This window comes from Scardinius erythrophthalmus (assembly GCF_964197995.2).
Source record: "Scardinius erythrophthalmus genome assembly, chromosome: 4".
In the NCBI taxonomy this organism is placed as follows: domain Eukaryota; kingdom Metazoa; phylum Chordata; class Actinopteri; order Cypriniformes; family Leuciscidae; genus Scardinius; species Scardinius erythrophthalmus.
The window spans coordinates 11044116-11186676 of NC_138224.1; the positions used below are offsets into that span (position 1 = coordinate 11044116).

The following is a 142561-nucleotide window of genomic DNA, read 5'->3' on the forward strand; positions in this document are numbered from 1 at the left end:
AAATGGGAGAAATTGAAATAGATGATTGCAGAAATTTGGCAGTTGGATGGATGTTGGTTGAGAAAGGAAACAGTAATGTTTTATGACAAAAGATCATTTCTCCCTTCCTTTACTGAAGATGCTCAGGTTTCTTCTCTTAAAAAGCTGCTCAGTTCAGCTGTATTGATCCAGCACAGGTGAGAGGTTTTCTTGGCACGCCTCATAGATCCTCTCATTGTTGTCTGACTCTTTTGTAGCTCGCCAGGCCTTAAAAAGATTTGCTCAAAACCCCGGAGAGAGCAAAGGATGGCAACACAGAGAACGTGTTTCTTTCTGTTGCTTATCCTACAAATACAGAAAATCTTGGTTTCAATTGAATTAAATGAGTCTTTATTGCCTTTTTGGGTCTTTTTTATGAACTCAAATCTGATAAAAGCACACATCCAGGTATTTAGTTACTGTAGATGAATGCATTTGGGTAGCTGACGTCCTGTGGTGTGACATGCTGTACTCCATCCCATTTTGATAATTAATTATAATTATTATGCATGCTGCTTTATGAGCTCATATTGAGAGACTAAATGGAACACTTGTATTTTTAAAAACTCTTACACTGTTGAACCATTTAACATGAAGCGTTTGCGCACAAAAACTGATTTTGGACTGATTTTTGAGGCAGTATAACAGTCTAGTGATCTACAACAAAATAGCGTGAGCTTTGGTGATAACTAAGCAAATTTTTAATGACTACAATAGTAATTTCTCGTTAAAAATTAAATCAAAAGTGGAAAACGTTGACACATTTACATACAAACTGACCACCAACCACAACTTTCAGACGCCATCTTTATTTTTTTAGGTCAACTGTCATAGAATGGAAAGCACAGGATTGTGGGGCATCAAAGGCAATGAAGGATACATCTATGCTGCCTTCAAAAATCGATCATATAAAGGTATCTCAAGAGACAGGAAGTGAAACTAACATTGGATTCTGACATTTTTGGATTTTAACATTGGATTTTTAAGCTTTCGGACGCAGCCATTGACAAAAGTATATAAAAATGTTTATAACTATATGCTAAAATGTATACTTTCCTTTATGCATTTATACACATCAAATTTTGATATTGATTTAAAAGAGGACTGATTTAAATAATTGCACTTGGTATTTAGGTGCACATTGTTCAGCTTCGCTCCCCAATATTCTGAGTGCTGGATCTAATAAGCATGAAATGGCACGTGCCAATCAGCCATATGGAGTTTCCTTTCTTCAGAGTGTTTTTGGTGCAGTAAGTGAGACTCATTTAATAAACAAAATGGCTGGTCTTCCACTTTTTTCTCTCTCTGTGAAAAACTTTATGGAGGTGTGAGGTCTGAGTGCCCACTCCTGTTCCGACTGAGGAGCGCAGATGGCGCCCCTCTCATAGAAATCCTTTTGAAATCCCTTTGAAGCCATGAAAAAATGAAGAGCGAATGAAAATAAATTAAGAGATCCACTCAAGAAGATTGAACTGGCTGATTCAGACTTTACAGGATACAGAAGTGTGATCGCCAGACTTTTATTGCTGAAAGGAGACTGATGTTTGATAGTTCACATTGTGGCAGGTTATTGACTTATTTTATCTCATTGTTTGATATGCAATCAACATTTTAGCAGAGCACCGAAAATATTAACCCTTATGCTATTTTTTTCTGAACTAGAAGGAATTTAATTGAAATATGCCACTTTTTTCCTACAATAAATGAAGTGTTAAATCACTCCAAAAGTGCACAAACTGCAGGATGCATAATGCAAGAGTCAGACATGCACTTCTGTGATCAATAAAAGATTCATTTGAGGAAAGGATGTGAGTGTATAAGTAAACGCCCAGCCGCTCTATGTGCCGACTAATCAGATTATCTGACAGAAAGATGAACAGTCCTACATGGAGGTATTGATTCAGCTAATTAAACTCAATGAAAGTTCTGTTTGTGATTGGATTCATAACCAAAAGTCAGTCGATGCAAGCAGGTCTGCAAATGAGACTTGTTGCATTGGATCCAATGTATTAAACATAGGCCTACTTTGGCGCCATGTTACTTCGGCTCCAGACTGTTGTGCTAAGTGGAGTGTTCTTGAGTAACTTCTTGTGTTAGGAGTGAAGATGAGATCAGTGCATATATGTCTTGGAAAGCTTTTATTTTAATTAAAAAAATAAAAGAGGCTCCATAAGATGCAAGCTAATGGGCAGTCAAGAGGGTCCCATGTCACATATTAAAACTTTAACAGGATTTATTGAATTAAAGGTTGTCTAAGCGATGTCAGGCCAAAACATTTTTTGTTACATACAGCAAACATCTCCTCACTATCTGCTAGCTGCCTGTCCCCTGAACACACTGTAAAAAAACGCGGTCTCTGTAGACACCACAGGCTCCACAAACGGCAACAAAAACAAACTGTGCTCACCCGCACCCCGAAACATAACAAACAGAGCTCCAGCCAATAACCGACAAGAAGTGTTGAAGGGTGGGGTTTGCGCGTTTGCGGGGTTAGTGCGCGTGCACATGAGGTGGGTGTGTGGAGGAGAGAGATGAAGAGGGAAGTTTGAATTATGGCCGACACACGACCAAATAGACGACGTTCCGATGAACAGAACAACTTGCAAGAGGGACAAGGATAAGGAACGCGCGAAGTCCCGAATTTACATCGGAAAAACCTTTGAAATGTGGCGAGACCTCCGCCGGCAGAAGGGATTAGCTAGCAGCTACTATCCGACATTCAGTTGCTCTGTTTTTGCAGAACAGGTAAATCCACTTTTCTTTCTAAACTGACGTTCATGTTCGCCAAACCAACACAAGGATGTAATTAGCTAGATTTATGCAGTCAGCGTTAACTTTGGTGAATACAACATGTATGTTTCTAGCAGCGATCAATCTCTATTGTAAATGATCAAGCAAATTCACAGTAGGGCGACAATTTGTGTAAGTTAAGGGTTGTTTTCACCCACGGTTTGTCGTGAATTTGAATGTTCATTTATAAGCTATTGACAACTTTGACTAAATTGGTTTACAACGCCGCCGTTGTTTATGCTCACTGGGAAACGCGAAGCTAACGTTATCTTGCTATCATTGCGTCCTTGTATGGGAGCTATTTATAACCTCAGGTGGCAAAACGATTTTAAGATAATTTTTCTCTTTTTCTGCATTCTGTTGTGCAATATATAAAAGCATTTATCTAACTTGGCGACATTACACATTGAATGAAGTATCAGTAAAACTTAACTTTGTAGTGACTATTTTGACTTTCCTTTATGCCGGAAGGGAGGGGAGGAGACGGGATGAGGAGGAGGGAGGGTCTAGCCAGCCTCCGTTTTGTTTGACAATAATTCGAATGTCAACAAGAAGAAACGTCTCCCGGGATCGCTTAGACAACCTTTAACAATGCCTTTTATATTCCAGTTAAATTGAATGAATCACAAACATGTAGAATTTTTAATCAACTTTAAGGAAGTACAATTAGCGTTCCATTTGACTGTTTTAACCCTAAAATGCATGAATGTTTCGCCAATCATTATTACATATTCGGGTCTTTAGCGACCCAGAACTAAATTTACACAGATGGAACTCTACCAGTTGCGATAATATAAAACTCTCCTGAAATTAGAGTTACAATTACAGAAGAATAAAATAAAGCATTTTTTGTTACCTTTTGAAGCTTGGAAGGTTTCAGTTTGAGCAGATGTTTTATACCATCATCACTGTCCTCGTCAAAGGTCATTTCCCAGTCTCATATTCACAATTTCTAACATATTCTCAAAACTATCAATTTCAACATCTTTAAAATCAATATTTTGATCGCTGACAGCTTCTTCGCCAGATCCACCATCAAGTGACAGTGACACAATATTTGATTGCGTTCAGTACTTGCTCTGAAATAAGTCAGTGAGTCATTTCAAGTTTTGCTGATGATACTGCCTATTCTTTTGTTTTCTGCCTGTGGGAACTATAAGTGAAACGTCACTTCATCATTTGTGTATCTGACATTGCCACCTTGTGGAATAAAGGTGAACTGCACGTATTCAGTCATCAAAGAGACAACTTTTGTTGATCAGAAAAAGTATACTTACACTGTTACACACTTCGGGTCATTAGCGACCCTATGTAATTTAAAAAAATAATAATGGGAAAACAGGCTTTTTTTATATATATTTTATTTTCTCATTATATTGTTTATAATGAATTGATTGAGGAATACTAAGAAGGTTGATGTCTAACTTAAAAAATGAATGAGGAGGAGGGTAATGAATGATGTCCTGGAACACTAAAGATCCGAGATACACATTTAAGGGTTAAATGTAGTTTCTATATTTTTTAATGTTATCATGTTAACGCTTTGATAAATGTTATCATACACACATGGGGTATTTCCAGACACATTTGATGATATGAATATGAATAAATGTTTGAAATTTCTTCCTCGAAATTTTGTAATTAATCTATAGCCTATGTATTTCTTCATATTTACTAAATTACCTTTTATTTTATGGGCCATAATGGAAAAACACTTCATTTCCCAGAATGCTCTAATCATAGCCATAGTTCATGCAATAAGCTACACATGTGGTACTTGACCTTGTTGGTTATAATTGCAAAAATGGCTGCAAAAAGGGAAGCAAAACCCAGTGAAAAGAGAAGGATTTAGGGCACACTAAAACTCATGTGTGTTTTTGCACCTATAGTGGCCACCTGCTCCATCATGGTACTATAAATGGATAAAAAAAAGTGTATTCGAGGAGCGGCAGATCTTCCATCATACATATAGTTAGTATATAGGTACGTTTTCTGGAAAATCTGATTGTTTTAGTGGATCATGCTACAATCCCCTACCATTTGACAATCTGTGATAAACAGGTATTTTTCCACAATTACACCTATATTTTACAAACTGTTCATCTCTTTATCTAGCTTATAGAGTGACTGTGTTTCTATGTGCCGTATAGTTTATTTCTTATCAACTGAGAATCTGATAATGCCAGTCATGCTAGTAAATGAGCTTCATAATTGATACCTGCATTTTGTTCCAGCAAGATGTTGGTTCATCACTGGCTTAAGGCAAGATGTTGACTCTATTCCGTTGCTCATTTTATTATTAGATAATGCATTAAAAGCATGTAAGAGATTGTTTAACGTCGTAATCATTTTTATCTTTCATGACCTCAGGCTGTCAGAAATAAAAGGAGGTGCCTTTTAAACTGGTTGAACTAATGGTTGAGGCGTAGACTGTTATTGTATTCAACATTTTAACTTCCTATTAGAGTAAATTAGAAGAGGGTTTTTTTTCTCACTTTAACTGCCTACATGCAACAACAGCCTGTAGTGCACTGCAATAATGATGATGTACCGTTCATTAGAGTAAATGTCTTTTGAGAACAGCTGTTCACTCAAAACAATTCCAGGCCTGGGGATGTATGGAAGGTCCTTGAATTCTTCCACACTTTTTATCCATTTGTGTAAGTCTCGTTTCAGCTATTATAAATGCAAAATGTAATCATGCATCTGCATAGATCTAATCTCCAGGCTTTCTTTGACCTCAATACACTGAGTGTTTCTTTCTAAGAACCAGTGAGCTTGCTGCGAGTATTGCTCATGACTCGAAAGGGAGTAATTATTCAGAAAAAGTGCTATGGAAAGCAAAACTGGGCAAATATAGCAAGACCTACATACAGAGATTGAGAACTAGCGTATGTGTGTGCGTTTGCATAAATATTGGGAAGAGAGTTGCAGGGGTCTTGTGAACCATATGTTCCTTATTCTGAATGTGATGATATTCCACCACAACAGAATTATGCTTTGACTCCAGTGAGTTTTCACCTCTAATTTTCTAACGATTTCTCTTTGAATATAATAATTCAGCCTGTTCTCCTTATTCGAAAGTATTCATGTAAGCGGTTTCCTGCAGGTTTTTTGTTGTTTGGAGATATGCTGAAACTTTTATTTTACAGTAAAAAGAGTTATAGTATTTATGTATGCACAGCATTAGAAACGTCAATCTTTATGAACAATTTATATTGTTATATTATAAATATGCTTGTATTTGACTATTCTATAGTTATATTTCCTATAGTTGTTGTTGTTGTTATTATTATATTATGGTTCGTTTTTGTCCCAGCTTTTCTATTAAAATGAGATGATTAAGTAATGATTTCAGGCTTTGGTGAATGAATGAATCTTATGAAGACAATGGCTGAATTCAAAATAGTATAGGCTACTTTTACTATTTCTGTAAATAGTAATTTACTAAAATATAAATAGTAGGCTATGCTATTCTGAATTCTGCCATTTGTTTCATTCCTGGGTGAGTCTGTGCATGTGAGGACCTAACTGTTGCACAATGGTAAATATCACCCATAATTAACATATTTAATTAATTTGATTGATTAAATATATATTAAATGTTAGCACTAATATGAAAATGTAGGTGTTTCAGAATTTCTCCTTACAAATGAATCGCTGCTAAATTCCATTGAGACTATAAGAACTCTTCCAACAACCTGCAGTGTTGAACAGCAGACATTATTTTTCCTCTTTCCATTGTCTCTAGTGTTATCTGCCGTGGTCTTTTTGAAGTACTGGAGATGGAAGGGTTTATATATTGGATTCTGGGAAGCAATCTACACTGGTTTGTACTGCAGGCAGAGCTTGTTTAAAGAAAGTAATATATGAAAATGTTCTTGGCCAGATTCTCTAGTGGTATCTGAGATGATGGGGGCATCAATACCAAACATCAATCATCTTGAACTTACAAAGAAAGATTGCTACTAGTCAGCTGCGTAAGAAATGTAATATTATGCAAATGTTCCCAATGCTGAAGGCCCGACTTTACCTCAGCTTGAGTGTCTCTTTCGTCAAAACAACTTCATGCACTATCATGATTGATTAATCTTGCTCCGTATCTCGATATTCTCTAGACGGTGCATAGAATCTCCCGGGCGTCAGGACTGTCTAGTGTTCAGCATCTGTCAGGATCTGTATTCTCCTGGCTGTACCGACACATCCGGTGAAGGACAAATTAATTAGCTGCTGCAAATGCTAACAGAAGGCTTTGAAGGACACTTGCTCTACCTCAGGTGAAAGCACTTGCACAAATTCACATAGATTTCCCTTATCGTGTATCTCGTCCTCCCCTTAAGACTCTACCATGTGTCCACCTCGCAGAAGCCTGTGAAGTGTGTACTCAAAAAAAAAAAACGTCTGTTGCCGTTTCCCCAATTCAATTTTTCAAATAAAACCCCTGATTTGCAATAATATTAACCCGGCGAAGAGGATAAGAAAGATTAATTTAACATCATTACAAAGCTCATGATTTCAGCTGGTTGGAACAGAAACCAGCACGATCCGGTGCGGCCCGCTTTCACTTCCAACTGCAATTACAAATAATCAGTCCAATCAGTATGCTAATCTCTCGTGTTCAAACCGACGATTCATCAAAGTCGCTAATTCACCGGCTGTCTTGGGTCTTTTATTTTGCCCTCTTTTCTGCAAATGTGATAACCGGTTAACATTATCAGTGCCTTATCAGGCCCAGGCCAGAACAATGGTACCAGTCCAAGTCTGAATGAACTGAAAAGGTGGCGGAGAAGACAGCCTTTGTGATTTTTGTCACTACGTGGCTGATAAAGAGTGTCTGTGAGGAGAATGAACGGAGAGGCCTATCAATTATGGCTCAATTGTTTCCTATTCATGTATAATTTAATGAGTGGGGAGACGGCATAGTAGCGCGTAGTACGGAAACAAAGGCCTACACAGGCCTTTCAGAATTCGTATATCCCGTCACAAACGAACACAGAAAGCCCCTCAAAGTCTCATGTTATTGTTTGTGTGCTTGAGTCAATGGCATTGAGGAAAAAAAGATCTAAATACAAAGCTAAGCTAGCGCTAACCGCTAACTCAAGTGTTTTGAATGACAATTCATTATTCTTCGTGCGTACCTTTTTTTTTTTATGATTCAGGTTGTGGTTTTATCTGTTTTTAATCTGTCTTGTCTAAAATTTGATGAAGCTGTAGTTGCCAGTGCCGAATTATGATGAGTTTATCAGCATAAACACAAAGGAGGCGTAATTATTCTCATGCAGTGATTAAGGGCTAGATTTCCCTCAAGGTACAACGAATTATCTCACACACATTCACACATATTGCAACAATGAACGTAAACGGTAAGCCATCAAATGAATGATTGCTTGAGTCTAATTGGAGATGTTCATTTTGAGACAACATCAGAGGCGACATGGAGGAGGGCTTCATTGACACGGGTCTTCGCACAAATCAAAGCTTCAGATAAGGAAATGGACCATTTAGAAGTCATCCACCAGTGACAGATTTTCCTCGACGTTAGGGGAATGTGGTGACTCCTGCATTTTTTGCAATGCAAACGTGACAGTTTAATTACCTTTGCCTAACGTGAAGATGGAAAGGGTCCGAGTCTCTAAGAGCACGTGCACATTTTGCAGTGTTTTTTCTTTTTTTTCTTTTAAATGATCCTATGAATCACACAAATGCTCACCGTTTTGGCAAGCACAGCACTTTCGTAACCTCCCCATCGCTCACATAGATCCACAGCTGAAATCAGACATGATTAGACTTTGTGTTCATAACACCTTTCGCTTTACCGAGTTTAAATGATGTTGCTTTTACCAAAGTGCATTCAAGGTTTAATGGTTTGAAAACCATTTGGTAGTTTGATGTTTGGGAAAGTGATAGCGGTGTGATATGCTTCACTCTCAGAAAAATGATACAACAGCTGTCACTTTGGCAACACCCATCAATAAGGTACTAATATGCACCATTTAGGTACTAATATGCATTTCAGGTTATTATACATATTGGTACTAATATGCATCCTTGAGGGGTAAATAAGGTACACAAATGTACTTCTGAAAGGGTACTGCCCCAGGGACAGCTTGTGTACCATTTTTCTGAGAGTATTATACTCAGTGTAAATAATGTACCAAAAAATATCTTTTTTGATTTACTTTAACTTAGCAAGGACATGAACATCACATTTGTATCCGTTCATCACCCATTTACATGTTTAGTTTGAATTAAATATTTGACTTCTGATCTCGATTAGGATTTTCCTCCCTTTTCTTCTTCCATTCTCCCAGCCCCAACATGCAGTCAGTCACGAACTAAGTCACAAAAGCGAAAGTTATATAACCTGTCAGACCTAGTGTCTCTCAGCTCTAACTTGGATCAAAGTGTATCTGTCTCCCTGAAGATGTCCTTGGTATTTTCTTCTGCTCAGTATACCAGCCACAGCACCCATGACTATAGTATCCTGAAGGAATGGTCCTCTTTTTTTTCCCCAACAAAAAATAATTTCCATTAGTGTAGCATATACATGATGGGTTTGTTGCAGACTGTAATCACACACATGCTTCTCTTCATTGACATCCATGTTAAAAAAATGCTTTGAACTGCCTTTTGGGCAAGGACAGCTGACTGACATGTTTTGCCACTTTGAAGCCCACAGGTTGAGTTTCGCTTTCATTTCCTGAATGAGATTTCCTTGCATCTCACCCCGCAGACATCTGCATCCAGCTCATTGGCTTTCTTTATCAGGAAAAAGAGTTCAGACTGAATCGATACGGCACACAATGAAGTGGACTCCAGCGTAAATTGGCTCACTTGGGAGACAGAAGCGTCTCTTGCTCAAGATACAGTAAGAGAGAAGATCTTTATTCAGGTCACCATAAGCACATGCATTAATTCAGTAGCAGGGTGATGAATACTGATATTTTTGAGACATATTGCAGGAAACAGCTTAATCGTATTTCTTGTATTTTTCGTTTTGTTTAAGGTTGTTTTCCACTAAGAGATGCAAGTTGATTTGTCTTGTCTTTTATTTTATCTTGTTGCCTGTTGATTGTTGGTCATTTCTTCCACTGATTGGTGATTGTACACTCTCATTTAGTCTTTTTTTAAATGTTCAGTGGTCAACCTATAATGATTTTTCACTGAAAACTGTAAATGCTGATATTTATCAAATAATAAAAAATAAAATCTCCTGACTATTTATGACTCTAGATAACATTTCCACTTCAAATTTATATGGATGGATGGATGAATAAATAGACAGATATTTCAGTTCTTTCTCGATTTTTAATGACTTTATTAATGCTTCTGAAGTTATTCAGCCAAACTCTCCTCTAAAAGGTTTGCTGGTCTTCGAACCTTGTCAGGCTGGTCTGTTGGTGAGATTTAAAGGGGGGTTGTACTGTACTGATCTGGGCTCCCAAGAGCAAGTAAATGGGACAGACCTTTTGGGAAACCCATTGAAATTAATTTCTTGTCATTGTTGTATGAATAATACTATTAGACACAAGTGTAATGATTTCACATCCCACATATTTTTGTAGTTCTACCTGTTTACCAAACTGTTCTACCAAACTTTCAAAAGGGCCTCAAACCTCAAGATGACCTAGAATGATTTAAAATAAGACGAAATAATCATTAAAATTACAACAACAAAATAAAGTTGAATTCACCCCTTCAACAACTGATGTAGCCTAACTTTAAAAGTGTGATTTCTTTAGAAAAATAGACTTGAATATATATATTCCATATAATATAACATAGAACAATTATATATATTCTTTATAAAAATGTCCATGGAGTTATTACTTAACATGACTTTAACAATTCTATGTTCATATAATATTTTACAAGAAAAGCTCTAAAATATTTCAGGAAGAAACTGATCACGGATAAACATTCAGCTCCTAAAACAACTGGAATTATGAAATTTGATTATTTTAACAACAACAATAATAATATTCCTCTTTTACAGTTTTTCTCGATTGCTTGAACACTATAACCAGGCTTTTGAACTAAAATTTCAAAACCATAACGCCATTTATCAAAAAGCACACCCATTTCACTAAACTATAAACACTATTCCCTGTTTTGACACATGAGTCAGATTTGTTGAACTGTCACTGCAAAACTCTACACACAAATCCCTTCATTTCTCATTGCTTAGACCATGTTGTCATTTAGAAAGCACTAGCATTCAAAATTGTTCACTCAAGTCAGCACAGCTTCAGCTCAGTTAGCACACAATTACCCAAGTGGAAACACTTAGAGTCAAAATTTAAAACATATCAATCAGAACTTCAATAGATATATAAAAGGACCCAGATCAGTTTATTGCGTTTTGGAACAGTGGATCCAGAAAGACATGAAGGAAGAGGGATAAGAATGAGGAGGAGGAAGGGCAAGGACAAGAAGACAAGCAGTCTCAGATGAAATTCAAGCCACTCTAGTTGCCCATGTCTTTATCAATGGTATGACTATGAGGGAGGCTCGGCTACGAGTAAGGCCAAATTTGAGTCGCTTTACTGTCGCCTCGAGAACCTTCAGGGAGGTGTGGTGGCAAACAAAATTCTATCACTAAGAGACGAACATTTCCAATAGTCTTTGATGAGGTTTATTTTCTTGCAAGAAAAGGCCAGCAGTCGTACAGTCAGACAGTGTGGCTGCAGAGTGTGACAGTGAAGGGAGGGCATCCTTTCTCCTTTATAGTCTTGACTCCCAGAATGTTATCTTTCTAGGCAAATTATGTTATTTCAACCATATGTGGAACATTCTTAGACGTATCCATCATACTGTATCCTTGAGTGGAGGCCCTCCTGTTACGTCCCAACACTCTTTACCATTCCAATACAATTCGAATTCCATATTAGAATATGGTTTGTGTGTGCTCTTTTACTGTCATATGTTGGTCACACACATCTTACTGTAAGTAAATATAAAATAAAACAATTAGAGGAGATAGTAAAAAAAAAAGAGTAAAAAAAAAGAGAGAGTAAAACAGGAAAAAAAAAATTGTGTGTGTGTGTTTTCTGTGTATGAATAAAAATGTGCCAATGTATCCACTGGTTGTGTCTTTTGTGTTCATCATGTGAAAAGGTTTGTGATGGGGGGAACCACAAGCAACATAACTTACCAGTTTTGGAAATGTTGTTTTGAATTTATTGCACCAGTGTGTTAGACTACATTGTAGTGTGTGTGATTTTGAGGGCTTGTGTGTCCTGTCGGAGGGCAAAGTTTGTTTTTTCAGCAAGAGTGAATGGTTTTGAGTGTAGCGCTTCATTTTGACCTGAAAATATGATGTTTGGGGAATTGGGTGAGACGTTATGGATTTGTGTTTACAGTTTTGAGAATACGAGGCATAGTTTCAAGAAATGTGTTTAAGCAATCGAGAAAAACTGTAATTTACAGAAACTAAGTGTGGTAATAAGTTTTGAAAACAAGGGCTAGTGGTCTTTCAAATATTGTAATCAAAAAGGTTGAAGACCACTGATTTAGAATTAAATTAGTACTGCATTATCTGTTTTTCAGTATTTTCTTGTGGGAGGAAAAAAAGAAAGAAATTCATACAGGTTTGGGATGACTTTAGTGTAAGTAAATGTTTTCATTTCATTAAACTGTTTCTTTAAGACTATGACGCCAAAACAATGTTTAGCCTATAGCAAATATTGTGATAAATTCATAGCGTAATGTTGATATCAGTCATGAAATGTGTTTCCAAGCTTCACTGTGTGATTGTGGCTTTCCAATTTGAATACAAATGCATAAGCAAGTGAGAAAAGCAACCTGCTCGTTTATTTCTCTTTCTCTGTGGCCGTTTCCCAGACACCGCTTGCTCATTGATTAGATGCAGTATTGGCTGGTTTGCACGTCCTGCAGACTCGGACCCCTCCGAGTGGCCACACAATGGAGATGGTTCACGTGCCAGGTAATTGGCGTCTGTGGGGGACAGGTGCTCCCACAAAGCAGCAGGGCTCTCTGCCGAGACTCCTTTCACATGGCTGTAATTACCTAATTGAAAAACTCACTGGGGGGAAATAGGAGCGAGAGATAAGGTGTCTTTCACCAAACCAGAGGCTGCTTTTCTGTTGAGCAGAAGAAAAAAAACATCTATTTGTTGCCACTTGAGGTAAATATTGTCCAAGGGAGAAACTATGGGAAGGAAAGCAAAGATAGAGGATCCATTGTAAACGAGGGGCTGATTCAGACAGGCAGTGTTTGATGGAGGACACACAGATGAGACAATAGGCCAACAAATTTTATTTGTTTTAGCCTCTATGCCTCTCCTGTCCCTGAAATTAAGCGATTAAGAGTGAACATGGATGTAAATAGAATAATGCCACACTATGAAAGGAGACACCTATAAATGGAGTTTGTTTAGACTATTCAATAAATTAACTGGGTTGCATCATCTGTAATAACTCAACATATTAAAGTATTTATATATATATATATATATATATATATATATATATATATATATATATATATATATATATATATATATATATATATATAATGAAAATGCTTTACAATAAGGTCCCATTAGTTAAAGTTGGTTAGTGCATTACACTGTAAAAAATTTAACCGTGATTTTTACGGTAAAAAAACGCCAGCTGTGGTTGCCAGAACTTTACCGTCAAAAATACGGTAGCAACCCGTTATTGGTTTTACAGACTTAACTTAAAATTTACAGTAATAAACCATATTTTATTATCTGATATAATGTGAATTTACCATCCTATTGAAGTATTAATATCTGTTTTGTACCATAATACACTGATAACCACCAATCACAGCAGTGATGGTAGTCACATGATCAATCAAAGCTCATCACAGGCAGCTCTTCCACAAGAAAGTCAAATCTATAGAAGCTGCACAGTGTCATTCACACAAACGTTAAACACCATCACGGTAACACACATGAAATTTTAAAAATGCAATAAACATTAATTTAACAACATTAAATGTAACATAAAACCCTAATGTACATAACTGATTAGAAAAAAAAACAAAACAAAGAAAACTATGAAGAAACAGTTTTTTCAACAAAAATACATCAAATGTGAAGTGTCACACAGGGAATTGTGGGAATGTCAATTTACGGTTTTTCACTGTAAATTATACAATGAGTTGTTCTTTTTCACTTTCAAAAACTGTCAATTTAACAGTATTTTACAGTAAAATTACATTAAATGTACCATTAGATCTTTTTCTACCATTAGTTTTTCACTGTAGCGTTTTTACAGTCTTTTACCGTTAAAATTACGATCATTTTTTACAGTGTAACTAACATTAACTATCAATGGGCAACACAATTATTAGAGTATTTTTAATCTTTGTTAACATTAGTTGATTAAAAAAAAAACTTGTCAACTTGAACTAATAAAAAATGGGTAAGTATAAAAAATATTAAATGAAAAAGTAAAAATCTAAATGAATTAATACTGGTAGACTGGTAATATTTAAAAGTCTCCAAACTTTATCTTCCAGTGAGGCCTGTAATATTGAATGTGAATTGTGAATTGAAACTTGATGCAGATAAATCCTCACTCATTTTCTCTTTTAAATGTTGGAAAATAGACTCATAGTACCATCATCCAGGTTGTCATATACTGTACAAGAGGAAGACCACCGACAGACAGACCCTCATTATTGCTGTATCAAGTCTTGCCTTTGACCTGGACATCCTTGTAAATCAGCTCTTGTGCCTCAGGTGGTCCAGACATGGTTTATTTGTTGCTACATTGATCCATGAGATGTAACTATGTCTCATTGTGTCCTGTTAGTCTGTGAAGTCACCTCGACCTTCAAGCACAGGTTGCTGATGCTTCAAATGGTCTTTATGCAGGACTACTTCTGGATTAGAAATGAATCAGGTCTTCCTGTGTCATTGACATCTACTGCTTTAAGGTTTGCCAAGTAATGATATTTTAATCCATGATCCCATTATAGATTTTCCCAGGGGTTATTTCCTCCTTTCTTATACTCCAAGAATTTATCTTGAGGTGTGTTTTTAAATTCCCTCAAATGTTCACTTGTAAAAGTCTGTATCAAGCTGTTATATTATATATTGTTAGGAAGTTGTTCAGTATTTAGTGCTGTGTGATGTTATCACAGAACAAAGCCACTGTAATCATTCCAAGACACTATCTGTGTTTGTAAAAACCTGAATCAATGCTGCACCCTGGTGGAGGAAAGTTGTATTTAAAGAAAAAATCCAAAACATTTACAATTTTGATAGTATATTATATTTAGTCTCCATATGAAAAAAGTGCCCTTCATTAAGATCCAGTCGATTTTTTCCCTACACTTTAATGAATATGCTTTCACTCAAATTATAAATGCAAAATCTTATGAACTGTCCACTTAAGCATATTTTTAAAAATTAAATATATCCTTATGTAATTCTTCAGTGGAGAATATTGATAGTAAAAAAAGTCTAAATCTGATTAATGACATATATAGTTTTATTTCATATGAACATTATGTAAAATGAATATTTACATTTTCAAGTATTTTCCAATTAATGCTTTTACATCTTTCAGTACATTCAATAACACTCTTAAAGGAACAGTACATCCAAAAGCAGTAAAAAACAATCATAAAAGTGAGTTTTGTCTATAAAGTCTTCAGAAGTCATACAGTGTGAGGAACATCAATTTGCCTTATTTGTTCCTGGAAAGAAAGTTTGGAATGACATTTAGGTGAATAAATGATGTCAATCTCCCTTTTTGTTGACTGTCCCTTTAACCAGGATAAAAAAGTGAAATGACAATGGCAATTTGAATGGTTTAAATGCACATTTCATCATTCAGCACGTCCTACATCAGCTTCAAGGTTTCAAACTGAACGTTCACCACTAACATTGCACAGATACGACTGGAAAGGCGGTGACGTTCTTATCCAGTCTCCCAGAATACATTTCTGTCGTTATTCAGCTACAGTGACAGTATCCCATCTCAGCCACCAGGTGGAGTCCTTCTCTGGATCCTCTTTACATACTTTCCAAGTTCTCTGGTAAAGAAATAACTAACTTTCCCACAGTATGTGTGTGTGGTTTCATTCAGCGCCACTTCCAGCGGCAACAAGAATGATTTTACGAGATCCTCTCCAAATGTGTACTGCCAGAAAAAGTAAAGAGTGATTCATTAGCTTTGGAAAGACACGTTGGTTGGAACTCAGCAAAAGGTTTAGAAACTTCCGTTAATGTTAAACTCCTCTAAAATAATACAGTAACTCACATGTTTGAAAGCATCATACACAGCCTTGAAGGCAGGCTGTTTGTCGCTGTGAAACACTCCTCTGTTGCCGTGCAAAATGACAACACCCTCTTCTTCAGCCGGGATGCAGTTGCTGCCGTAGATACAATGGTCAGGACGATAGTTCCAGTGGCAAGGGAAGGTAAATACCATCTCTGGGTGAACAATACACATCTGTTACAGTGACTTGAAAGGTAATAAAGATACAAGAAATAGAAGAAATCCAGATAGACTTACCTGGATTGTAATGGAAGATGATATTAATCAGGTCTTGATCACCCCAGGTAATGTTAAGCTTGTATTTCTGCAATAAAGGCATGAGAAGCTCGTCCCAGTGCAGACCAACAGAGGTCATGTCATTCTGTCCATAAAGAGTAAAAAAAAAAAAAAAAAGAGTTAAGTATCTCTATCTAAAAGCCAAGAAAAAAAGAGACAGTTGGCGTCCTCTTCTGGACTTAAATGGAATTACACCATTTTATATATATATCTATATATACACACACACACACACACACACACACACACACATATATATATATCCCTTTAAGGCCCCCGGTTTCATAGACAGGGCTCAGATTAAGCCAGGATTAGACCTTAGTTTAATTAGGACATTTAAGTAGCTTTAATAAACATGCCTTAGAAGACGTCATTACTGGTGTGCATCTTGAGACAAAACAATGGCACTGACATATTTTAAGAGGAATTAAAGAGCATTAACTGAAACAGCAATCATGCATCTTAGTCTGGGACTAGGCTTGTCTGTGAAACCTGGGGTTATAATGTTACAAAAGTGTTTCTATAAAACATAAAATAAATAAAAAATGATTTTGATGAGCTTTCTATTCATGTTTTCTGAAAAGAATGTATCATGGTTTTCACAAAAATATTAAGCAGCACAACTGTTTTCAACACTGATAATAAAATGAAATGTTTCTTGAGCACCAAATCATCATATTAGAATGATTTCTGAATGATCATGTGACGCTGAAGACGGGAGTAGTGATGCTGAAAATTCTGCTTTGCCATCACATGAATAAATTACATTTTTAAATATATTCAAATAGAAACTGTTACTAAATTGTAATATTTTCACAATATTTCTGTTTTTACCACAAAAAAAAATCAAATAAATGCAGCCTGTGTGAGCACAAGAGAATTCTTTCAAAAATGTTTTTAAATAGCTTACCGACCCCAAACTTAAAATACATATCTTTATATTGATTTGTATTATTTATCTGTATTTTATATTGTTATATTAACTATTATATCATTTTGAATTATATTGTAAATATTTTTCCCCCTGTTTGCTGCCAGGAGTTTTAATATAGTAATATAGAATGTCACATGACATTTCCAGCTCACATGATTGGTTTGCCAATGAAGCAAAGATGGCGGCATCCAGGTTATGAAGTTCAGCATGTGTTCCTGCTATTGAGATGAATAGGATTAGCTCTCTTATCTCACCTTGAAATGTGTCTTTCGCATCCGGGTCAAATTCATCAGCATGACACCAGAGTTGATGCCAGTTCTTCCATAATACGGATGCCGGGAGAAGCGACTGTACCAGGCAATCCGTGGCTCCTCGTGCTCTGGTGCCATAGCTACTAACTGAGTGGAGTTAAAGAGCGCCAACATGTCCCAGATCAGCTCTACAGGCTGCAGGAAGAGGACATCGGTGTCCACATAGAGTAAGCAGTCCACCTCCCTCAGAATCATCTGTAGAGAATAGAAAGAAATTGCAAATAGTTTGTCAAACTGCAATGTTTTTGAGATCAAAAATACATTTTCTGTTCTCAGAAAAAAAGAGAGCACCACTTCAGAAAAGATTAATGCATATTTTATGATTTTTTCTTATAGAAGGAAAGGAGCACAACATTGTATCATTTTAAAGGTACACTTTGTAACTTTTTTTGTTCAAGATTAACGAAATTTAAATAGTATTTAAATAAATAAATCATCAATCCTTTTTCCAAACTTGTTTTTGTCTTACCCTGATTCACTATGGTAAGCCTATTATAAGTGTTTATAATTTAGACTGTTGGGATGGTTTTCATGGGAAATTGTGTACATGCGTCACTTGCAAATAGAGAAAAGTTGCTTAGGCTACTTTGATGCGAGTATGGTGTGGGAGTGGTATAGTTTAGTTATCACAACGAGCGAGACATGGATCACGTAAATCTCGAATCTCAAGGGAATCACCCGTTAAAAAAAAAAAAAACGCAGAACAGTGGAGAGCCTGCTGGGAAAAAAGAGAATGTGATAGAGCTCGCAATAAAACAAGAATCAACATCGGCTTAGCTTCTCGGAGATTGGAAGTGTCGTAAAAGTGAGATGTAATTTTTATTAACTCAACAGGGGAGTAATGTATTTTATTGAACAGATAAATTGCCATATGTAGCTCTCTAACCATTATATAATGTGAAGGGTCATTACATTATGGTTGTTGTAGCACTGTGCTGAAATTTATTTTCAAGGAAGTACCGCGTCTACATTATGTCTTCAGCTAGTCAGCTTGAGATCCTTTCCATCTAAACTGGTCTTTTAAGCTTAGAAGTGAATGTTTATGAGCAGTAGGATAACCATATTCCTCCGCACAGTCACCCAGATCCAAAGCACAACCAAAACAATGTTCTTCCGCAAAATGCATGCAGTTTTGTTTTTCAACCACTAGAGGATCAAAGTTATATAGTGCACCTGTAAATGATCATAAATGACAAAAAAAATCAAATCAGCTTTTGCTTAAAATATTTGAAACTAAACATGCTGTTTCAGTAACCAATCCTGCAGTAATTCTCACCGGTAAGAAGAGTCTCTGTGATGCACATGGCTTGAAAAGCTGACTCCACTCTTCATGGTTCTCATGGGGAAATGAAATGGGGTGAACAACATAGTAGGGTTGGGCGGTATTACGGTAATATCGGATACCGCGGGATCTTAAAATAGCACCGGTATCAGTTTCAATACCGTCATTACCGGCACTTATATAGCCTATAATATATATAATTTATTTATTGGCTAAAAAATGCTTATGTGTGGTTGCAGTTTGGCAATATTTCTGGTTCCAACCGAATGAGAAGGGAGAGGCGGTAAATACTGATGAGGCAATTTGTAAATTGTTCCATAAAAAGGTGACCGCGAGAGATGTAAACACCTCTAACCTAATGTCGCATCTCCGAAACTACCACCCACTCACTGCTGCCAGGATGCATTTTGTTCTCGAGTTCATTAAATAAGCGCGTTGTTTCGTATTGGTTAAAATATTATAATGTTATTTTTTCCATCTTTCTTGATTATGAAAAGTGAACAGCACAAATAAGATGGGATGCATCGGGAGTCAGACGATTTGACCACTTCAATAAATTTCGTTTTGTAAAAGGCCTCTTTAAAACGAATTTCGTTTTGTATAAATTCTATCTTAATTTTAATAAATTTTTCATCAACCAATTGCCTATATATTTAATATAATCATGACATGATGGGCGATGGCATGCCGCGGTCACTTTAACCGAAACTTGGAGATGGCGATCGTCAATTTCTTTAAACAAAACAATTCAAAACGAAAAGAAATATAGGGTAGCCTACTCTCTGATTAATCCATGATGTGCATTTCTCTCTATGGCGTTCACAGAGATGGCGATCGTCAATTTCTCAAAACGAAAAGACAAAGGCCACTCTGATTATTTAATCCATGATGTGCATTTCTCTCTAGGCGCGTTCATACGGAGATGTGATCATCAATTTCAGCAAACGAAACCATACAAACCGAAAAGAAATAGACTAGCCTACTCTCTGTAATCCATGATGTGCATTTCTCTCTATCGTTCACTATGGAGATGGTGATCGTCAATTTCTTTAAACGAAACAATTCAAAACGAAAAGAAATATAGTCTGATTAATCAATGATGTGCATTTCTCTCTATATGCGCGCTCACTACAGAGATGGCGATCGTCAACTTCCACCTTTACAGAAAAGTTTTATTAAAAATCAAATGGACACGCGTCACCGGATTACAAAGGCACTTCTTGCTTGTTGCACGCACACAGTATTATGTTGAATAATGGTGGGCTCGGGCTCATAATAACAGTTAATGCCGTCGACCGGACTCAGACACAACGTGCACGGCTTGATTTTTTTTTTTTTTTTTTTGCCCGATCTGGCATTCAGTTTCTGAACTGTGTAGGCACAAACCAACAGTTTGGTGACGCCGTCTGAGCCCATTATGTCATCATTTTTAATTAGTCACGGTAATACCGTATACCCCGGTAAAATTGGGAGGGGGTTTGACGGTATCAAAATTCGAATACCGCCCAAGCCTACAACATAGCTGAATTTCACTCGGATGTAAGCGGGCCAGGAATCCAGCTGTGCAAGAGGAAAATGGAGTAAATCTTTTATCTAAACAGTTTCTCAATGGTTCTCTAGTCTAGCAGATTAAAGTGCATAGAGTTTGCACTCTTGGGATATACAGGGGAAAAATGTTCACCTAAAATGACTCACATCCCCTTTAACACTGGAGAGATGTGCCCCGTTGTTGTGCAACAATATAGATGCGCATGCATATATGTCAGAAATGATAATTGGCTCATACTAACCGCTGTTTTTATGTTGGTGTGTAACTGCTCTTCTGCAAAGATGTGAAATCTCAAGTCTCGACTGCTGAGCATGGCTGTGGTCTTCAGCATGTTGACAACTTCCCCGTGTCTCTCTCCACAAGCCACCACAGCCAGATGCATCAACGTCTCTCGCTGTCTAGGTGAAGTCGCCTTGTGTGCAACATCTCTGAAAATGGACAGTCAGTTTTAGCTTTATACTCAACCCATAAAGTATAAAAGTATGGATGAATAAATAAACAAGATCACTTCTTTTCCAACAAATGGTCTGTGAAAAGAGGTTCTTATTTAGAAATGGTTGGAAACAGTTTTTTAAAAGTTGCTTGTATTTTATAATAACATGCAATCATTTTCTATTTTTTTTTTGCAATAAACATTAAATTAAGTAGACATGAAAAATGAAAAAAAAAATGATAATGTGATAAAGATATTTTGTTTAAAAATAACTTTATAATACTTTAGTAAATGTTTTAATAGGTCTCACAACAAAGAAAAAAAACATAAATGGGCTGATAAAGGGATGGATGAGTAAACAAGACCACAAACGGTCAGAGAAAGGAGCTGCTTAATGGTGCTTAGCTAAATTTTAAATTAGCTGTTGTTATTTCCTAATAATTTGCAATAATTTTCTAATTAAACATTTTGGCAATTAACATTAAATAAACATCTAAATCAAACAGACAAAATGTTTAAAAATGAAAATATAATAAGAATATATTTACATTTAAACTTTGTTATAATAGTTTATTAAACATATCTAACTGGTCTTACAACAAAAAAGAAAACATGGCATACAATAATGTCCCATATTAGTGGAATGCCAATAATGTAACTGTATGTTACATTGATTCATTCTTTGTCATTTATTAGTTAAATGGAGGGTACAGTATTCTGTCTGCTGTTTTTTTTTTTTTTACAATTTTGTTCAGAATTAGGTGAAATTAATTGCACAAATGCATGCCCCATTTGTCTGTAAGCTCAGCCTATCACCTGAAACACAGGTGTGCGTGAGATGGGCGTGATTTGGCTGTTATGTTGCATCAGTGCGCAACCACATCTCAATGCTCTCGACATGCCAGCACTCTCTCTTGACGATGAATCAGTACAGGTAAGGTGTCAACAGCTTCCATCATAAAGAGTGTCTCAAGTCAGTGTGGAATTTCACAGGCTGTTGACATGTGCATCGTTTCCCGTTTCAAGTGGATTTCAGTCGTGGTGAACGTTCCCTGTATTTCTGGCCTCGTATGTAGAATCCAGATGAAACGGCATGAACTCAAACTGAATGTCACATTTCGATTTTTGGGATAGTATTTTCAGTGCAGCTTTCCAAAATTGAGTTCAAACATTATTTTGAAAAAAAAAAAAAAAAAAGACAAACACACCTTTGAAATGTTATTTACGCGAATTCCGCTTGTTAAACATACATTATCTAAAGGAACGAAACAAATCTGATTAACGTTACCCGGGTCTGTGTGATCTGGTCGCAGTGGGTCGTTGTTTTGATTCTACTCCGTTTAACGTTACGTTCTTTGCGACGGACGGTTCCAGCGGCGCCCTAACTTGCTTTAAAAAACTCTCAGCATCATGTTTACTGAACAAAACTAGTAACGATAGAAGAGCGATAACTATGCACAGACTAAATGTACGAATATATCCACGCATTCTAAAGGGCAAGGGCAGTTTTCACTGAGTGTGTACTCGCCCCACTAATGACCGCTAGCGATGTCCGTTTCGTGAACGTAACGAATCGTTCATTTGAGTCGGATCTTTTCCAAGAATCGCATTCACTGATTCATTCAACAAAATATTTAGGAGTAGACTATGGAGGTAGATTTGTGTCTTTATTATTCAATCAAAAAAAAGGTTGCTTCAATCAAAAAATATATTTTCAATCAAAAAAAACCGTTTCAATCAAAGAAAAAAAGTGTTTGAATGCAAAAATATATTTGAGACTCAAAAAAATGCATTTGAACACTATTTTTTTTTGCTTGAAAATGTTTTTTTTGATAGAAGTGAAGGTTTTTTTGTTTGAAGCAACTTTTTTGATTGAAGTATTGTTGTTTTGTGTTTGGGCCATATTATGGGTAGGACATTTGTGTCTTTATAATTCAATCAAAAAAGAAGTTGCTTCAAACAAACAAAACATATTTTCAATAAAAAAATCACTTCAATCAAAAAATAAACCTTTTCAATCATAGAAAAAATGTTTTTGAATGCAAAAAAATATTTGAGACTCAAAAAATTGCACTTGAACACTTTTTTTTTTGATTGAAAATGTTTTCTTTGATTGAAGTAATCTTTTTTGTGTTTGGACCATGTTATGGGTAGGACATTTGTGTCTTAATTATTCAATCCCAAAAAAGTTGCTTCAATCAAAAAAAAACATTTTCAATAAAAAAAAAAATAATTTCAATCAAAGAAAAAACTGTTTAAATGCAAAAAAAAAAAAAAATCATTTGAAGTGTTTTTTTTTTATTGAACTTTCTTTTTTTTTGAATGAAGTGAAAAAAGTTTTGAAGTCGTTTTTTTTTTAAATCATTTTGACACAAACGTACCGCAGTGGGGGCGGGTGCTTCCCCATTGGTCAGACATGTTTGAGTGACAAGTGTCTACACCAACGACGTCTTTCTGACAAGCAAGTCATGGTCGCCACTCGCCAGCGAGCCAGGAAGCAGTGGTGGAGTTGTTGGTAAGTAGATAAAACCGTATTAAAATGATTGGTGTCACGTTATTAGCCTACTCTGTTTGATATTTCGATTAAACATACAGCTTGCTAACTTAGCTCACGTTGACTAATTTGTGTGATGGTGTTAGATATCTGACGCCTCATATTGTCAGGCAGGCTAGCAGGGTGCGCTAACGGCTAATTGAATTGTTTATTTCACTTAAGTAACGTTACAGAGGCTTGCTATGTGCTTGTGCTATATTGTGTTATAATACGTAACGTCATTAGTGGTCAAACAACAGTCCACAGGCCAACTGTTGCCCACAGCGCTGCCTGTTTAGCAGCAACAGGTCATGCAGAGCCTGAGTCTATCTTCTCACACAGCCCACAGGATTACAGCTATTTGACCGTCCCGCTCTCTCTCTCGCTCACGGGTAGTGGTCTCCCCACCATCACAGTCAAATGCTCGCAGACACAGAGGCAGATGCTGTTATTTTGAGAGCGGGGCTTACATATGCCGTCCCGTACGGAAAATAATGTTGCATACCACCGGTAACATGAATATATATTCCGTTGCTCGGTGCGCAAACTAGCTGTGTCAGGCATTATTTATAAGTAGCCTAATGTCCTGCACAACTCCACATGGAAAACTGGCAGTTCAATGAAGTGATGCTTATTGTCTGACATAGTGTACAAGTAGTTACTAGCTTAAAGTATTGTGCCAATAATGATCCTTCTGGTAAATTTGGCATTCAGTTGAGACACAAAAGCTCTTAGTTTAATGAAAATCCTTGGAAAAGAAGACAAGATGGTTTGTTTAATTAGTATTCATTTATTTATATTTCTAATATCATATAGTATTGTCCTGTCAACCCATTACAAGTCTTGCCTTATTCAGTGTTGATTTATTGACATGTTTATGTAAGATGTTTTATTAGAAGGTGTGTGAGTGAAAGTTGTCTGATCAACAGGAAAAACAATTAGTCCATCTGCTGCCTGGAAAGATGTTGCAGTTAATGTAGGTAGCTATCGTTGTCTGTGTGTGTGTGTGTGTGTGTGTGTGTGTGTGTGTTGCTGCAGACAGAGACATGAGACAACTTAATTTCAGCTACTTAAGGCTTTAGCTAGTTAGCTACTTTAAAAAAAAAAAAAAATAAAAATATCTGGCTAAATGTACGCTATATATAGCATTAATGCCATTATGCTTAACGGTTACACTAACAAGCCATCAAAATTGATGGCTTGTATAATAAAAGTAACCATACGACACTATTGAGCAGTTATAATTGAGAGTGCAGCAATACCTGTATCGATATCAATACTGCTTATCAATACTTCAAATAATTTGATGCAAAAAATAAAGTATCACATAAAGAAATTAATGTGTCATGCCTACAGAGCACAGCACCTAGAGACACCAAAACTTAGGCCAAGCCAGGACCAGAGTCCTACATTATCAATCAGCATTGCAATAAAATAGAAAAATACAACTTCAGACAACTTTCACTCACACACCTTCTAATAAAACATCTTACATAAACATGTCAATAAATCAACACTGAATAAGGCAAGACTTGTAATGGGTTGACAGGACAATACTATATGATATTAGAAATCTAAATAAATGAATACTAATTAAACAAACCATCTTGTCTTCTTTTCCAAAGATTTTCATTAAACTAAGAGCTTTTGTGTCTCAACTGAATGCCAAATTTACCAGAAGGATCATTATTGGCACAATACTTTAAGCTAGTAACTACTTGTACACTATGTCAGACAATAAGCATCACTTCATTGAACTGCCAGTTTTCCATGTGGAGTTGTGCAGGACATTAGGCTACTTATAAATAATGCCTGACACAGCTAGTTTGCGCACCGAGCAACGGAATATATATTCATGTTACCGGTGGTATGCAACATTATTTTCCGTACGGGACGGCATATGTAAGCCCCGCTCTCAAAATAACAGCATCTGCCTCTGTGTCTGCGAGCATTTGACTGTGATGGTGGGGAGACCACTACCCGTGAGCGAGAGAGAGAGCGGGACGGTCAAATAGCTGTAATCCTGTGGGCTGTGTGAGAAGATAGACTCAGGCTCTGCATGACCTGTTGCTGCTAAACAGGCAGCGCTGTGGGCAACAGTTGGCCTGTGGACTGTTGTTTGACCACTAATGACGTTACGTATTATAACACAATATAGCACTAGCACATAGCAAGCCTCTGTAACGTTACTTAAGTGAAATAAACAATTCAATTAGCCGTTAGCGCACCCTGCTAGCCTGCCTGACAATATGAGGCGTCAGATATCTAACACCATCACACAAATTAGTCAACGTGAGCTAAGTTAGCAAGCTGTATGTTTAATCGAAATATCAAACAGAGTAGGCTAATAACGTGACACCAATCATTTTAATACGGTTTTATCTACTTACCAACAACTCCACCACTGCTTCCTGGCTCGCTGGCGAGTGGCGACCATGACTTGCTTGTCAGAAAGACGTCGTTGGTGTAGACACTTGTCACTCAAGCATGTCTGACCAATGGGGAAGCACCCGCCCCCACTGCGGTACGTTTGTGTCAAAATGATTTAAAAAAAAAACGACTTCAAAACTTTTTTCACTTCATTCAAAAAAAAAGAAAGTTCAATAAAAAAAAAACACTTCAAATGATTTTTTTTTTTTGCATTTAAACAGTTTTTTCTTTGATTGAAATTATTTTTTTTTGATTGAAAATGTTTTTTTTTTGATTGAAGCAACTTTTTTGGGATTGAATAATTAAGACACAAATGTCCTACCCATAACATGGTCCAAACACAAAAAAGATTACTTCAATCAAAGAAAACATTTTCAATCAAAAAAAAAGTGTTCAAGTGCAATTTTTTGAATCTCAAATATTTTTTTGCATTCAAAAACATTTTTTCTATGATTGAAAAGGTTTATTTTTTGATTGAAGTGATTTTTTTATTGAAAATATGTTTTGTTTGTTTGAAGCAACTTCTTTTTTGATTGAATTATAAAGACACAAATGTCCTACCCATAATATGGCCCAAACACAAAACAACAATACTTCAATCAAAAAAGTTGCTTCAAACAAAAAAACCTTCACTTCTATCAAAAAAAACATTTTCAAGCAAAAAAAAATAGTGTTCAAATGCATTTTTTTGAGTCTCAAATATATTTTTGCATTCAAACACTTTTTTTCTTTGATTGAAACGGGTTTTTTTGATTGAAAATATATTTTTTGATTGAAGCAACCTTTTTTTTGATTGAATAATAAAGACACAAATCTACCTCCATAGTAGCCAAATATCAGAAATGTTACGAATAAATCGTTCTAGAAATATGTGTAATAAAATCATTATTGACAGTTTTAATAAAAATGACTTTTTTTATAAATAGCGTTTTAAATAAATAGCACTTTGTTAAAAAAACATGCAAAACATAAATTTAGATTCTAAATTAATAGTTATGAGCTAAATCATGGCTGCAACAACCTAAACTTGGATACATTAAATTATAATTAACAAACTTATTAATAAAACTTTAACAAAAAAAAAAAAAAAAAACACGACCAAAATTACGTGAGACCACGTAATGGCGTCATTTCCTAAAGAACAACTGTATCGGTTCTTTGAAATGAACTTCGAGAGAACCGATTCGCTCAAACGAGGCAAGCTTCCTATCATTAACGACCACCAACCATCCCCCACATACAAGCGGCGTGAGAAAGACCCCTACTACAACAAACTCTTCAAGACTGATTCCTCAATTTACTAGCAAAGTTATAAGTATTTTAATTACGAACTTTTATTTTTATTTCAACTGTATTTGTTCCATTATTATAGCTATTTTCTGTAGTTGAATTTTACAGAATTATGTGACACTGATTTTAAATGATTATTAATAATAGCAATTGTTACATGCATTTTTAAGTGAATTTAATAGCCATTATGACTAGTCATTAAAATTTATTATTTTTTCTTAGTACCATACCTACCATAGAGGTACCTACTAATAAAATTAAAAGCATGACTTGTGTAATAATGGTTAGTAACTAAATTTGTAGTTGTACATTTAAAATATTTACTTTTATGTATAGAGGAATAAAACGTAACAATAGTACATGCAGAATAAAATGTCACATCATGAATATTCAATATTCCCTAAGGGGAGCACAGAGGAACTGGATTTGTCTACCAGCAAAACAGGCTTTCTGCTCTACTTAAGTCAGACAAAAATAATTAAATGTGTCCTGCTGTATAAGGCAATGTCTATTGAGAAATAGAGAAAGACAATGTCTATTTCTCTATATTGAGAAATAAGACACTGCTATTAGCTGTCAAGCAACAATGCTCTACATTGACTCTGACTGAACCTGTATGTCACATATTGCATCACTCCTCATGGTGAAGTAAAAACCACAACACTTTGAATATCACCCTCATGCATGTCATGTGCATTTCACAAAGAAATGAAAAAGACATTTCACCACACAAACAAAACAAAAACAAATTTGATAATCACTACCTTAAGGTCTTTGTTTGCCCTAGAAATAAATCTGTTTGCTGACGACAGGAGTCTAAATCTTAAATTTTATTAAGAGATATTTCCTATACTGCAATATATTTATATACCACCATTCATCATAAAGTAGGGGATGAATTTAACATCTTACAAATTCATTTGCCTTTTTTTTTTTTGTCAAAAATGTTTCTCATGGAATTAACATAATTATATAAAGACAATCTAACACAAAACAGCGCTGGTAGAACAACTAGCCACACAAATGTGATGCAATCTACCATGACAAATGTCAAATAAAACGGCATGAACAAGAACAAATAAACAATGAATTTGATGGGGTTTTCGTAAAACTGTACAAAAGTACCAGCAGGTGCAACAAACAATTGAAAAAGGAAGTACTGTTTCGATCACAGTTATTCATAGAGGGCTTAACGCTCACCCCGTAATGCATTGAAAGTATATTAAAGTTTCAATACGCAACTGTTGCAACTGTCATTAATGTAAAAGCAAGTATGTTTACTACAACGTTCTAGTTGAATCAACATGTTTTTAAGCCCCAGGGCCAATTCCCAGGATGTAATGTGTGCTGTTGCAACAATTACAGACTGTGGTTTTAAAAAATGGTTTACGAAACTATAGTGAAGAGAACATGAACGGGTGTCAATGTCCACATCCAAACAGACAACAACACTTATCTAAATTAATAATACCACCATGTTAATTAAACTGTCTAAATGTCATCAAATTCAAATTTGCTTACAAACTCTACAGTTTATCTCGAGCTGACCTACTAGGCATTGTAACAAATCAGGACAAGAATATCATGGTGAAATCCTACGTTCCAGATCCCATAACTGTGGTAGTAGAGAGAGATGGCTTATATTGCTGGGTTAAGTCTGTGTCTCGTTAAGTCTTGACATACATAAGCGCACTCCTGTGTCTGTTCGTTTAAAATGGATATATTAGGTGCAGGAGACTGCAAGTAATGTTCATACTCCACGGGTTCCTAGTGAGACTCTCCGTTGAGTGAGGAAACCTCCCCTCGCGGGGACGAGGATCTGGAGATCCCCTTCTCTGTGTTGTCTGAGTTGGATCCGCTCTGGCTGTGGTGGTCTCCAGATGTCGCGCTGGAGGACGAGCTGGAGGAGGGCTTAGTTTTCTCCTTAAAGTCTGTTATGATAACCGTCAGATCTCCCACTGTCACTTCCAGATGCTGTGCGCTGCTCCGGTCCACATTTTTTAACCTGGGCCTGCAGGATAGAGAGCAATAAAGAACAAATCAGATTTGCTAGTCTTGACTTCACTTGAGCTGAATAATGACACTATTGCCTTCTGTAGAGCTGCTTTATTAGATGAATTGAATGTTTACAATTGATGAACTTTGCAACATTGACACCGTTATTGAACTGAACTGAATCAACATTAAACATTCTGACACAACTGTCTTCAGTAGAACTTATGAATTTTGCTAAATTAACACTCATTTACCCGTTTATTACCGTGAAGCTGCTTTAAAACAATCTGTATTGAACAAAGCACTATGTAAAGACCAGCGGCCTTGGTTTTGCAGGCATTTTCTCATCCATAGGCAATTAAAAAAGACTTAGGGAGGCAATGAACCAAACTAATGAGCTAAGAGATTATGACATCAGAATCATTGATTTGAAGACTTACTTGGCATACATAAAGATATATTTGAACAAAGCTCTGTACTTAACATTTTTCATAAGGAACTAACCCTAACATTTTTAAAATGCATAGTCCTTTTTTAAAATGGAGTAAAACAGCGATATGGTGAAATACTACAATTTTAAATATTACAAGCTGATTTTCACCATCATTACTTCAGTCTTCAGTGTCACATAAGATATTATTCTAATATGTTGATCTGGTGCTCATGAAACTTTTTTTTATTTGAAATTCTTTTATAAAACCTCTGTCACTAAAGGGAGAAAAATGTTCTATAATTCTCAGTACATTGTGGCAGGTAAAATATTTTATACTGAAATAGACAACAATATTATACATTTTCCACAGTGTGAGGTGTGCTACGTAAAATGCAAAATAAACAACTAGTTAATTAGTTTGGGGAGTAGGAACTACTTAGTAAATTCATAAACACAGTATTGCAATGTTTCACCTCATTTTCTTGTGGCTGTTCTTTTTCAGTGTCGGTGCTCTCTCATTCTTGTCCTTCTCAGTCTTTTCCTTTTTCTCTTTTTTAGGCTGTGTGGGTGAAGCAAACTGCTGTGTGACTTGCTGGGCTACCAGTTGGGGAACAGGACGAGGTTTCCTGTGAGGGGAAAAAAATAAGAAAGTGTGAGAGGCGAGAAAGTGAGATTTCTCAAATCGGGATAACAAACTCACTAGGGCCAAATGGAAAGGACTATGTGGGGGGAAAACAAGTTAAAACAAGCAAGTGTCGTAGCCAGTTGAGTAATCTTGCCTACATGGAGTAATCGGAGAAGAATGTGTTTTCTCAGTAGTTGAGAAACGGACACAATTTTACTCATCGGTTTTCCTTTATACAGCAGGGAAACAAAAACCCTGGTAATTTCACTTCCTAATACAAGCTAATATATCCCTAATACTAGCTTTCCATGCCTAAACATGAACCTTAAATATTAATAAAAAGGCTATAACATTTTATAAATTTTTTAGATACATGGTATATTATTTAATAAAAATAAAATGGAACTAGACTGCAATTACACTAGATTGTGCTGAGAAAATTACATTTTAAATTATACAAATTAACATCCACTTTTGCATGATTGATAGACTAAGAAAAACTAAACCACACTGAAGAGAGAAAAAAAAGAACAATTCTATATTAATAATTCTCATAAAAATCTATTTAAAACACCAGCTCTTGATTGAACCAATGGATGTAAGTGACCAATTGGCCACTGCTAGAACAGCCCTTGTTCTGCTGAGGTCTGTTTGTAGGATACTGTCTTGCTCTTATGTTAACGCATCAGTTGTTGCACCCCTAATTAACGATCCGACCGCTGTGGCAATTACAGATTATATCTGGACCTACACTGTAAAAACTAAAGGAGCCTCAAATATCCTGTCGGATACTCAAGGAACTTAAAAATGTAATTTAGGTGCCTCAAAGCTCTTTCTCCTATAGTAGGGTTACTGGAGGAGCATTGACAATATTTGAGGTTCTTGCTGGAACTTATGGGGTCCTTTAAGCACTTTGTATTTAGTTCAGAGGTTCTGGAGTCACCTTTTCATTACCATGAGTCCTCAAAGTGCTTTGGGGGAAAATAGAGGAACTTGAATGTGATAAAAGGGTTATTGGAAGATCTTTTAACATTTAAGTGGTTCCTGGAGGATCTCTTATGTTAAAGCCAGCTTCTGGAGGAACCCAGTGGTTCAGTGAGGCCAGAATGATATTATTATTATCCTATTATTACTTAAGTTTGATTCAGTATATATACCCAGGTGAAAAATACGTATAGGCTACTATTAAAAATGAACTTGAGTGTGTTTTTAGTAGGCCTTCAATACAAATATAACCTACTTTAATGCATTTTAATACATTTAACAGTAGCCTACGTCTTTTTCACCTGGGTAGCTTACATTTATTTAGTATAGGCCTATTTTATTGATTAATTTAAACCTTAAACAACAACACTAAATAATAATAATATTAATAAAAAAATTCATTAATTATTATTGAATAAATAATAGTAATAAAATAATATTTTTTACTTCTTCATAAATTATTATTTGAAGAAGAAGAACCAGGAGGATAAAGGTTTTATTCAGTCACGAAACTGCTGCTGTTCCTCTGCTGTCGTCGCTTCAGTGATGCTCGCGCTGCTCGCGCGCAACAAAGCTCAAAAGTAACGGCTCTCTCCTCATCAAAGCCTGCCGCATCTTCCGCCGTTTGTTCGGCTCTCCGTTCCAAGGTTTGTAAACTCGCCAACGAAATATAAATACTCACTATTCAAACACACACATATATAAACTAAATTTATTATACATTACTACGTTTTTACAGTGTTTACCACTCGTTTATTGCTATGGTTTATTGAACAGTATCTGGTATGAAGGTTTTAGCTGCGATGCAAACTACGTTGATCTAATGAACAAATTGAAATTATTGACTTATTGTCTTAGATTGATTTAAAGTTAGTCATTCAATTCAACATATTCTGTACAACTGTGTCTTCAAATTGCTGATATAACTTACAGCCTAACTAATTTAGCTGATTCCTGCTGTCGTCATTGGCGTTTGTTATGAATAACAAAAGCAGATTAATATAGTTTGGTCTGTTTTTGTTTAGCCTAACTTTACTTACTACAGCCTACAGGTGCCCTCATTCTCTCAGATATCATTTTGAATCCATTTAGTGGTCAATAAATACTATGTTGTGAATAATCAGCTTTGTTATTTTGTTTCCCCAGAACAACCAGTACAATGTTTCAGTGGCAACATTGAATTACAGTAAGTACCTGCACCACATGCAAGTACTTTATTACTATGAACTTTCTCTGTGTGCAGTTGTATTGTTTGACTGTGTACTTGTGTTTTTTAATCAGTTATTCTCTGAAAATCTTCTTCCCTCATGCTCTCAAATCTCATTCATGTTACATTCATGTAATATTACTGGTTTGGAGCCAATAATGCTATGCATTTTTTATAGGCTATACCTTAATCATATGCATTTGAATATAAGACATTTGAACCCTGAATTATAACTTCAAGTTTGGTCTTTTTCGACAAAAAAAGGAAAAAGCTATTAAATGGCTTCATAAGACTTACAACACAACCCATAACACATGAGTTGTGAATTCATTGATTATTTTTAGGATCTTTTCTGGGACATTTTTGGAGCTTAACCATTTTTATATAAATTGTTGCATTGAATTGAACTAGACAAGTGTACATAAGAATGGTTTCATGAATGATTTACACAATATTTTTCTGCTTGTGTTTCATGCAGTGAAAGTGAATGGTGACTGGGGTTGCATTATGCCTGAGATCTGCTTTTGGGTTCCACAGACAGAAAGTCAAACAGGTTTGGAACGTCACAAGGCTGAGGAAATTATTTGAATTTCACAACAATCACTTTAATAACCTTACTAACAGTAAATTTTGTATTTTGCAGGGATCTCGGTAAGCTGAAATACAAGTTTGAAGAAGAATAAAAATCCTCCTGTAGACCTGAAAATCACTGAAGTGCCTGGACCATCCACCAGAAAAGAGGAAAAACAAACGGAAAATGAAGCTGATGCACCTTTTCACTTTTCTAACTCGTTAAAGGGATACTCCACTTTAAAATGAAAATTCTGTCATCATATACTCACCCTCATGTTGTTTCAAACCTGTATGAATTTCTTTCTTCTGCTGAACAGAAAGGAAGATATTTAGAAGATTATCAGTAACCAGACAGTTTTTGGGTCCCATTGACTTCCATAGTATATTTTTTTCCTACTAAGGAAGTCAATGGGACCCAAAAACTGTCTGGTTACTGATAATCTTCTAAATATCTTCCTTTCTGTTCAGCAGAAGAAAGAAATTCATACAGGTTTGAAACAACATGAGGGTGAGTATATGATGACAGAATTTTCATTTTAAAAGTGAACTACTCCTTTAAGTACCTCACATGTCCCTTGTGAAGATTTTATAATTGATTGCATTTTATGTTGCAGCGAGTAAAGGTGCGTCACATTTGTGAATTTCGTGAAATTACACAGGCAAAAAGGTCCATTGACCATTGTCAGCAGTGTAGCAATGTAATGTATGAAGCACCACACAAAATTGCTGAACAGTAGCGTCAGACTTAAGCGAACTGAAACACGTTTTAAAATTAAGTGTAGATGGACATTTTTAATTAGTCAATTTTAATTTTTTACCTTGATTTATTACATGGAACGTGTTTTCCATGCATTTTGTTGAGATGTCTCTTGTGTAGCCTATTGTATACACATGGTTGATTATTCATGTTACTTAGGCCTATGTATTATACAATTTTTTTTGTGTGTATTCATTGATATTAATCTATTACTAGCTTTTTTCCCCAAGTGCATTGAAGTGTATGTATTAAAATGGATCTAAAATATGTAATAAACAATTCTTATTTTGTATTTGGTTCAGTTTGTTTATTATAATAGAAGTTTATGGTAACCGTAGTAACAACATGAAATTAATTTAATACAAATAATAAAAAATAATAAAAAACTGAAATTTGGTTCCTGGAGGCACCCACAGTGGTTCCACACAGTGCTTCATATAAGAGTTCCTCAGGAAACCTGTGTGGTTCCTCAGAGAACCACCCCTTTTTAAAGGGTGCCTAGAGGATCTAAAGACGGTTCCGCCGGTGTGGCAAAGTGAAGAACCCCAAAAGGTTCCTCCAGGCACCTTTAATTTTTACAGTGTACGAGCTGAACTACCCATACTGATCTCAGATCAGAGCTCAGGGTCAAGTCCCCTCAGTAGCTTGGTGTTTAGAACGACTGTTGCTCTAATGTCAAGAACAACAGCTGTTACACCAAAAACAGACCATAACAGAGCAGTATGAAGGCCAGCATAGTTGCTGTCTGCTTTGCCAGCACACACACAGTGATTTTAAAAACAGCTTCTCAGTATCTGTGCACTGGTGCAATGTTTACGCTTTCATCCATAACCCCCGAGTGCTTTGGGAATAGCTAATTAAGTCACACATTGTGAAATTAGGACATCTAGAGCTTTAAAGCGGAGCAGCCAAGAACTGGTCATTAGCATTGATCCTGAGCCCAAAGCAAGTGAAAATAGCCATTATTATTGTTGTTACCTCGCTGCATGTCAAGACCTGGCTGCTTGCTGTGGATTTGTCACACCCGTCACACTCAGCACTGTTAGACGTGCCATTCAGAGTAAATCAATCGATCACTTTGTGATGTATTTCTTCCATGCCAGACAAGATTAATTCAGCCTTAACATTGCTGATCCTGCTTAATTCTGAATGTTTGTTATGAGCGAGTGAGAGATTTTGTGAAATTACTCAGTCATTAGTCACTCTTCGTCTCACGCATACATGTTGCAACTACGCTTTTATATAATCCAAACTATTTGGTCAATACTGTGTTTATTTTTGCAATAATGACTCACTGACTTTATATAATCCTGCTTATTACATGGCTACTTTTTAAATAAATAAAATGGACATAATAAAATAACTTAGTCAAAGGCCCCATGTACACTTGGTATTAAAGGGTTAGTTCACCTAAAAATAACAATTATCCCATAATTTACTCACCCTCAAGCCATCCTAGGTGTACATGACTCTTCCACACTTGGAGTTATATTAAAAAAACCTGGCTCTTCTAAGCTTTATAATGGGAGTGAACGGTCCCCTAGATTTTAAAGCCCAAAAAAGCGCATCCATCCATGATAAAAGTAACCCATACGGCTCCAGAGTGTTAATAAAGGCCTTCTAAAGCGAAACGATGTGTTTTTGTAAGAAAAATATCCATATTCATAACTCTATAAACCGGGGTGCTTTTTTTGGTCTGGTTCTCAAGGGAGCACCTGGATATGTTGCTTGGTACTCATCAGGACTTTACACGGGCGCACTTATCCTACAAGCTTTCGTCACCACTTTCCTCACCATCTTCCTTTTATTTTTATTTTATTTGATTAACATTGATGACACAGACAACAGCAGACTGCTGTCACTTTAAGACCGCATGTACGGACCAAATATACTGAGACGCATCCGGTTTCTTTCTCAACTGTTCACTTGTGACATAACCATGAGAATACTTGCCGAGATGGGTATTTTGACAATCTTGTGTGTATGTGTTCGTTTAAGCACAATTAAACATAAAACAGGAATCAATTCGGTGTTAGAGAGCTGTCTGAAACACGCCTTTCGCTCTTCTCTGTGCGAGCATTTGGGGTTTTGCGGCTGTGATGACACCATGCGAGTCCCTAATTTCACCTCTTCTTCTGCATTTAAAATTGTTTGAATGTGCATTGAATGTGAATTGTGTTGATTGGCAAGACAAAACACGTCTAATCATCACTCTATGATGGTTAAACTTAGCAGTTAATCCACGCATCACATAATCATCAAAATCGCTTCCCTCCACATTTTCTGGTGTGCACTGTGCATAGTTTATTTTTACTACGCATTTTTATAAACTATAATCACTGGCTTCCGGTAACGGCCTAATTCCACTTCCGCGAGTCTAGTTCCAGCGGAAGTGTGATCTAAGACCCGACTCATGATGTATTTACGAGCGTGGAAGTGCAGAGGATAGAGCAAAACAAAACACCGGTCATGAATTAAAAGTCTAAAGCAATAATCTTTTTAAGACAAATGTAAAAGGATTTCGATATAAGAAAAGATGTGATTGAGTTTGTTGCCCGGCCCTATTAGTTTGAACCGCTAGAGGCGTTGACTCTCACCTATGCTTACGCTACTCCTACGTCGAGTCAGAGGTCACTCTTCTGCCGGAACTCGACTTGCGTACAGCCGTTTCCGGAAGCCAGTGATTATAGTTGAATTAAAGTTTATAGTTGATTTGACATTTCGGCACTTCAACGCGTACTTGCACGTTCGTGTTAAGTGCATTTTTGAGAAACACACGTAGAAAAGGAACAAACATTTGTTACCTCGCACACAGAAATGCATCTTATAGCTATGAGATCCACCGGGAAAAGCCACTCACGCCATTACGCTGCATGGTCTTGCAGGGCTTTTCTTTTTTGTGTGCAGAGCCCTTCGCCTGACATGAGGTAAATAGCGTTGCAGACACTAGTGAATCCATGATTTATTAGACTATCAATTTAATTTTATCGAGCCATCACTTTATTTTTCCAATCCACTGGTCACAATTGAAAGCCGAACTCAGAAATAACGTTTATCCATTTGCTTTGCTTCGTAGACAGAGTCTGGCATGGCATAATTGAAAAGCATTTTCTTTCTCGCGGGGGGACGCTTGTCTGAAGTTTAAAATCCATTGGTTACCCGTAAGCCAATCACATAACGTTTGGTTATGGCGTGTGTTATGCGCATGCTCAGCCGCATCTAACTTCCACTGTAAACACATGTATGATGCGAAAACAAAACCATCGAGCGAAATACCGGAGTGAACATGGCTGTGCGCGACTTTTGCAGATAATGTGAAGTAAATCTACGCATCCACGGTACAATCAGTGTCTACGTCACGGCTCTCAGCCCGCCCTCTGTTCGTTGATTGGCCGGCTGTTTTCAGGCTGGAGGAAAACGGAAAGCTATTACGCTGTCTCAGACGGAGTACAGAAGCGAAATGAAATTGAGCAGAAGTAAGAAGTCTGACGTAGTCAGGCTAGGCAATAATATAAATTAATAATAATAAATAAGTAAATAAATTAAAGCAATGGAACAGTGGCCAAATCAGTCGGCAGGACACCGGGATTGTTCCTGACTGACCGTGGGGCTGCAGGCTGTGCAATGCCGAGTACATTCGGGGCCATTCGGGTTCGAAAATGCATGCTGTTGTGTCAGACTCGGGTCTAATTTTATCAGGTCTGTCTCAGGTCGGGTTTTTCTTTTGAAAAAAAAAATTATGCATGTCGGTTTTGGGTAAGAAGTGATTCGGGTCAGGTACAGAAATCCAGCACATCCCATAGACTTTCAATGGATTTAAGGTCTGGACTCAGAGGTGCCAATTCATGTGTAAAAATGATTCTTCATGCTCCCTCCCAACCAATCTTTCACAATCTGAGTCTGATGAATCTTGACATTGTCATCCTGGAATATGGCCATGATGTGTCTTCCTACATGGTTGTTTAAGAAATGAAAAGCTACACACTCAATTAGGGTTAGAAGAGCTGTTGCCAAACACATAACATGCTAGAAACATAATCACTGCATTAACCATGCAATCATAGACTCTTAAGTATTCGGCTATTTAAATCCAAACAGCGACTTATATTTTTGGACGAGCGTATATCCAATATTTAAAAATGTAAAAAAAAGAAAGAAAAGCTAACTGATATGGTACCAATATATTGTGTATTCTTAGCAAAACGTCACTGAATGCGAAGGCTCTCACAATGTGACTTGGCATCTCATACATTTAAGTCAGTTTCATTAGTAAATTGATTCATTTTAAGTTTTTTCATGTAATCATGTCAATGTCAGCTATTATGTAAGCACAGTAACCAAATGTGTCTGCAAAGATGTCTTTTCTTACAGAAGTGGACAAACAAAAACATTTTTCCCACATTACTGTGTTAATTTAGAAGGACACAAGGGCTGCGTTCTCTCCTCTGAGCCAAGAGTCTCTCAGATGTGTTCATATCTGCATGTTTGTATTATGGTGTAATGACTGTACTGGGGAGGATTGTGTACTCATGGGCTTGAGCGATGGGAGGGGACACCATGATTAATGCGCTACACTGTGTGAACATGCAGTCTCCATACTGCTCCTTCCTTCGCTCCACTGCCAAGCCCCGTTTGACAGATGGCCCACTGCCTCCCACTGTCCCACCTCTCCACACTCCGTTTTCGGCTGTTCTTTCCAAGCATTTGCGTTTTCTTTTAGCTGCTTTTCAAAATCCCACACTGCAGTTCCACATTGCTTCTCCCTTGCTTTGGGATCCAGCTTTCTCTCCTTTCATCAAAGGCTCATAACTGTCAGAATCGAAATGAGGTCAACCCGTTTGAGACTGTATGGGCATGTGCTTTTGCAAAACATATGCAAAATTTCACTAATAAATGATAACAGACTATTGTAATTACTGAATAATGTGGATGTTTTATGTGGCTTTTGGTTTATTTGGCATTGGCATGCTGGGAACGCTTTCTCAGACTGCATTAGTTTCGCCTTTTTGGGCAAAGAGACGAGAACTCACAGTGCAGCACTCTGGGTTTCTGCACACATGCAATTAGAGAGGATTTCACATGCTGCTCAACTCCTTCAAATGGAACACTGTAGCAACTGACTAATATAATGCCTCCTGTCCTGTACATAAAAAAATAAATATTTCAGAAATATAATTAAAATTTAAATATTAAAATTGCAGCCTAATTATACATGGCTTCCTTGATATTTCACATTTCTATCATAGTGCATTTTTTTTTGTTTTTTTTTGCATCAAGCATTAAAAAAACATGACTATGACTGCAAAATATGATGGTTAGATTCATGCTTTCCTCCGTAATCATTCACATTCGAAATCCTGTTTGTCATCACCTCACCGACACTGACAGTCATAAGGGATGATTGGTCGGTCCAGTTCTCTAAGTGATACCCCTATAGAGCGCACAGGTTAAGTCAACAAATTATAATCGACTGCCTTAAATTTGTTGTGACAGCACAAATGAACATTAATGTCAAGTCAAATAGAGCTCCAATGTGAAACACAACATAATACAGCGTTCTTTTGCTTAATCTGTCATCGCGAGAGGTCGAGTAAAAAGAAAAAAAGCGCTTGGTCTAGAGGGGACATTCTCTCTATTTGTGGTAACTGAATGGTATAATACTGCAGAGGGAATACTTTTGCTGGGGGGCAAAGAGTGTCGGTACACTGAAATTAGAGGTTTGCTGGCAGGTTCTGTGGGTCAATGGGGGAAAGGCTTGAAATGTTCAACAAGAAGCTCTGCAGCTTCATCAATTAACTGTCAGTCTGTCAGCACAAGGTAACAAACTAGGTAAACAAGCCACTCTTCGAACAAGAGCAAATATAGCCAGTGTCGAAGCAACATTAAAAAAACATTCACTCAGAGGCTTGTATTGTGTGATTTTAAAGAGATTATTCACCTTAAAATAAAACTTGTCATATTTTTTTCACCCTCAGGTTATTCTAAACCTGTATGACTTTCTTACAATGTGTGGAAAACAAGATATTTTGAAGACCTGTTTTTGACCTTATAATGAGAGTTAATGGGGTCCAAAACAACATAGAACCCCGCTGACTTTCATTGATTTGACGGGGAAAAAAAAGGACGTATACATTTTTCATAATATCTTGCTGAAAAACATGTCTTCTGACCCAAATGAAATATCTGATAAGATGGCCAACAAACATGCTCTAAATTAACCCGTGTATCATTCACCACACATCAGTCAGGCTCAGCTAAATTGTGCCCTTATAAAACATTAATCTGCAGTCCGCTGCACACAACCGCAATTTATACAAACACCCTGTTGTCATTCACATTTGACGGTTGCTTGGAAAGATAATGAAGCAAAAAGCAGCAATCAGAATCAATGCATGGTCTTTGCATTTACGTATACAATTGCTTTCCAAACGCAGCATTACAGCAGAAAAGTGAACACGCGGTGTCAAGAAGCTCTCCATTCTTCGTAAATGAATGGCCTGCGAGTATCACACAATCAAGAGGACATCATCATTAAAACCCATCATTTGTGGCCGTCTCCGAGGCATTATAACAGGGCAGATGTGCAATCATGGGTTTATTTATGGGTATGAGTGTCCGTGCATGTGTGTGTGTGTGCGTGCATCCTGATGTGATGATGCCTCCTCTGATGACAGCATTCTTGATTAAGCCGTTGAATGCAAATGAGTTCAGGCCGTCTGGACGCCAGCTGCTGCGGTGGCCTGGACGAGTGACAGCACCCCACCCCCACATAAAAAATCCTCCGCCCTCCCACACGCACTTTTGCAGTGAAAATGAACATTTGTTGGCTTCAAATAACTGCTGTAATACTTTAATTCAGCAGTGGTAATGGGATCTGAAACTTGAAAGATAATTAAAGCTTTATAAACAATCTCCCTAAAGAAAGATGATCATTATCTGGTGCTGTTGTTGAGAGCTGAGGTCTGTCATCATCATCATCTGCTTTTAGTGTGCGTTTATGTTCCGAAACGCAGATGAGGAATGCTTTACTTCCTGACCTGATCTCATCTTAATGACATAAGGGAAATAACTGACTGCCGACTCAGTCGCTGGCTGTTCCAAAACAGGATTTTTATGACGGATAAGATGAAGGTGAGAAAATACGAGCCCATTAAATGTCTTCTTTGATGAGGTCATTAGCACTCTCTCCTGGATCTCTGCCACGGGATAGATGCTATCTGTGAGGCCGATAAAAGCAGAGCATCGGCTGATATCGACTGTAGATTCTCTGAAAAAAAACACGTAGGCCTACTGTGTATGATTGAACCCCTCATTCTCTACAACTAATTAAAATCTCTGGTTTTATTTGACTTTGTACTCTTGGTTTCCTCCATATACAGTCACTGTAATATCGTCCTAAGGCGCAATCACATTTAGGGCTGGAACGACACTTCGACGTAATCGATTACGCAAATTAGTTAATATGCGTTGATTCCTCGCACTGTTTATGTTCCCCAATGATGGCGGGTCCCGGGAAACATGCAGAGAATCAGCAATTACAAAAATAGAGCCCGATCTAAAGTGTGGAAATGTTTTAAACATTTCAAACCAAGGCAGCACAACTTGCAAAAGCATCTAAAAAGAAAAAACCTCATGGTGCTCTCTTACGACGAGACGTAAACGACGAGAAAACGACGAGAAAACGACGAGACGGCAGCGTTAGTATTTGGACTATTACAGTGCGGTTTTACACAACACAAGAATACGGTTGTCAGTCTCATGTTTTGTGCTTAATACAGCATTCCACTTTTTACGAGCTGTCGTGGCTGCGACATTACAAAGCATACAACGCTGTTGTTGGTTATTTAAACTCGTGCCTCAATTTGACTCATTTATTTAATTACGCGCTGTCGATCGTGGTAAAACTTCACGGTTTTATGGACACCGCAATGTTTGACACTGTCGCTTTGGATAGTTAGAATGCGGTTGTTTGATCATACAGTTGAATGAACAAATTCAAGCAGCTACTTTAATCTCCTGAATGAACAAAACATTTTAGGAATCACACTTGTAAGCAGTTGCTGCTGTAAATCCCCCAAAAGCGACTGTGAACGCAGCCATAGTAAACACCCAAGTACGTAAATTAGGCTAACTAAAGGATTAATCAACTATTCAGAAAAAAAAAATCAATAGATTAACCAGGAGGGAAAAAAATAACCGTTAGACTATTCGATTAATCGGTAGATTAATCGATTGAAAAAAGATATGGTTTGTTCCAGCCCTAGACAGTAGACACATTTCAGTGAAATTGTCAGAGCTGAAAGCAACAATCAGCAGCACCAATGCATTTTCGGTGACATTTCATGGGCAAAAAAGGTCCATTGTCTATCGGCAATAGCGTTGCAACATATAAAGCATAGCTCACATAGAAGTCACTTTCAAAGCAGGCAGCTTTCTGTTAGTCAACGCGGCAAATTCCCATTACCAACTTGAACCAGTTGCGAAATCTGTGTTGGGAAATGACATGCATTGATTTCGACCATGAAAATTCTCTGAACAAAAGTAAAATTGACCCCACATTTAGTAACCGCTTTACCCAAGCATTAATTCTTTGAAAGTTAATTGCTTGTCCTTCTGAATTTGTTCCTCTTCATTAAAAATGCTCTATTACACATATTGCAATAGGCGGTCTCTTTTCATCCCTCCAAATCACTAACATGCTTTTCAACTGGTCTTTACCAAACACATCATTACATCAAGATGCTTGGAAACAATGAATCATACAAGTATTAATCTTCCAATTTTACGACATGAGTAGATACTAACGGTAGGATTGGTGAATACCAAAGTTGTTTGAACTGCCAAAAGAACAACTTACAACTATTTGCTTATAGGTTGTGTCATGATGACTTGCCAATGTACTTGTCTAGAATTACAAATTAACTGAAATACACCCCAATTACTTCTGAAATAGCCTAAATTTACAAGGATTTCATTGATGTTTTACCAACGGAGCTGTTTAGTAATGTGACACTGATTGCTCACATTTGTTCCTGAGGTTATAAACATTGTATTAACTGTGTAATTATTAATACACACACACGGCTAATGGCTGAGTCTCAAAACATAGTGAGCTGGCTATCAGGACTGCTATTGTGGCTACCGAATAAAGTCCAAATATTACGTCCAGTTAGGCAGTTCACTAGATTTGAGGATTGTTAGCATTCAGATATCGTTTGGCACTCACCGCGTTGACGTTCCCTTCCTGACATCGCACATCATGCATTTGAACGCTTCGGCGCTGTTCTTGAATGTACACACGCTGCAGTCCCAGTAGCCGTCGTCAGAGGAGGGCTTCGCTTGCCGTTTCGGCCTTCAAAAAGCAAAACAAACAGAAAGAACATCACATCTCGGACTGTAGAAAGCTCCGTAACACATATGTGATTTTATCCATGCAAGTCAGCGGGAGGCCTGCGCAAGCGACGCGTTCTTTAATGAAATGACACTTTAGGTTGATAAAACAGCCAGTCCGCCATGGTGGCCACTCTGTTGCGTCTTTCTCATTCACGCGCGCTGCCTAATGGTCTGTTTCGAGTCCTGATATGGCCTCGAGTGTCTTGAAGCCACGGCTGTGGGAGTTTCTTTCTGTTTGTTTTTACCTCGTCGGACTCCTCTTGTCTCCCATGCTGCAGAAACTTTGTGCGAAGCGTGCAGGCACAGCCGCCTCTCGCGCTCTGTCCTCTCTCTCTCTCTCTCGCGCGCGGCTCCCAGCTGTCGTAGAAAAACTCCAGCGCAGCGGTGGTCACGTGACTGTGCTCGACCAATCCAGCGTCGATTTATTTTCTCAAAAGTAGGGTCGTGGGTTTTACTGCTCCCCTCTTAAATTAAAGTCATTCGTTCCTGGCACTTCCCACGAATAGGGTACAAAACAGTGCCTAAACTCGAAAAAGTCAAGTGTTTTTCTGTTTTAGCAAATGGTCAGTGGAAACTTTTTAAATTAGCCATTTTGTTTTTCTATTGTTTTCCAATGATGTTACCAAAATATGGGTCTAAATGCAGCTTAAAACCTTGATTTGTGTTTTGCTGTTTTCTAACAACAAATATCAAAAGGAAATAGACTGTTTATAAAATAAATACAACCTAAACAAAGAATACAACAAACATGGTTAAGATGGTTGCAATTTCGGCCTAAATTAGGCTCTGAGGACTAGCAAGTTTGCAGCCAAATGTTTTCCCATTTTTCCATTCCCAAAAGATTATTAGCATGATTTTTTTTCTTCCTTACAATAACTTTGATAATTGGATTGATTGGTTGAACTTGAGACGGACAAACAAATGTACTCAGTAATTTTTACTAAAATGAACAATGTCAGTTCAGTCGTTCATTTAAACGATTTGTTGTATGATTTGAATCTTTAGACGCATTCAATTCCACTTTTTTTGTATGTATATTCATGAAATGTGTGGAAATTTCACAAACTTACATCTGCTAATGATATGAAGTAATATCATGCAGTTAATGCAAACTGCTATTTTTGATGTTTGATGTCTTTCTTACTGAGAATGCAGACACTTATTTTAAACCTTGATAATAATGTGAAATATTATTTGTTATCAAGACCAGTGTGCTTGAATTATATCAGTGGCTGAATAAAATGCATTCAAAAGCTTTCAAATGACAGCTGAGAGCAGACAGAAAGTTATTTTAAAACGGTTTATTTTCCATGCTTCCTGGAACAAAAATAATAATGTATAAGTGAAATGCACAAAACTAAACTATATTTACAAGATAAAAAAAAACAATCACAATACTATATACCAAATATTTAGATGTGTAATTATCTGAATGAGGAGCATAAAATCACAACCAACATCTCAGATCAAGATAAGTAGAAGTTTCCTCTGCCTTTCATGACAACATATAGTTTGACAAAATTAGAAATTTAGATCCATATGTGACTTAAAAGCAGTTGAGAAGAGGCAGTCTGTTCTGAGCACATAAAAGTATGAATCAGTCACTGAGCTCCTCCTCATCACTGAAGTAGGTGCTCTTTTTGATCCTGGGCTTGTGGGTGTCGTCTGATGTAGATGCGTGAGACGCATCCTCTGTGACCTGCTTCTTTCTCTTCTCCTCCTCCTCAACGTGTGCTTGCTGATGATGACAGGCAAAAAGTTAGATTTCTCTTTGAGCCCATTTTTACAGGGAATATTAATGTATGAAGACTGAACCATAGTTTCTATAATATTCACTGACCTGGAAAGCAATTGCCTGACTTAAACTGTCCAATGCTGGATCCTCTCCTTCTTCCTCACTGTCCTCTGGTTCTCTAAAAGGACAAAAACAACATATTTATTTTCTCTTATATTATTTTCAATTAATTACATATAAAATATTAAGTGCATACTAGGTACTAGTTTAAAAATTAATTCTACTAGGAAGTACTTACACCTCCTCAGGCTGCTGAACCTTTTTCTTCTTTTTCTTTTCTTTTTTAGGTGGAGGCTCTCTCTCTCCAAGTAAATTTTTGGGACAGGCGTAACTCAAGTGCCCTTCTTCCTAGCAGAGACAAATGACATGACGAAACAGTGTAAGAATCTCAAAAACTTTTCTCCATCCATAAAGTTTAAATTGTACAAGACTTCACTAAAACTGTAAGTTCTATCCTATCTATCTATGATAAATACAACACAACCAACACGTCAACAATATCAATGGATCAGAAAACTTACCCCACATTCATAACACTTGGATTTGTCTGTGTAGTTTCTCTTTCTGATGAATTCTGTAGCTCTCCCATTGTCAATGGCAATGCTGGCCTTCACCGTTCTCCCAAACAACTGAAAGAGCAATCAAGCACTTTGGCTCCTTGTGTGTTTTTTTTAATCAGACACTTACTAAGTCTTAATGTTATGTTAAAACAGCATACCTGTTTGTTGTTTAGCGAGCGGGCACAATTATGAGCAGTCTCTCTGTCTAGGAACAGCACAAACGCCACTCCCTTACTCATCCGTGTCTGCTTATCTTTGACAACAGTCACCCTTCAGAAAATGACATTGTGACTATGATCAAGATATACTTTGATATAGTGGTATGAGTATAACAATCTCTTCATTGCAGACCAAAGGAAACTTACTTGACAACCTTCCCATATTTCGAGCATAGCTGTGGGGAAATTGCAAAAAATAAGTAAACGATATTTATAAATGAAATGCAAAAATGCTGTAGTAAAATAATGTAATATGGGGGGAGTAGATATCCCTTATTCTAAGAAACTTAATCAAATATTTAGAGAGTGCCCAACATAAACAGTGAAGTGTGTCAGATGCTTCAAGGTCATTTGCTCAACTAATACTAGTGATAGTGAGCTTTGCATCTGAGTGCAGGAAATTACTGGTCTTGTTGAAAAACATCAAGCAGGATTTCTTCTTTAGACAGAGCACTGATAAGAACCCCAAGAATATGATAATGGGTTTCCCACATATGTTAGATAAGATTTGAGAACTCAATAAGGAAACATTTTGTATGTTCCTATGCCTTAGATTGTTATGCAAATTGCACAGGTATTCCACAAATGACTCAACTTTCCCCTATGACATGAGACAGCTTATCCCCAAGTCCTATTTATTTGTCCCTATATGATATAGATGCTTTATTCTAATTTCATCTGAAATATAATTATGTATATTACCCCACTCTCCCCTATATAATTAATGGGTCCACTTAATGTCAACATAATTGTAACATGCAACTGGGTACCTTGTGCAAATCGTTGTTTGTCAAGGAGAATGGGATGTTCGACACATAAACAGTGCTTTTGCTAGGCGCTAAACCACCACTCATCTTTATCTCTGATATCTGAAAAGGAACAAATAACATTTATCACAACATGCATATACACATAAAGCAAAATATGGTACTAAAGAGCTTACGGGACATTTCAGACTTACTTAACCACGAGAATCTTACTTAAAGCATGTTTACGATGATGAAAATAACTGCGTTTGTCATGTTTAACTTGTCTAAAATGTAGATGTTTAACCAGCGTGTAATGCGAATTCAAAATATCAGCAGCTCAGCGTGACCCGGAAGTTAAAAGACGACTCCGCTGTCACAACATAGCAGTCTCTCTCAGAAAACAAATTCACAAAATGTATTTCTACTAATAAAAATCAACAGGACTCATTAAAAGACATTAAAATAAATATATAGTGAGCAATAGCATCAATTTTAATTTAGCAGTTATTTTTTAAAGATTGTCAGTCATTATTTTGAAAAAAATATTTGGTCTGGATCCGGAAACGTGTTTTTGATTGAGGCTGTGGAGTTTTGTTTGTCAACGGGCTGAGTGTTTCGCCACGTTTGGTCTTAAAATTATTATTTCATTAAAGTTTTTTGACTACGAAATATTTGAAAAATGGTAAACTGAGAGGAGATATGTCAAGCAAAGCACGTAAACGGTATGTAAACGCTTGGTTTGGGGTTATGCATGTGTTCTCAGTATGTAACGTTACTGGTGAAAAACGGTATTGCAGAGTCTGATTTAAATGAGTTTATTATAAATAAGAGTTTGTTTGCTGGAAATACGTGCATTTGGGTAAAAACACACATTATTATAAATTGGAGTTGATTGTGAATTGTAGCACAAACAAACAGGTCAACGCAGCTGAGCTATAAAGAAAGGTTCGGATGAGCGCGTGCTTTCTGTGATACAAACATATAGGTTTCGATTACGCTGAGCATTTTTACTTATCGATCTAATAAGCACAATGGTGAAAGCAGATGATAATATAATAAAATATGATACGCTATTATTTCTATTAAATCATAAAAAGTTTAGTTTTAGGTCTAGTTACTGATTGGTCAATACAGCATTTCAGCCCGATTAGCTTGTCAATGCGCAGCGCATCAACATCATATCGTGGTTTTTTGTTGCATAGCAACGTTCTCTTACGTCAGGAAATGTATATTTTAGCAGAATTAAACCGGAATTAAACGATTTGTGTTCAAAATCAAATAGCAACTGTTTTGCAAAACCAATAATGAACTCGGGGCCCTGCTGCATTGTAAAATACATTCATGAAAAAAAGGGGTTTTGCGCCAACAACGCCATCTAGCCTTTACTATTTTATTTTTAAACAGTTCATCTTGTATTAGAAGTACTAAAAATGTGTATTTTCTACAATACAAAGCATGCATGTTACGTGAATAAGTCAGTTTTTTTTTCTTCTATTTTCTGTTAGGCAAAACTCAATATATTTATCAGTCATACTTAATGGTTACAGTTACATTTACATTTATTCATTTAGCAGAAGCTTTTATCCAAAATGACTTACAAATTAGAACAATAGAAGCAGTTAAACTAACAATAGGACAACAATATGCAAGTGCCATGACCCTTCCCATAAAGATAACAGATATAGAATAGAAGATAAAGTGTTAGTATTAATGGATCAAGTGTTGCCGAAAAATGTTATATATAATATATAACTCATATATACATTCATATATATATAACTCATATATACATTCATATATATATAACTCATATATACATTCATATATATATAACTCATATATACATTCATATTTCTGTCTCATTTGTTACTAGATAATCGTCATACAACTGAAGACATCGACTTTCCATCCAAAAACTAAAAGTAAGTTATTTAGAAGAATATGTTTTTTAAAGTTTGATTAAAATGTAATTAAAAAAAAAATTTAATATGATTATATTAATAAATATAAAATATTATGCAGTCTTTAAAGTTATTTATTGGTTTTCTGGTTGTCATAAATGCCTGTTCTTTTTTTTTTATTTGTTTAGTTTAAAATAATTTAACTTTGATGTAATAACATTTTTAGATAACTCATGTGTAAGTTCCATATTGTTACAGTGGTTTAAATAATGTTAATTTGTCATCTGTGTCTGTTTGTTTGTACCTCAGTGGCTTTTAGGAGAGATCGAAATATTAGAGATATTTACGAGGACCGGTTTCCTCCAGACAGAGCGGTAAATACTTATTTGTCATAATTGTTCAGACATTTGGATCATGCTGTGAAAGAAACAGCCTTGCTTGAGCTCTTTTGACGTTCCAGGGTCCATTTCCAAGAGGAGCTCAAGGAGATAGGAGACCTCCCTTTGGGCGGCCGGACGAGGACTATGGCCGTGGTGGTTTTGAATACGATGGCCCTCGGTTTTACCCAAACGGTGCCCCTCGCAACTACCATGGAGATGATCAGAGAGGTTACCATGGAGACAGCCATCACTCATTTCCAAATGACCACAGGGGTGGGCCACCTGGTCGAAGGGTAAGCATCAAAGATCAGGTATGGATTCATTTTTTATGTATTTTTTACTTTCTTTTTAAGTTAGTGTTAGTGTCTTTTGTGTTGTTTGTATTATAGGGATATTAATATTAGTAATATTAATATTATTGCTATTTGATTGTCCTGAGATGATTCTTTGTAATGTTATCAATCAGTTCAATAAAAATAAAAAGATATGTAAAATTAAAAGATCAGATATTGAAAACACTCAACACTTTACAATTGTGTGTCTTGCATTTTCATCATATCATTGCGTTTTGCATTTCAGCAGGAAGACTTCCAGTACTACAGAGGGCCAAGAGAGGAACCTCATGGTGGTCGCCAAATGGACTTTAGGTATTTCACGAGTACAGCTTGCCATAAAGGAAAATATGTATTATATGATGGGCTTATTCTGAATAAACTAAGACTTCTTTTGTTTCTTTTTGCTCTTTGGAAATTGAGGAAGTACTCTCTCTTGCCATATATTCAGATTAGAGTTTGCGAAAGTTAACCTCCAAATGTGGTTTGAGTGACCTTAAAAAACATTTTGAATCCTCTTTACACTCTTATTTAGTGCTGACCACTTGTGGATCTTAATACGGAGTGTAAACGGGGTCAAGGGTAGGGAGGGATGTTCATTCAAACTAATTTAATTTCCCCAGCAGATGGCAGACCTGTTCCTCTTGGAAACAAGCTGTGTTCCCTCCAGCTTGTTTTTATACTTTGTTTCTTGGCTTCCCTTCTTCTCTCACTCAAAGTGAAGTTTCTTAATACAGAGCATAAATCAAACTCTGAGTTGTCCTACATTCTCTGTTTGTTTTTTTTTTTTTGGTTCAGCTCCCTTGGAAATACCCACAGACAGTCACCCAGCATCCCAGTGGTTTTCCATATGTCTTAAAGGGGTGGTATAATGCCCTTTTCACAAGATGTAAAATAAGTCTTTAATGTAATGAGTGTGTATGTGAAGTTTTAGCTCAAATACCCCACAGATATTTTAATATAGCATGTTAAAATTGTCACTTTTTGAGGGTGAGCAAAAACACAGCTGCTGCTTGCATCACAGGGGGCGGAGCTTCAACAGCTTGTGTCCCTTTACCTCACACAGACATGCACTGGAAATTTCAAAAACCTTTAGCCTTTTATGTTCAAACCGAAGTCAGAAAGATGGAGAGACTCAAGAAGTGACAACATGTAGACATTTCTGAATGGTTAGTTGATGAATTTATGTAGCTTATATGGTTATCTTCTAGTCATTGATTAGCATATTCTGTCTTGATAATCTATAAATCGCATTCCCGGGGGTGGATTTATGTAAATTTTAGGATTAGTGATGTCACTAACCCGGGAGGAATGTCGTGTAGTCTTTAATCTCCCTTTGTTTTGAACTTTGAGCGTAGTAACTTTGCAGACGTTGTTTATGCTCAAACAGCAACATTACACACTAAATAAAGTTAGAAAAGTGAAATCATATTCAACCACCCCTTTAATCTGACTTTTTCCAGTAATGATTCGCAACTGTTCACAGCAGGGATGGAGGGCAGCCAAAAGAGCTTCGTGTTGGTCCACCCCTTCTAAAAGAGAGCGTCAGCAAAACTTTTAAATGGTGACATCATGGTTTTCTTAATTGGTCAAATTCAGAGTCTGTACAAGAATGCAGTATTTTTCTTAAAGGTAGAAACAGAATACACTTGCATAGGGTTTAAATTTCTTTATAGACATTTAACAAATAAGGACACTGGCTAAACTTTGAGCATGCTGACAAAGATAAATTTTATATAATTTTGTATATATATATATATATATATATATATATATATATATATATATATATATATATATATATATATATATATATATATATATATATATATATATATTCTATAAATAAATATATATGCAATTAAATATTTCATTCATTTTAAACACTCACACACATATTTAATTCTGACATATTAAATAAAAAACCTTTAAAACCTTTAAAATAATACCAAAAAGATTATTTGTACAAAACCCAGTCTTACCACTTGGTGGCGCTTTTGTATTTAGTCAGTAAAGCGTGCTTGTCTAAGCCTCTCTTCATATTAAAATCAGAAATTTTAAAGATTACGTTTTAAATAAATGTTCTTTATATGGCCATATAAAGCATTTTCCTGCTAATTCGTATAATCTTGGATGTCAGGCATGCTTTAAAGTACTTGTTTTGACCTTTTCAGTGCTTAAATCTATTGTGATGGCTTGCGATTGGGAGTGAGAGGTTAACCTTTTTTTGGCTTGGGCTAATATCCTGGCTTCATATTGGCAGTAAAGACAGACATGTGGTAATTTGCTCTGTTAGTCCAGGGCAGACAGGGTCACCTGCACTTCAAACAGATGTGAGGGTCATTAAAGTTTTGCGAGGTCACTGTGTGCGGACACATTGTCGTGTGTGTTTGTGAGAGAGGAACCTGGCTGGGGTTCAGGCCAGGGTCACTCGGACCAGGTGCCTGTGATTCTTTTACGTCCCGCTCTCCTGCGCGGCAGGCCATATAAGTGGCACGTAATCATCCTGCGCGACCGGCGGGCCTTAGCAAGGAAACCGAGTCGAGGGGGAGCAGAGTAAACTGAAGGGGGTTTTACTGCCGCTAGAACAGATGTGTGTTAATGAATGTCTTGGTTGCGGGTGAACTCGGCAGAGCTGCGGTGCTGCTCTGTTAGGCAGCGCTGCAACTTTTTACAAGCCTCATTTTGCCCTCCTCTTTGTGCAGTTTATATTGAGTTGCAATTTACAAGCAGGATGTGAAGCCTCTGGCATGGTCCTACACATAGAGGTAAAGTCTTAAAGGAGAACTCGGCAACTCTAGCGAACTCTAGTCACTTCTTCGATTGACGCATTTCGACTTTTTGATTTTCTATTTTGTTGTCGCATGTTTTCCCCACGAGCTCCCCCTACAGCTGTGGGGGGGCGTATATGTCACAACACGGTCGTAAAAAAACTCACTTGCGGCGGCCTCCTCCCCCTCTCTACCGCTGCTCATGTGCGTTTGTTTTGATCGGAGCAAGCCAACTGAATCGTGTGGAGCTTTGTCTACCGAGGTGGGTAATCTGGTAATACATCATACATGCGTGTGTGTTTATGTTGAATTGCCATAAAGCGATTCGTGTTTCGCGCTCGTTCTCGTTCTCGTTCTCGCTTCTCACGAGACTTCCAATTTCTATTTTGCCGGGACGGTAGTCCCCAGGTTGCAAGGTTGGTTTTCCGCCTGGGAACGCTGGGGGGAGCGGGGAAAGTCACCAATATCACCAGAACAGGTTGTTTAACCATCCAAATGATTTCTAGACAGTTTTATTAAGTTAAAAAAGTTACCAAGTTCTCCTTTAAATGAGGCAGAGCCCAGTGTGGAGACTAGTTTAAGAGAATCTCCTCTGTATCAGGACCAGGGGTGCCCTGCATAACTAATAGGTTTCAAACAAGTCTTTATGGACATTACTAAATCATAATTTGATTTTCTGAATATTCAGTGACCCTTAGAAATCATTCAACATAGAATGAAAGTGAGTTCAAGTGCTGGTTTGGACCCCGTTGGCATTCATAATATGGACAAAAACAATTGAAACATTCTGTAAAATCTATTTAACTTTTTATTGAGAATATCTTATGCTAATATTTCTTACCCATAATGTGAATGCAAATATTTGTCGTCTTTTTCCTTTCCCTGTTCAGACCGAGTAATCGTGCTGGTCCTCCCCCAAACGCTCGAGTCCAGGGTTCTTACCCTCAGCCCAGGTCTCTGCCTGCAATAGCCCCTGATGCTGGAGACGACAATCTCATGCAGGCCATTATGAACCTAGACCGGGGGTTTGTATTCAGACATGTTATGTAAAATGCACCATATTGTTCTACTAGGAAACAAATACTTAAAACCTGAATGTGTTTGTGCCCTGTCACAGGGAGGAGCGGGACAGCTTGAGACGAAAGGCACCCTTCCCGCCAGTACGTGAACGCTCTCCAGCTCGGCGGGACGTCCCCCCTTCCCCTCACAGTCGGTCGGGGTCCAGCATAAGCAGCCGCAGCTACTCACCAGAGCGGGGCAAAGCGCACCCTATCTTGCCCCAGCAGGGGAAAAGTATGAAACATCTTCAGTCTTCACTTCAGTGATTTATATTACATACACACAAGTTTGGGGTTGAGGTCTTTTATGCTCACCAACACTGCATTTAATTTTTAAAATACAGCTAAAATACTACTAAATTTTAATAGAACTATTTTTATATTTTACTATTTTTAAATGTAATTTTTTACTGTGATGGCAAAGCTGAATTTTCAGCAGCTGTTTCTCCAGACTTCAGTGTCACAAGATCCTTCATAAATCATTTAAAGGAGAACTTGGTAGCTTTTTTAACTTAATAAAACTGTCTAGAAATCATTTGGATGGTTAAACAACCTGTTCTGGTGATATTGGTGACTTTCCCCGCTCCCCCCAACGTTCCCAGGCGGAAAACCAACCTTGCAACTTGTTCACTACCGTCCCGGCAAGATAGAAATTGGAAGTCTCGTGAGAAGCGAAAGCGAGAACGAGAACGAGCGCGAAACACAAATTGCTTTACGGCAATTCGACATAAACACACACGCATGTATGATGTATTACCAGATTACCCACCTCGGTAGACATAGCTCCACACGATACAGTTGGCTTGCTCCGATCAAAACAAACGCACATGAGCAGCGGTAGAGAAGGGGAGGAGGCCGCCGCAAGTGAGTTTTTTACGACTGTGTTGTGAAATATACGCCCCACCACAGCTGTAGGGGGAGCTCGTGGGGAAAACATGCGACAACAAAAGGGAAAATCAGCGAAGAAGTGACTAGAGTTCGCTAGAGTTGCCGAGTTCGGCTTTAAATTAAATTGACTAATGCCAGTGGTGTTCACATCACATGTATTGACAGTATTCCAAGCCATCTCATTGGTGGGATCTCCCACACACACAGACTGTAGATGATACAAAGGCTTGCAGTGTAGTATTTGAACTGTCATTGACTTTTTGAGACGTGGGAAAGCCTGTTGATTAATTTAAAGGCTTTCTTGACTAATTTACACGCTTCATTTGCGTGCCAATTTAATATGCCAAGCTGTAGACTGAAAAGACTTTGCCTGGATGCTTTATTCCTCATATAAACTAGATACACATCCTAAATGCTTCCTAGACAGGTTTGGTTTGAGTCGTTGTGTTTGAAAATAGACATGCTTGGACATGACTGCACCCAAGTGTCCACTGCAGACCTCAGATCACAGATGATGTCACTCAAGCTGTCCCAATAAAGACTACCATCTGTGTTTGTTTCCCTGTTCTCTGTTACTATAATGAGATCCTCAGTAATAAGCTCCAGAGAGACGCTTTGAGCAGCCAATACTGGATGCACATGGTTTGGTTGACATACTCCAAAAGAGAGTCTCTAGATTATGCTGTCCTAAAAAGATGGAGCAGGATTTGCATGACACTGTATGATCTAACCTCTATTACTGATGGAAGAAATGCATCAAAAACACCTGAATTGTTGGTCACTAAAAATTACAGTGCTGGTATTTTTTTTTTATGATGTACAAAAATGTTTTCCTCTGTTTCAGGATACGAGGAGCCGATTGGGCTAGGCAGAGGACCGGGTGAGTAAATCAGTGTCCTTAAGGGTGACCCACCTGAATTTGAGCCTGTAGAATGCAGCACAATTCTATATGTTGCTTAATTTTAAGCTCTCAATAAGAGTGTAGGACTCAGTACTTACCAAATAAATAAATTAATATGAGAGGCATACTAGCAAAGCTACACTACCATTGAAAGGTTTGGGGTTAGTTAAGTGTAACAGTAAAGCAGTAACCATGTGAAATATTATTACAATTCAAATAGAACAGTTATTTAAAAATATTTGACAATGTAAGTAATTCCTTACATTCCTTACAGCAGTCATTTCTCCTGTCTTCAGGGTCACATGAACTGTGTTGAAAACAGTTGTGCTGCCTGATATTTTTGTGGAAACTTCGAGACACTTTATTTTCAGGATTGTTTTGACTAAAAGTTCAAAAGCAAAAATGAAACATTATAAACGTCTTTAATTTTGACCAATTTAATGCATCCTTGCTGAATAAATTAATTTGTGCAAAAGAAAAAAGTCATACTCCTCTTGATTCCTGATCAAGAAAGCTTATGGCTCACACACAATGAGATTTTGTTTCGCTTTGCTTTATAAGTTAAAGGTCAGCCTGCAGTCACAGTAACATGAGAGAAAGCGTTGCTAATCGCACCATCGTAGAGCCTCGTTTTGTTTGTCTGCTTTCCTCTCACTTCCTTTGGCTGGGGATCGTAAAAAGTCTACAGGCGTGTGTTCCAGTGTCTGATTGCTAAACCTTCCATTCTTTTCTAGCTTTTATCCGTTCCCTTTTTACTTTTCTTTGCCAGATGTTTGATAGCAATGCCATGTACATCACAAGGAGGTTTAGATTTGAATCTTAAATCTGTTTAAATCTAAACATAACTTCTGGTCATAGACTCCTCTCCGCTCCAAATCAATTTGGCGAGCACTCCGTCTCTTTCCGAACGAATCCGTAGGTGTTGAGCCCACAGCTCACACGGAGAGGGTCACGGGGTGACACTGCAGGCACCTGGCTGTGGTTTGCCTGCAGGGAAGAGCCCTGATCAGCAGTGAGGGAACCACCTGGTTCTGCATGCCAGCTGGATATTCGGAAAGCGAGCAGGATCCGTTCCAGCATGCGAAAACGTTTACTGCACCAAATGAGTCAAGCAAGGCCATTTTCCATGGCTTTCTGGGGGATGTTGATCCAAGTCCAAACTTATAGCTGCATTGTTGGCTTGCGTCCTACAATAGATGCTTTGTTTCTTATGTTCTGATCCCAGTCTTTCATCTTCTACAGACAAGGAAAGGCCCCCCGTCCCCTCCGTGAGTGCATCACGAGATGGTTCGCCCCATAGCTCCGTATCAGTCACTAAGGTGAGTTGCGCACACACACAGCTCCCAAACAGATGTGCTTACCAGAACACTCCCTTTCATCCGCAAAAATAATAATAAGTGTGACATGCCAGCCATTTCAGCTAATGGCAAAAGAAACCACAAATCTTCTTTGAATTTCCACCAGTGACTGGAGATTTTTTCCTTCATTTTTAAAAGCTGTTTGCTTGTGCTTTTCTCTCTCTCTCTCTCTCTCTCTCTCTCTCTCTCTCTCTCTCTCTCTCTCTCTCTCTCTCTCTCTCTCTCTCTCTCTCTCTCTCTCTCTCTCTCTCTCTCTCTCTCTCTCTCTCTCTCTCTCTCTCTCTCTCTCTCTCTCTCTCTCTCTCTCTCTCTCTCTCTCTCTCTCTCTCTCTCTCTCTCTCTCTCTCTCTCTCTCTCTCTCTCTCTCTCTCTCTCTCTCTCTCTCTCTCTCTCTCTCTCCTCTGATATGATGGGTTTTAAAGGGTCCTGTTTGGCGCATGAAAGGCAAGTGGTCCGTGTCGTGTTTATTCAGACTGTAAGCACGGTTCTGACACAAAACACGGCGGGTCGCTGAAGGAGAGTTTGTGGATATCATGGGGCCACCCAGACCGCAGCAAGGCTAAAAAAAGAGGGTGAAATCCATTAGCTCAACTCTCGCCTTTATCACAAGATCTTATCGGAGGCTCAGAGCACTCTGGACATACTCTAGGGAGCTCTGAGAGCCTAAAATAAATTTGTTTAACTTTATTTCTCATGTACACTCCTCTTTTTCCCTTTTTTGTGCGTTTAGGTCAACTGAATCAGAGAACAATCAAACAAAAGTATTTTTGCTAATTTTTGTTTTTTCACAAAATGATTTAAATTTTATTTGGATCTCTGTGATTTATGGAGTTTATCTGTAATGCAAGTTGAGTTCTTTTACTGATTCGCAAGACATGGGACAGACCTGCTTTCCTTAAGAAGTTTAACAACTTTTTTCTAAACTTTTTTTAAATGGTTTAATTACAGATAATTGTGTGTACATTTGATCTATTACAACTATAATATGTCATCTCTGTCACCCAAATAGTGGACAAAATGCTTTAAAAAATATTTTCATCATTTTAAGTAGGTCTTATTAATAGCTAGCATCACCAAAAAATCCTTAATGGTTTATTGTTTCTGTGTGATGTGCAGAAATAATCTTAATATTTATAATATTATAAATGCTATTTATAATAAATAAGATATAACAATGTATAATATTTACACACACACACACACACACACACACACACACACATATATAAGCAACTGAAGCGGGAGGTTGCACCTAAACATGGGTGAATATATCTGAACATCTCCAATAGATTTATCCAGAATAATTTTGTGATATGTGAACCAAATCAACATGAAATGCCTTACTAAAGAACCTGTGTGTGTGTGTTTCTTTTGTTTGATCACTTAGTTTCACCTCTGAACCATGTGCAGATGAAAGTTGTTTCTAGTTAGTGGACGTCTCAGTCCTTGAGCCTTTGATCTTCTTCCATAGCTCTGTTCATGGAGCATAAGCCATAACCTTGTGCCTTAGATGAAAAGAATTTACCAGTGTAAACTCGGCCCGATAGGCGGTCTCTTAGTTTCAACAAACACACTTGTTTTGGGGATTCATTTTTTGAAGAACAAAGAACAAATGAAGTGCATGTAGTTCGCTGTGGTGGGCTCATATTTGTTTACAATGCCTTTTGGAGTTATTTTCTCAAATTTATATTCCTCCCCTATTAGAACAAATTATTGTTAATGGTTTAAGTTTGGTTAATTGGTATGAAACGATTCATTTTCTGAGACAAAACGTATTTTCAGGTCCAAGACGTAGATCTAAATAGAGCCAACTTGTTTCCATCCTGTCGCGCAGTGATGTTCTGCTTTGCCTGTTTTCTGTCTGGGGAAAAGGCATCTTTCTTTCCTACTTTCCTGAATGATGATTTCCAGCTTCTTTATAGCAGTTTTATGCTGAACATGTTTCTGGATTATTCTAGCTTTAACAATGCCTGGTTCTGTGAACTGCAGGAGGAAATGCCATCGGTGGAAGGGCCCACAGATGAAGTTCAGGCCACTGTGGATGAAGCTTCATCCGTCATGGACGACTTTCAGGAGCGACGAGCTCAAGCTATTGCTGCCAAGGCTCGGGAAATTGAGAAGGTTTGAGAAACACTCCAGTTGCTTTTAATCTTTTATTTCCGTGGGTCTGAGAGTATCTAAAATAGTTGGCAAGAGTGTGTTGTCATTTTTGTTTTAATGCCCTCTTTTAGGATGCTGTATTAATAGGACTGTTAGAGTTAAACAAAAAGTTCAGCTATTTACATTTTTAGGTGAATTAATGCTTTAATGCATTGAGAGATTAATTACATTGAAGTTACAGAATTTATTCTGTTCAACAGCATCATAACAACATAAGTTAAAATACGTTTGCATGCATTTTCTTTTCTCCCCTCCTTTTTGGTTACTGCATCTACTAAGGAGATACAAGGGTAAAACACCCACCATCTCAGCTTCAAAATCATCATAATTAAGTTCCTGCTCTCTCCTCTTCCTCTTTACTGGCCCTATTAAATGAGAGATGGGATCCCCCAGGAGCGGTGAGCCAGCCCTCCTATTGAGCACCAGCCTTGGTGCTGACGCTGCAAGATTTTAACTGTCTGCTTTTGATCCAACCTTGAGCTTTATTGGGTTATTTACATACAGAAAACACATCTGATTTGTGTATGCATGGCCAAGTTTTCCTCTTAATTCACAGGAGGCCCTTTGAATCAATCTGTTTTTGTGTTTGAATAGCTCTTTGTATTCTCAAACTATCACTTAAGCATATTTTTCTGCATGATTGACTGACATATCTACATTTCTGTAATTTGTTCAGGATTTTTTTTTTTTTTCTGTCCTTCAATTGATGTTGAAGTGTGTTTTGATTTGCCCTGAACACACATACTTTAGTGACAGTGTGTGGATGCCTTTCAGGCCAAAGCCTGTTATTTCACAAAGTGTGTGTGTTTCTGTTTAAGTGTCCACCAGATGTTTAGCTTCTCCTTCAATCTGGTCTAGCCATCTCTACACTCTTTACTTTACCTTTTTTTAACAAACGTTTAGCTTGCATGCTCTATACAGCATGCTTTTTATATACACTTGAACAATATACATATAAAGGTCTGTGGGACACAAAAGGAGAATTTTTTAAAAATGCGCCAGTCAATATTTTCCATGCAATACTATTGAGCAGGGTCTAAAGATTTCAAGCTTCAAACGATTCCATGTCTTCTGAAACCGTATGATGGCTTTGTGTGAAAAACAATTAAATTTAAATCGGCCCAGCTCTCCTTGACTCGATCATGAGAGTTTGTGACAAGTCAGATCTCTGATTCGATAACAAATAAGTTTAAACTGTTCAGTTCAGAAGCTTATCTGAATTATCCATTCATGAATGAGACTGATCTGGTTCTTGGGTTCAACGCACTGATACCCCTTTTCCACTAGAATGGTTTGCGTTCTAGAGCCAGAGCCTGTTTTCGGCCAGACGAAATGGAGCCTGTCGCGAACCGGCCGTGTGTTTCCATAAACTTGGAACGAACGGTGACGTAAAGCTGCTGTCACTGACTATACCTGACTATAACCAGACTATAACAGTGTGCGTCCCGATGTTTGTGCAGGCAGTGCGGAAACTGAAACCGTTGATTGAAACTGAAACCGTTGATTCACTCGCTCTCTCGCATGCTGGGTCTCTCTCGCGTGTTCTGTTTTACATATTTAGATAAAGAACAAAGTAGTGCAACGTTATTATATTAATCAATGAGACTGCCATATACAGCTAAAATTGGCACCAAAGAAATAGCCATATAGTTGTGAAACAACATGAGGGTGAGTAAATGATGAAAGAAGTTTAATTTATGGAAAAAACTATTCCTTATTTCTCTCAATATTATTGCCTTTTTATTTACTAGTTATGTTTCTTCATGAAAGTGAGCGTATTCTTCAAACAAGTTCAGTTCAAGTCATGCTCAAAGAGGAATCTAGAATGTTTTGTTATGACCAGCAAGAGGTTTATTTTACAAATGAGCCTGTGTGAATTCTAACAAGACTGAATTCCTTGCTGCTAAAGAACTGTAAGTAGGGCATCTTTGTTGTGATAGTTCTGCAGTCCACGGTGAAGCTTAATCTGGGTCTGAAGCTTAGCTTTTGAGGTCCGTAAGGGATGTTTGATTCCTTCGTTCTTTAATCGCGTTTGATGTGTCTGGACTGAAAATGTCAGATCAAATAAAATAATAGACTGCTACACAGTTACCTCTAAAGACCATCCCCTTACATGTTTTTTTCTATACTTATGTTTTCTATGCTCCTGTTCCAGAACACAGACATTAGAGTATACCCCTTTTTGCTCTTATCAATTTGAATATGCATCTTTAAAAAAACAAAAACATTTGGGATTGTAAATTAGTGCTTTGTGGTTTTTAGTGCATGTCTGCTAGCTTTGAGGGCATCTCTATTCTAATGTATATACAATAAATTTGATGACAGAAACGATTCCATTGGAGAATTTCATTGCATTTAACTGATGTTAGCTGTAGCCTTCATATATTTAGTCCATAATGCTGGGCATACAGCTGAATATATTGAAATACCATGCACCAAAATGTAATACTTTTTATATAATAAAAGCTTTGGTCTTACTAAACTATAAGTGAACTTTCAGTGAACCATTCTGAAAGTTATTAGTGTATAGATACTTTCCCACTTTTCCCTCCTTGTCTCTCCCACCCTTCCTGAATAATTCTCTGCTATCTATACCCGGAATCAGGAATCAGCCTCCCACAGTACAAAAATGACACATGAAAGGCTGACCAAGAACACACACACACTCGCGAGGTCCCGTTCAGCCTTCCTGTTTGATTGGGTAACAGAGGTGGGGTTCATAGGAAGTGTATGGAAGTAGAGCATGCACCAGGAAATCACTTCCCAGCATTCTTGGCATTGTTATGAATTATTTAATCTTAGCGTGGTTCTAGTGGCTTTGTATGTTCAAGGTTATAAAGCAACTCATAATAGGACACAGCAATAGGTGTTTTTTTTCCCTAAAATTAGATTCATGAATCACAATTGATGCTGTTAAAATGTTTATTTTAATTGTTCTAAAGCAGCAGAAGTAGCATTCACTTTAAAAATTGTGGTATTTCGAAACTTTGTTAACTTCGGCCAACATCCTTCCTTACTGAGTTTAGTGGTGGTTTATTCTGAGCCTAGAAGTCTTTTATAACTGTACTCGGAGGGCATTGTGAATTGCATTAGGCCACATGTAGTTGTTGGTCTTTTCTTTTAATAAAATGTATTCATGGTAAGCTTTATCTTGTGTTTCCATTTGCAGGTCCCAGGACCTGTTACTCATATTTGGTTACAGATTTAAACAAACTATTAACCCCAAAGTATTAGCACAATTTGTACTGCAGGTATAAATGGCACCTCAAATCGTCGTGTGTTTTGTGGAGACACTACTTGTGCTATTATTGGTTTAAACAGTCTGGCTGATATAAATCCCATAGATTGTAAGGACTCGAAAATCATAGAGGCTAAAGGTGTGGTCATATTTACCTCTCCTTGCTGAAATTCCGCTGGTGGAATCCTGTCATTTTAATAGGAGTTTACGCAATCACAAATTTTATGTTAGGGTGAAACATTTCCCCACACGGATTTCTCTTTCAAGTTTTTCACACAAATTCACCACATTGACCAACAGAATGCTGCTTGGTTTGACTTCTATGTGAGCTGTGCTGCTTGCATTGTAGGCTATAAGGTTTATTGGCTGAGCATTAATGCAGTTTAAATAGTCACACAGATTGACTCTGTAACTGCAGTCTCTCATAATGCGCAGCCTCGGGTTACAGAGAACTTCCTTTCTACATCATTTATCCATTCTATTCTGGAATGTTCTAATTGACTATTAGAGTCTTCTCATTGAACCTATTTGACTAAATGACTATTAGAGACAGTTCTCACACAAGAACTTTGTGGGCTTTGTGTGTGGGCCTCTGTGATTCCTGGAACCAGGTGATCTCATTTTACTAGTACCTGACTCAGCCATGGGAAAGAGCCCATGTGAAAGCTAATGAGGAGCTCCTTGCTAAAATTATTAGTCAGCACAATTAGTTGGGTGGGCACATTTCTTTCCAGACCTAAAGCTTGTGGGGGCAGGTAGTGGGAATCACTGAGGATATGAATTGTCTTTATTTATTTTAACATTATTATTATGCCCAATTTTTTAGTTCCTGTTATATTTTAAGTACTTCCAGATGTTGTTGTCTGGTTATGTAATGTTGGGGCCATGTCAAAAGCTATGTTGAGATCTTTAACCAGTTTCAGTTTCTTTTAGTTCAGTTGGGTGTACCATCGTAAATTCATGACAGTCTGATTTTATATCGGTCTCCTGATGTAAATTGTAGAGTAAATTTCAAGATATGATCTTCAGCTATAAGTTACATGTCCTAAGGGCTGTGTGTAAGTGAAGGTAATTGCAGAGGTTATGCAGACTCCCCTGGGTCTGAAGCATTGCTTTGATGTCCAGAAGTGTTTGATTATCCAACCACAGTAAACATAACTGAGCTCTGAGAGTTTTGGTTTGGGGCTTTGTACTATCGTCTGGATGGCAGATCAGAAAGACAGAACGTTCTCCCACATACACAACAAAACCACGCTCTATCCTCATGACTTCTGTGAACAGAAAAAGTTCGATTAAAAGTTAGATGGTTCTTGAGACAATGCTCTGATTGTCCACACAATGCATTTGCCAAGTAAAATACAAGTATGATACCTGGGCAAGCCGGTGAAAAAATCGTATTCTTGAGCTCCAGGATTAATTTTTATTTTCAAGAAATTGTCTGAGCATATCAAGGCATGTGTTTCTGTGTTGGTTAGAGAGCCAAATGGAAATAAAAATTGCTCAATACAGCACATTTAACTTTCTTTACAATACCTTTTCTTTTCATTCCTTCTCATTTTCTGAGTTGTAGTTTTTATAAGTGGCTAGACATGAACATATACTGTAATGTGGTGATTTGGGATTTCCCATTAACATTTGAATGCACACAATCCTCATTTTAAAGCAGATGCGTACATTTTCTTAAATCATCCTGTTGGACATTTTTGCGGCATTATAATTTCAAACATTGGGCTGTGTGTTGTATAGGTCTATCGCCAGGACTGTGAGACGTTTGGCATGGTGGTGAAGATGCTTGTGTCCAAGGAACCCACCTTAGAGAAGCACCTGCAGAACCCACTAAAAGAGAACCTGGTTGAGATCCGTGAGCGATGCCTTGCGGACTTGCAACACTTCATTGCTGAACTCGATGAGGTGGTACGACAGCCTGAACCTGCTGTCTAAGATGGCCCCATTTTACTTGACCAGCAGTTTTGTTGTTTATCTCTGAACCTACACAAGAGTCCTTCATTGTTTTTATGACTTATGTGTCCCCCCTAAAAGAAATCTTCCCGGGGCAGGGAAAATCTCTTTATATTTTTCATTTATGCAGTCCCATTTATCCATTGATGATAGACTGTATAATCTCTTTGTAACCTTTCAACATTAAGGAGTAATAAAAAAGAAAATAGATTGCAAACACAAGGAAATTAATGCCAGCAGATGGTTTGCTTTGTTCCTTATTTATTGCAGAAGCTAAGGTTTATTAACCCATTGAGGAGATTTACAAGATAATGCTGGTTGTCCTAATCAAGCATGTATAAATTGAAAGGGTTCCATGTTGTTGCCAATTAAATCACTTAAATTCTTACAGAGCAATGATAAATGTTGATGAATGAATTATGGTAACTAATCTTTATGGGTTTAGTTAATTGCTGCTATCTGTAGTACGGTTAAGCTGTGCAGCTGAAAATAATGCATTTTCGTTTTATTTCAAAATCAAGATTTCCAGCCACGCCCACTATATTATGAAGCCCAACACAAGTATTTGTGTAGTTTTTCTTTGTATAGTATTAAAGAACTTGTCTTGAAGTTACTATAATGCATGTTTTTCCTTTTGATTTAATACACCCTTTTTGTGATCTCATGTTTGCAATTAAATAAAGTCGCTGTGTTTAGTAATCAAATATTTTTTGTAGTTTTCTCAAGCAGTCAGTGAATAAATGAAGAAAAAAAAATCAAGTTGCAAGGGAATGTATTAAATCTCTCTTGAATTATTTTATTGACATCTTAATGTTAAAAAGGGATATTATGGTTACCTGTGGTGAAGTGTACATAGTAGAGGGAAGATTACCCCAACACTGTTTAAGCGCATAAGCAAATTGTGGACAGAGAAATGTTTAAGGGTGCAGTTATTACACCTGCAGAGTAATGTAACGAGACCATCAAACTTGAATAGTGCATATATATTTTGCATTTGCAAACCCCTGGTCAAAAAAATGTCAGACCTCAATTTTGTTCATTAATAATCATAAAAAAAAAAAAATCTGAGGCCAGGAATTGTAATTAATCATTTAACATATTTGGATATAAAAATATCAGTATTCCAATCTTAATTTAACAAATATACATTGCGTGCACTATTAAATAATTATTCAGTTAGTCTACATGCTACCCAGTAATTTTGCTTTTGGGAATAATGCTTTTGCTATACAATGTACAAGTAAATGTTGCATGTTGCTTTCATTGTTCATATACCTGCAACACAAATGACACTCTGCAATTGTAAAGACAACTTAGAACTCAAGAAAAAAAGTTTTGTTGTCCAACTTCTTTAGGATCAGTCATGTTTATGTTCCAGCGGCAACAATAGGCATGCTTTCAGTCTCAAGTCTAAGAAATTATGCAGTTTTTGCCCTTGTGACCTTTCTTTTTCAGTTTGGTCCGTGATCCGAAAGGAGGTGTTAAAGCGGTCACGCGAGTTGGATAGTCCTCTGTATAATAATGAAAGCTTTGGGATCGGGGCTTAGGAATTGGCTGGCCAAGAAAGAACCCCTCCTCCTCAGACTCTGAAGATGAAGAGGAGCATGTCGAACACCAGTCGTCATCATCATCATCGTCATCATCGCAAAAGTCTTGGAAGTGGTCTTTTCTCACCATGCCCTGCTGCGCAAAGTCTGATGTGGTTTGATGATAAGGGTGCTGACTGTGTGCCGAGTGGTTTAGAAGAATACCATTCCTGGGTTCTGGTATGCTTGAGCCAATTACCTGAGGCACAACATGCAATTTACCCCGATTTTTGGAAGGCAGGTGCAAGGCATTTTCTGAACGTGTTTTCCGGCCCTGTCTGCGTTTGTGGCGATGTCTGTTAGCAGGACGTCTCTGTGTTTCCTCCTCCATGTGGTAGGTCCGTCTGTGGGTCCTCTCGCTCATTGGTGGTTGCCTTAAGCCTAGTCCGCCATAATATCCTCTATCCATAACATCATCAGAGAACTTCACTTGCTGAGGTCTGGATTGGGTCTGAGATTGAGACTTGGTCCTTCTCAGCACTGGAAGATGCAGAGGAGAGGGTAGTTCCTCTCCAAAATAAGGTGGAATTCTGTCCTCTTCTTCCCTGTCTTCTCTCCCTCCTTGTTCCAGTGTCTCATCACGGTCCAGCTCAGAGTTTAAACTCCTCAATGAATTAGCACTTCTGTGGAGCATTGAGGAGTTAAGTGTGCCCATGTTACTAATGTTATCACACTCTTCCATCTCTCTCTCCTGCTCTTTCATGTTTTGGAGGGAGTAGATGGTCGGTCTGTCTTCTCTCTCTCCATCCACTGAAGCTCCTGAGAAATTAAAGATATGAGTAATTGATTAATTTAAGAAGGGACAAGAAATGCATGACTCTGATAGAGACTGTTTGAAGATGTTCCTACCTGTAATATTTGAGAGAGCTAGAGAATCCATAGAATCTCCAATGTTGTGTTCTGCCTTCCGGAGTTCACTTGTAATGCACTCCAGTGAGTCTTCATACCATTGCCTAGGCTCAGACCAGAATCCAGGCACTGCTCCCTGATCCATCTCCAGCTCTTGAATCTTTCTAGCACTAGCTGGGCCAGGGTGACTACCATAGGCAGAGTCCCCAAGTCCATCCTGAGACTGGGCCCAATACATATCGGTGTGGTGCTTCTTACTTGACAAATTGTGGCCGCTGATCTTCATCTCTGGTTTGGTCCTATTGGTCTCAGAGTCTTTCGTCATCCATGGCTCAACTGGCCTGCTGTCCTCCATGTGGATGACACCACGGTCTCCAAATTTCAGGAGCAGCTGAGTCATATAGTCCTCATGCTCAGCCCAATCTTCCACAGAGTCCTCAGGGGCTTCCTGTTCATCCCGGTCTCTCCAGTAGTTGTCCTCTGCCAAGTTGATTCTCTCCAATTGATTACACATAGTCTCTGTGTTGTCACCACAGAAACTAGAGGTCCTGCAGTCTGTTGCAGAATAGAGTTTTGTCTGCTGGCACTGCTCTGTAGGGCGACTACTCTTGCCCATTCGTATGCTACGCCTAGATTCCCGTGATCTGACGGACTGAAAGGCTGAATCTGAAGAGTCAGAAGCATGGACATCCTCACCTAGGCTACAGTCCTTAGAGCAGTAGATCCGGCCTTCTTTTGGAAGAAAGGGACAGCCCAGCAGGGAAGTTTTGCATTGGGCACAACAGAAGCATTTGTCAGTAGCATGCCAGTGTATACCCTCATATGTCATTTGAGCATGGTCGACACCTGAATAAAAGTAAATTTATAAAAGTGAGAAATGCTGTGCTTTTTTAACCAGATAAACATACAACATAGGTGTCCAATCCTGCACCTGGAGGGCCATCTTCCTGCAGAGGTTTGCTCCAACTTTAATTAAACAACCTTAAACCGGCTAATCAAGGTCTTCAGGATTACTCGATACTTTCTAGCACAGTGGTTCCCAAATGTTTCTATTCCAGGACTCACCTATTCAAGTATAATCCATCTCAAAACTCACCGGAGGGATAAAAGACTTATGATACGTTATCTAAAATTATAATAACCCATAAAAATAGCAGCCTATGTCTATGTTGAAATAATGAGAAGAATAACTGAGTAGTTTCAGTCTGCTGCCTCAACTGATTTACACCGACATGGCAAAAGAAATAAAAAAAAAAATGGGGTGCTCCAATAGTACTGTATTGTAGCACTGTACTAAATACAGAAATCAAATATTTAATAAAAAATAATTGTATTTTATGGTACAACTGTAACGTTTCAATACTAAAATTTACATTTTAATTTAAACCATCAAGCTTTTATTTTGGCGGAAAACTACAGGGAGCCCTTAAAGTGTCATGTAACGTTGCAGCACTGGTCTTTCACACCTCAGACCTCAAAAGGACTCAAGAAATGGGCCTTTCATTTGTGACATTTGAATTTCCATGTGTAATGCAGTCTCTTGCAAAACACAGCACAGTGTGTGTGTGTGTGTGTGTGTGTGTGTGTCACTCATTCACTGAAGTGTAAATTTAGCCAAGTGACTTTGCGCAACCCACCCTTTCCCACTCTGCATCCCACAAATGGGTTGCAACCCATAGTTTGAAAACCCCTGTTCTAGCAGGTATGTTAGATTGGAGCAAAACTCTGCAAGAAAGTGGCCCTCCAGGTGCAGGAATGGACATTCCTGCCATACGAGTTCAGTTCTTACAGAGGTAACTCACCAATATTCTCCCCACAGGCCTCGCAGTACTCTGCATACAGGGACTCAAAGCATCCACAACAGAAAGGTCGGCCATCCTTCATGATGTATCTCTGTCCTCCTAAAATAGTCTCGCACTCAAAGCAAGAGAAATGTTTCATGTGCCAGTGACGTCCCTCAGCTTCAGTACACTCATCAGCAAAGATTATCTGTGAAGAGAGAAATTTTTTTTAAATTCTTCTTGGCCAATTCTTTCTTTGTGTATTGGCTCTTTAGAAAAGGATTTATATCCTCACCTCATCACAAGCTGAACACCGTGGCTTCAGAAGCTCTGCATGATGTCTACCACAGTAGATTTTGCCATTGTGGTAGAAATAGATGAGGTCTACCATAAGTTCATGACAGGTGGAGCAAGTAAAGCATGCTGGGTGCCAGCACAGGCTGGGGCCTGCTCGTGAAGCAAACACTGCCATCTCTCCACCCTTGATGTTCTCTTTGCACTGCAATTCAAAGTAAGATTTTATGAGAATCAAGGGCTGGCATATGGCTGCTTTAGTCATACAAAGTCATCTTACATTGTATTGGATCTTACTCTTCATATTTCTTTGGAAAAGAGACTTTAAGTTTTAATTAAAATGGATCCCCATATCTGTTGAAATGGTCCTCTAAAGACCAACTGAGCATGGCCAAATGCATGATCATGAGTCTTTTTATAAGTACTTTTGCCAAAGTATTCATTTCACAGCTGCTTCCCATTATTACTACATGGCCGTTGGCCTTGGAAACAGGGGTGTTGAGTGTCCCGCAAATTTTTTCGGCAACGGAAACCAGAGACCCGAGATTAGCACTGCTCTGCAATGTCGTGTGTGGCAATTTGTGGTGAAGGGATACATCTGTTTTTCTGAGGTATTATGATGCTAGACTTTTTTGGTTTGTGTTTATAGTCTTCTCAACAGGAAACAACCCTCTGCACTGGCTCTCATGTGCTAACTCCAGCCCCTGAAGGAGATGGTCTTCGGCCAAAGACTGTGTGTTGTAATACTTAATCTTTTCCATGAATTTTCTCTGTGCTTTGGTTGTCTTTAGGCCATAATTGGACCATTTGCATGATTCCAAGTTGTCTGATTTGCCATGACAAGTCAACATTGCTTCCAAGGGAATGTAGCATGAAGCAGAAACCATCAAAGTAAATTTGATATGGCCAGAATTAATGGTCACAGAAACAACTACAGATATTCCAAGTGTGGCAGTTAATCAAATGACCTTTAGGAGTTTGAATGTGGCCTCTTTTGTGCACTACCTTTAACTTTGTGGGAAAAAGAGCAGGAATATTTATACATACATGCTCACAAATGTGCTGCAGGGCTCTGGGAAGCAGTTTTGGGGTTCCCCTCCCGAGTGCCTCTTTTTTCCTCTGAATGCTGAACATGTGGAGTTCTCGTCTCTCCTCATCACTGAGGGACTGGCAGTATCGGATCTGTGTTGAAGCAAAGGTATATAAAAAAATTTTGTTTGTGTGCCTAAATGAAGAACAGATGAATAGCTGCAGTAAGTTTTATCAAAGGCTTGAAGCCAAAGTTGTTTCGATTTTCCCACTTTTCTGGGGCTAAGTTGAAAAGTACACAAATCAAAGAGTTTACAACAGACTTGTGGAACTCATACAAAATGACAAAAGACAAATCATTTGCTCTGTTTGGCCCTGCAGGGGGGTAAACAATGATGCCACACGTGAAGAGCTTTTTAGATCTGTAACCCACAGTCATGCCAGGAATTTGCTAAAGTAAACAGTTCCAGGTCTTACAGCAAGCACCATAAAACATTTTATTGCTGCTAGTGTAAAAGAGAAAGATGTCCCTCTGTGATGCATACCACTAAAACATCTTTATATGCAAACTCGAAAAGGATTTGTATGAACATTTATCTGCAAGATCATAAAGTCCTCTAGTAAAGCTGTTGTGTATTCTAGCAGCATAACTGTCTTCTCTGTCACTTTCATTGTTCTCTTTTATTCCCTCATACCTCATTGTCATGTGGTGGCAGCTGATAGAGTAGTTGTCTGATCCTGTGTTTTTCTCCAGGACTGTTGACATATGGCACCTTCTCCTCTGGCAGGCAAGAAAAGTAGATCTGAACCTGATGGGGAAAGAAGGCACACAGAGAGTGAGAGGATTAGGGTTTGCTTTCAACAGCTGAAAGCTGAAATGAGACACCAGCCTCAATTGGTGCTACATCATTCAACCTGTCATACAGGCTTCTCCCGATTGTCTCCCCCAACAAGGGGGAAGTGGCTATATCATTGACTGGGATAAAGCGTTTAAACAGTGGTGTCTGTCAGTGGCGACCCTGAAGAATATTTATGGGGCGGTACGTCATCAAAGACACAAAGATAGATGTCTGCTGGAATGTTCCTTGTGTTTAAGTGTTACTATCTAGATGAAGGCAGATTGTTATTTCTGTAACTGTGGGGTTGGGTCTATATGGGATTTGAGTGGGATTTGATATGGAGAGCTGTCATACAAATTGCCCTAAATTCTCAGGAATGTTTTTGCCTTCAAGTTACTTTTTCTTTTTTTTTTAAGCTCATTGCAGTGCCTTTCACAGAACTGGGGGAAGAGCTTTCATGAGGATGTCAGGCCTCCCACTTTACATTTTGAAAAACGAGGAGAAGGTGGGTGTTAGAAAAACACATTCAACTTCACTGCAGACCTTCTTTCACTCTATTCCTACCTCCACCCTCGTTGGTTCTGTGTGTATTTGTGTATTGCCTTGGAAAGTGCCAGCTAGCCCCTCGGCACAGGCTCAGTTCTGTTTGCTTACTGCATACACCAGGGCAAAAAAGTAGGTTATCTAAATGGCTGTTTTGTTGGGACTGGTGTTTGAACCACACAAGTAAAATGCGGGTAGTTTAAGCCAACACACTGAGGAGCATACCTTTGAGAGTGGAAATATGTTTAAAATGGAAAGACTTTACAATAAAGTTCTGTATGGTAACTTGATCTAATTCAGTAGTTAACTTGGAATAACAATGACTAAAATGTCATTTGGTATATTTTTTGAAAACAAGGCTATTACTTTTAATGCCAGATCATCTCAGTAGTTTGTTTAAGCATTTGGCCCTTAATGACTTCACTTTGTCATTAAGAGACTCCTTTCTTTGGGGAAATTAAATACCTGCAACAGTTTGTGCACCGCAGGGAAGACTCAAAGCAATTACCACATATTCTTATTCCTCAACGTGGCATTTCTTTTCTAAGGAAAATGCTTGACTTTTCAACATGTAAATATTTTCTCTCCCTAATTTTCCTAGTACTCGTGTCAGTTCTCTGCCCTTTAAAAAAATTTGGCTACTTTCAGCTGGCTTTGTGCTGCCCATCAACACGCTGTCAGTTAGATATACTGTAGGTCACATGTGTGCACAATATCAAGGTTGAGAGTGTCCAGTTTCCACTTAGAAAGTTTGCCAGACTTTGCACATGTCAAAGAATAGATTCATTAAGAGCTGTTGGCTCCCTGCAAGGTCATGTGTTGCTTTGTCTCAGGATAGATGGAACACTGAGGATGCATGCACTGCCTAAACCTCACGTACAAGCTCATATCCTCTTGAAAATCTCATACCCAAGTGTGAAGGCAGCCATCAAACTTCAATAGCTTGACTGGCTGGTTTTACATCAAAAGCCTAAATTGGCTGAGAATCTGATTTAAAGACTCTTTCTGTAGAGTCAGAAAAGGAGAGACCGTTTCTTCCTGTTTTTTTGGATGTCTGCAGATAATTAGAATTATAAACAATGTGATATGCTTTTTACTTGTTATGGCTGCCTGCCCTCAACTTTGATGAGAAATCTACACAAATAAGGAGATATGAGGCTCAAGGTTTACCTGCTCGGGTCGTAGTCCAGGAGGAACCCATGTGTACTCCTCCAAAGCGCATCCAGAGTCGTCATCAGAGGTTGAACTCCTCTGAAACCCAAGTGCCACTTTGGCTCCCCTTGAGTTCATGTCCGGTGCCCGAGTAATGGGCCAGATCCCTGATGTAGTTTCAAGACTCATCAGATGGGGGCACTGTTCAGATAATAAAAAGAGGTATTAGTTTTTAAAGATTAAATTGGGTTATACCCAAAGTTTACAGCTGCATCTGTTTTATGAAATATGCATTATCCTTTGTGGAAGAATGTTCTCAGAACATCTTAAAATGGAGATCGTGAGTGACATCCAGGGCTCCTACCCATTGTGGGGTTTCCTTTATCTATCTGGGCCTTCAGAGTTGCCAGATATTTAAAACGATGGGGAAGTTGTGCTTTGAAATGTCAGAGTATTGCCTTTCAGGCCAAGCCTTAAGCTTGCAGATAAGATGTCAATGTGTACATGGAGCAGGATTAAACACTCGTGGCTCTTTCTCTAGGCCTTCTTTATCTTGATGCTTAAGCACTTCAGAGTATTTTCTGTCAGATAAAATGCCTTTGGTCCCTAGGTGTTGAAAAGAACACTCCTACTTCAAATGTTTTGAATTGCAAATGAGTCCGTATAGTGTGTGAACGCCCTTGTTTGGGTTGAGGTTGGAGTTTGATGATCCCCCTCTCAGTTTGCCCCGAGTCACCGGGAAAGTCCTATGTACTCTTAGCCCATTATGTGATAGATTATGGATGTTTTATCTTAGGTCTATAAGTTTAGATGGTTTCTGGTCTTGTGCATGTTGTAAGTTACCTGTTATTCTGCATATTTATACGATACGAAGCAAAGATAATAGATTTGCAATACGAAGATGCATCGATAGGGGTATCTTACAGATAACACTTTTCCCTGTTCTCTCAATGGGAAATGTAATTTGGATTGCCTCAATCACAATCCAGCTCACCTTCTATGACCCCAGTCAAATGCAAATTAACGTCTCACAATAGTGTCCAGTAACCTCTCACCACAATTACCACACCTGAATGGGAATGAACGGTCAGATACGACCATGCAGCACCATATATGAATCCTTCACTACGCAATGAGTAAAAGAGTAGACTAGGATTTTATGATTATATATTTGTGTTTGTGTGTGATTAAATTTATATGCATCAAACCCTTGGAACTTTCTCAGCCAGCTTTCTTTAAAAAATTCTTGCAGTTTAGGAAATGCCTGCTGTGGCTTCCAGGGCCAACATACACAAGCACTCGTGTTACACCTTGTCACTCTCTGGCACCGACACAATGTGTGTCTTTGTGGCAAAAACAAAAACAGAATTTTCTACCCTGCCCTGTTTTCAAAGAAACATGCATAGGAGGAAAGTACATTTGAAGAGAGGTCATTTTTAAAAAGTCACAACGGTAGAGAAATATAAACACACTCCAGATGTACGCCACTGATCTGACGGGCACCTCAGACAGGGGAGTGAGCGCTGACCGGGTTTTACCGTGTCAAATATGAAACACTTACAAAATAAACAAAGACTGGTGTCAGGATTAACTGAGGTTTGGATTACAACCATTCCACCTGAGGCTAAGATTCAACAAGCCTGGGCTTCACAGTGCCTCTGTTGTCAGGTCTGGGATATAAACAATTTTGTAATGCAAATGTCCAGTAAAGCTAAGTGAGTCTGACACGCTACATGCATCGATTTAGCTAAGCATTGATTCATGCAGTGTAGAGACCAAAGATAGAGCTGAATGAAACCTATAGTACTTAATTAATTAATCACATTAATCTGACTAGTTGACCTCTGTGTTGAGTGAAAGCAGCAAAAAAACACGAGATGATGTGCAACATGCATTTAATCTTTCAAATATTGTTTTATATTATTGTTTCATGTATTATTGGCCACCAAGCTAAAAAACACTGTAGCTCAATTATACCTGCAACTAACTGAATGGCACATATCCCCCAATACTCAGATTTATGCATGATCAATTACTTGACTGATTTTTAATCTTTTACATTTGGACATTTTGTTAAATCCTTTCCCTTAAGTTCAGCAAATTTCAAAGAAAATGGAAATTAATCTGCAGTATTAAAAAGGGTTCCTAGTAACTGCATGTTGATAATGTAAAAAAAAAGAAAGAAAAATCATCCCCAATTTCCCTGAATTTTACAGTTCCGACTAGCTACCTATGAATTATTGAATCTCAGAGCTGTCCAACAAAATTAATCTTAACATCAGGTGTAAATGGTGCCTGATATATTCCAAGTGCACTTGTCATCCTCTTTCACATCCCATTTTTTGACCTCAGCTCCCTTATGCCAAAACTGCATATGATCATAACAAGTTATTTTAACTGCTGCTTTCTGTCCGTCATCAAATAGCCTACTTATCACCCAATCAGTCTGATTGTGTGACTGTATGCACTGCAAAGTCTAGAGTTTCATATTTACAATGTGAGACTAGTTTAGACTTGATTGCATTTCGAGAAGCATCTTACCTGTGTGTAATGCATCCTGCAGCACTCAGGAAAAGCCTCCAATTAGTGCAAGTTGCAGAGGAATAGTCTAACAAGCATGTCTACCGGGTAAATTCCATCTAAATTCCCCTGAAAATTTGTAGCTTAGATAGTCGGTGAGAATTCAGTTGTGTCCTGTGTTTCTCAAAACGTTGAAATGAATGTATCGATGTGTGTGCCAAGTAGCATGTCTCCTTGTAGTCAGAGCCAGCCCCGGGACAGCCCCCTTCACATTTAAGCCCTCCCCCTATACTTCAAACTGAAATCCACCCCCACCCCAAACAACCTTCATCCACATTCCTGCTGTAAGAGAGCTGTCCACATCCCACAACAAACTCTCTTCAATCCACAGAGCCATTTGTTTAGTCCCTAAGCATTCAAAGTCAAGTACATCCTGGAGGAGTTCATTCGGCATTGAATGTTGCATCAAGTGCTTGTTGTTTTCCACCAATGGCCAAGAGTTCCTGTTATTTTAGCTACATTTGGCATGTCAAGGAAGAAAGGAGTGTGCTCAGGAAATATGTTAACCTCAGAGAATCAGAAATTGGAATGGTATAATGAATCATATAACATTACTGTACCTGCATTTCAAGTAAGCATTTGTTACGATAATTTATGCATTTGTGCATTTGTCCAGAATTGAGGCGTTCACCCTCACATCGTTCCAAACCTGAATGGTTATCTTTCTTCTGTAGAACACAAAATAAGATATTTTAAAGAATATTTTTGTAGGCCTAATTACAATGAAAGTCATTGGGTCCAACACAACATTAGACCCCATTTACTTAGAACAACATTTTTTTGTGTTCTGCAGAAGAAAGTAAGTCATAAAGGTTTGGAATGACATGAGGATGAGTAAATGATCAAATAATTTAAAATGTAGTGTGACCAATTCTGGCTCCTTAACTGTTCTTTTAGTATTTTTTTTTTAAGTAATAAATATTTTTATAAATACTGACAAAACCAATAATCTAAATGTAACTACGTTTTTGCATTTAGTTTTTGTAGTTATTTGTGTTTGATTCACTAAAAAGAACTAACTCAGGGTTATTCTTTAGGGAATCAGACTACACTGATTGCTCTGTATTTAGTTAATTCACTAAAAAGAATCAATTCAGAATCATTTGTTCTCATATTAGACATAAACGGTAATGCGGGTTGGTTCCCAACCCTACTTGTGAGTCACTTCTCACAAGTTCCAAGGCATTTCCATAAGCTCAATATCCCCCTCCTCTTCATTCCTTCAGACTGAGCTCAGTGTGTTGACAGTGACTATGGCCCCAATGGCCATCTCTCACCTCCACACTTCAGTTGAATACAATGACCTTATTGTGTTGATTCCTTTCCAAACCTGGAATCTCACAAAGGAAAAACCACTGAGAAGTCATCTTCTATCAAGAAGCTTTAAGAATAATGGTTAACAAGTATAATCAATAAGTTAGGGTTGTATTTATTCTCATAATGCTAACATCTAACTATTGTAAGGATTGCAGAATAAGCTCCAAGATGCCACTGTGGCTAAGCAAAAAGCAAAACAAAAGCTGGACCATCTTCACATGCATCTCTGTTTGGTCATAGCTACTTCATCACGATCCAGTTGAAATGCCACATTAAGCCTGTGTGAAATTGCTGAACAATTGCCAAATCATCCCAGTTGAATTTCAAGTCACCGTGAAGAACTTGAGTTTGAGCATCTACCAAATCTGAGAGGTAGTTTTAGACAGCAAGATAAGATAGCAATGAGAGAATAAACAAACCAAGATGGATTCCTCTCTGGTTGTTGGCAGAAACTACGAAGAACCACTTACCTATCAAGATAACCTTTGTTAGAAACCCTTTTCCCTGCTTAAGATGTTTATCAGGAACACCACTGAAATGGCACAAAATGCCATGGCGATTCTTAGCAAAAGCGAAATATAAAACCGGGTGAAGAACTGGGTAATAACCTTGTTTATCTAAAGAAATGACACATTACTGCGACTGTGTGTCCAGATGTAGACAGAAAGAAACCGCAATTAGCGGACAATGTTCCCATCATATCCTGGAGCAGGTTCTTCAATGTGTTTGTAGTGTATGTGAAGGGTGAGAGAGCACAACCCTTCCTGCTTCCTTAGAAAGCTTAAGTTGCTGTCTATTACCCCAAAACCCTGCACAGTTACCTCTGAGCTATCTTAAAGGAAAAGGAAGCTACTTGCGAAACACGATGTTCACATCCTCCTCTTCCTATTGTAAAATGGCCCGACCATCCCCTGGCAAAGCCATTATAAGCGATAACGCATATTTCACCTCATTGCCACACCAATTGACAAGTGTTTAAGAATGGATGCTGCCCTGCTGCATTCACATGTCAGTGCTACCTAACTAATGACACTTTTTTTCAGTGACCCCTGACCCCTGCACACACCCTGCTCCCTCTGCTCATCTCTCCAAGTCTTTAGATTCGCTCTTTCCTTCCCATGTTAATGACAAGGCATCAAACTAATGGAACATGGCACAATTGCTCACACGCAGCTGCTCCAATTACTGCAAAAACCAACATTTGTAAGCAAATAAGGTCATGTTTGTGTAAAAATAAAGTGTTGAATGCCAAGCTAGGGTTTTTGGATTAAACAATAATCTCTTTTCTCTGCATTCAGGCTTTGATCATTTATTTTTGATAACCAGTTTTTTCTTATTTATTTATTTTTATCGCTGCCTCTGTAGGATGGTGATTGCACTATTGATTTGATAATGACCGAATCAGAGTGTCTCACGGCATGTGTGTTTTAATTCACACTGTCAGGACAACACATCAGAGTGTCTCTGATGTAGGACAGTTTACACCTGACAACTGCAGTCAGTCTCTCGAATGCCACTTCTTTAGATCAGTCATTGTAATTTTAGTAACACTGAAGATTACGGAGGAGGAAGTGATGACGCATTGAATGCTCTTTCAGGGCAAAGCTGCGAATTGACTCAGACTCGCTCTGACATATTTTCCCTGTCTGAGCATTTTTGCCATGTAATTGCATTATGACGAACAGAAATGTAGTCAGTTGTGTAAAATTATGATTTTAAGATCAAGCAGATGCATCTGCCAAATGGTTAATTTAGCAATGGGATGAACACTTACTAACATCTGTTTTTAAACATTTTGGGTGAACGTCACATACTGTCATTAATGTTCATTATGCAACTGGCCTGGTTACGCATGGTTTGTGCGCTAAATCGCTGAAAGAAAGTTAAGGAGAAAAGTTGTGAGCAACAAATAAGAAAGTTCGACTTCAGCCAAAATTATACATTTTTATATTATTCGTTTTTTTCAACAATGATTTAGGGATTATTATTTTAGCTTGTATACCCTTTTGGTAGCACTTTACTTAAAGCCCTTATGTATAATGCATTATAAAGGTATTCATAATGTATGTTATAATGCATTATATCTTTTCATAAAGTTAAGTTACATAAACCAAAGTTAAAATGCATTATATTTGCTGTTTCTGAAATTGTTTTTGTCATCAATTTCAATTCATTACACGTTCTAAAGGTGTGTTCAATGATTAGATAAGAATAATAATATATTATAACTGTGGTTACAATTATTCATGAGGCCATACAGTGCATTATAAGGCATAATTACTGCATTAAAATCCTTTTATAAAGCAGTATATGTAAAGGCTTTAAGTAAAGTGTTACCAATTTTTTTTTACCAAGATTTTCCATAATTCCAATATTATTTTAAAAAGATTTTTAGTAAGAAAATGTGGAAAGTTTTTATGCCTTCCAATGGTATCTCGTATCAGTTCAACTATGGCATAGGTATTTAAAACCACATTCAGGTCATTTCTGCGCTCCGTCTCTGTTTACGTTGAAACTAGATAGGTATAAATTTACTTCCTTGACAAACTTATGTGCTATTTATGTGCTCTAAAACATTGCAAAAACCTGTCAGTAAAGCAGGTTAAAATCATTTACAAAAGAATCAGCAAAAATGATCTCAGATAATCCGTAAAACATAGTCACAAAACTTAATCCTAAGCATCTCCATTTCAAACGTTCATTGATATCTCCAATGGCTGTCTTCGCCATTTTCTACACAGTGCAGATCAACAAGCATTTACTTTCCCTCCAATCACAAAGTCCTAATTCACACCCATTATCAGCCCATTCACATTTAGCACACCGAACTGACTCCTGAAGTCTGAATTTGAATTGACTTGATTCACACCTTTAAACTGCTTTACAGACATTGAAGTCTGATTAAAGTGATTAAAGTCTCACCATTGCTGCCAGTCAAAGCCCCACATCCATCAGCAATGCTTTAGCAAGTGCTTTTCTCACTGCTCTGTTAATATTCAGAGTCACGGAAGAGTAAAAAGACACAAGCTGGTGTGAGATATAGGGCCATAAAAGAAAACGGCAAACTTATGTGTGCCAAAACTTTATAGCACGGCAATAAATATTTGCAAGACACCTTCACGGGGTTGTGAAGCCTAATAAAAAGGCGTCAGTCGTGTTCCTGAATAGATTTCAAGTGAAAAGAAGGTCAGATTAGCCGGCATTACAGACACGCTGTAATGTGTAGACACATTGTGTGATAAAGAGCTTTTTTTTGTTAAAGGACTTCACACAAGCTAATTTAAAACCTTTAGAAATCAGCCACCATTTCAAACAATTAACAAGTACATAAAGGTCTCAGAATAAAAAAAAACATTGCCTTCCTATGCTAATCCCATGGGGATTTATAGCGTATTGTTACATAAGCCAGTATTGATAGTTCTCATGCCGTAGTACAGTAAAAACAACATTATTCAAGATGATTGCCACATAAATTATATGTATTGCACTAGACTGAAAAGAACGAGTCCTCTGGGCTAAAAAGAAAGATTGTGTCCTCTTGTGGATGAATGAAAATGTCCATTCAGTTTGGAAATCCTGACCTGAACCTTTGTTGACTGTAAAATACTGTAATTAAGAATTTAAAATACTGTAATTGCATTTAGGTGTGACTGCATTATAAAAGTATACAGTATAATGTGGAGAAGATTATAGTAATGATGATATATGCAGAGCGTGTCTGGCTTCTCATCTACAGGAATCCAGCTGCGTGTGTGCATGCATTTAGTTCATAATGGACCTTGTTTTATTACTGGCCTCTGCGCCCTATCCTGCCTGCCTAATTTGATATTGTTAACTGATACATTCCACTTTTAAAAAAGGAGAGGTCACGCTAACCTCTCCAGACACAGGTGGGCTTACCTGCAGAAGATATACACATAAGTTCAACAATGACATAAAAGGCATGCACAAAACCATCAATTTTGTTTTATTGTTAGGTCTCATTTAATAAAAATAAAAAAAATTAATAATTTTTTTTTTTATTTTTTTTATTAAAGATAATTTAGCTTTTTTTAAGATTATAAAGATTTTTGCCTCATGACACCATATGGATTGAGATATCTATGGAAGCTTGTTTCCGCCACTGAATAAAACATTTTAAAAGATAATTGCGACTTTTTATCTCACAATTGCGAGTTTACATCTCGCAATTCTGACTTTATTTCTCAGAATTGCGAGATATAAAGTCAGAATTGCGTGAAATAAAGTCAGAATTCTGAGATATAAAGTCAGAGTTCTGAGATATAAAGTCAGAATTGCGAGATATAAAGTCGCAATTGCGTCTTATAAAGTCAGAATTCAGACTTTATATCTCAGAATTCTGACTTTATATCACGCAATTCTGACTTTATAACACATAATTACGAGTTTATATCTCGCAATTCTCACATCTTTTTTTAGAATTGTGAGATATACAGTCCAATTCTAAGGGGAAAAAAAAGACGGACTTTTTTTTTTTTTTACCTTAGTATAGTTTATATCTCGCAATTCTGACTTTAAAACACGCAATCGCGACTTTATTTCACGCAATTCTGACTTTATATCTCGCAATTCTGATAAATAAAGTCGCAATTGTGAGATAAAAAGTCAAACAATTATCTTTTATTTTTTTATTTTTTTGTGGCGGAAACAAGCTTCCATAGATATCAGTCTGGACTGTTAAAAAAAAAAAAAAAGTTGCTGCCATACATTTTTAAGTACAATCAACTTGGTTGTTTGTCATTTCAACTTAAATTATATTAAACTGACTTAAAAATCTGTTGAATCTTGAATAACTCATTAACTTATTTTAACGAGTTAAAGCAATGTAGAAAGGTCATAACTTCATAAAAGTTCATAAAAAAATATTTTTTTACAGTGTAGGGTTCACACATGAAGATTTTGATGGGAATGTGATGGAGAAATGACATGTGCAAGTGTGAAAGAAATCGACTGCATAGATAAGGCGTGCGTGCAATGGCCACCAGGGCTTGTGTCTGACAGCCAGCAATTTTTAATTTGTAAATGTATATGTTGTACATATGTGCATTCATTACTTGTAATGAGAAGACATTTTTAAAGTCCTGAAATCACAAAATCATGTATAATTAGAGGTGGTCTGAAAAATGTCTTGAGGGCCTCATGTAGAGAGCTGAAGACCACCCAGCCCAACTACAGCCCTCCTCAAACTCGACCGGGTTTCCACTGAGCGCAACGGCCCCTTACCTCTACATCTCCTAATTACAATCATTTGCCTCATACCAAACGAACACAGAACATCTGCTCCTAATGTTGCTGACTGTGATTATTAAAGAGAATTTACTCCCAGGTCGACATACAGAGGAAGCACAACAGACAGGAATCACAAGGAGAGGTACAAGTCCGTGCGATTTGTTTTTATTAGCGAGGATACACTGCAACATGTTGAAGCAATGAGCCTGATATGTTTTGCTAGTTCATTAGTCTGTTTTTCCTGGCTCAGGATCCTGGCATGCCGTTTAACCAGGTGCTGATGAAGAGATCATTGAATTAATGTGGTTGACGAACCTCACAGTCTTACGTCAGTTTACACTCATGTGGCTGTAACAAAAGCAGCGAAGCAAATCTAGCTAATGTTTGGAGATTTACAGGCTCTGCCTCTAAGTAAACAACCTTTGTTAATGAGTTTTAATGATCACTTCAGTCACTCTATCTTTTGGCTAGTCATCTATACTACATAGTAATACTAAAATAGTATTACTTTCACAAATTGCAACGCTCAGCTGTGGTCTTGTTTTACAGTTATAATAACAGCCATATTTTTAATAGAATGGTCCGACCTCACAATTAAAGGAGCCAATGTCTGTTTACATTTGAATGTGTGTTAATTTGACAAACCTGAAAAATGCTAATTTTGCAAGTTTTGTGCAGATCTTAATGTCTGATTTGAAATGAGTTATTAAATACAAACAGATTTTGGTCTTTACTCAAATAGATAAGAGCTGTACTTGCATAACTGGAAGTAGGGGCATTTCCAAGATGGCTGCCGAGTGAACTGACTTTGAATTCAGTCAAGCGGTGAGTATAATTTTTAAACAAATGCACAGCTTTTGCCGTATACTTTGACTGTGTAGCATTTTATTTTAGTTTACATAATGCCATTTGTCACCTAGAATGGCTTAAAGTTTGCTTCAAATTTTTAATCAAAATGTCATAACTTGATGTTGGTGAGCTGACAGAATTTTGCCCTTTTCTTACAATTTTCTGCGAGCTTACATTTCGATCCGCCTCCATCTAATTTCTCCGCGTGATGCCATTTAGAAGAATGGTTCCCCAAAGAACCTTTCAATGAACAGTTCTTAAAAGAATATTTTTTCTTAGTATGAATGAACAACATTTTGAAAGTCTAAAGAACCCTTTTCCACCTATAAGAGACTTTTGTGGAAAGGTTCGATAAATGTTAAAGGTTCTTCATGGAACCATAGAAGCCAGTAAAGAACCTTTATTTTAAGAGTGTAAGGAGGAAAAGATCTGTCACTACTTCAGTTGTATCATGACGTTAAATCTCAAATGGCATTTGTGGTCCTAAAATCTTAAATTGAACCAAGAGTATCCATTATGTTCATCTGTTGAAGTTAGCAAGCCTATTTTTGGCACATTTGGTCAAGTGTTAGAAAGCGATATGGGGACGTAGCGGAGGCCACCTACACACCACTTTGAGAGTGCCAAACATAGACCTCAGTCATTCTGATGATAAATTGTGCAACTGTGAATGTTATCTTGCATCATCCCCATTTGGAAGGTAATTACTCCTCTCTCAGCAGGGAAATGCAAGCCAGAAAACCGAAGAGGGGATAATGCAACCGTGATGACACTAGACCCCCAGGGCAGGTTGATTGTTTGGGCTTAAAACACACATACGCTGTTATACAATCCAGTCTGTTTCACATAATCCATCAACTGGTAGTAACATGACAAGCCTGGTGCTAATCACCAACCCTACTTTTTGACCAACAAGACTGTACTTTACTTTCACTGCAAGGCTATTTATACCTGTTAGAATAGTGCCGCATTGGGGTGGTGGTGATGATATGTAATTTAACACCATAGGATGATATAGTAATCCTCACATAATGCCTGTCTGTGTCAGGGGCCCCTTGACAAAATAATGCTATTCTGTTCCTTAAACCTGGGCTGAAGCTTTACTTCCTCCATAGCCTAATCTTTTTTGTGGGCATGTAGTTATTGTAAAGAGATACGCCACATCTTTGGTGCTGCAAAGACACTGATATCATAATTTGTTCTACTTTGGTCTGTATATTGTCATCTTATTTATGATATGTTGTGAGATCTGTTTAAATGAATATGCAGAGAGAGAGAGAGAGAGAAATACATTTCAGCTCATTAGGCATTGAAGATATGGTTCATGGGAGTACAATGCATAATGGTCTTCATCAAGTCTCTCTGAGGAGCAACAAGTGTTATTGAAAAGTAAAGCCCTCTGTCTCCAGACAGATGTCAGTGGCCCTTTGGGGTATTCTGGGTTTCTCAGCGAAGCAAACTGCACACATGCGCATACATAATATAAGTTACAGTGGGAATTTCAGCAGCTTCATGGCATGAAAACCATGAAGCAGAAAGGATGAGACTCCAAAACAAGCCTTTGCATGTTGCATTTCACAGCTGAATGTGTTTAGATAATGAATCTTGTCCTGACGTTTTTCTTTTCATAGAAAAGCAAACGGTCTGGTTTCCGGGGTTCATTCATAGCACACAGGATGATTCTTTACAACTTGTTACTTATGCTAGCTATTAAACCCCCATACCTTTACTAGCCAAACAAGCACACAATAAAATCTCTGTTTGGTTGCAGTGTGCTGGAAAGCCCCAAGCATTCATTAGTAAACCACAGAAAATTTATGAGCATGTCTTCCATCCCACGCTATGCGGAAAAAGCCATTACAGTATCTCAACGTTGAAATGTTTATCTTTTGTTTTTGATGTTCAAATACTTATAGGTGTCGCTGCATATTAAGTAAGTTGTTCATACACTCTTTGTTTCTCTACACCTTTTGACCAATGAAATTCCTTGATTTTTCCAATTGCTCAAAATTGCTTCCACTTATGGTTTTAATTATTTGTTTTTGCATTCAGAACACTATGCAATATGAAATGATAGGATGGACAGTATTGGCAAATGTTGCAGTCAAATTTGAATTCACGTCACCCATGTTTACACCATGGCTGAATGTATCGGAGCACATAGCCATGGCTCTGATAGAATATTTCACCTATTTTATTTTAGTAAGGAAGAACATTCTGAGATCAAGAGACATCAAATGTGCATGAGAGAGAAGGAAAGGTAAAAAAAGAAATCTGGTTTGTCCTGATTGAATCAGCATTGGCTTTTTAAGGCCTCGAAATGTGACCATTCACATGAGAGTAATCAGAGGAGGAATTAAGCGGGAAATCCATTTGCGCACACGCCACGAAATCTGCATTTGAAATATCACACCTGCTCTTGTAGTTGTGATGTAAATGTATATTTAATCACAATGCAAATCGGTTATCATGCCGGCGGAAGCATTGATCTGTGCTACTTCTCAATCCAAACAACTGTAATTCAAGCAATATGCCGCCTTTCAGCTGTCAGGATCATCTCCTCAGCAGTTGAGATGCCCTTATCTCCATGCTGTCAGAAGCGGCTGGCTGCTGAACGTCTGCCGTACATGTTTACCTTGTCTCATCCTCACACTCTGATTATAAGGCAACTGCCGGCAGCCGTCTGTCTGACTGAGCCAAATCATTACCTGCCTTTAATCTCCTGCTCTGATACGGCTTGTTGTGGGTAATTACTGCGGTGCCAAATCAACTTGCTCTCACTTGCATTTACAAAAAACTAAACAAGAAGGAAGAAAAATAATCAAATCAATTACACTTATCCATTGGCTTTGCAAAAGACTGACTTGTTCTTACCTCATACTCATAGCTCAATTTTTGTCTCTTCCCTTGTTTATTCCTTCAAGTTGGATTGTGGCGATATGGCGTTTTAATATAGACCCACTGTTCCCCAACACGTGGATGTGATACATGAAGAACCCGTGAATATGATGTGGTTTCATGAGTAAGCCAAGGCCAGACATTTGTGTTTCATTTTCAGGCACCGAATAATTAGAAACAACTCAAGCATCTCCCACAGTGAGCCAGACAAGTGCATTGACCTACAAGCTGTCAGTCATGGCGGGTAATTTCCATTTTCTCAGTTTTAATGCGCTCACATGTGATCAACTTTCCGTAGCTTTCAATAGGGTTTGTGATGTTTGCAACACTTCTGTTCAATAGTTTGGGGTCGGTGAAGTTTTTTAATTACATTTTTTTTTAAAGATGTCTCTTAAGGTGGCATTTATTTGATCAAAAATATAGTAAAAACTAATATTGTGAAATATTATTGCAATTTAAAATAACTGTTTTAATATATTTTAAAATGTGAGAAGCCATTACTTATCCTTCAGAAATCATTAATATGCTGATTTGCTGCTCAAGAAACATCAATGGTGAAAACAGTTGTGCTGCTGTTTTTGTGGAAACCACAATGTGTTTTTTCAAGATTCTTTGACGAATGGAAAGAATAGACTTGAATTAGAGTAGACTGTTACAAAAGAATTATTTCACCTTTGATTGATTTAATGTTGATTTTTTTATTTCTTAAAAAAGAAAGAAAAAGAAAAACCTTTACTGACCCCAAACATTTGATCGGTAGTATATATATATATATATATATATATATATATATATATATATATATATATATATATATATATATATATATATATATATATAATAGAAAACAATTATGCCAGAGTCATGACTTGGCAATGAGCACCATGTCCTCCTACTTTTTGAGGTGTGGTGCTTATGGGTGATCCAAGTTTAAATTTGGCTTGCGTGATTTGCTGATTATTTCCCACTCTCTTTGTTTACTGTCGATATGATTAAACTGGCACCAAAGACTAAAATGGTTAAATCAAACAGCTACTAGCATTGACTTGCATTGCTTTAGACTATTTGGCTTCACTGGGATGTTGTTCTCGTTGCTATCTGAGGAAATATCTGTTGTCTGAAGTTGCTAGTTTAAATACCAGCTGGCCTGTATCAGGACCTGACTGTTTGACTCTTTCAGCTCAACTAAAGAGAAGCTTGTCTCTGTCCCCCTCTCCATGCTTGGCAGCATTCACAGGCCGGGCAACTGAAGAGATAGAAAGCTGCCAAATGTGTTTGAGGTGTGGGGTGATTTGCATAGGTGAGCACACGTCAGGGCCTCCCAGCATAAACAGGGCACTGTGAACCTCATCTGCTCACCGCTAGTAAATCAACACAGATACATATACAAGCACTCCTCAGAGCATATCCTGTGGGCTGGGATCTGGGGTTAGAATCATTCCTTCTGTCGTTCTAGTAGCTACACTCACACACACAGACTTGTTCTCACACAAATATCCCTCTATTTCACATACTAGACAAATTTATTTATCATATAAATTCCAAACACGGCTCTAGCTTAACTAACCCAAACTTTAAAAGTTTAAATAATGCTGCTTTTGTTTTGTTTATTTCCAAAACATGCAATTTTACAAACATTTACAAGATTTTCCTATCTTTAACCACATGGAAATTCACATATCCACTCACTGTCTAAATTGTTTATGGCTTTTTCTCAATACAATCCTGATTTCTTGTACTCGTTTTGACAACAACTTCAAACACATCTGAGAGATATTTAGACCAACCCATGAGGACGCACTACATCACTCTCTAGTACCGTCAGCTGAATCCGAGCTTTACATGTGGTCGTAATGGTTCATCAATTAACCAAGTCTTTACATAACAAACTCAGATCCCTGTTCGGTGCCACATTTGGAAATCTGCCACTTCCACTCAAGTCACCTGAGAAGCCCCAGGGGTCTAGTTAACTGGTTTGTCATTCACTCCCAGATGGAGTCTCTTTTAAAATACCAGGCACTGCTTTAAAAAGACCTAATTCTGGCATTTTACTCACTGTTATGTGAGTTATACAACTGTTATGACAGATTTAAAACATATATATATTTTTACGTGTGACAAAAATGTACTTTCACCATTAATTTTCGTTGATGTAATGCTGTCATTCTGCCTATCACTCACAAACCATGATGCAGCATGAGGGTGATTAGCCTAAATGAATTTTTATTTTCGGGTTAAACATTCCTATAGGATAAAATATATCTGGGGTGCACTAGGTTTATGAAATGGATACATTTGTTTTAATAAGTTAGCCAATAAAGTTAACCGTAGTTCTGATGTTTTTTCTTCGTAACTGTTGCTGAGCAACGGTTTTTGAGCAACGGACACTACACGACATCACTCACAAGGCCAAATCTGCACGAGCAGAGCAACCGCTAGGGGACACCAACACCTAATGTAGGCCTACTGCAAACTCGCTCACGTTCAAAAAATAAGATACAGACGGATATTATGGGGTTTAAGAGTATATTTTATCAAAATAATGCTCTCACGAAAGGTGTAGAAAAACTATGTGCGTCATTCAAGCAAATTCGCGCCCAAACTAAGCTTTCAACAGAGGACCGCGAAGGTAAAGTCTATTTTGCCTTATATGGAAATGGTCCCCAACGGCTAGTATTTAACAACTAACAGCATTCTTTTCTTTTTATTATGGAAAAGGTGAGTCTCTGGGTCATGGATTCGTGAGCTACAGGTCAGGAGACAAACGGCACCCTGATTGACAGGAAAGAGAGACACTTCAATGCCGGTAGTGACCTGAGTGACAAGGAACAGCTGAGTGTGTGTACACACACATCTGGAGACACGCAGGGCTTCACACTATAGACATCCATATGCTGTAGCCCACCGAGCGTCTTTACGCACTAGTTGGTAGGTAGTGCTGTGTTTCTACAGTTTAAGTTATGTTACACACGTCCATGAGTTCCTTCTCACATAATTGCAATTAACGTTAACGTTACATCCAGATTTATTTGCGTTCATTCAGTCAGACGGGCGTTTTTAAAGCGACCATGGGTCAGTGGCTCATTTTTCCCTCTAACGTTACATGTATTGTGTTAGGTAATGCAAATAAATAGGCTAATTTTTTATATATATACTGTATATCATGCATACAAAAATGTTTTCAATTTCTGAATTCTGAATGAAAATGTCTGCGGTTTAACTGTCCGGAGACTTGGAAAGTCTTTTGGCATGTTTTTTTTTTTTTTTTGCCTATTATTTATTTATTTATTTATTTAAAAGTGAAGCAACTTTGGTTTGCCAGACAATATTAATACTTTAAAAACAAAGTCAGGTCAGTGTAAAACCAACATGCAGAGAGCCTATTTGTATTAGTGTGGAGAAAATAAACATAAAACAGATCACTTTAGATCCCCGTAATTGTGTGAAAATGTCAAATTGTTATTTTTAAATAACGCTTCTTTAAAACCATCAAGAATAAAACGATTACATTTTTGAAGAACCTAACTTAAATATTTATCATTTTCATCATTATCTTTTTATTTTTCACTGACCCACACGCGCACACAAAGTTCGTATGGCTATTAGTTCACGCATTAGTTCCCATTTATTCCCAAGCATACGCATCTGAAAAAAAGATTGTTTCTGATTTTTCCATGTTTTTGCACGTTATAATACTAGAAAATCGATATTTACGACCCCGTAACATTTTAAACAAAACAAGTCAACCTATTTTAAGGGCATACAGAATGCACAAGCATACTTACAAGGACGAAATGTGCTGATTTATTCCGTTGCTGTTAGAAAATATTCACAACTGGTGTCATTTGCTCGAGTCCAGATGACAGAAAGTAAACAGTGGTCTTTGCAGAGGACGTGGAGCTGTTCAGTATCCAAATAGCGCAAACCAACGGGTCAGCATAGTGGAGACGCAGAAAGCGAGTTTGAATCCCAGCTGCGATGAGTAAACATGCAGTATGCAGTCAGTTAAAGAGCCAGTGTGTTCAGTGCGCTGAAATGACATGAGCGACACCCTGCGCTGATTGGCTGAGACGCGCGGCCCAACCAATCCTTCCACACACTCGCATTCTTGCTTCTCTCTCTTACTGTGGGGTCCAAAATAAATTAAACATCATCGGACGAATGAATGCGCTTCGATTGGTGCGATATAGAGGCGAAATCCGAATCTTAACCCGTTCACATATAATCTAATTATGTTCTAGGGACACTAAAATATGCTTTATTTGTACTATAAATAGGCTATACAGCCATAAATGATCATAAATAAAAATCTCTTTGACAATATTTTAATAGTTGTTTCTAAAGTCCATTTATACAATGCACTTTAGTTTTTAACAGTAGCAAAACCTAGATAATTTTATGTATTTTAAGAAAAAATACAAGAATATTTTATACTATAAATAGACTAAGCTGGAATTAAACATTGATTTTGCTTTAAAAATTCCCTATAGGTTCACTTTACTTTATCATTTGTGCAATGATACAGTTCTTATTCCATATTTATTTATCGGGAAAGCAACATTTTGTCTGTTGCATTTCCCCCAAATACGATAATAGTCCACAGACACAAAGCATATTCGCATCCGTATAGCTCTCAAATATCATGTGTATACTTGTGTATACTTAAATGTCAACACGCACCGCACCAGTACTGATCTCAATGACAAGACATGCGTGAACCAATAACACTTCATGTCATTGGCATCAAACCTGATGCGACAAGTCTTGAAGCGCCATATTTCCAGGGCAAAAAACACCCCAGTTCTTTGGCACTGTGAATGTCTGAGAAAAATAGGGAGGCAGGGAGAGAGATTTACTGCACTCTTGAGGCTCCCCGAAGTGAAGTGGCTCGCTCAAGGGCACTTACCCTCCACCCTATACCGTGTTTGATTTGAAGATTTAAAATAAGTGACAGATCTTTGATTCATATCAATCAAATAGTTATTGCACATCAATAATTCCTGACTCAAAGTGCAATTAGTTCAATGCATTAACTGGAATGTTGACAGGTTAATGCTACCCAGCTGAGTTTCTTCAGCTAACAGTCTCGTCTGTCCTGTCCATCAGTACCTTGTTACTGTGTGTGCTTGCGCTGAGACGTTCACTTTACAGCTTTAGAGTACAGAAACATCACTTTTCTGACACCTTGACAGAACCGGCTCCGCAGCTCTTGACAGCAGACGGCCTGGGCCCCTGACCTAATTCACAGGGCTGCCCCCAACACGCATACACAATGACAATAGAAACCCCTTTCTACCATATATTTTAATCTCAGAGGCTTATCTCCCCTATTCATCTTAACTCTGCAGACTGACACACATACTGTGCACACCTCCCATAATTGGAAACGTAGAGTCAGCTTGAAGATCGTTTTCTCTCCCTATCTCTTTTTCCTCTCTCCACCTGCTCTTCATAGACAAGGACCCCTAACAGCGCTTTAGGCCTTTATGTATCCCACAGACAACTGAAACACTAATCCTATTTACAGTGGGGCATAAAAGGTAAGACTATACACATGCTGGGAGCGAAGGGAAGTGCAGATTAACTCGGCAGAGCACACATCTGACTTAGAGTGAGGGGTCAGTTGTCCTTAACTGCCATTTTGTGCTTCACGAACGCAGATGTGTGTGGCTCAGTGCCATATAAGATTGTCCACGCTAAAGAAAAGTCTAGTTTAAAACATGTGCCAATATGTTCTCTATTAATTCATGTTGATTTCGAAAAACTTTTATTTTCATTTTCAAGATTTTTTTTTTTAATAATAACTCTAAAAATGTAATGTGGTGTAATTAACAATTAAGAAAAAAGGTTTAAAAAAATCTACACTTTTTTTCAAAAGTAGGGTTCCCCCCCAAATTTAATTGAATATTATGGAAGTCAATGGCTACTGTAAACTACTGACATTCTTTAAAATACTGTATCTTTTGTGTTTAACAGAAGAAAGAAACTTATACAGGTTTGGAACAACATGAGAGTAGTAAATGATGCCAAAATTTTCATATTTGGGTGACCTATACCTTTAAGTAGTGTACTATATAAATATATGCAGTAAATGATTCAAATATGTAAATACATTTTTTTGTTGCAAATATCATGAATTATTCAGTCATAAAGTCACATTATCTGATATTTCTAGAGTCTTATTATAATATTAATACATGTCTATTATATTATATTATTTCTTGTTTTATTTTGTGCCCCCCCCCCCCCCCCCCCCCGCATGTTAGTGACTTCGATTTGGCAGCGAAAAGTTTAATAAGTTGTGAAGCAGTTTTGATAATATATTTTTAAGAACAAAGCATAACATTTCATGCTCAATTACCTAGAGGTTTAATGAGGCCTTTTTCTTCATGATGATATTAAGACAATTATATCACCCTGACATTTTTGATGAATTAGAATAAATTTAAATCATAATTTAAAAACATGCTGCGTAGACAATGTATATGCAAATGAATTGGGTTTTTAATGTATTTTTGAATATACTAATAGAGAAGACAAAACAAGTGTCACATCATTGACTCTTAGTAGTAGAACACTGTCAAACCCAACATCAGGACAGATCAAATCACAGGTATTAGGTTTTCTAAATGCTGCAGGTCAGGGGTTGCTTTCTGAACTGACATGACATCGATTTCTGTGTCCTTGCTTCTTCAAAGGTGGTTTAAGATGGCTTCAAAGCCAGTGAAACTACACATGTGCCACACTTAATCAATCTAATGAAGAATCTGACCCTGCCAAAAGTAGCAAGTGATCTAATTACATTAAGAGTGTTAGAATTTCAGAAACGGATCTACTCAAATAGCCATGACATATCATGTAGCACATGAGTTATACGTTATATGCGTGATGATTTGAGAGAAATCACTCCTTCACGCTGTTGTCGAATCGATAGTCTGAGGTTTGGGTTGTGACCCAGTAATCCATTTTGTTGCATGTGAGAGGGTCAGTAGGTTTATAGACTTTTCAGATGACTCATGTCTCTGTAAAACTAAACCCAATGGATTCTTTTCATTTCTTCCCTGCATATTCAGCCCCTGGCAAGAATGCATGGCTAGTAGTCATTAATGTTTCATTAAGGGGGTGGGAGGGGGTGTTAACTCATAAGTCAGACCAGCACCAGTTATGCACCCTGCTTTCTGTGTACCCCACACACTTAAACTCTGCCCTTTGACCAAAACAAAGAGCCTGTTGATGTGCAGAGAGGGTCTCTTATTACTCTGGGTAAAACACATTGCTCTATACGCAGTCTGAGTCAGCTGAAATGTCCTACTTTCTATTCCAAACAAATGTTTAATGTGATGTTCTCTTTTGTGTAATTAATTTCACTCATGTGGCTGTGAAATATCTACATTTTGACATATTCTGACACTGTGCGTTTGCAAAAGAAACTTGCTAGGGCGGTTGCTAGACATCGGATTATTTTTCTCATTTTACCATCCACCATGTATAAATCCGATTTGAAATTTTGCACTGTTGTTTCTGGTACAGGATGTGTTGTGTGCCAAATATGTTTAGGGGTCTTGAAAAACACACACACACATACATGGACTCGACTGCTCCTGCCATTTGTTATTTTTGTCAGACCTGTGAAGGAAAGTCATTGTATTCTTGTTCCTCCTTAATCCCTTTTAGGAGTCTTGATGCTTCAGTTCATTCCTACTGAGTTCACTTCCAATCTAACCTTAATTAGACTCTTGGTGCAGGATCCAGACTTACTTTCAAAACAGGTCAAGCACACTTAAATACTTCACTGCCTGGTCTACCCATCACATAAAGTCAATCTGGTCCCTTCTATGCCCTATTAGAGAGGCTTTAATTAGCGTTTTTCTCTGGACATAATTGACAGAACGGAAGTTTGCTGCACATACTAAAGTCAGCTGCTCTTTTGAGGTCCGGATGCAGATGATTTCAGGGGACTTAATGTCAAGGACTAAGAACCAAGCCAAGGCTTTGCAAACCTTCCTCAATTAGGTCAGATTATCTTTGTTGTAATTGGACAGTCTGTTTAACAGAGGGAACTTTTATAACTAGAGCAGTTTGCTGCTTTCCTTTCTTTTTTGTTTAAGGTTTCACCGTCAAATATTAAGACAAAGATAAAAACACAATGGGTTCAGAAAGACCACTAGTGTAAAATGCTTCCGGTTTGCTTTTTTTTTCCCATTACAAATTATTTTATGAGTATACATTTTGGTTATATTGTTTATATTAAGCAGCACAATCATTTAATAAGAAATGTTTCTTGAACACCAAATCAGCATATTACAATATCATAAAAATCTCATCTATTTTCCACTTTACCTCTAAAATTATGTTTTGAGTAAACTGCATGTTTAAACAATCAGCGTCATTATGATGATCTATAGGGTTGCAAAAGTCAGTGTGCAGGACCAGGCTTGAAAGTTGTGTTTTTTCATCTGTTTCTTTGGTTCCAGTTGAGTACAACTGAACTGCTGTGGAGTTTTCCATATAATGAGTGCAAATTGAGTTTTCATTTCCAGTGAACTCCGAGGCCAAGTGCTGCTGGAGATGTTTGTTTCAGAGCTGTGGGGCTCTAACGCTTGGTCACACATTGTTTCCAGCCTTTCATTAGTGAGGGATAGTGAAATATTTGGCATTTCGACAAGTGCGGTTTTACACCTGATTTGTGTTCTTTGCTGTCACTGGCTCTGCTTCGCTTCTTTACAGTTCATCATCCTGTTGACTAAAACCATAGCATCAACTCTGTCTCGCTGTTAATGCCAGATCTCTCATTAACATCATTATCTCTCTTGACACTCTTTAAACCAATATTAACCCAGTGGATTTCAGTTCAGTACTTATGAAACCGCCTAAACAAACAAAACCCAGGGTGAGACTATGACTGATACTTGGAAGACTAACCGGAACTGTGCTAGATCATTGATTGGAATGTAAAACAAATTGTGGGTGGTTGTGGACAGGACCAAGCAAATATCTAAATTGTTTCCTGCTTGGCCTTGGGTAGTAAAATAGTGTGGTTTGATAGGATGGGGGTATAGGGCAGGGTCTCATCTTTTGGATTGATGTTTACTGAGGAAAACTGAGACAAACAGTGAAAAAGAGGGAAAAATGGAAGAAGACACCACACCACCCCAAAGTCTGTCTCAAATTCATCTCATCTGACTACTTGTTCATTTGATCATGCGCTTTTTCGAAATTTTTCGGACAGTTGTTTTATTTTAAAACCTCTAAACTTTGAGTTTAAAACCTTTGTTTTGCCTCAGTAAATTCTTCATATTTCTGTGAATAGCTTCTAATCTGCAGCATGTGTAGGTTGATCTTGATTTTCTCGTTTTGGACGCAGAGCCCAAAGGCTTCTTGGAGTGAAGGTTGTTTTCCCATCTTGGCAGGGAGGAAGTGAAGGGCGTCACAGAGCTCCAGGTTGTCCTGTGGAATGTCACAGTCGTATAAGAGAGCCAAGGGCAAAGCAGAGGCCAACGAGTCAGGGGAAGGAGGGAATGGGGGAATGCAAATGCGGAGAGGGAAATCTAGGAGAGAAACTGAGATGTTGAACACCAAACTTAGATTCTCTCAGCCTTTATGAGGGCTGAGGGACTTCAAATAGCCTACAACTTTTTTTTTTAATCTGCAGATGCTATGAAGATAACTTTTTTGAGACTTTAAGCAACCTTGTTAATTTGTTTTGTTTTGTACTTTTGTTTTGTTTTTGTGATGCTCTGACAACTAAGCATTTGAAGAGCTCAGCCAACAATTTTTTTTGGTATTTGACTGTGGAGATTAAACATTACAAAGTAACCCAGACCTCATCAACCATTTTTTCTTGTTCTCAAATGCTTGAACATTAGTGCTTCAAAAATTCTTCATATAAAATTTCGATTATAATTCAGTTTTACTATACTGGGGAATTTAGAAGAAAAAACAAACAAACAAACAAACAAACAAACAAAACCGTGACTGTCTTCAGACCATGTAAAGCACACTTCAATTATATGAAGCCTCTGCAAGTACTCAGAGCTAAAATGAACCAAAGGCTGTAACCAAAATCCAAAGCAGATTTTGGGAGGATCGCACCCCGCTCCCCTGACAAACGGCTTCTCTCATGTTTCTGAGATAAGCCGGCCTGTGAGACTGTGAGCGCCTCTAATAGGCTGTCTGCACCAGGCTGAGGTGAAGATCAGGAGGAAGTCTAGCTCTCCCCATTCAGTCTCTCTGGGTTTGAGTTTCTGCCCCTCTCCTGACCCAGCGGTCACAGGACACTCTTAAGGGAGGGCTTTGCTTTTGGTGTGAAACTTGCAGCCGTAAAACCCTGAACCTTTATCCTCCTCCTCTACCTGTGACCACCCGCAACCAGAGGATCTAGAAGAGAAAAAGTTAATTGAGGTTCACATGGTCTTTCTTTCTTTCTTTCTTTCTTTCTTTCTTTCTTTCTTTCTTTCTTTCTTTCTTTCTTTCTTTCTTTCTTTCTTTCTTTCTTTCTTATTTAGTTAGTTATAACATTTATTTCCTCACCCCATTGTGCCAGTTTGGACCATTTTGATAGGTTAAAAAGATAATTGTTTAATTAGTGTGTTTGGAGTTTGTTTGTTTCTTTGGTCTCTCAAATAAGTTAATCTCTTTAGGAGTCATGGCTCATTTAAGGGCAATTACATTTGCAGCACCATATGATATGTTACACTTTTTTGGTTAATTAACCCTTTGGTAAATTAATCTTGTTTTCCGGCTTGCAAATATATTTGACATTACGAAACATTGTTGTTGTAACTACCTTTTCTTTTCAGTTTGCACATTCTGCAGAAGCTCTTTTGAGTTAGAAGGTGATTTATGTGTGAATAAATGATAATACATTTAATTTTGTGGTGAACTGTCCCTTTAAGGATATGTGACGACACAGCAGAGTCCACATTCACGCACACATGTCTGAGCCTGACGTTAAACCCTGTGTTTTATAGTTCAGCCGGTAAAAATGGATGCATTACAAGGCTTAATCATAGATCCTACTGTAAGAAAGATTGCCATTGTCCATGAACCCAATAATTCAAGCCTAGAGCAATGAACACAAATTTCAAAGTAATCAGGGTTATACAAATAGTTCAACTTTGGATGACAGTTAAAATAAAACAGACTCTCAAAACATAAAGCAATGATGCATGCATCTGATTTTTTTATTCATATATATATATATATATATATATATATATATATATATATATATATATATATATATATATATATATATATATATATATATATATATATATATATATATATATATATATATATAATTTCTAACTGTCTGAAATTAATCTTTCATCTATTGGTTGGTTTTCTAGGGTAATTACTCTCAGCTTTGGAGTGTCCAGGCTGGGAATACAGATAGTTTTGTCCCTGTAGTTAAAAGACAGTTTCTGAAGAGACATCTGTTGAGCATGTGCCAGACGGCCTCTGTCCTCACCTCTAGGAGAGGCTTTGAGAAATGGCTGTTCAGGGAAAACGGAAAACACTCTACATGGGGCCTTGCTGAGACCAGCCCTTTCTCCATGTCCCTAAAGCAGATCCAGTCATAGAGGTTTCTGTCTCTTTCACTCTGTTTTGGTCTATCCCTCATAGTAACTGTGATAATCATTTCTTAATCTTTTTCACTCAGTATGTCTGCCTTTCTGTGGAATTCAGGCACTTTATCTTTTCTCTTCTTTTTCTTTTCCCACACATCTATCATTCTTTTCTTTCTTTTTTTACTCCTTACTCACCACATTTCTCCAGATTCAAGCTGATCTCATTTCTCCAAATTCAAGCTGATCTCAAGCTGATCCCGAAGATGGCAATATCTGGAATCCTTGTCATTATCATGTTATAATAAAATTTTCTGAATTTAAAACTGAATATTCATTTCTTTAAAAAAAATATATATATGTACACCAAACCTTTGAATAGTAGTGGAGGATTTCCACAAAAATATAAAGCAGCAAAAACAGTTTTCAACAATGATTAATATAAATGTTTCTTGAGCACCAAATCAGCATATTATAATGATTTCTGAAGGATCATGTGACTCATGTGAAAATTCAGCTTTGCCATAAATAAATGACATTTTAAAATATATCCAAATAGAAAACAGTTATTTTAAATTGTAGAGAAGAAACCAAAATCTGGTCAAATCTGCGAGACATCAGCCATTTTTTTCTTAAAGCTGCAGTACGCTACTTTTGGCGCTCTACCGGTTAATAAGCAGAACTGCATGTGTCTTGTGGAAGAACATTGTAGCCGGAGCTACTTCTCTCTGTTTATATCTATGATGAGTCACGCAGGTACTGGGCTACTCCGCAGTGGTACGACCCATCTAAAATATTCCGGATATAAACACTTATTATAGGTGTACTGTAGTGATGAAAAGACCAAAACACGGTTTGGAAAATGGATTCATGATGATACTCGCTTATTATATAGGCTACATTTTGTAAATTTTTTTGTAAAGACTGCAGCTTTAAATACATTCAGGCCAAATCCATCAAGTAAATTCAGTCACTTTTGGACTTCCTATTCTCACTAAATCATTTACACAACCTCTCTCCTTTTCTCTTTGTTCTCGTCTTCTGTTTGGCCCTCTTTCCAAGATTTCTCCATCCATTTTCATTTTTCATTTTATTCTCCATCTTCCCTTCCAAACGTACACAATTCTCTGTAGAAGTTGATCTTTATCTGCGCTCATTCATCTGTTCAGACGTGCACTTATCCTTATCTGTCTTTTTGTGTCATCTCCCTCTCTTATTTTCTCCCTGCCACACACGCAAACAAGAACTGACACTGAACAAACCTGTAGGAACTTAAGTGCATGCTCATCACTGTGACTGTTGGCTGAAGTGTAGCCAGGCCAGCAGTGTTGGGGAAAGTTACTTTTTAAAGGGGTCATTTAATGGTACTTTTACAAGTTGATTGAACTGAAATGTATGTTGGCAGCGCCTGTACACAACCATCATAAAATGATAAAAATCCATCCAGTGTTTTTTTTAAATCTCCTTATATGTTTTCCCCGTCTCAAATCAAGCCGTTCGATTTTGTGACGTCACAAAATCGACGCCCCTCCCACGATTGTTGATTGACAGCAACGTTTCAACACAGACCCGCCCTCGCTCGTAAGCGAGCTGTCAATCATAGTCCGCACGGTCATTGTTGATACGCTGGAGCACTGTCTATGAGCAGAATGGCGTCTTCTAAGCGATTGTGGTGTTCTGTTCTTGAGTGCAATAAGGAACACAGCAGTCATTTTGATGTTCCTAAATCCGAACCGCTGAAGACGCAGTGGTTGAGTTTTGTTTTCGAAGGGAATATTCCCCACGATCAACGTCAATGCTTTCATGTTTGCGCGAATCATTTCACACACCAGACTGCTTTATAAACGAGGGTCAGTATAAAGCTGGTTTTGCTAAGAAGCTGCTCCTGAAAAAAGGATCGGTACCAACTATTCGTGTTCCTGCTGCACCTCCAGAAGAAGTTAGTGTAACGTTTTATTAACCTTTATATTAATCTTTATATAAATCTTTGCAAATCACTAGCACGCTTCACGATGAATGCAGCTGTTTACACTCAGGGTACATTACCTCATGTTTTCTATGTACGACGTTCTCAATATAATTCATAATCCCATGTTTATAATGAACAACATGTTATGGTTATTGTGTTATTGTGTTAGAAACGGTGTACGCACAGAACCGAGGGGCGGGGTGAGCAAAGCTCATTTTCATTTAAAGACACATGCACTAAAACGGCGTGCTGAAAACAGAGCTGTTTTTGACCAGGTAAAATTAGTGTTTTCTTACAATACTAATGAGAATTTTTAATTAAAGTATATTACAAACTTTTAATTTAGACCCTAAAGAATCATATTAGCTTGTACAAAAATGGCATTATATGACCCCTTTAAAGAGTTACACTATTGCATTACTTAGTTACTTTTTATGGCAAGTAATGCATTACGTTGGTTTTGCGTTATGTTTCCATTCAAAGTTCTGTTTTTGGCAAATGTAAAGGCCCTTTACATCACACCAAAAGTGCAAATACAAAAGGAAATGCAAATTCACACCCGTATAGTAAATAGCGTAGCTCAACTAAACATATCAGCTGTGCTGCCATTCTCGATTGCAGAAGAATAGGACGCTGGAGAAGAAAGTTCAACACTCACCCCAATAATATATATATATGTATTGTATATATATACCATGATTTGGATTGTTCTAGAAAAACATTTCTATAAAATTTCATAAGCAGGAAAATTTGTTTTATGGTTGTTCCAAATTTTTGTAATCTGGAGTGACCTTTTTTTTTTAACTTAGAGGAATTAAGTTTTTCATTGTTTTTAAGAAAAAGTTAATCGATTTATGATACAGGAAATCTTTTACTTGAACAATAGTCAAAAAGTGCTCACAGTTCGTCTACAATAACCATCATGTTTACACAGCACACACGTTGCCTTTGCACCTCATTCACGATTTCTCTCCACATTTGGACAGTAGAGGTGTCAGTCAATAAATGGGAAAACAAAGTAACTTGCATTACTTATTTGAAAAAAGTAACTCAGATATTTTGTAAATTTAAAAGAAGTTTCTTTACTAGTTACTTGAGAAAAGTAATCTAATTACATAATTCACATTAATTGTAAGTTGTAATGCATGTTTCCCAACACTGCAGACCAGAGACATTTAGAAACACAGTAGCGTGACAGTCAGTGTTAAGGGCCACTGTTCTAAATAATGAGCAGCACACCTCTGCTCTTCTCACTCATGAGTTACACACAAACAAATGAGCACCCATTCGTTATTGATTACAGAATAATTACATTTTCCTTCAAATAACTGCTTTAATGTGTTGGGTTGACAAATTTAACCATATATTCCAAAATTTCCAAATATTTCTTGTCTAAACACATTTTGAATGTTGGCACAACACAAAGCTAGACAGACAGACAGATAGATAGTAACAGACACATATATTCTTATATACTCTTCCCCAGTGTGATCATTTACCTTTAGCTGAGAATAGCAGGGCAAAACATGATGGCATTATGATAAACGAGTGTCTATGTATCTAAAAGTGTTGGTGCTTAAAGCGAGGTGCCCTTTCTAAGTGCTCAGATAGAATGTTGTGTGTGTTGGAGTGTTTTGTTCCCAAAGGACTGTTCACCAGTCTTTCTCTCTCTTTCTCTCCAGACTGCACCTGTCCTTGCCATCAGGATCTCTAATTAATCACAGAGGACCTTCTCCTCCCCACTTTCTCCAATCCAGTATACATTCTCATTGCCATATTTGGCCTGACAGATGGCTTCCTAGTGCCAACTTACAAACACACAAGTAGATTCTCAACTTAACTCAGCACTATGAATATCTATGACATATTTCCTGCTTATATCAATCATATTCTTCAGACAAGGCACTTGTCATCTTTAACGGTCTGATCTCACAGATTAAGTGGAATCAAACCACACTGCAATGACAGTTACTTTACAGAGAAAATTCCAAAGGCACAGCTTTGGCTTTTAAACTTTGTTAACCAGTTTGGAAGTGGCTTGTCACCTCAGGGCTGAGGTAGACGGCTTTTCAGTTTCCACAAGCACAGTGGATTTCCACAACGGAGCACGGCATCTCTCACCATTCTCACAACTATGTAAACACAGACCTGTGCCAGCGAAAACAGCTGAACGTGTGTAGAATGTAATCTGTGCTCCTTTAGCACTACGCTCTGCTCACAAACTATTCCGGAGGATAGGCGCACACTGTAAAATCATTATAGATACACTTCGGAAATGTTAATCGTTCTCCTCATTCTCAGCAATCTTTATTTCAGTGACTGGGATTCTATGAGGAAAAACAGCAAACCGTTTGCATTTATGTATCTCATGCGAAGAAATGCAAAGAAGCTCCTGTCTGATTTTCAGATATTATTTGCTGAAATGTGAAGCTAGCTTTAAAAACCATAGCAAATTGGTGTCATGAAATGTGACTCATTTTCTTAAGTTGCTTTTTATTGACACAAAAGTTGTTATGGAAAAGTGTGCTTTTGTCTTTTTTTGCATTCAGGACAGTGAGAATTTACAATGGGCATAAGAAACTTGTTTTTAGAACTTGATTACATGTTGTCTAGGAATCTTCCTTCTGTAATTCATATCGATCCATTAGCAAACTCAGTCTGGATGCCAAGCTGTACAAAATACCAGATGCACCTGGAACAAAGCCCTTGAGACAATTTTTCTTCCTTTCCTGTTATTTGAACACACACACACACACACACACACACACACACACACACACACACACACACACACACACACAAACACACACAAACACACACACACACACACACTAAAGAAATGACCAAATTTCACAGTGGAAAAAAATTTAGCTCCCAAGGGGTTCAGATGTTGGTTGATAGTTTTGTTTAATGAGAAATTTATTTATTTATTTACTTGCTTGCTTTTTTTTTTTTTTTTTTTCATTCTTTCTTGAGGGGCGCTACTGGCAATCCAGACTCACTGGATGCTCTAAGACATGATCAAAGGAGAAAAGAATAACCTATATTATAATGTTTAATTTTGTTTTAATTTTACTTCTTAATGAACCAAAGCAAAAAGATCATGCTGATTATCAAATATATTCTGCAGTTATATTCAAGATCTAAGGAGCAATGTGCCAAATTAAAATGACATGCAGTGACTCACAATGGAATTCACTGTGATCTCATTTTGTGTACTCTGTTGATCTGTGCTTGACCTGCTCTGAGTGCTACTGAACAGGCTTAAAGTGTCAGACTTGACTCTGGGCATGTCTAATGTCTGATTCAGCCCTGACACAGAATGCAGAATGTCACTTCATATTGGCCTGATTTAAAGACTCATCCGCCTCTTCAGAGCTCATCTGGTTTGGATTGATGAACTAGATGATTTATTCAAGGCTCCATGAAGAGATGAAGTGATTTGCAGCAGTCCTTTCAAAATGACGTGTGGAGTTAATAATACGCTGTTTGGGAGCTTTGAGGATAGAGTGGTATGTAGCTTTGTCATATGTTCTCTCCATGGTATGGATAAACATTTTGACACCTACCCTGTGCTATCCAGGACACCACGTTCTCTCATACCACAATCTCTGACTGCATGTGTCCTCACTAATCATCTGTCATGATGCCCTTATGAAAAAACCCCAGCCAGTCTGGGTCACGCCAAATGGACTAGCAGCCATGAGAATAGGTGAGACCTCTGGCGCCTTTCACATTCAATTCATGCCGGCACTTTATCTGAAATGGCGCCACCAACGCACCTGACGTGTGACATTTGGAAATAATCTGGATATCATGAGCTGTTTTTGAATCAATCGCCATAACAATAATATTGTGAAATATTTTTACAATTGAAAATAAATAATTTTATATATTTAAAATTACTGTGAAACAAAGCTGTATTTTCAGCAGCCATTACTCCAGTGTCACATGATCCTTCAGTGTGGTGTGTTACAAATATTGTATTTTACAACGATAAGGAAAATAACAAAGGGAGCGACAAAGAATAAAAGAGAAAGCCACTGCAAAAGAGCCAAGACCCACAAAGATCGGTCGTCAACATGCTTCGCATTACCTTTCCATCAACATCCTCTTATCATATGAACAGAAGAGCCCTTATTTTCAACGTACTTACAGAGTCATTGTTTACTTAGACTTAATGACTACAGTCATGTCCAACACACCCCTCCATTCCATGAATCACAAACTAGATGCCCTTGAAACAAAGAGATACACATTCCACAGGGAATAATAATCCCACAAGTAACCACAAAAAACTTGCAGTGGGCTCATGGACTCCCCTGATGTTGCAATGCATTATGGGGGTTTCAACAGCATCTGAGGTTGTTACGAACTGCAGCAGAACAAATATGCATGGATAAAATTTCCTAATGCTAAAGTTAGACCTATAATGTGTTTTTTACATTGTATATATATATATATATATATATATATGTATGTATGTATATTTCCTCATCTCTACTTGGCAAGGTGCAGACTGTCAATGGAGCCAAGAGAGGACCTGGTTGAAGGGGGATTTGGATTTTGCGGTACTGGGCCCTCATGGTTTAATGCCAAGAAAAGCAACCCAGCTGAACAAATGTGAGAGAGGGTTTTAAACAAAGCATAAACAGATCTCAGGCCTCCAGACCGCTCCTACCAGTTTGAAGTGAAAGTCTTCATCATGGCTGCCATATATAACAGCACTGTATGTGTTTTTCTGCACTTAGCTTGACAGCTAAGGAATACAACATTAATCACTTGTTACTGAAATTAATAAGGTTTCGACAAAACACTCCGAGCTCTAAAAACGCTTGTGTTGGATGATGAAAAGGGAGTGGCAATATGAAATCAATAAAGCTTAATATTTTTTTTTTTATTGGCAGTGAAGCTAACATTGTTTGTCACCAACCATCTTGTCTCAGCTTTACATACTAACACTTAACAAGTCGTATTTGTCTTTTTAAATGAACATAAATTACTTTTTTTTTTATCAGAAAAGCCTAAAAAAAGTATCATGGTTTCCACAAAAATATAAAAATATTATGGAGCCCAACTGTTTTCAGAATTGATAATAAAATAAGAAATGGTTCTTGAGCACCAATTTGTTCATTTGTTCACGGCTAAGTAAAATTGATGTGTAAGATATAATCATGCAATACTTCATAAGAGATTAATCGCAAAACAGTTCAGTCAGACATAGTTGGATGTGGATTGGGTGGGATTGGCTCTTGATTGGTACGAACACTCTCACTGTCTCATTTGAGTGTTTTCTGGATATCTCCAACTGTGTGTTTACATGCTTCTTTCTTCTCTCTGCAGGAACATGCCCCCAAAGCTGCAGGGTTCCCCACGGAGACAACCTTTACTCTGCTAAAGTCAGAGGTCGTCAGTCCCAGAGGGAAACAGTGGCGACACCCCTGTGGCTGAGGAGACTGAGGCGTTCGGTAGACTAATGGGGTCTGACTTCATCATTAAGAAGGTGGACAAATCATTATACACACCCACACATTGATTTGAGAGACACAATGTTTAAGCACAAACCTGCAAGTCTGCTTACAGTTATCTGAAGGAAAACATTAAAAGAATGAATTTCAGACACACATTCTTTTTAAAAGATCATTGCCTTTGTTCATTCATTATCTGTTTCACATTCATGGACTACATTTTTACAATTCTAAACAAAATACATTCGTATTTTTAGAGTCAAAAGAGAGCCACCGTTCCCCCTTAGGAAGAGTCACCCTATCACCCTAAACTTGTCCCTTTAGCGTGAGCAATTGGATTAGGCTGTTTGGTTGGTGTAGTGTCAGAGGCTAAATGGATGGCTGGGCATCATGATGGATGAACATTGCCAACAAGGCGCCTTTCCATCTGACAGACCAACATACATCATCTATTAGGCTCATTTTTGGCCGCTCAGTGGCCACATCATGGCCAAAGTAACCAAATGTGTGACCACAGGGACGGCAGTATCACAAGTCTGCATCTTTAACCCTTTAGTGTAGCTCTTTAGCTTAAACCATTTAAAATGATTGAATTTAAGACTTTAATCACATTTCACATGTAGGAGACCTGGGCTGCATTTCCCAAAAGCATTTTAAGCCTAAGTAGATCGTAGACAAATTCCCACCAGTGGTCTCTACGATCAACTTTGATGCTTTTGGAAACACAGCCCTGGTTGTTTTGTCCATGTGTAGTTAAATAAGTCAAAAAAGAGCAAAATACATGTAATCGTAATTACATGAAAGTTTTGATTTCATGTAATAATTAGAAGGGTGCTGCAATGTGAATTACTTCTGATGAATAATTAGAATGTCATTAGTTTGGATAAAGAAAAGTATCTGGCAAATTAATAAAATGGATGAAAAAAACTTTAAATGCTTTTTAAAATAATTTTTAAGTGCGAATATGTTTAAAGTAGTTATAAAATGTATTTACGTAATTACATGAAAGTTTTAATTTCATGTAATAATTAGAAGGGTGCTGCAATGTGAATTACTTCTGATGAATAATTAGAATGTCATTAGTTTGGATAAAGAAAAGTATCTGGCAAATTAATAAAATGGATGAAAAAAACTTTAAATGCTTTTTAAAATAATTTTTAAGTGCGAATATATTTAAAGTAGTTATAAAATGTATTTAAAGACAGTACAGTAATATATAATTTTAAGTGCAAAGCCTTTAAAAAAACATTTGCCAGCTAATTGTTCTTCGTCTACTCACCCTCATGTCTTGTGAAATTATATGATTTTCTTTTTTGCACAAAAGGAGAAATTTAATGTCCAGTGGAAGTGAATGGTGACCATGGCTGTCAAGCTAGATTTTCAATAATATATTGATGTAGCCTATTTTCTTATAATACATTTTTAAACTTCTTTTTAATATATATTGCACTTAAACATTATTTATTAATGTATCCTTTTATTGTTGCATTTTAAAATATTAATTTATAATATATTTATGTCAATTTATAAAGTGATTTATATTATTTAATATATATATATATATATATATATATATATATATATATATATATATATATATATATATTACATTTAAAGACTTATATTGTAAGTATTAACATAAAGTAAACATTTATTCAATTAATGCATTCCCATTCATGCATACAATTAAAAAATGTATTTTCAAATTAATAAATTATTAATGACATTTTTAAGGGGCACTCATCACCCTAAATTTAGAGTTTACACCTATAAATGATTAATCTGGTGCCTTCTCTGCTTTTAATGAATACCCTGAATATACCAAAAAGAATTAAATAGTCTTAACCAGCCTAAACATTATTGCATACATGCAAGTATTGTTCTTCTGTCCTCCATATGTTGGCACAGCCCCAGGGAAGATCCAGGCTCCCCCTCCCAAGCCCTGGTCATTTGTTTACACTTTGGTTCATGGATAATGCAGCCCTCAGGCCCATATAAAAACACTGCAGCTGTTACTAACGAACCATTGGTTCACAAAGAGATTTGGTGTCAACTTGTCCTCAACAGAACCCTGCGTGTCACCACTAACTGTGTGTGTTGTTCCAAAAGGGCTGTTCACCATCCTCTTTTCCAATGGTTCTTCTGTTTGTATATGTGTTTGGGATTGGGGTTGGAAAAGTTATTTTCCTGCTGTGGGATCGACCTGTCAAATTAGATTCACAAATAATACAATAACGAGACCAGAGCATCTTTAAACAATGGCTGCAATTAACCTCATTTGCTAGATTAGTCATGTACCAGGGCTGTACTGCTCTAAAATAGGGCATAGAGCTGTATTTAACCCCCTACTGTGATGTATAGTCAATGCAAATATGTTATATGCCTTAATAGGGGTCAGCTATTATGTGCAGTTTTATGTGAAAGTGTAATTTATGATGTCAAAGGATTAGATTGGCATTTACAGCCCCATTATTTACAGTATATTAAGTTATTTAATGTATGCAGGAATAGGTCTTGCTATGTATTTAGGTCAACATTGCAATTTTATTGTCTCAATTAAAATGTGTCATTTATTGGTGAGACGAGCCTGGGAAAGTTAAAGGGATAATTTGCCCAAAAAATCAAATTCTGTCTTTATTTCTTGTAAAATGGAATGACTTTCTTTCTTCTACAAAAGGAGAAATTTAAGGAAAAATGTCCAATTTTTATTTTCATGCAATGAAAGTGAATGGTGACTACGGCTGCCAGTCAAGATTTTCAAGACTTAAAATTTCTTAGACAAAGCTGTCATATTTCATGGAGCATACAAATGTTATGAAGGGGACAGATGTTATGAACAAATGTTTATGATGGTTTTATGGTGCTTGTTTTGCTTTTTGGAACTTCATAAGAAAGAAAGTCATACGGGTTGGGAATGACATGATGGTGAGTAGATGATGACAGAATGTTTATTTTTTTTGGGTGACCTATCCCTTCAATCATTATTAAACATGTTTGGATGATTTTACACATTCATTTCAAAAGAATATTGCAAAGGCAGTGAGTTTTGTGGCATACATGAGGTGACGTGAGGCTCAAACTCTCACTGCAGAGCATCTGTGGCATTACAGATCAATACGGCATTGAAACCACCATGATGAGGCATTATTGAACCTCTCTCTCTTGCTACATTGATTCACAGCTGGAGTTAGGTCAGACCCCCAGTATGGGGGGCTGAATGTTGTGCGTGCACATGCCAATTAATGAATAACTTACCACAAGCACAACACAGAGGTTTTTATATGGTTACAAGAGCCTTAATCTACTTTTCTCTTTCTGTCGTTTTTTTTTTTTTTTTTTTTTTTTTTACACAAAGACCCTTGATCATTCTAGGTTGGTTGTCATGTTTCTTCTGGACCATATCCCAACAAAAGTGTTTCAGTAGTCTAAATATTATTAATATTAATATTACATATTATTTCCAGGTTTAAATTGGATGCAAAATAGCAGCATTTGGTCTCAGACTTTTTGACCCTGTATATCATTCAGACTTCATATATATTTAGCATAGGGGATTTCATATATACTCGTGAACTTTCTATGACTCTTACATTCCGTGTGTGCGGGCACTTTACTGTATGTCCCTTGGCAGACACCTGCAGTGCAGCCCACTCTTGTCAAGATCTGTAAGTCTGTGTTTTACAACATCACATTTTTCATGTAGCCCCCAGAGCTCTCTTTAACCCTAAAATGAATCATGCACAACATTTCCTACTGAGAAGTTATTTGTGAACAAAGGTCGGGCTTTAACCTTTAGGCATGTTTGATTCAGTGTTTTCATGTTGTGGACATTCACTTTCTTCTCTATTCCTCTCTTTCAGGATTGTCTTTCAATGATGCCCCCCAGTTGTTTTGGGATATGGATTTCACATGCACCTGTCTGAAAAACAAATAGTTGTCACTATTTACCGTGACAACAGATTTTGCCCCAGCTAGTCATTGGTGAGTAGCATGCATGCATTAACCTTTCAACCCAGAATGCCCCTGATCTCACTGACAAGGTTTTAATATTTCATTGGTTGAGAGTAATGCTTTGTTTTGGATTGAATTATCTACTAAGCTAGCCTAGAAATCTAGACGCACCCTAGCGGCAGCAAAATGTATTTCGCAGCCGGGGGGGTCTAGCAACTCTCAACAGACCTTCTAGCTTCAAAAACCTAAATTGGGTCAGGCCAATCACGTCGTGTATTGAGTAGGTGGGGGCGGGCTTAACATATGACGACAGAGTTGCGACGGCTGCTACTTGAAAACAAAGAATGACGGCTGCTGCTGGAGAACAACGGCCTTTCGAATCGGCTTTGGCCGCGACTCTGGAGGACTTGGAGTTAAGTTTTTCTTTGAGAAAAGAGCAAAGAACGGCACTTAAGTCATTCTTAAAAAAAGGAAGATGTGTTTGTCGTTTTGCCGGCCAGATATGGCAAAAGTTGAATCTATCAACTAAGCTCCGCTGTTGGGAAAACGCTCTGGTTGGTTTAAGCGCTGTCCTATTGCGTGCAGAGGGAATTTGAAAGACAGCCGTTTATCCCGCCCCTCGGATTGAGCCGTGTCTATGGTGAGTTTCCAGACCTAACATCTTGATGTAGGTCTGGCTTGCCAGGCTACTACTAAGCAGCTCTTTTAAACACAAATACATAAGGATTTATATAAAGATAATTTGTTTCATTGGCCTCAAGACGAATAAAAGCTGCTATTGTCTAATCTGAGTCACTTTAAAATTGAGCCATTGATGTGCATTATAATGGTAAAATAATTATACTGATGAATACACACTGGTGAGGACACATATTTATTGGTCTGAGTCTATGTTAACCGTCTTGTGTTTATAGGCAAGATTATCAGACATGACCCTAACCCTAATCCATCCAAGCCTAAAGGGGAACAAGTGTTTCTAAGATGATTGACAGGAACTCCAGTGATGCGCAAGAGGAACCTAGAAAGAATGAGGCCCTTGAAAAGAAAAGGTTAGTATGAAATGGATGAATGCATGGATTGATGATATATGATCTGATGAATCCTATAACCTTGCAACGTCTGTTTTCTGACACAACCTCTGTTGGAAAGGGTTAAGGAGTCTCTTCCTTTGTTTTCTCGGAGATTAATCTGACTGATTAATGGGCCGAGGGTGCTTGTGTTTGTAAGACATGCATTTGGCTACTCATGCCAAATAGTCTTCAAAGACGCTTCTGCATTTAGCAGTCTTGCAGGGGCTTTGGAAAATGATACATAGATTAAACACACATATTTTTTTCTAGCAGTAAAAACACTCACAAACCCCTATAGTTGGAGGAGGAACTAAAACTAACATAACAATGAGTGTGCTTTAAAAAAAAAAGGCCCGTTTTCCTCCAAACCCTAGAGAATGCAGACATATTTATGAACAGCTGCTCTTTGAATCAGATACAAGTGAAAAATGAATTGAACTCATTTTGCTTTGTGCTGTTTTATTCTTGGAACAGGGATGATTGGGAGTGTGGGGGACTTTGCCAAGACTACACAAACACAGATTCATAGCCTTCATGCCTTTCCATGACTTTCTGCTCATGGAAGAGAACAATAATGATCAAACATGTAAAAACAAAAAGTAAGTAGGCATAAAGTGTAGACATGCAGAATAGGGCTTTTTGCACCGTTAAAAAGTGAAGTAAACTACAGGCCTGCAATGATCCCCTTTTTATACATTAGCTGACAGGTTTTTTTCTATATCCTTTTTGCATTTACAAACTTTAGGTGTGGTCACATTAGTGAATTTTCTGCAACATTTTCGAGTCTATTGTCAACAGTGTAGCAATGTATGAACTCAATGTCAAACCAAGCAACTTTTTGTTGGTCTTGAACCCATTGCAAAATCTGCATGGGGACATCTTTCCCACTCACACAAAATTCCTGATTGTGTGGATTCCTATAGAAAATACTCGATTGTGCCTGCAAAAAAATCACTGAACAACTGTAAATGTGACCTCACATTTAGAGATTATAAACTTCAGAACTTCCTGAAAGCTTTGTTCAAAATTGGTACTTGCATGTTTATTAAATTTAAATAGTGGCAGCTTTTCGCTATGCACTAATAATCGTAACATGCCCAACATGCCTCCATGATGCTGGGTTATTGTGGATAGTTGCCAGGATGTTTCAGTGCAGTTGCTATGCAGTTGCTAGTGTATTCTGAGTAGTTGGTGGCTCAAGTCAAAAGAGCCCACCTTCAAGTCCAGAAATGGCTATGGTATTTCTTGTCTGCCCAATGTTCTTTTCATTTTATGGTCCATTTAAGTCTGATTGCTTAATCTCAAGTTTGAGCATTAGTTAGTGAGGCTTGCATTGACAAGCAACACTAAGTATACTTACATTCTATCATTATTTTTTTCTTTCTCAGCTGAACAAAGACTGTAGGTTCTTTGTCTCTCTTTGTTTAGCTGTATAAATCTTTCACAGAGAAATAAAAATGGCCTCGACCCGTCTCCGTCTCTGATTTACGTGCAACAACATAGGCTTGCACTTCATTGCACTTCATTCAGTGTTTTCTCAGAGCGCTGAACCTCTTCAGCCGAGCGCAGCATATTTGATGTAAGTGTGGCAGACAGTCACTCCCCGTTCCCCCTGCTCGTGTTTTACGAGCTTTGACTATAAAACCAAAGGCTGAACTGCCCAATATGAAACAGTCTCCCAATGGGATCATAGATGGCCTTGAATGAAAGGAGGGGAAGAGACTAATTCTTTTCCTGACATGGTGTGCATGACACTAAAGAATGAATCTGGGGGTGTTTGTATGTACATGTGTTGCTGTAAGTTTTTCATGTACGTGGAGAGCTATAGGTTTTTTTAAAAGCTTTTTTTTCTGATTTTAGGTGTAAAGGCCCACTCACACCAAGGTGATACATCCAAGTTACATCCAATAACTATAACGATAAATATATAGTTCTAAAAATTGTTCTAAGTCCACAGCATAACTATAATGATAATGTACAGAGAAAATTTATCGTTGGAATCACTTTCAGAGCAATTTTTTTCCAGCTGATGAACGATTAAAACATTGACAGCCAATCAGAATCCATCCTGCTTTAAAGAGCTTGAGCATTTAAAGCGGCAGACGACAAAACTGTAGTGCGCTCTTAGAATAAACAGAATATATTGTTCGCTTGTGTGGATGCTAATATAGTTATCGCTATAGTATCTTTATATCGTTTTTGGTGTGAATGGGCTTGGTAAAATGGCAAACATGGTAAAATGTGCTTTTTTTATTGGCTTACTTTTCACTAGGACACAAGAGACGGCATTCATCCCCTACTATCACCGGAAAAAAAAATGTTTGCTCACAAACTATTTACATGCCCATCTTTGGCTCATCAATGTGACAATCATAATTAGAGCGTGACATGGGAGGTTGTGACCCCTGGCAGTGCAGCCTATAACAAACGTTAAGCCCCGAGGCTGAAGGCAGGTCAGCTCTTATATCAGGATCTTCAGGCCACCCAGTTTGGCAGGTCTACCTATAAACAAGGATGTGGACTGAAGAAGATTGTACACATGTGGTTTTCATTTCTTTATAAAATGATCACTGACCTGTGATCAAGGGTGGTGGTATGCATCAAAAGTCCAGGATGACAGATCTGATTGTAGAATCCTGATCTGTGGTAGTGAGAGTTATTTAGGTTTTAGATTATTTTGTATGCTAAACTATTATTTACTGGCATAAACAAGTTGTCTATGTTTAAAATATCTTCAGATTGTATCTATTTTATGTTTACAACAACAACAAAATCTATATTCCAAATGGTTTTTCTATATATAGCCATGTAGTTAATAATACATCTCACTGTGTAGACATCAGCAAAAATGACACAACATCTTACTGTTTATTTTACTGTGTTTATTTGTGTTTAATTTCTAAACGGGGTCTGTTGTTCATTTGGTCTGTCAGAGTCACTCAAAATCTATGCCATGTCCTCATATGCCATTTCTTTGTGGCAACATATGTTTATAGGCTGGAAACAGAATGTCTAACACAGCAGATTATCAACCAGTGTTTTTGTAAAATCCACACAAAAGTGGTGGTCGTGGTAAAGGGATACAACAGAATGGAAAAGACGTCTAAATAAATAGAGGAGAGTAGGGATAACACTTTTTTTTACTCAGTTATTTACATTTCTACAGAGTTTGCGGTTGTTTTTTTAATATTTTGGCTAATTCTGTCTACCGATAAATGTGTATACTAACACTTTTTTAAAATCCATTCCGTTAAATTCAACAGCTTTTCCACACAAAAAAATCAGTGCAGAAAATGTGCCAAAAAGTCAGAGATTCCTTCTGGACCTGCTGATAGAGTATAATCTGTGACCTCTGGGTTACCCGTACAGCCACGTGAGATATGGGAACTTTGGCTGAAGACATCACACGTGTCCTCTATCTGTCTATCTGTAGCCCACATACTATTATCTCATTGGACAGAGATTCCACCTCTCATAGCAGCAGACTGCACATCTCTGCAATGACTCATTACATGCAAAGGCCTATGGGTAGAGAGAAAAAGGACTTTGTCAGATTACATTAATGTTATGCACATACAGACATTAGCTGTGCCTGTGCACAAAATAAATCAACATTTCATCATTTCTTAATCAGCTGTATTTTTCAAAAAATGTGTAAATAATTGTCAAAAAAGTTATTTAATATCCGTATTTGGGATACATAAAATTGTATCTAAGAATTAGCCTTAGCAAGACAAAGGAGTCAGACATTTTTTAAACATTGTTGGTGGAAAAATCAAAGAAAGTAGTCTGAAAAGTGTTTGAAAAGTGTCACAGAACAAGAAGCCCCTATAACACCCTTATGCTGAAATATAATGATAGTCAGATTATCCATTGTAAAAAACAAATGCAGAATGGAATGCCTGCCTCTCTCTCTCTCTCTCTCTCTCTCTCTCTCTCTCTCTCTGAACAAGAACCATGTGTTTCTTCCTACATCTTCATGTTCCTCACAAATTGCTGTTTGCTAACCTTCCCAACAGAGTGACCGTCAGTGTCTCTCTGAGTCATAAGTCGCATACTTAAAACACACGTTCCAGACTGTAATGTGTTCAGTATAACTGTTCATCAGTACTTAATGAGAATGTTATTGTAAAAGAGTCTCCACCAGTTTGCACGGAACGCCTGGATTTATAGGCCGTTTAATTCTCCGCTGCTACATCAAGGTTACTAGATGTAAAATTGTGTAATGCACAAATGCAATAAAGTAGAAAGTGGTGTGAATGTAATTTTTACAATCAGCTAAATTCCCTTCACTCTGGAGTTTTTGGGCAGAGTGAGAGCGGGGACGCAGTAAGCCAGGTTTGTTCAAAGCCCTCGGCCGTTTTCCCAGCATGCCCAAACCTCCATACAGGGCTTATCAGGCCTCTGTGCACATTCCACACAATGTTAGCTGGAGAAAATGCTGTTACAATGCATGATAATGTATTTTCCATCTCTCTCTCTCTCTCTATCTCTCTCTCTCTCTCTCTCTCTCTCTCTCTCTCTCTCTCTCTCTCTCTCTCTCTCTCTCTCTCTCTCTCTCTCTCTCTCTCTCTCTCTCTCTCTCTCTCTCTCTCTCTCTCTCTCTCTGCCCTATACTATTTTTTAAAGGTGCAGTCATATTAGACTTCAAGCATACAAAATTACTTTATAGGCCCACAACGAATGTGGGCAAAGGGGTATAATGTCACACAGCTTCTGGTTTTGATGAATAATAAATAACAAAAGCAATTTATAATAGATTCAAAATTATTATATTATATTATATTATATTATATTATATTATATTATAATATATTATATTATATTATATTATATTATATTATATTATATTATATTATATTATATTATATTATATTATATTATATTATATTATATTATATTATATTATATTATATTTACTTCTCTGTATTTAGGATAGGCCTGCAAGAGTCTTATTCAATATAATATAATATAATATAATATAATATAATATAAAGGAAAGTTTGACAATATTATTTAATTTTGCTCACTCTTAGGAAAAAAATAATATATTCAGTGGGGTTTTAAAGAACCTTTATGCCAAAAAGTGATATAAGGAAAAATCTCTTTAATTATTGCTTAATACTTTAATGTTTGACAGTTTTTTTTTTTAGTGATAAGGTATGTTTACGAGCTATTTTATTAATAAAATCTAATAAAATCTAAATTATAAATATTATAATATAAAAATGTTATTTAATTGTGTGTATTTCTATTATATTTGCATAAACCTTATCAAGTGTACGACCACCCCATAACATACTTGCAGTAACCTTTCCTTTTTTTTCTCCACACACATGTACAAGTAAGGAATGGGGTGACATTAGCCATCATCCCTCATTTCCTTAGCTGTTTGCACTGTGCTAGGGGGAAAGGCATGATACTATGGCTTTATTACTCTTCAGCCACTCATACAGCACCTAATGCAACCCATCCTTTCTCCCTATGTCTTTTCTATTCAAGTATTCCCAGTTGTTAAGAGTAACTCCATGAGAGTCTTCGTGTTTGTTCAGCAATTATGATGAGGACCTGCATGATGATGGTGTAAAGATGAGCCTAATAGAATCCATCTGTGGAGTCGGCCAGGACAGTTAAGAACTCTAATAAGATCTTATTAGCCTCGGGATGGGACTGTTGTTATCTCAACGGCTGCCATTTCCCTCTTGATCAACCACACCATTATGAAGAAGTACTGTTGTTCTGTAGCTCTCTCAAGCTACTTTAAATTCTTACTTTCTCTTGCAAACTAATTTACCCACTCCTTTGCTCTTTCTCACTCTCGTTCTCTCGTTGCATGTATTGAGTGGTTCTCTATCTTGTAACGATGCCTCCAGATGTTTCTAATAAAACTAGTGTCAGGGAGGAGTATTGCTGGCAGATCTGCGCTTTTGTGAGCTGTTCTTCGACATTTAGGGGAAAATCGCTTTAAGAGGACTGCAGGGCAGTAACTCAGCGCTCTTTGGGGAGGGGTGGACAGTTTGGCATGGCTTTGAAAGGGGCCCAAGGAAAGGCACTCGTGCATTTGTCTTTTTTCATCACGCTCCATGTTTCTGGTTTCTGTGGTCATGATGCGAATGATCGTTCAGGAAATGAGAGGGACCCAAATCTTTTTCAAACTTGTCGTCGCCGTTAGAGATTTGCTCAGGCAGGTCATGCAGCCAGACAGCTAAAATTATTACGTTTCAGAGAAAATATGGACCAGGATGTCTGATAACCTCTTACCTTTGTTACATGCAGTTAAGCTGCAAAGAGACATTACAAAAACTTTATTCCAACTCAGAGTTAAAGGTGAAGTGTATAATTTTTCAATGTTAAAATCCTTTTTACTCAGTTTAATGTGCAGTGACAACTATAAGTAAGCCATTCATAAGATTTCATGTGAAAACACTTGAAAGTTGGAGTCAAATTCAAAATTTTTCCCCCGGGTTAGTAGCCTTTTTAATACAGCTTGTTTTACAGGATTTGCATATTTATCGTAACAGTAACATTGGTCATTAACATTGATTTGTCAAATACAAAACACAATTTTAATAACAGCTTGGCAAATGTAAAAATGTCGACATCCCAGCTAACAACATGTTCTAAGAACATTTTCTAATGTTCCCAATAAGCATGATTTCTTATGAAAACGTTATTTCTTAATGTTCCTTGAACATGCAAAACATCCATTTTTTTTGGTTATATGAATGTTAAGGGAACATTCAATTGTATAATTTTGTAAACATTATGGGAACGTTACTTTTGAATATTCTCTGAACGTTCTGAAACAATTAGGACCATTTCAAAAACATTAGATGAACATCCAATTAAAATGAACTCTGTATAAATAATGTTTTTGTGGCAACATTTTAAACGTTATTAAAGACCAGAAAACTTTGAACAAACGTTCTAGTAATCTTACTGGAAGAACGTTTGTTCATAACTGTGGGAGAACCTTGCGAGAACATTACGAAAGTACTGAGAATTTTCCGTATTAGCTGGCATACCCCATTTTCTCTGGCTGTTTTAAACAGAAACTAAGGGGCCGTTTACACAACAACGCTTTCAACTACAAACAGAAATCTTTTTATGCATTTTGGCCATTCATTTACACGACAGCGACGTTTTGGCGGCCTGACAACGCATGGAAAACAAAAACTACTGGCCTGGCTTGCATAATACATTGTTTTTAATCATTTTTGTGATCCGTGTGAACTGGGATCATTTTGACAAAATTGTTGTTTGTATGCGGAAAAAAACAAAGGAACAACGTTTCTGTTTACGTTGTTGTCGTCATGTAAACATACCCTAGAGCAAAAACTTATCTTTACTCCAGTTAACATGTTTTCCATCACCACTGGTCTGGAACTAAACATATGTGATTTTTCCTACCACTGTACAAAGCTCATGAGTATTTCATGACATAAGCACGGTTTAGTTTAAAAATCTCACTCTAACATTCTAGTACGACTTAGTTTTACATTGCAAAAGGCACTACATTTTGTCGGTCACTTGGTTTCTGTTTCATGCCGCGTTGTCCCACCTTAAACAACGTCAAGGCCATGGGTTTAATTCCCAGGGAGTATATTAACTAATACAATGTATATGTATGTCGTGATGTATGCAATGTTACTTGATAAAAGCATCTGCTAAATAGATAAATATGTAAATATCAAATGTAAACAAGCTTAGAAAAAAATTGGATGTTAAGGTTTTTTTATTTTTTTACACAGATCAGACTGCTAAACAAGGTTGAGTTTTTAGCTTTAATTGTTTCTGCTGTGAAGTGCTCTGTGGGTGTGAGAACGCCCTCAAACCGAGAGAAATCACTCTCACTGTCCTGATTGGCTGTGATTTTATGCAACGTTTTCATCCTCAGTGAACAAATTGCTTGTTGCAAGAAACTTATCTCATTGCATCTGTTTGGGACGCAGTGTAGGACAACTTCCAAGCAACGCCACCTTGTTTTACCCGGTGATTTATTTATTTTCAAGATCATTTTTTTTTTCTGTCACAGAAATATGCACCATCATTAGTCACCTTGAAATATGAGTAAGCATAAATCTCTCTGCAGTACCTCAAGTGAAATGAAGTGCACTGTTTGATCACAAGAGTATGGAACGTTTCTGCTTTGTGTTATTTTTATAGATTTGTATTTTGGGATTGTTTCCAGGCTGGTTACACTGTCAATAGCACTTGCCACTTGGTTGTTTCCTTTGCTCTGTGACACATCTTTCTGGAAATGTCTCGGATCTGTAATTGTTTTAAGATGCAGAGCACGCTTCAGACAGAAGGGAAATTAAACTTTGATATTTTCTGTGGTTCAGGGGTAGTAGGTGCTTGCTATGCTTTGATGTACATTATCATGGAACTGGAGAGCAAACTTTACGATTTATAATGTCACATGAATTCATTTGTTTGTATGAGATGTCCAATTTGACTAATTAATACGGTTGGTTTATGCAAAAACGTTTTTTTATATATATATATATATATATATATATATATATATATATATATAATGGTTGAGGCTTGGATATTTGCTAAGGATACTCTTCCAGTAAAGTCTACTTGGACTTAGCCCAGAGGCCCTGGCCTTGTTTCTGAGGTCATCTTGTGATCCTCATCTCAAGTCTGCTCGACTGTTTGGCATTCTTGGAATGGAATGTGAAACTGAGTGGACGCCACCACCATAGTTGTCTTGGCAATGCAATTTACAGCCTGTTAACCCTGGAATTAGTCTGGAGAGACGGCGTCCAAATGTGGTCCTTCATCACTGCGGATCCTCAGATTTTAACAGATTTTAACCTTTGTGTAGGTCAAGGAAAAGCATATCCTGGGCCTCTCATGTTTGCAGATATAACCTTGTGCATGACTGGACTGGAAAACAGGTTCTATACGGACTGGCTCCAACTTAGATTGCAGGAAATGCAATTACCCTTTCAAGAAACGACATTTACAGACCAGATTGTAAATGGCTAGGCCTACATGTAAATGACTTTTGGTATAATCACGTAAATCATGCGTTAAATCCAGTGTGCAAATTGTGAGGTGTCAGCTGATCGACTTTTATAAAAGTATCTTTATAGGCAATTTTTGACACGTAATCTGTTGAGATTTGTCTTGTGCAACCAAAATGCAGTTACTTCAACATGAGATGTCTCTGTTGATGGAAGCTTTGTTCTACTTCAACAAAACACCTCTTCAGCGGACATATCACCTGACAAATCTCATTTATGAACCATGACTAAATGCGTTTGGCCAGGCTTTACAGCAAGCTAATGCTGGAAAAGCCACTTCAGTGGAGCCATCAATTTAAGGATGTAGGTCACAGATAATATCAGACAGGAAGAGAAACTTGGATCTTTTATTTCTGACTGAGCTTGGCTCCGGCAAACTGTTTTAACACCTACAAGATATGCAGTCTTTATTTCTTGGGACGTTGTCGTACAGCCTGCAGGCTACAATATTTTGTTGACCTGAGGAGCTGAACCGTGAGGGCAGCAGAGCTAAAGAAGAACTGGGACACACTGGCAGACTTCAGACGCCATCATCCACCTCTTGTCCAAACAGACAGACATAAAAAGCTTAGACCTGTGTGGCAAGAGCTCTGGAGCCAAGAGTGTCAGATGAGGTGCGTGCATTAGCTTAATGCAAATTCAAGAGGTTATCCTGACATGGGAAATCAGTGACTGAGACTAATTTAAGATCAGGAACAAGGATGTAAATCGTTTGTAGTGAATGCTCAGTGCAGTAGAATGGGAGCAAGGTAGTTGGGTTTGAAGAGATGCAGTTTAGACTTTCAATTTAGCAATCATGTAATTTAATCATCTATTAGCAATTGGATTTTACAATCAATCAATCAATCAATCAATCAATCAATCATAGATAGATGTGTTTACTTGCATGTGTTTGTAAGTTCCAGACTCAAAGTCTGAATTTCATTTTCATGCGTTTTCAGTCACATTTTTGGTTTCATATTAAAGTATTCTTCTCATATATTCATTCTTTTATCATCTTTGTTAAATATAATTCCTTGTTTCAGTGTCTATTAGAGTTGCCTCTATAAAGCATGTGCTTGATGTGCTTGTTTGATGGTTATGGAGAAGTTGCACTAGTAATTTTGCTCTGATCTGGGTTCATGCAGAAGTAAACCGGGACAAACATCACTGTCAGCTGAATCATCACACATCATTGAGGCCTTGACACAGTTCAATCATATCATTTTTGCTATTACTTTAATATGCAACGAGTTAATTCAAGAATGGAGGAAACGTGAGTTTTTTGTGTATGCATTAATGATAGCAAGTAATCAGCATACTTTTAGATGCATTGCAAGATGAACAATCTTTAGCTCTTAAAAACAGATTCTAATCATTAATACCATTAAGGCTGGGAGGAAATTAAACTTAAAAAAAAAGATGATGAATGGGGAGTTGGGATGGAGGTATGCCCAAATAATAGTCATAAGGAATGAGGTAAGCAGCTGTGTATATGCAATTATCATTATGACTGGTGGAATTATGTGAACACGCATGTTTGACAGTCATTACTTCCATAGTGTAACCTCAGCTTTATAATCCACAAACATAAACTTCACTTCTTGAAAATGCACAGATTACATTCAGTATTAGAGCTAGAAGGAAATAAAACTATCTGGCCATGAATAAGCAGATCATTTCCTGACTTTAATAAACACTTTCCTCTATCTGGATAAATCATGAGAAATTTATGAGCACCTGCAACGCATGCTCTTCCTTCTGAATAAAACATTAGTTTTGCCCCTTGAAATTTACGACAGTATGCTGGAACATTTTTGGACCTACCGGATAAACGGCCGAGGGAGGCTGAGTTGGACTTATAGCACAGAGAGAAAAAAACAGCGTAAAGATATTCTGTAAGATGTCTGTCACAGAAGAATGAACTGAGATTTATTTCAAAGGAAAAGAAACTCCTTGTACTGAACTGAAAATTGGCCTTCAGCGTCCCACAGACCTGTGTCACGGCTCATGTGATTTATGAGTTCGATGAGGTTTCGGCTTTAGTGTGGGAAGCAGCTGCCAAAGTGTTTTGACAGCACTGATATGGAATATCTGAACCGACCCCCTCCAGAAAATACACCCCGGCCCTCAGAAGCCCACAGCACAGCAGGGAACATCCACCCAAGATGAGCAGATAGGACAGGAGACTGATCCATCTTATCCAACATCGGGTGACAGGACCTCCGCTGAGTTTGCGTTCCGCTTCGTTTAGGGAGATTTGTCTGAAGAGGGCGAATAAAGCAGAGTAAACAGGGCCGCTGCGCGCATGGTGCTCAGTGAAGGAGAGAAAACATTTGGGCAAAGAGAGAAGAGCCTCTAATAGAGATAAAGATCTGAGTGCTCATGGCCCTCACGTCTGGCAGCTGAACAGACAACATGATTGATGACATGAGGGGGGATTTTCAGCCTATCCATGGAGAATAGTTTTAGTGAAGAGGGAATGACAGAGAGACTGCATGAAATCACTGGCTCATATCACAATAGAGTCCAAGGATGCCAAACAAATGACATGCGTAAATAAAAAAGAGCAGTCACTCAAATTCCATTAAAGACCCTGAAATTACTTGACAAGCAGAATATTTTTTTTCCTGGTGTTTTTCCTATAGGGATGATTTAGCTGTTTACGATCAAAAGCAAGGTTTTGATCGTAAGCAGCAAAATCAAAACAGCAAAATCAAAACCCTAAAGAGTTGAAGTTATGTGACATTAAGCTTAAAGCAAGAACAAATATCTGCCAAATGGGGACAGAAAAAAACAACTCGTTTTCCCTTTGAATTAAATAGAAAGGCTATTAAAATATAATGATTTAAAATGTACATTACAGTAAAACCAGTAACACTTTACAATAAGGTTCCATTTGTTAACTGCATTATCATGACAATGAACAAAACTTCTACTGCATTTATTCATTTTATTCTCAACACTTACTAAAAGGCCTACATTTTTTAAACCAAAAGTCATATTTGTTAACAGTGCACTTTGAACTAACATGAACAAACAATGAGCAGCTATTAACTAGCATTAAGAAAGATTTGGCAAAATATTGGAAGATGTGTGTGGACTGATGAATCACAAAGAAACACGAGTTGCATGGTGATGCTCCAGGGCGTTGTCTTTTAAAATCTGCTGAGAAATATAATAATAAATGCATCTCTACCACAGTGAAGCATGGAGGAAGAGGTGTCATTGTGTGGGGAGGCTTTTTGGCTGCTGGTAATAGTGAGCTACTTCACTGTGAAAATAATTTAATGCTTAGGAGTACAGGAGAATTTTGCAGAATGGCTTGCTTCCCACAAATGAAAATTTAAGAGGAATGATCTGATGTTATTTTTCAACAAGACAATGTTCCTGTCCAAATTGCTAAGACAACCAAGAAGTGGCTTGAGAGTCCAGATTTGAACCATATAGTGAATATTTGGTCTCACATTAAACTCAAACAAACTAGAAGACGTTTTTCAACTATGAACTGTTTGAAGCCATTAACATTGATATTTGACAGGAAGTGACCTAAAAGGAGAAAGGACCATAATAGGGATTCGAACTCAGGTCGCCCAAAACACAACTGCACAGCACGCCGGATCACTATCCACAAGGACAACTGATCAACTGATGTTGCTCATTGGTAAAAAATTATATATTTTGTTATGAACCAAATAGTTCACTGCAAACCATGATAATTCCACCTGAAACAGGAAGTTTTGGTTGGACATGGGCCTATTGAACGGTGAAACAATAGCCAATAGGCTTTAGTTACACACATCGATGAGCCATAATGTGCTAATTGCTAGTCAGTTGCAGGTGGTATTAGCGGCAGGGACATTTGAATAGGAAAATCTGTAGTGCAACACGAGTCATCAATAATTTTGGTCGGTTTTTCTAGATAAGGTAGATTATTATTGTTTATTTAGTAAAAGTAAATTGTTTTAAGGTGTTTTTATAGCATTTAGGTGACTAAAAGTCACAAAACTTTCCCCTTTCTCCAAACAAGGCCCTTGGAAGTTAATCATCCATCCGAGCCTGAAAAGGTAAGTTTAGAGAACAAGAACATTTGCAAATAATTCAGTTTAATAAACATAATAGCCCCATGTTGACAACACCGGTTGATTTTTACTCTTTAATAGGAAGTGTCCTTTCAAATCCCCTAAGATTCATCCTCTAAAATGTTTCCCTCTTCTGTCTGACTAATCCACAAAAGGAAGTTAATTTAAAATGAATTCATCATCTCATATTTCCTATAGGCAGGGGACGGTATTGATTATTACTGAGTAGGACACACAGAAAGGTCAGCCTCCAATTACACCGATGTGGCCCTTTAATCTGGAGATGGTCCTCTTGATTCAGAGCCGCCCCGGTGTGCTGGGAAGCCCTGTGCTTAACTGGTCCTGGGACAGATTAACTTCCCACTGCAATCAATCAATCTCCTTCTGTCAGCCATTTGCAAGTCCGCAGGGGGGCATCCTTAACAAAAGTGCCCTACCCACAATCCCTTGCTCCGCGGGGTCAAGGGCGAGACTTACAGGATGACTATAAGCACAGGGCCTCTTAGAGGTCTGACCTGCTCAGGTTTTCCATTCTGATGTTTGGTTTTGCCTCAGAAACTGTAATTGGCAAACAAATTGAACATATTGGTGCTTTTTCTTGCATATACTTTGATTGTTAATACAAAACACATGGGTTTCTTTTGCAATGGACATAGTGCTTAGACTTAAAACATATATGTGGAAGTCTTTTAAGATACTGTAGATTGTCATGCTTCTCCCCTAATTAACTTGTATTTCAGTGATGTTAATTCCTGGCTCATAAAAAGTGAAGGCAAAGTGAAATGGTGCTGCTCTCAGCTCCTTGTACTTTAAAGATGTAGATTTTTTTTTCTGTTCAGTGATCGGACGCTTCAAGAACAAATCTTGCATTTGTGGCTTAATTTCACTTTTTTATTTTTTTTATTTTTTTGGGCTATAGTCATTCTTATTAAGCACTCAGATCCACAAACAGTACAGCACACATACAGTGCTATGCATAAGTTTAGACACCCATGCTAAAGTTGACTAAAAAGAGGAATAAAAAATCATCTTTTGGAATGCCTTAATTAAAAAAAAATAGGAAAAATCCAACCTTTAAGGACATCAATTTTACAGGGTGCATAAGTTTGGACACCCCTATGTTAAATTCCCATAGAGGCAGGCAGATTTTTATTTTTAAAGGCCAGTTACTTCATGGATCCAAGATACTATGGAGTACTTTCATAAGATCATCTCTCAATGCAAATCAAACCAGCTATTAGGCTAACTGAAATAAAACCATGCCAATCTCTAGGTATGGTGAAGGCTATATGATGATGTGCGGCTATTTTAATTCCAAAGGCAAAGGGAACTTTATCAGGATGCATAGTATCCTGGATCCATGAAGTAACTGGCCTTTAAAAATAAAAATCTGCCTGCCTCTATGGGAATTTAACATAGGGGTGTCCAGACTTATGCACCCTGTATTTTAAGGAAGCACATTTATTTATTTATTTACGATACATTATTCATTCACAAAGAAAATTGGTGTCCTTAAAGGTTGGATTTTTCCTATTTCTTTTTTTTTAATTAAGGCATTAAGTTCAGTTTCCAAAAGATGAATTTTTATTCCTTTTTTTAGTCAACTTTAGTATGGGTGTCTAAACTTATGCATAGCACTGTATTTATAAAAGCTCTGGATATATGCTGATTTTAGTGAAATCTAGTGTTTAAGTGCATCGCCTGCAGTTATTACCAGCAATTTTACCTCATGAATATTAATTACAAGATACTGATGAAGCTTTGCAACCTTCCAGGAGCACCGGGTCACAAATCCATGTAATATTCATCTTGGCTGAAAAGGAATGTGATTATTAGTCATATTTCAGTCATATTTCCCAAATTGATGTTTAATAAGGAACATTTAGAATATGTTTTTAAAATACAAAGATATCAACATTTATGTTATGCTGTATAATAAAGCATTTCCTATATAAATATAATTTTGTAAAGTCTTGTCTATTTTATCTTTTTTTCTTCAATTATAATCAGCATCTTTGTCTGTTTGTCCGTTTTATCTATTTGCTGTAGATTAGAAGTCTTTCTTTCATATGCTATAAGGCATATGTTACAACCTTAGTATACTCCACTTGAGCTCATTATGGGCATCTGCTGTCATACGTATGCTTTATATGCTGTATCTGTAGGTACATGTTTGCATCAATCTTTCTAGTCAGCTAAATTAAAGTTAAATTAATTCAAATGCATGAATGCCTTTGTTGGGTGTAAGCATGTTCAAAGAGCTGACAACCTTTTACAAGGTTAGAGCAGATAAGACAGACACCCACACAGGGGAATTTGAAGCACATTATGCAAATAGATGCATTAAAGTGAGTGGTTTATGCTGTACAGACATGTAATGGAGCCAGTTAATGTCATTCAGTTCCTTTAGGACAGACACATCACCTTATCTGCTTTAATTGGCATTGATCATATCCGGCGTTTGCATGCAAAGCTGAAACTTTCTGAATAGCTGATAGTTTCCGATAGGTGTTTGTGTTTGAGAATGACCCCTTAATGCATTTCAAGGGAAGACTCAATAGACAGGACCCAATTAACAAAAAGTAAAAAAATCTAATCAAATAAAAACTAGCTTAACTTGATTCAATTGTTAATAATGTTTCTAGAACATACATAACACGTATAACAAGCTTCATCCGCAACCTGCACAACTCTTTAGCACAATGCTGACAGGAAAATAATAATAATAATACTTTTAAATACTCACATAAATGAACATTAATCCCTAACAAGTCGCCTCCTTTTCCAATCTTTCTCAAAAACACAAAATAATTTAAAATCAATTTCTTCTTATTAGTTCCCATGCAAAGCATACTGGAAATATTAATAGATAATGCTGATGAGGACGCTCATCTCAAAGAGTGTCATGAAATCTATTTAATATTCATCAAAACCTAAAAAGAATATGATTAATTATCAAAAAAGCTCACAGTTTTCCGAGTGTTAAAATAACTAACCTGTAGAAAATATTTTAGAATCTGAATGTGCTTATTTGATTCAATAAATAATTAAATATTTTACAGATTAATTGTTTTATTTATTAATAATAGATATATTGTTTCTTGTTTTAATTTGATTGGTTTGCCACCAGGGGGCTTTGATCTGATGCATCACAATGAAACAGTCTAATTAACATATGTTTTTTTTTTTTGGGACAATCTAAGTTCAGTTTTAATGACAAACAAGTGTGCATAATGGAAAAACAGAGAGTGATAGTTAATTATTTCACTGGCCTGATTTACCAAGTCTTCCCAAACACTCACAAAACATTTTAAATTTAAATAAAAAACAACAACGTATTATACATACAGCTCATATTTGATGACTCATAGATCAACTGCATGTTTCACTTCAAAACAGAATTATTTAAACCAATTTAAACTTTCATAAAATTTTAATTTGCAGTATTATACAATAATATTCTAATATACTACTTATACCACAAACTTACATGTATCATAGGCTTCATGTACCATCCTTGATATAAGCACAACTCTTCAGCACAATGGTGACCCCCATAAACTAATGTAACAGAAAGCTCTAAATCCTCATATACAGACAATTAAACTCTCCTCCTTTTCTATTTTTTCTGTAAATCACATAAAATAACACTTAATTTCAACATTTATTCTCCCAACCCAGTCCTATTCAAAGCATGCTGGGAACCAGAATCCACTACCCAATTTCATTAATTACAGCAAAAGTTATTCATGTAGTCCCCTTTTTTGAGTTAATATTCTTTCATAGAGATTGTATATAGAATATTCAGTTTAAAGACAACTAATGTAATCTCACGAAGGATATTGTGTTAATAGAAAGATGAATACGAGTTGTCATGCCCACATATACATTTTTGCACACTGCAGGCAAGATGTCATTTTGTGTCTCTATTAAATGAAACAGGCCTCAGCCTCAGTTCAGACTGTTACAGATCCACAGAAAGAATAGCACCATCTTTTCTTCCTTTTGTCTGCAAGAGACAAAAATAAGATATCGCCACAGGGATCGGAAGCAGCATTCGCCTCCCAATGCCAAGTGACCAACCACTCTATAATTAATTAGTCTATACTTGGATCTCTTTGAGACATTGAAAACTGTGTGGCTGGAGGTCAGTGCAGTGTCTGGGAAGCTAACTGAAATAATAAATACACAGAAACATGCCAGACTACATTCTGGGAACAAAACCCAGGTACTCAACCTCAAAGCTTTGATGGGTATGTTTAATTAAAGACAGATCCTCTTTATTGCATCTCTAAATAACTGACCCTCGATTTACGTCTGACCCAGAATGGATGCCTGGAGCCAAAGCGAATCGTGTGAGTGGAGCTCTGATCACAGATGTAGCCGCGTGTTCTGAGAGGCCTGAAATAAGAAACATGCTGCCATTATCATTTGGCTCTGCAGTGGACAGATTGCTTTGCTGTTGTGGCATGTGCTTCCTCCTTTCGCTGATATGTGGCAGTGATGTTGCAAAGAGTGGAATTGTGAAGTCATCCGGGATGTTTGGCTAGACCTTCTGAGAATATGTATGGGTACTTGCAGTGGTAAAGGAAAGGTTATTGGCTCATGTAGTGGAGGATGTGCAGTGGGTCCAAACTGTCTGAGACCAGTTGTGAAAATGCTTCAATTTTGCAATGTTTTTTTAAATCTAACACAAAGAAAATGTTGAATCGAAAAACTAATTTCTGTATGTACTTTTGATTTAATGGCAGCATCACCCAAATCTTAGGTCGTGGGCACTTTAAAAACACTGTTTCATGAAGCTTTGAAAACTTTACAAATGATTTGTTTCGACCCAGTGTTTCAGAGTGTGCATCAAACTTGTGATTTCAGCAAAAGATGCTTAGTTACGCCATACTGTTTTAAAACGTTTTGTCATTTTGATAGTTTGCCACTAGGGGATGTAGACCTTAAAGGAGAACTCCGGTCAATTTTAACATTGAGCTCATTTTTTTGTTCATTTGGAGTGCTGTCAGTACAGAGAACAACGACAAAAATCGGTGTTGCCTACACCGTGTTATCCTCTTTTTAAAATTTGCACCCTGTTGACTTCAATGGGGCAAGTTTTAAACCTGCTTTTAGCCTCTTAACATCCTTGATGTGTCATTACAAGTGCACAGCCAATGTGAGTGATTCCTTCTGAGTGAACACGAGTGTTTTCGGTCGAAGGCCATAGTAATCGATTGTCGAGTTCACGCGCATAGGTTTAGTACCTATGATCACGCGCGTGAACTCGACAATCGACTACTGTGGCCTTCGACCGAAAACAGGATGTAAATACAGGTATGTGCGCTGGTTGAATAAACATAATTTTTATTCATATCTTTCACATCTACTGCAGTCAGATTCACCCGTGTTCACTCAGAAGGAATCACTCACATTGGCTGTGCACTTGTAATGACACATCAAGGATGTTAAGAGGCTAAAAGCAGGTTTAAAACTTGCCCCATTGAAGTCAACAGGGTGCAAATTTTAAAAAGAGGATAACACAGTGTAGGCAACACCGATTTTTGTCGTTGTTCTCTGTACTGACAGCACTCCAAATGAACAAAAAAATTAGCTCAATGTTAAAATTGACCAGAGTTCTCCTTTAAAGTGAACACATGAAGCGTGTCAAATACATTTTTCAAAACTGATCTTGTATAAGTTTTAAAATTTAGGGTACGTTGACACGACAACGATATGCTTAAAACAGAAGTTTTTCGCGGACACTGGGTGCTTTCGAAACAACGCTTCATGAAGTTTTACATTTTTTTCTGAATCATTTGTTTCAAGCTATATCAAACTGGAGCAGTCATGTGTAATAGCAAACAAGGCTTTTTCAATATTTGGATGGTCCGCTGCTAGAGAGCATTGATCTCTTGAACCTGAACCAGTCTAACATGGCTTTAACTGATCTCGAGTTTTAATGGGGAACAGGTCTGTATAGTGAAAATAATCTAGAGTAGTCAATTGTCTATAATTAGCCTGATTGGCCAAGTCCTCTCATTAAATAGCCTACACAAAACACTATGCATACACTTCATATTAAATGATACTTGTCACCAGTGTGTGTAGGTGCAAGGTGATAATTCAAATATAAGTATATACTGAATTATATTGGTTAGGTAAAATTATATATACTGAATTAAATTGGTTCCCTCTTTTGAAAGTGCTTTAGGCAAGCACTTTCAAAAGAGGGAAGCAATTTAATTCAGTTGATTCAGAATTTTGAAAAGCTGTTTCTCATATAATTAGTTTTTGTTTTTAGTACTTATATTTGAATTATCACCTTGCAGGGAGAACCAGGTTTACCGATGTGTTTTAAAAAGATACTATTTGCAATAAACCAAAATATAATAATGTATTATGGAGATGTGATTTTACTAGTTTTGTTACCCCAGAACAGGAGTAGGCAATGTCGGTCCTGGAGAGCCACTGTCCTGCAGAGTATACTCTGTGTAATGCTGGGTTAACTCCAACTCAAATTAAACACACCTGAACAAACTAATCAATGTCTTAAGGATTACTAAGGCTACAGGCAGGTGTGGTTTTTTTTCAGGGTTTTCAATCTCTCCTGAAGCAATGTTGCTTACTTCTGCCCTATAACAGTTCATTCCATACAAAACCAATCATGAGTGCTCATGATTGTAAATGCATTATGTCAGAATGACTTGATCACTTTTGTTGACATCACCAGTATGGAATGTAATCAAACGAAAAGCATTGTAGTTACAGCTGGCAACCCATCACTACACTTTTGGTACTACAGGTTTAAATGAGGGTAACCACACAAAAGCGATATGCAATAAAACAGCAAATTATAAGACTATTGTTGGCTGTGAACAACTCTCCAAACCCACTTTACAAAATTTAAGACAATAAGGTGAGTATTCAGTCCGAGCTTAGTCTTTTCTGAGTCTGCTGAAAGACATGCTGGGTAACTACAATACAATATATTCCCGAAGTATTCACTTCTTTAGTTCTCACTTTTTCAAGATCAAAAAAGCTTTCTCCCATCATTCCTCACACTTATGCTAAAACGTAGAGCTGTAAATGTTAGTTTAACACCACTATTGTAACAATGCACGACTTCACTTATCACTAATGCACTACAAAAGTAAAGCTGAATACTATAACAATTCACAATGTGATTATGTAGTTTTTACACAGTTGTTTATATAAAACATCCCATAAAACTAATTGTGCATAAATTAGATTTTAAGTTTATTGTGACATTAGATTCTTTTAGTGAGAATCTTATATTAACATCATCAAATTGAGAACAAATACTCAATCAATACAGGTAAACTGGTTAACCCAGCACTATACACTTTTGGCACTACAAATTTACATGAGGGTAACCACACAAATGCAGCATACAATAATACAGCAAATTCTAAGACTGCAGTTGCTTATGAACTCCTTCCAAAAACCCATTTTACACAATTAAAGACAATAAGGTGAGTGTTAAGCTTGTACAGTTTTTGATTCAAGCACTTAATTTTTTTCATCACTATTCACATTGATACTTAGTGCTTTGAATCAACTCTATTTGTGAACTCATTCACATAGAGATCATGTGAATTAAATGTATTTGTACTACAAAACATAAAAAAGACATTCGCAAGATAGATCATGAATTGAATTATGTTAAGATGCCAGACTCTTTGCTATACAGCTAGAATCTATTGACTTCAATTCAGGATTTCAACACAGTCCATGAATGCTTGACAACCCAGCACTACACTTTTGGCACCACACAAATGCAATATGCAATAAAACAGCAATTTCTAAAACTATTGTTGCCCATGAACAACTCCCCAAACCCACTTTAAATTCTTCTAAAATTTAAGAGAATGAGTTGAGTATTCAGTCCGAACTTCAGTCCAGCTGCACTACAATATAATTCAAAAGCATTAAATCATTGCCTTAGAGGAAAACTTTTTAATGAGGAAATACATATTTCATATATATGTATATATATATATAAATATATATCACCTCATAACTTTTTGTTTTACAATCTTATTTATTTATTTATTTTTTCAGTGAACTTTCAGACTTTTGGACCCCACTGTATTTTTGTGACAATATGACATAAATAATTTCTGCATGACTGCAGAATATGGACAAAAGAATTTCAGATTATGCTGTTAACATGCAGATCTTTCTGGACTAACAGAAAAAGAGTTTTCATCCTCTTACATTCATTCCTCCTTTCACTTCAGCTCATAATGGGGTTTGGCTGACAGCCCCCATAAAAGCAACCATAATGGTGTGCTAATGACTGATCCATGAAGCTGCTTTTGTGTAAGTCCACCACTCCATTTACACACACTACAAGGGAAAGTGTTGAGCATTAAATCACTATCACATGTTAATTTAGGCACATTGCACAAAATCTGCTAGTGGCAGGCACAATCCGGCTCATTGTTTAGCAGTCTTAAGGCACTTGAGCTGAGTTTGAGTCGCTCTGATGTTAATACACAAGCCCACCATGACAGGCCTGGGGGTTTCACAATGTTTCAATTTTAGTTGAAAAAGTTTTTTTTTCTCCCCCTTAAAAGTTAACCTTACATAACTCATGTAAGCGTTTTTTAATCACCCCCTATATGTACTTCTTAATGACAGTCATCAAAAATCATTTACCCACATGTGTTTAATCTACTGCAGTCAACATCTAATCTTTCTGAGCTGAATTAAACATGGGACTCCGGACTAAATTGCTGGATGAACTGTGATCTATAATTCTATTTTGGATCTCTTTCTTTGATGCATATGCTGTTCTTCACCTGGTGTCTTGTGGTTCGTAAACGGATTGGAAAGCCATGGCTTTAATTGTGGGTTTTGCCTCTTTAGTGTAATGCATTCAAACTTCAGTCCAGCCACAGATAATAAACAAGAGGGACAAACTCATTAGCTTGTGTAGAGCTTTTATGAGAATGTTGCATTGAAGCACTTAGTTTTCAAGGCTCTGTTTGTTTGCAGGAAATTGTGTGATGTGCTACAGCTTGATATGGTTTTATTCTCTCACATTACATTACATTCATTTATTCATTCATACATTATTTTGTGTACATTTTCGTATTTTGAATTTGCCCTTCAACCTAAAGGAATATTTCACCCAAAAATGAACATTGTTATCATTAACTCACCCTCATGTCTTTCCAAACCCGTAAGACTTTCTTTCTTCTATTGTGCACAAAAGATTTTCATGGAACTAAAGTTGCCATCGCAGAGAAGGTCAGTTTGAATTATTATTAAAAAAAATAATAATAATAAAAAAAATGTCAGCAATAGACAACCAATTTCTACAAATTTGTACGAGTGGCTAATTCGTACGATTTGTGATGGGGTAGGTTTTGGGGCGGGGTCAGAGGTAGGTCATTCGTACAAATTCATACGAATTTGGCAACTCGTATGAATTCATACGAATTAGCCACCTCATAAAATTTGTACGAATTGCCGTGAGATCGGGTTGGAGCTGCATTACATTTTACAACCTGTAACCTTGTCTTGTCATAAAGTCATTATATAAAATATTTTTAAAAATATTAGTGAAGCTGTTTTGTTAAAATACTATTTTTGTTTTTAAAATATCATTATTGTTGTCATTTTTATTTAATGCACTGAAATAAATTGGTGTTGGATTTACTTTGAAACAATTTTCATTCAGATATTGCTAGTAATTTCACAAATAATTACAAAGAATAGTGTTTGCTTGTAAAATATACTTTTTTTAGAACTTTTTTAGTTTTTGAGAACTTTGAAAAACTTTGAAATTTTACAGTGTACTAGACAGCTTAATAAGGAAATTTTCATTGTTTTAACAAGGCTTTTTTCTTCATTATGACATCAACCTAACATTTTTTACTTTATGCCCCCAAAAATGTCAAAATAAATTTTAATTCTGAAATTAAATCATGCTAATCATAGAAAATATGTTTCCAATGCTTTACAGTGCTTTTTTGGTCCTTTTTAGAGTTTGACAGTCAATAGAAATGTCAGCAACACCCATAAATACTCAAAATGATGCCTTCTGTGTATTTAAAATCAAACAAACATATCCCGTATGTGGATAAAACCCTGTCATACACTTGTTGAAGTGTATCACTGTATCTCAGTATCTTGTACAAAGCATTCCCTTCCTCAGCTGTTCTCCTCAGGGACCCATTCCAACCTTTTCTCACAGAGATCTCATCGTTTTGTGAGCTCCGGCGGCACTGCTTCAAACACGTCTCGTGGTCATGAGATCACAGGCTGATTGTGTCGGCTGGGCGTGTGAGCAGATGCACGTGCGACAGGACCCCGTGCTGTCCTGCAGGACGCCCAAGTGACGGCGTGGGAATGTGGGCCGTTTGATCCGCTCTCAGCCTCTCTGCTTTTGTGAGTGCATAAAGAGTCAATGCATTGATCCAGGCCAGATATAGGGCGTAAGGCTTTGTATTGAACTAATGCCTGCTGTACTGGCTTAATGCAGATAATGGTCACACTGTTGTTTGTGTGTTGGGCTGTGATGCATGTCAAAGATGGACACATTAGATAACATGACAAAAAGACAAAAGCCCAGAAGGTTAGAGTGTATTTAGTCACAGTCACACAAACAACACTTGTGTATGTCACTTTTAGCCTTTCTGATTTCACAGCACTATACATGTAAGAGATAATGAACAGTCAGTCAATATCACAAAAAAATTGGGTTTTGTATGACCCTGTAGATTCTTATTTTGCAATAATAATCAGCTGACTGTAAATTCACAAAAAAAAAAAAAAAGATTTGCTGATACCAATCAGCCAATAGTAGTATTTTGTCTAAACACAAAAATGTATTTACACATTACAACATAACAAAACAGTTTATGGACCCCATTGACTTCCAAAGTATTATTTTTCCATACTATGGAAGTCAACTGGGCTCGCCAACTGTTTGGTTACCCATATTCTTCAAAATATCTTCTTTTGTGCTCAGCAGAAGAAAGAAATTCATACAGGTTTGGAACAACTTTTGACATAATGTCAAAAAATGACAGAATTTAATTTTTTGGGTGAACTATTCCTTTAATTAATCATTAAATAATAACAAATAAAAAAAATGTGGGAAATGAGCATGCACAAATGTAAATATCCAATGTCGAACGATACCAAAATATATATATAAAAAAAATCCTTAATATTGGCCAGTTATGCAAATTAGCATATTGCTATGGAGTGAAATCACAATAATAATAATGAATAATACTACCATGGTACATTTAGTAAAATATTTGATAGTGTATAAACTATAGAAATTGTAAAACCAGAACATAGTAGACACTCATCTTCCCATCTCTTCAGATGCTATTTCATTTGTGCTTAAAGTACTGCATTTCCACACAGTGTTTTTCTGTCTATGGTCAGTAATGTGGAAGGACCACAGCGCTCTGTCCATGTCTGTCAGCGTTTACATCAGTTTGAAGGATTTCCCCCTGTAAAACAGCTCAATAAGCATTTTGAGGTCCATCCACATCCCAGTAGATAACAATCTCTGCTAAGAGCCGTGCTGTGCGAGGGCCTAAGTCGAGATTCAATGACATCTTTAGTTGATTGTACTTGTAGATGGTAATTCATTTTTTTGTCTGTTCGGACGGTTGCCATGGCTGCAAACCAAGAGATACAGAGATGGAGATAATCATTCAAGTGAAATGAAACGCTTCGTTTCACTGTTCGACCGCTGCAGACACTAAAATTAGACAGCTTTTTTATTACAGGACTGAAGTGATATTTTTTTTTTTTTTTTAAGAAAAAGATTTGTCATTGTACTTTTCCTTAGATCGTTTTATCTACAATTGTTCCATTAGTGAAAAACAGAAGATTGGGGGTATTGTAACTTGGGAAAGTTTTCATAATGGCTATATCTCAGTAAGTTTACATAAATGTTATTTTTCATTTATTTTGTGATAATTGTTTTACTGGTTTAATTTTTGTTAAAAGCCACAGGCTGTTACTGCAGTTCCACTGTGGCAAATTTCTTAATACAGTGTAACATAATGCCCTGTTATCAGGTGTTTGATATTATTTATAATGGAAATCATATAAAAAATAAACCTACTCTGAGAATATGTGTGTGACAACTAACCCCACTCTCCTCTATCATCTTATCGGGGCGATCCTAACTGTATAGACCTTATGTAGCCCCGCCCCTTTTCTGCGCTGCGCTTGTTGTCTTCCGGTTTGTATTTCCACACCGATCTTACGTATTTATGAATGAACTGCCCATTTTAAAATTTTCCCGGTCTACTGACATTTGTTAAGACATCTGCTTTAAACATTACAATGCTCGTGATAACTTCCGTTAACTCTACAATAAGTAAATCTATTTCACCAGCTAATTACTCTTCGACAATGATGCCATAGAGATATACAGAGTTTCTCTGGCGCATAAGGTCTATACACTCTAAAAAATGCTGGTTTGTTTCAACCCAGTTGTTTGGGTCAAATATGGGCAAACCCAATTGTTGGTTTACATTTTTAAACCCAATGGTTGGGTTTGTCATGGATTGAAACAACCCAAGATTGTTTTAGAGTGTATATTCCCAAGTGGAATAAGATGTTGGGTCATCTCTCTCTCTCTCTCTCTCTCTCTCTCTCTCTCTCTCTCTCTCTCTCTCTCTCTCTCTCTCTCTCTCTCTCTCTCTCTCTCTCTCTCTCTCTCTATCAAAAAGGATTGCAAAGCTTTTCTAATGTTTATCATTGTCAGTTCTCAGTAAAGAGCATTAAAATGAAAGTTCTGGCATATGAGTTCTTATCATGGGACACCATTTTTGGCATTGACCTCATAAGACCTCACAGATCAGGATTGGATGTCAGTGCTTTAGAGTTGTATTTTTATTCCCGTTCTTCCAAACCTCCTTTAATTTAAGGCAAAAAGCCAAGCCTAACAGTTCCACAGCGCAGCAGACGAGAGAAAGTTATCATCTGGCCATAAAATGTAGCCTATAAATCTGGTCTATATGGCTGCTCTTCAATTACCCCAGACGAGCTAGATATTACCCTCATGTCAACCTGTTAGCACCTGATCCAATCCAGAGGTGGAGACATTTACAGCGCCAGTGATAATGAGTATCATTGTCTCTGTCTCCCCACATCAAACGGAGACTTCACCTTTAGCTCTTTAATCGTCATGTGCGGCGTTCATGGCGCTAGTTAACACAAAGCCCGATCTCTTTTGAAAGAGCTATTTTCATAAGGACGACGTTGACCTGGAGAGACAAAAATATTTAAGATGATCCCGAAGGATATTGGTAACAGTAATCTTTAGCTGCTCAGAAAGGCCACAACAAAAGGACGATGGAGGTACGTTGACCGCAGCCGCACTGAGCAAAATTGTAGCGTAAAGCTGTTGGCGGCTCAACAATAGCGCTAGATGAGTGTCTCTTTAGCGGTAAGAGGGCCCAGTCACAAAAAGGACAGAGCGTATCAGCCGGTACATCTGTAGTGTAACCTTTCTTCATGTGTGGCCCAGATATGCATTTACCTGCTCTCTCTGTCTTCTTTTGTCCCAAAATCTTGAATCTCTGTGGCCGAGAATGTGATATGGATGCACTTGAGAGATAACCAGTGCAACATTGTGCTCTTATCTTGCAACTGTCAGCGAGTCAACTCAACCAGTGCATTTTAATAACTGGTAAGATATTTGTCGAGTAACTGTCTGCTTTGCATTTTTTCAATGATGAATTAGGTTTGAGTCTGTTTGCTTTGTTTCAACCCGCTTTTTTAAATGTTATTAGTCATGCTGGCTAAGAGAAACATCACTATCAATGTTGGGCTAAGGTGTGGTCACAATTTTCGGTGAAATTTTGCTGTCAGACTTGTCTATTGTCAATATTGTAGTGATGGATGAACCACAGCTCACACAGAAGTCACTGGCAAACCAACCAGCTTTCTGTTTGTCAACACTGTGAATTTGCGTAACCAACTTTTGTGGAAACTGCGTGGGCGGTAGGCTTGGGCGGTATTCGAATTTTGATACCGTCAAACCCCCTCCCAATTTTACCGGGGTATACGGTATTACCGTGACTAATTAAAAATGATGACATAATGGGCTCAGACGGCGTCACCAAACTGTTGGTTTGTGCCTACACAGTTCAGAAACTGAATGCCAGATCGGGCAAAAAAAAAAAAAAAAAAATCAAGCCGTGCACGTTGTGTCTGAGTCCGGTCGACGGCATTAACTGTTATTATGAGCCCGAGCCCACCATTATTCAACATAATACTGTGTGCGTGCAACAAGCAAGAAGTGCCTTTGTAATCCGGTGACGCGTGTCCATTTGATTTTTAATAAAACTTTTCTGTAAAGGTGGAAGTTGACGATCGCCATCTCTGTAGTGAGCGCGCATATAGAGAGAAATGCACATCATTGATTAATCAGACTATATTTCTTTTCGTTTTGAATTGTTTCGTTTAAAGAAATTGACGATCACCATCTCCATAGTGAACGATAGAGAGAAATGCACATCATGGATTACAGAGAGTAGGCTAGTCTATTTCTTTTCGGTTTGTATGGTTTCGTTTGCTGAAATTGATGATCACATCTCCGTATGAACGCGCCTAGAGAGAAATGCACATCATGGATTAAATAATCAGAGTGGCCTTTGTCTTTTCGTTTTGAGAAATTGACGATCGCCATCTCTGTGAACGCCATAGAGAGAAATGCACATCATGGATTAATCAGAGAGTAGGCTACCCTATATTTCTTTTCGTTTTGAATTGTTTTGTTTAAAGAAATTGACGATCGCCATCTCCAAGTTTCGGTTAAAGTGACCGCGGCATGCCATCGCCCATCATGTCATGATTATATTAAATATATAGGCAATTGGTTGATGAAAAATTTATTAAAATTAAGATAGAATTTATACAAAACGAAATTCGTTTTAAAGAGGCCTTTTACAAAACGAAATTTATTGAAGTGGTCAAATCGTCTGACTCCCGATGCATCCCATCTTATTTGTGCTGTTCACTTTTCATAATCAAGAAAGATGGAAAAAATAACATTATAATATTTTAACCAATACGAAACAACGCGCTTATTTAATGAACTCGAGAACAAAATGCATCCTGGCAGCAGTGAGTGGGTGGTAGTTTCGGAGATGCGACATTAGGTTAGAGGTGTTTACATCTCTCGCGGTCACCTTTTTATGGAACAATTTACAAATTGCCTCATCAGTATTTACCGCCTCTCCCTTCTCATTCGGTTGGAACCAGAAATATTGCCAAACTGCAACCACACATAAGCATTTTTTAGCCAATAAATAAATTATATATATTATAGGCTATATAAGTGCCGGTAATGACGGTATTGAAACTGATACCGGTGCTATTTTAAGATCCCGCGGTATCCGATATTACCGTAATACCGCCCAACCCTAGTGGGCGGGGGCATAATTCTGCCTATAACGCAAAACTCTGTCAGCTGGATTTCTGTTGAAATGGAAAGAAATGTGACTGCACCTTTAGCATTTGCTTTATGGACATCAATGACACCTTAAATCGTGCAGCGATTGGCAAAAGGTGTGCTGTTGTTTTTCTAAGTGATCAGACTTACAATTTTTTTGCCCTGGTTGAAACTGGAAAATATCCTGTTTACTTAAATATTGGGAAATATATTTTATTTTCATAAGGGTTACATTGAAGGATTTAAATGCTAAATTGGGTGGTCTCTTTTGATTTGAACCTGTAAGTAACAACATGTTAAAAACTATCCAGAATGCAATTTTTCTGAGAAAATTCATGTAAAGTCTAGTTTAATGAAGTAACAATATTCATTTTTTTCCTCCCTTCTTTCAAAGTTAAGATTTAATGTTAAAAAGAAGCTGGAACTGTAATCCTTAAAAGCAAACTAAGACTATTTTCTGTTTGTTTAGTATGTTTTCTTCAAGTGGAGCATAAGCAATAAGGCGGCGTGTTTGTCCTGTGTTCCCCCAGCTGAAGGGACATCAGGTCAGATCCTTCCCAAGGCCCATCAGGCTGATCCAGAGCTGGTTTCACTGAAACAGCATATGTGCACAGAATTAGGCCTGGATTATGAGCATGATTTTATGCTTCAGTATAAGGCCGGTGTGTATTGCAGCAGTGCTGACAGGCCTGAGCGTGAATCAGCTTTATTTTCCCTACATCATTGCTAGGCATAAAGACTTAAAGGTAGGGTAGGCAATTTTCGGAGTGGCTAGCTAGTTTTTGAAAGCATGAGATCCCATTAGAGCATCTCCAAAGCCACGCCTCCTCCAAAACACATGAACGCACACAGCAGAGTTTGCAAAGTGTTGCCATTGAAATTCATAAATTCGAGTCACGAACCACCCGGTGTGCGGAGGTATGAAAATACATACGTTGACAGGCAGGTAGGACATCATACTATTGCATTTAGACCGAATGCAATAATTGGACAAACATTTTATAGTACTACGCCTTCCACAGATGATATATATACATATAAATACATTTAGACCACTAGTGATTGCTATCAGGATCATGGGCACCATATAGGGGGGAAAAGTTGACAATGACTGACTGACAGGGGCCCCAACAAATAAGTAAAAACTAATTTAAAAATGGTATTATATTATACACTATATAAACCATCATCATTGAGTATACTTCAAATAATAATAACATGAATGATGTCTTTGACTTTACTTATTTTGGCAATACAAGTTTAATATCCCCATTGACCAAAAAGTAAACATTCATATTGACCGACCACCCCTCTGTATCTGCATGAAATGGTTTGGTCCTGCGTTAGCGTGCGCGGTGTTTAAACTTGCAGACAGTCAGTCGATGCGCCAGAAACACAGAGACCACAATGTTGCATAGTAAAATAAAATCTGGTTTTCAACAAAGGAAAGAGAGAAAAGAGAGAGAGAGAGGAAAGACAAAAGAAAGGGTGTCAATCTGTAACCCAGTTTTTCCCCAAGAAAGGTGGGTAGCCTTTAGTCTGTGAGTGGTATTAACCTGTTGTCCGTAGTGAAATAAGCGAGCTAGCTGCAGGCTAGTGTTAGCCTACACATTTCATCAACATTTAATCAGTGCAGGGAAACGTTTAGCAAGATATTCATATTAAATCATTGTCCATGCCCATTTTAGCAGACTAAACAACAGTCCAGTCAGCAGCACCCCAGTCTTCCCATAACTAACGTTACCCCTCCCTGACTTAGCATCATTATAGGGAGTCTGTGTGGGGTTCTCTGTCTCTCTTGCTCTTTTTACCATTACAAAAAAATAAAATAAAAAATATATATTAATGACAGAAATCAAACACAAATTATTTTCTCACATAATGACCATTATGATAAAAAAACAAACAAACAAAAAAAACAACCTCCTGTCTGTACTGGATGCAGTTAGAAACAATGAGTAGCTTACCTCAACCTGCATGTAAGTTACAGACAATATTGAATCCAGTTTGATGCGTTCATTTTGACTGAAATTTGGCCGTTAAATGACATCTATAGATACAGATTTTATTATTCCCATCATTCCAAACCTCAAAACCTATTGATTTAGTGATCACTTGATCTGTTTTGTAGCACTATAATAGCCCTGATGTGGAAATTCCGTTTTACACGTCAACTTTATTTTGTTGTGCAGTTATGTTAAAAAATCTGCTGTTTTTATTGTTTTGAGATGATGATGTTAATTTATTTTAATTAAAAAGTTAATATATATTTAGATTTTTTAGTTTTTCTTTTTTTTTAAATCTGTCATTAATTTTACATTAAAAATACATTGAGAATGTAAAGGATTGCCTTAAGGACATTTTTATGGTGGCTTTTAATCTTGCATCAAATAGTGAACTGCATACTGTATGCAGACTTGCATTTAGAAATCACCAGCATTAAATATTGTGCTAGTACTAGTATTGAACTACAAGAAGCAAGACAGTTGCAAGCCTTTGGTTAGAGTTATATAAAGCTTTTGATGGGACAGTTCGTCCTAGAGATGTGGTGACAACAGCTGCCCAGAGGGGGCCCAATGTGATTTTTTTTTTTTGTCATAGGGCCCTGATCAGGATGTGAAGAGACTTTCAACCAGCATAACAAAAATATTTCTGGAACAAATTGCCTAACCCTGCCTGATCTGTTCCTCCCACAAAGCTATCGAATGACTCCAGAAAACTTATAATATAGTGCAAAAGTCAAATTGACTGCTTTTACTTTGCATTTATGGCACTTTGTCAGCTCGTATGTAGCTAGAATCTGATTGGTTCAAAAGAATGTTGTGCCAGTATCAACAATCCCAGGAACGTTCTCAGAACTTTGGCCAACATTCTGGCAAGGTTCTCTTTATGAACAAACATTCTTCCAGTAATGTTAATAGAATGTTTGTTCAAAGTTAGCTGTTCTTTAATAATGTAATCAAAACATTAGCACAAACACGTTTATTTACACATCATTCATGGAACGTTTTCTGAAACGTTTTTGCGTTGTGGTTTTTTTAAACGTTACTACGTACTACTTTTTCCAGATGGTTCAGAGAAGATTAAAGAATAAAGTTTCCATGGTCTTCGATACATTCCGTTTATGTTTTCGCTAATGTTCACATAACCAAGAAGAAAAGAAAAAGAACATTCAGAAATAACATTTTCATAACTTAACTTTAGCTAAATGTTCTTAGAACATATTTTTGTTAGTTGGGATGCTGATCCAGGAACACATCGTACTTTGCAAAATCACAGTAAGATAAGGAAGAGAGTAAAAAAATGGAGAAGTGAAGACTGCAAGCCTTTCTAGCCGTCTTTCATTGGCAGTGATGGATGGACGTGTCTCCTGCTGAGGACTGATGGTAATAGAGTTGAGATGAGAGACATTTATTATTCCCTGATTCTGTTACAAGTCTCCATCCCAGCTGTTCCTTCTGTCCTCCTGCCTAAATGACAAGATCTTATACAATCAATTTTAGTTAAATACAGAATTTGAAGTGATCTGCTCTGTGGACTGAAGGTGGTTAATGTTTTATTACAGGCCACCTCCTCAAGAGGACAGACAGCTGGAGGTGATCTCTGTGTGCCAGCATTTCCAGGTATGTGTGTGTGTGTGTGTGTGTGTGTGTGTGTGTGTGTGTGTGTGTGTGTGTGTGTGTGTGTGTGTGTGTGTGTATGTATGGCGCTTTCACCCTTTAAACATGTCCCACACAGAGCGTTTGCTGAGGTTGGCAGTTTGTCAGTGCCATTGCTTAAGGCTCTGCAGCGCTGCTCAGCATAGAGCCATTAAAAATAACGAGCTTTCTCTCACCATGGCAACCAAATAACTCATCATACCAGAGCGCACAATAGTTTTTACAAGAGCTTTTAATTTCAAACCCATTCAGTGAAAATTCCCATTGGAAAGCACCTTGGCATTTTCATACGCCAAACATTATGTTACGATTGTAGATGATACATGAAAATAGCATCATGAGACTTGTAATGAAATGAAGGGGGGAGCTTGTGAGCTGAATTGATTGTGTGTTTATTTCAGTTGGCCGAATCCCTCTCTGAAATGTTAAAACATTGGAAACATTCCCTCCAACAATTGCTCTCGATCTCTGTTGCCTGTCAGTTTGTTGATTATTTAGCTAGTGGTTTCCACAGATCAATATGTTTTCCCTGCGGAGTGACACTGAACGGTTTTGTGTACCATGTTCATGCCATCACGGAGAAAATTTAGGACACTGGGATGTAGGAGTGAATCTCATGAAAACTGAGAGTAAACGTCTGGGTCATATTTCACCCCAAAATCAAAAGAAATAATTACAAAAAAATCTAATAATAAAAGTCACTTGTATGATGAATAAAACGTTCAAATCAACAGCATTTATTATTTTGATTGAATATACATACATATATATATATATATATATATATATATATATATATATATATATATATATATATATATGTAAAAGGATGGCATCATTGATTTGAGTACGTACAGAATGATTTTTTTTTTTATACAAAATATAATTTTTTTCTTTTGATTTTAGGGTGAAATATGACCCAGACATTTCTTTTTGAGATTCATCTGCTCATTTTCAGCCAAGCTTCGCAAATCTCATAAAGCTAGAGAAGAGAAGAGGACACTGGGGTCTCAATGTCAACAACTAAATTCTTGTGAAAACTACATGAAACATTTTCTGGATGTGGTAAAAGCCGGGATGCCAAAAAGCAATAATTTAGGGAAAGGAACATTATGACCCAGTCCCTTAATCAGTCCTTTTATTCTGTCCTTTGAGGTTTGATGCTATTTAAAGGTAGTTAAAATTAATACTGAGGCCTACTTTGATTCTTGGTGTATTGAGGAGATGACTAACAAAGATAAAGGAGGAAAGACATCAGATTTAAACTGAAAGATTCAAAAAGAGAGAGCACTTGTTTAAAATGGGGTTAGAGGCCATGAGGCTGTTTACGTTACTTATGAATGAGATCCTGTGTTTTTATAAACTTCCGTCTACAAGTCAAAAACCCAACTGACCACAGATCTGTGAGCACTGGTAGGTATTGCATATGCAAACCTGGTCTGACCAAAATCACCAGTAAAAGAACATTTTGTTTTAGCAGATTTATTTTTAATCATTTTTATCGTTTTATTTTTTATATGCAATATGATTTTAAACCCTACCCCAAGTGCAGTTTTACCATCTCAACCATTGGTGCTTTCAATAAAAATGTAGGTCTACTGAATTTGGATTCATTTCTCTAAGCTTTTCTGCCACCTAGTGGTCAAAAAGAAGAAGCACACCTACTGTCAGCCAAAAAGCTAGATCTGCGGCATTGAGTAGGCTACCACAGTCAGGAGCTAATGTTCCTGTCAGTATGACCTGGTAAAAATCTTAATTATTTTTAGACTTTTTGGAACTCAGTCAGTGACCTGATAATTAATTTAGTCTGGTAGAAACTGTGCAGTTTGCCTTCCGCTCATCTAGGGGCGTAAGCGGGCTTCACGTTCAGCATGACATCTTTGGATCCTTGTCAACAACAACACGAGTCACGACACCTGATAAACAGTCACAACAGCCCTTTAGGATTGTTTTAAAGTTATAGAAGTTAAGATCTTGCTGATGACAGCTCAGTGAC

At 37.3% G+C, this 142561-nt stretch overlaps 5 protein-coding genes across 11 annotated transcripts; 1 reads left to right on the forward strand and 4 right to left on the reverse strand.

Moving 5' to 3' along the window:
- Positions 1-15280: 15280 nt before the first annotated feature.
- Positions 15281-23410, reverse strand: gxylt1b (glucoside xylosyltransferase 1b). Of its 4 annotated transcripts, XM_081364255.1 has the most exons (8): positions 22162-22431; positions 20682-20868; positions 20407-20451; positions 18886-18972; positions 17553-17804; positions 16326-16449; positions 16071-16243; positions 15281-15950 (listed from the first exon to the last, which is right to left on the reverse strand). In XM_081364255.1, exons 1-8 carry the CDS (start codon positions 22359-22361, stop codon positions 15789-15791), a joined length of 1230 nt encoding a protein of 409 aa, XP_081220381.1. In that variant the 5' UTR covers positions 22362-22431; the 3' UTR covers positions 15281-15788. The 4 variants fall into 4 exon arrangements, with proteins under 4 accessions (XP_081220381.1, XP_081220380.1, XP_081220378.1 ...); XM_081364254.1 differs by lacking the exons at positions 20407-20451; positions 22162-22431 and adding an exon at positions 23255-23410 and having other exon boundaries at positions 18886-18900; XM_081364252.1 differs by lacking the exon at positions 20407-20451 and having other exon boundaries at positions 18886-18900.
- A 4531-nt stretch (positions 23411-27941) lies between these two features.
- On the reverse strand, positions 27942-43451 carry yaf2 (YY1 associated factor 2). The gene is made up of 4 exons (XM_081363578.1): positions 43339-43451; positions 42927-43052; positions 30028-30180; positions 27942-29137 (listed from the first exon to the last, which is right to left on the reverse strand). Exons 1-4 carry the CDS (start codon positions 43362-43364, stop codon positions 28894-28896), a joined length of 549 nt encoding a protein of 182 aa, XP_081219704.1. The 5' UTR covers positions 43365-43451; the 3' UTR covers positions 27942-28893.
- An 880-nt stretch (positions 43452-44331) lies between these two features.
- zcrb1 (zinc finger CCHC-type and RNA binding motif 1) lies at positions 44332-46994 on the reverse strand. The gene is made up of 8 exons (XM_081364134.1): positions 46628-46994; positions 46437-46535; positions 45814-45842; positions 45607-45718; positions 45410-45517; positions 45127-45236; positions 44934-45006; positions 44332-44831 (listed from the first exon to the last, which is right to left on the reverse strand). The coding sequence occupies exons 2-8, from the start codon at positions 46518-46520 to the stop codon at positions 44691-44693; spliced, it is 657 nt and encodes a 218-aa protein (XP_081220260.1). The 5' UTR covers positions 46521-46535; positions 46628-46994; the 3' UTR covers positions 44332-44690.
- pphln1 (periphilin 1) lies at positions 46970-64065 on the forward strand. 3 transcript variants are annotated; one of them, XM_081364131.1, is made up of 11 exons: positions 46970-47137; positions 48289-48337; positions 48626-48690; positions 48777-49007; positions 49276-49343; positions 52690-52824; positions 52917-53092; positions 54590-54625; positions 55889-55965; positions 57994-58125; positions 63149-64065. In XM_081364131.1, coding segments are annotated over exons 2-11 (1116 nt in total). In that variant the 5' UTR covers positions 46970-47137; positions 48289-48336; the 3' UTR covers positions 63344-64065. The 3 variants fall into 3 exon arrangements, with proteins under 3 accessions (XP_081220257.1, XP_081220258.1, XP_081220259.1); XM_081364132.1 differs by having other exon boundaries at positions 46975-47137; positions 48777-48989; XM_081364133.1 differs by having other exon boundaries at positions 46996-47137; positions 48777-48989; positions 49279-49343.
- Positions 64066-64133: 68 nt separating this feature from the next.
- prickle1b (prickle homolog 1b) lies at positions 64134-88387 on the reverse strand. 2 transcript variants are annotated; one of them, XM_081364130.1, is made up of 8 exons: positions 88114-88387; positions 71453-71635; positions 69596-69709; positions 68919-69053; positions 67873-68076; positions 67599-67785; positions 65797-66642; positions 64134-65706 (listed from the first exon to the last, which is right to left on the reverse strand). In XM_081364130.1, the coding sequence occupies exons 2-8, from the start codon at positions 71621-71623 to the stop codon at positions 64772-64774; spliced, it is 2592 nt and encodes an 863-aa protein (XP_081220256.1). In that variant the 5' UTR covers positions 71624-71635; positions 88114-88387; the 3' UTR covers positions 64134-64771. The 2 variants fall into 2 exon arrangements, with proteins under 2 accessions (XP_081220256.1, XP_081220255.1); XM_081364129.1 differs by lacking the exon at positions 88114-88387 and adding an exon at positions 73976-74315.
- Positions 88388-142561: the final 54174 nt, after the last annotated feature.

Bases quoted from the DNA above. Each gene is read 5' to 3' on its own strand.
- gxylt1b (XM_081364255.1), bottom strand. From the start codon at position 22,361: ATGCGTGGATATATTCGTACATTTAGTCTGTGCATAGTTATCGCTCTT. The intron at 18,973-20,406 runs GTAGGCTTGGGC...CCCTACTATGTT, and splicing joins GAGTGAAATTCAGCTATGTT to GTTCACCCCATTTCATTTCC. The intron at 15,951-16,070 runs GTGAGTTACTGT...TTTTTCTGGCAG, and splicing joins TGTATGATGCTTTCAAACAT to TACACATTTGGAGAGGATCT.
- yaf2 (XM_081363578.1), bottom strand. From the start codon at position 43,364: ATGGGAGACAAGAGGAGTCCGACGAG. The intron at 30,181-42,926 runs GTGAGTGCCAAA...TTCCCCTCACAG, and splicing joins AGGAAGGGAACGTCAACGCG to GAAACCTCGTCCTGTTCCCC. The intron at 29,138-30,027 runs GTGAAACATTGC...TCTATCCTGCAG, and splicing joins AACAGCCACAAGAAAATGAG to GCCCAGGTTAAAAAATGTGG.
- zcrb1 (XM_081364134.1), bottom strand. From the start codon at position 46,520: ATGAGTGGTGGTTTAGCGCCTAGCAAAAGCACTGTTTATGTGTCGAAC. The intron at 45,719-45,813 runs GTAAGTTTCCTT...CATTTTCTGAAG, and splicing joins AAATATGGGAAGGTTGTCAA to GGTGACTGTTGTCAAAGATA. The intron at 45,518-45,606 runs GTATGCTGTTTT...TTGCTCTTTCAG, and splicing joins GCTCGCTAAACAACAAACAG to TTGTTTGGGAGAACGGTGAA.
- pphln1 (XM_081364131.1), top strand. The intron at 53,093-54,589 runs GTATGAAACATC...CCTCTGTTTCAG, and splicing joins CTTGCCCCAGCAGGGGAAAA to GATACGAGGAGCCGATTGGG. The intron at 54,626-55,888 runs GTGAGTAAATCA...CATCTTCTACAG, and splicing joins TGGGCTAGGCAGAGGACCGG to ACAAGGAAAGGCCCCCCGTC.
- prickle1b (XM_081364129.1), bottom strand. The intron at 69,054-69,595 runs GTATGAGGGAAT...GCTTCAACACAG, and splicing joins TGCCACCACATGACAATGAG to ATCCGATACTGCCAGTCCCT. The intron at 68,077-68,918 runs GTATGTATAAAT...TTTGAATTGCAG, and splicing joins TGCAGCACATTTGTGAGCAT to TGCAAAGAGAACATCAAGGG.